The 142,822-nt window shown below is 36.9% G+C and overlaps 8 protein-coding genes across 10 annotated transcripts in view; 3 read left to right on the plus strand and 5 right to left on the minus strand.

The window, feature by feature from the left end:
- fer1l4 (fer-1 like family member 4) overlaps positions 1-18,934 on the plus strand; it is a 27,217-nt gene extending 8,283 nt beyond the window's left edge. The window contains exons 14-49 of the mRNA XM_055050060.1: positions 1-49; positions 888-967; positions 1,361-1,486; positions 1,579-1,645; positions 1,818-1,921; positions 2,415-2,523; positions 2,665-2,872; positions 3,367-3,499; positions 3,587-3,687; positions 3,760-3,847; positions 3,922-4,038; positions 4,128-4,280; positions 4,640-4,841; positions 4,933-5,057; positions 5,142-5,276; positions 5,574-5,747; positions 7,123-7,233; positions 7,326-7,487; positions 7,631-7,805; positions 8,567-8,679; positions 8,809-8,925; positions 9,799-9,838; positions 10,185-10,285; positions 11,048-11,182; positions 11,264-11,383; positions 11,515-11,642; positions 11,735-11,905; positions 12,159-12,313; positions 13,634-13,815; positions 13,915-14,000; positions 14,089-14,187; positions 14,264-14,381; positions 14,678-14,801; positions 15,501-15,802; positions 16,022-16,122; positions 17,572-18,934. The exon at positions 1-49 is cut by the window's left edge and continues 138 nt beyond it. Of these exons, the coding sequence (XP_054906035.1) occupies positions 1-49; positions 888-967; positions 1,361-1,486; positions 1,579-1,645; positions 1,818-1,921; positions 2,415-2,523; positions 2,665-2,872; positions 3,367-3,499; positions 3,587-3,687; positions 3,760-3,847; positions 3,922-4,038; positions 4,128-4,280; positions 4,640-4,841; positions 4,933-5,057; positions 5,142-5,276; positions 5,574-5,747; positions 7,123-7,233; positions 7,326-7,487; positions 7,631-7,805; positions 8,567-8,679; positions 8,809-8,925; positions 9,799-9,838; positions 10,185-10,285; positions 11,048-11,182; positions 11,264-11,383; positions 11,515-11,642; positions 11,735-11,905; positions 12,159-12,313; positions 13,634-13,815; positions 13,915-14,000; positions 14,089-14,187; positions 14,264-14,381; positions 14,678-14,801; positions 15,501-15,802; positions 16,022-16,122; positions 17,572-17,752 (4,692 nt within the window). The 3' untranslated portion in view covers positions 17,753-18,934. The remainder of the gene's footprint in view (positions 50-887; positions 968-1,360; positions 1,487-1,578; positions 1,646-1,817; positions 1,922-2,414; positions 2,524-2,664; positions 2,873-3,366; positions 3,500-3,586; positions 3,688-3,759; positions 3,848-3,921; positions 4,039-4,127; positions 4,281-4,639; positions 4,842-4,932; positions 5,058-5,141; positions 5,277-5,573; positions 5,748-7,122; positions 7,234-7,325; positions 7,488-7,630; positions 7,806-8,566; positions 8,680-8,808; positions 8,926-9,798; positions 9,839-10,184; positions 10,286-11,047; positions 11,183-11,263; positions 11,384-11,514; positions 11,643-11,734; positions 11,906-12,158; positions 12,314-13,633; positions 13,816-13,914; positions 14,001-14,088; positions 14,188-14,263; positions 14,382-14,677; positions 14,802-15,500; positions 15,803-16,021; positions 16,123-17,571) is intronic.
- Positions 18,935-21,040: 2,106 nt separating this feature from the next.
- unm_sa1614 (un-named sa1614) lies at positions 21,041-45,998 on the plus strand. Its single transcript, XM_055050333.1, has 29 exons — positions 21,041-21,437; positions 21,564-21,798; positions 27,296-27,368; positions 27,449-27,594; positions 29,963-30,037; positions 30,138-30,187; positions 30,401-30,530; positions 30,647-30,732; positions 30,814-30,889; positions 31,959-32,039; positions 32,120-32,217; positions 33,017-33,086; positions 33,612-33,699; positions 34,028-34,076; positions 34,514-34,686; positions 34,776-34,909; positions 35,214-35,305; positions 35,375-35,561; positions 39,598-39,683; positions 39,781-39,896; positions 40,167-40,234; positions 40,518-40,625; positions 40,819-41,107; positions 41,697-41,864; positions 41,953-42,016; positions 42,400-42,443; positions 43,291-43,445; positions 43,564-43,689; positions 43,833-45,998. The coding sequence occupies exons 1-29, from the start codon at positions 21,397-21,399 to the stop codon at positions 43,905-43,907; spliced, it is 3,183 nt and encodes a 1,060-aa protein (XP_054906308.1). The 5' UTR covers positions 21,041-21,396; the 3' UTR covers positions 43,908-45,998.
- Positions 45,999-46,390: 392 nt separating this feature from the next.
- Positions 46,391-67,086, minus strand: st3gal8 (ST3 beta-galactoside alpha-2,3-sialyltransferase 8). 2 transcript variants are annotated; one of them, XM_055050338.1, is made up of 10 exons: positions 66,997-67,059; positions 66,575-66,734; positions 55,353-55,688; positions 54,028-54,154; positions 53,399-53,537; positions 52,416-52,609; positions 52,153-52,332; positions 51,181-51,226; positions 50,837-50,956; positions 46,391-49,851 (listed from the first exon to the last, which is right to left on the minus strand). In XM_055050338.1, the coding sequence occupies exons 3-10, from the start codon at positions 55,501-55,503 to the stop codon at positions 49,684-49,686; spliced, it is 1,125 nt and encodes a 374-aa protein (XP_054906313.1). In that variant the 5' UTR covers positions 55,504-55,688; positions 66,575-66,734; positions 66,997-67,059; the 3' UTR covers positions 46,391-49,683. The 2 variants fall into 2 exon arrangements, with proteins under 2 accessions (XP_054906313.1, XP_054906314.1); XM_055050339.1 differs by lacking the exon at positions 66,575-66,734 and having other exon boundaries at positions 66,997-67,086.
- A 2,638-nt stretch (positions 67,087-69,724) lies between these two features.
- Positions 69,725-82,303, minus strand: LOC129372817 (protein SSUH2 homolog). Its single transcript, XM_055050340.1, has 12 exons — positions 82,189-82,303; positions 79,424-79,498; positions 79,276-79,351; positions 79,048-79,177; positions 77,190-77,250; positions 76,926-77,047; positions 75,496-75,558; positions 75,272-75,351; positions 73,077-73,169; positions 72,161-72,266; positions 71,362-71,469; positions 69,725-71,168 (listed from the first exon to the last, which is right to left on the minus strand). Exons 1-12 carry the CDS (start codon positions 82,199-82,201, stop codon positions 71,028-71,030), a joined length of 1,068 nt encoding a protein of 355 aa, XP_054906315.1. The 5' UTR covers positions 82,202-82,303; the 3' UTR covers positions 69,725-71,027.
- A 7,645-nt stretch (positions 82,304-89,948) lies between these two features.
- rem1 (RAS (RAD and GEM)-like GTP-binding 1) lies at positions 89,949-97,069 on the minus strand. The gene is made up of 5 exons (XM_055050342.1): positions 96,859-97,069; positions 93,875-94,263; positions 91,654-91,736; positions 90,765-90,972; positions 89,949-90,678 (listed from the first exon to the last, which is right to left on the minus strand). The coding sequence occupies exons 2-5, from the start codon at positions 94,227-94,229 to the stop codon at positions 90,401-90,403; spliced, it is 924 nt and encodes a 307-aa protein (XP_054906317.1). The 5' UTR covers positions 94,230-94,263; positions 96,859-97,069; the 3' UTR covers positions 89,949-90,400.
- Positions 97,070-104,738: 7,669 nt separating this feature from the next.
- Positions 104,739-109,458, minus strand: pnp4a (purine nucleoside phosphorylase 4a). Its single transcript, XM_055050343.1, has 7 exons — positions 109,272-109,458; positions 108,822-108,985; positions 108,271-108,374; positions 106,775-106,950; positions 106,459-106,649; positions 105,394-105,473; positions 104,739-105,227 (listed from the first exon to the last, which is right to left on the minus strand). Exons 1-7 carry the CDS (start codon positions 109,292-109,294, stop codon positions 105,075-105,077), a joined length of 891 nt encoding a protein of 296 aa, XP_054906318.1. The 5' UTR covers positions 109,295-109,458; the 3' UTR covers positions 104,739-105,074.
- A 17,088-nt stretch (positions 109,459-126,546) lies between these two features.
- Positions 126,547-131,491, plus strand: trib3 (tribbles pseudokinase 3). The gene is made up of 4 exons (XM_055050341.1): positions 126,547-127,065; positions 130,189-130,473; positions 130,588-130,880; positions 130,985-131,491. The coding sequence occupies exons 2-4, from the start codon at positions 130,201-130,203 to the stop codon at positions 131,472-131,474; spliced, it is 1,056 nt and encodes a 351-aa protein (XP_054906316.1). The 5' UTR covers positions 126,547-127,065; positions 130,189-130,200; the 3' UTR covers positions 131,475-131,491.
- A 2,556-nt stretch (positions 131,492-134,047) lies between these two features.
- The window catches only part of atrip (ATR interacting protein), an 8,807-nt gene continuing 32 nt past the window's right edge, over positions 134,048-142,822 (minus strand). The window contains exons 1-18 of one of the 2 annotated variants that reach the window (XM_055050335.1): positions 142,601-142,822; positions 141,091-141,404; positions 140,693-140,775; positions 140,187-140,357; positions 139,991-140,103; positions 139,632-139,777; positions 139,423-139,524; positions 138,423-138,516; positions 137,909-138,073; positions 137,384-137,645; positions 137,245-137,289; positions 136,975-137,153; positions 135,826-135,962; positions 135,572-135,663; positions 135,204-135,287; positions 135,055-135,127; positions 134,780-134,971; positions 134,048-134,454 (exon numbers count right to left, since the gene is read on the minus strand). The exon at positions 142,601-142,822 is cut by the window's right edge and continues 32 nt beyond it. In XM_055050335.1, coding sequence (XP_054906310.1) covers positions 134,381-134,454; positions 134,780-134,971; positions 135,055-135,127; positions 135,204-135,287; positions 135,572-135,663; positions 135,826-135,962; positions 136,975-137,153; positions 137,245-137,289; positions 137,384-137,645; positions 137,909-138,073; positions 138,423-138,516; positions 139,423-139,524; positions 139,632-139,777; positions 139,991-140,103; positions 140,187-140,357; positions 140,693-140,775; positions 141,091-141,403 — 2,325 coding nt within the window. In that variant the 5' untranslated portion in view covers position 141,404; positions 142,601-142,822 and the 3' untranslated portion in view covers positions 134,048-134,380. Of the gene's footprint in view, positions 134,455-134,779; positions 134,972-135,054; positions 135,128-135,203; positions 135,288-135,571; positions 135,664-135,825; positions 135,963-136,974; positions 137,154-137,244; positions 137,290-137,383; positions 137,646-137,908; positions 138,074-138,422; positions 138,517-139,422; positions 139,525-139,631; positions 139,778-139,990; positions 140,104-140,186; positions 140,358-140,692; positions 140,776-141,090; positions 141,405-142,600 lie in introns of those variants that run through there. The other variant, XM_055050337.1, reaches the window with a different exon arrangement.

Here is a 142,822-nt window from a genome sequence, read left to right on the forward strand (position 1 = left end):
GCTACGCACTTTCTGGACCTCCAACAGATATCTGATCCCACCAGGAATGGTATAAAATTGAAATAGAGCATAAAACATTTCTATTCCTTAAATGGGGAAAACCAAAATAAGCTTAAAATTTCCAAAAGAATTGTGTATTGATATCTTATGTCGAAACAATGGGGCATCTTACTGCCGTTAGTGTATTTTATCAGATTTTATTTCAGCCTGATTCAGCACTTTGTTGGAATTCCTTGAAATCATGCCCAAAAAATAATGAACTTGTATTTTTATTTTTTTTCACTGATCACACCCAGGCTCTGACAAATAATTTTTGTACATTGTGATGTAAGTAAATAACTTTACAAAGCCTGAGTCACAGCTCACCATTTCACCCATACTCCTACTCCTTTTCCTCCACAACACATTGCTAACTATGATGGCTGAACATCCATTTGGCAGTGACAAATACAATTTTTTTTATTTTATTTATTTTAACTTTATTTTGAAAACTTAAAACTTCTCTCAGTTTCTCAGCAACCAGCCAATAATGGAAACAGATGAGGTCCTGTTTTAAATTTTGGTAATACTGCTTCACATGTTATGGAGATGCTACCTCTGCTGCTACCAGACTCCATCATCACTTCACCGTGCCTAATAGTGGAATGCCATCATAAAAATTCTAGCTGATTTTTACCATCACGGTTATAAAAGTGACCTTATATGTTCAAACTATATGTGTGTATGTAATAGTTTATCGATATGTTTTCTTGAAAAACATCTCTTAACAGACCAAAAAAAAAAAATTTCATTAGAAAAGAAATAAAATTGTTACTCTGAAAATGTAATTTTAATAATTAATTCAAACTTCATTCATACTCCTGATTTTTTCCCATTTCCCCCTGCAGGATTTAACCCAACCTTCGGTCCAAGTTGGGTTAATCTTTATGGTTCACCACAGAACTCCACCCTGGGAGACGTCTACCAGGTAAAATACATTGGTAATGAACTAAGTATTTACTGCAAGAATGAAGAGTTTGTGATGCATATATAAATTAAAGCTACCAATTCCTGCTATATTTACATGAAGATTATAGAGATAAGCATATTAATTTAACTTGGCCAAAAATAGAATGAAGGGTGAGAATTTGTCAGACTCATCAAACTTAAGTTGATTTTTCATTATAATGGAAAATTTATTTACCTACTTACTTACTAAAAACAAGAGAAGCTGCTACTTGTTAAACATAGTTACTTTTTGACAAGGCCAAGTTATGTTGAGAGAAGGTTTTTCAGTCATCTTTTTCAAGAAAAACAGGAAATATGTAAAATCTAATCAAAGCATAAATAAATAGCATTAAAAAGACAAGTTTTTTTTCAGGCCTTGAATGAGGGTTTGGGCGAAGGGATCTTCTATCGAGGTCGAATCCTCCTGGCTCTCTCCATGGATGTTTATTCCTCTCCATCTGCCATCTCCACAGATACAGGCTCTGTTGCAGCCGTAAAGGTATCACTCATGAACTACTGTGGTTGTAAATAACAGCTTTATCAACTGTTTGATTTGAATATATGACACTTTTATTGTATGGGCTCTTGAAGGTGAAAGGAGCGCTTGGCAAGTTTGGACGAAAGAAGAAAAAGAGCAGCAAGAAAGAGAAAAAGGAAGGTGAGATTTTATAATAAATTTGATTTTACCCATCAAAAGATTTCACATTTTGGTATATAATGGGTCATCAGCCATGTTTGATAGTTGCAACACTGCAATGATCACTTTTGATGGGCTAAAAATAAGCAAATAAAAAATATTTAAAACAATTTTGCACTTTATGCTGCCAAAGCAGCTTCGGCCCCGAGTGGATTAGCTGATGAGGCTGAAGAAGCAGGAGTTGAGGTACCAGAGTCCGTCACTGTGGAAGTTGAAGAGATCCATCCTCTGCCTGAGGTCAGTATGGTCATTCAGTTTGGTTTAGTTTGTTGATGTTGTTCCACTTTACAATCATCTGAAGGAACTTTAAGAATAAAAAGGTAGAAGTACCATCATTATTTCCAGGGGTTAACCCGCTAAATAAAGAAGGGGAAAATAAACAATGTTGAATAATGTTAAATAAATTTGAGTAAACTTCATATATGAATTATTTATTCAACACAATATTACATTTCTTGAATGTTTATTTTGATTGACTCATTTTAATCTCAAATTATTTTGCACTACAATTAAGAGTAAAAAAGACAAAAAAAATCAAAAATTTGCACAAATGAGTTTCAGTATTTTAATTTTCTCAAATTTAAATTCACTTTTGTGTAAGTGACATTTTAATTTATATTTTCAGAATTAAACTGTTGAAACATTGTCATATTTTTGGTTGTATGGCAGAAGTTATGTGACTCCTTAGTAAAATCTGTTACTGTTCACAATATATTTATGTTTACTTCAGGGTTTTCTGGGACAGAAGGAGGAGTTTCTGCTGTTTGCGTCTTTGTTTGAAGTGACAATGATAGACCCGACAGTAGGAACAAAACCACTAACCTTTGAACTCTCCATAGGTAAACATTGTGTATACTAATGCATTATGCACTGGGATTCATCGCAGTCTATGAGGCACAAACTCAATTTCTTATTAATTATATACCGTCCGGTTGAAGTCAGCTAATTCCAGAGGCCTCTCATCTTTTTGTATTTGGCAGGAAATTATGGCAAAGCGGCGGGAGTTGGGAGATCTAAGAAAAGCCAGAGCAGGGAGGAGTTGAGGAGGAGCAGGGAAGATCTGGCTGAGGAAACACACGGTTTGTTGGAGTCAGAGGATGAGCTGGACAGAGAGGAAATCACGAATCCTGAACCTGAGAACAGATCTGTGTCTTCTGTCATGAGACCCCAGCCCACTGACTATGACAGGTACACAGTCAAAAATCAATCCAGCAGGTCATTCCTTTGAACACACTGCATCCCCACAATTCAGGAAATGTTCTAAAAGTTATCCATCTTCATAAATTACTTCCACTCTAACTCAGAAAAACCTTCTTTCCAAAAGGTTGTCATACTTGTAATGCAAATTTGCGATGAGCAATGATCGGCACCAACGTTAAAAATAATGTTTTATTTTTTTTTAGCAAGTCAAATTTTTAGTATTGTCAAATTAGATGAAACATTTCCTTATTCACAAGCTCAGCAAAGATGAAGATGAATTAAACAAACCCTTTGAAGAATGTGTGATGCTCAGATGAGGAAGACCAATTATAATTTAACTCTAGATTAAATTATAATTTAACCTGGGTGGGTGGATCAATGAACTGGTGGTGATTGTTAAAGAGAAACCAGATTACATCCTACAACTAGGATTCTACAACTTGTGTTTATCAGCTTCTGTGTGTTTCTTTCCTTGCTTTCAGGTCATTTAAGTGTATTCAGCTTCAGGCCCCGTCAATGAACCTAAAGCCATGTCTGTATGTCTGGAGTCAGTTTGAAGATCACAGCTTTCGTCTCTATCAGGCCAACTGGCTTAGCAAGATGGCCGACAGGCTGGTGGGAGTCAATTGCTTTGAATTTGTTATCAAAAATGACATTTAATTAATCATTCAGTGTCTTCAACACTCTTCTACCGTATTTTAGGAGATTGGTCTCAATCAGGTGGAAATTTATCTGCGGAGGCCGAAGAGTAAAGCAAAAGAGACTTTGACTGATGTGTTACTAGAGCTGGTGACATGTTGCAAGTGAGTTTCAATCAGAAAGGTATATCAGAAAGGTATTTGGTTTATTATCTGATTGGTGTCTTCCTTTGTCAGACAGTTCAGCGCTTTCTCAGACAGGAGATCACAGTCCCGTCCCAACGGCCTGGATAAATGCAGGAGAGAGTTTATCAAAAAGAATTTGGTGAGTTTATTCTCAGCTTTGTTTCTGCCTCTGACAATGTGATTGTTTCTAACTGACTGTTTAATTGTTTGTAGGTTGTACTAGCCAGACAGGCAGTCAGAGTCAGGCGAAGGATTACCAAAAACAAAACCAAAGAGCATTTGATGGAAAGCTGGAAAATCTTAAGGAAGCTTCGACAACTGGCGGTAGAGGTTAGGCAACACTGAAAGGTCACGCAAACTGTAAATCACCACAAAAACTGGAGATTCTTTGACTCAGCGCTGACTTCTCTTACCTGCAGCCCCAGAGCACCATCCCAGATGCTTTTCTTTGGTTACTTAATGGAAGCAAACGACTGGCTTACGTCAGGATTCCTGCCCACTCCATCCTTTTCTCACTGGTGGAAGAGCAGAAAGGACGGGACTGTGGCCGCATCACCACTCTCTACATGAAGGTTATTCGTCTGCTTTTACAAATACTCTTAAAGTTGCCCTTTTGATAGATGTCATTGTTATACAAGCAAAGCAGTAAGGAGGACTAGGTGTACATTTAAAACCCCTTCATGTGGTCTCAAGACTGCAGCAAGGTTTAAAAAACAGGCACAGTAGAGATGGTCTATGCAGAATCTTTGTGAGGAGTTTTTGGATGCTTTGAGATGCACAATATGTGGTTCTTAGACAGTACAAAACAATTGTATTAAGACGCTTAAGGTTTAAAACAGGGTTTGCATCCCAAATCTTTTTTTCATAATTTGCCTGCCAAAGTAAGCAGATGAAATTGTGAAGTTTAAGTAATTTTCTCATTGTGCTGTAGTCTCCTGGAAGCTCCCCAAGTGAAACATTTGCAAAGCTGGAGGTGTACCTTTGGCTTGGTCCTATCAAGTACAGTAAGGAGGCAATCAACAACCTACCAGAAGAGTTCATGCCAATCTATGAGGAGATGGAGGAGGAGGAAACACAGAGGCAACTTCCTGTGGAGGGAAGGAGAAAGTTTCCTGTCAGTCTGTCCTGCCAGGGTGAGTCAACTGATCATCAAAAAAGCAAGAGATGTATAGTTTAATCAGAAATCTTGTTCTAGAGAACCTTTGAATATCTCTGTCTCTACAGATAGCAGGTACTTCCAGCTGCGGTGTCACCTCTACCAGGGCCGTGGCCTTATGGCTGCAGATGATGACGGCCTGTCAGATCCGTTTGCAAAGGTGGTCTTCTCTACGCAGTGCCAGGTCACCAGGGTATGTCCCACTACTCTACTGGTTTAAAGTCTTGCTTGCTCTGGCACCGAATAACTTGATCTATATCTGTATGACTTTGCACAGGTGTTGTCAGACACCCTCTCTCCTTCCTGGTGTGAGTGTTTGTTGTTTGACAAAGTTCTACTGGAAGGAACGAAGGAGCAATTTCAGCAAGACCCACCTCTGATTATAATCAATATCTATGATCATGACACAATGGTAAATCTACAGCTCTTTTCTTCTGATGCTCTCTAGGTTAAACAGTTGCTTTCGGTTCAACCATGAGTTCAAATGACTTTTTTGCAATACCCTGATTGAAAACAATCCAAATCAGTTGTGTTGGAAATGATTGATGGGTTAGGTGATAAATATAAAGAGAAAAAGTTGTACCTATTAATTTTGTTCTATAGATCAGTGATGAAGCTGCTAGAAAGTCAGTAAAATAAATATGTGGACAAATCAGCAGAATGAAAACTTGGCTTCAAGCAGCGTGTGTGAATGTTTGTGTTTTTGCAGGGCAGCCCAAAGCCTCTGGGCCGAGCTTATGCAGAGCCTGAGTTTAAAACTGTGGAGCAGTTTTATGAAAAGCCCAAACTTCAGTTCTATGATGTCAGCAGGGGCCAGGTTCCCGCCGGAGAGCTGTTGGCTGCCTTTGAGCTCATCGAGCTCGACTACTCTGCTTTTGGAGAGGTAAGACTAGTAAAGCAATCTGTCTAACTCTAAATGCTACATTTGCATCGTATTTTGTTACATTAATCAAAAGCATAATTGTACTCTGTTAGACCTTTATGTGATACACCAACAAGTTGTAGAGCATAATTGTGAAATGGAAGGGAAAAATGCCTGAGATTCATCATTTAGACGAAATTGAGACCAAAATCTAATTGGGTAGACATAGCCAGACTTCATGTTTCCATAGCCAGACTTCATGTTTCCATAGCCAGACTTCATGTTTCCATAGCCAGACTTCATGTTTTCATAGCCAGACTTCATGTTTTCATAGCCAGACTTCATGTTTCCATAGCCAGACTTCATGTTTTCATAGCCAGACTTCATGTTTCCATAGCCAGACTTCATGTTTTCATAGCCAGACTTTATGTTTCCATAGCCAGACTTCATGTTTCCATAGCCAGACTTTATGTTTCCATAGCCAGACTTCATGTTTCCATAGCCAGACTTTATGTTTCCATAGCCACACTTTATGTTTCCATAGCCAGACTTCATGTTTCCATAGCCAGACTTCATGTTTCCATAGCCAGACTTCATGTTTCCATAGCCAGACTTCATGTTTTCATAGCCAGACTTCATGTTTCCATAGCCAGACTTCATGTTTCCATAGCCAGACTTCATGTTTTCATAGCCAGACTTCATGTTTCCATAGCCAGACTTCATGTTTTCATAGCCAGACTTTATGTTTCCATAGCCAGACTTCATGTTTCCATAGCCAGACTTTATGTTTCCATAGCCAGACTTTATGTTTCCATAGCCAGACTTCATGTTTCCATAGCCAGACTTCATGTTTCCATAGCCAGACTTTATGTTTCCATAGCCAGACTTCATGTTTCCATAGCCAGACTTCATGTTTCCATAGCCAGACTTTATCTTTCCATAGCCAGACTTTATGTTTCCATAGCCAGACTTTATCTTTCCATAGCCAGACTTCATGTTGCCATAGCCAGACTTTATGTTTCCATAGCCAGACTTCATGTTCACAAATATAATCATTCAGTCTAACCAAATTTGAACTGTGGGAAAAGCTTGGACTTTATAGATGTACTCCATTTGCAGGACTGATAGAAACATTCCCCAAACAGACTGCTCTTTGTGTTGGCCAAACACACAAAAATAAACTGAGATTAGAGAAAATGTGAAAAGTTCAACGGTTGAGAAAACATCAGAATATGCAATCTCACTCTGGTGAACACAACTTAGGTTTGTCATTAGTCTGTGAATGGTAAATGCTATTAACTTGATTCTTTTATTTTATAATTATAACATTACAAACAATAACACTCTATAAGATTATTGCTATATTTAAAACTTTTTTTTACCCAACCTCCTGAAGCCCCGCCTCCCTGTCAGTGTGGATCCTCAGGAGCTGACCTATGACGATGAACAGAAACATTATGTCATTCCAGAGGGAGTCCGACCTGTTCTGAAAACCTTCAGAATCGAGGTGAAGCTCGCAAAGGCATAGATATTCTGCTAAAATGTTTAAAGATGGTGACTCTCTGCAGATGTTTCTGTTTTGTTTTTGCCTTTTTTCAGGTGCTGTTCTGGGGTCTGCGGGAGCTGAAGAGGGTGCAGCTGTTTGAGGTGGAGCGGCCAAAGGTGAGGGTGGAGTGTGCAGGACAGCAGCTGGAATCTGAAGAGATCCAGAGCTACAAGACCAACCCAAACTTTAAGGAAGTGGTCCGCTACATCGATGTGGTCTGTTTCATTTTTGTTGCCATCAAATGCATTTAGATTTATTTAAGATAAATTGTGATGAATGACAGTAGCTGCAGCACCAGATATGCTGTTTAGAGAACAAAGCTGAACATCCAGCTGTTTTCTGTCTTTGGTTCTATTAGGAGCTTCCAGAGCAGTCCTACCTCCACCCTCCTCTGACGGTGTTTGTGGTGGAGCATCGGGCGTTTGGTCACCTTGCTCTGGTTGGGTCACATGTTGTCCAGAACCTCATGAACTATGCTCCACGGGAATGTGGAGGGGAAGAAGGGGAACAAGAAAAAGAGCCAAAAACGAAAGGTAACATCATTAATGTGGTAAACTCTGCAAAACAAGTTAGAATTTTTTATATTCAGAGATTTTATACATTCTTTTAGAATTTAGGTTTGTGTCCTTCCTGTAAAGTCTCCTGTTTCTTAGTTTTGATATCCTGATTTACCTTGTGTGAATCTGCATACTTCTTCTTGCTTACAACTTTGCTGCTGGTTACATGGATTTCTCTACTGAGGGACAAAAAATAATATTTCTTCTATTTTGTCATTTCAGTATGCACTACTAGTAACTGCTCTGCTTTCAGTTACATCCGATTTATTCTGTTTTACTTTAAACAAACCATACTCAGACTGACATTGGTCTAAGTAAGTGTCCTGTGGTTTATGATAGTCTTTCAGAGTTCTTCCAGTGTTTGACTTTATTCTTTGCAGCTGCTGTGGAATAACACCGGTTGTGAAACTCTTCTGAGACCCACAATTAAAATAACTGCTGTAAAATAACCTCTTTTGCGTCTGGTGGGTTAGTGACAAATCCCAAGTTCTTTTAAATGGAGGATGTCTTACAATGTGTTGAATGAGAAGATAATTGTAGTTGATGAATGTGGTTGTCATGGATTGTCTGAGGTTAAGCTATGTGAGATTCAACTGCAAAATAAATTACTATATTTTCCAAAAAGGCAATATTGGAAGCTGTTCTAATGTGGAATAAGGTTCCTCTGCAGCATGCTGCTCTGCCTAGATTGTTCAGTTTAAAACATTTTTACAAGCTTTGTATGTGCTTATCTCTAGTGAGGCATAATTCAAAGAAGATAAACCCTTTGACTTCAGTGAAGAACATGAGACTCAGCGGATTGCCAGTCAAGCAATCAAAAATTCCCATTAACCCCATGAAGATAGTTAATGTGAGTACATTAATCTCCCTCTGCTCTGCTTATGAGAGACGCAACAACAAAACATGATATTTCAGCTGCCCGTAATAAAATACAAAAGTCTGGCTAGCTGACTCTTCTGGTTAATGTAAACACCTTTAGGCTCCCCTGAAGAAGCTGAAGAGAAAGGCAGAGGAGCTGGAAGAAGAGGCTCCTGAGAAAGAGGAACTGGACTGGTGGACCAAGTACTATGCATCACTGGAGGAACTGGAGAAACTGGTGAGACAGATTGTTCATCCGGCTGGTCTTTCTTCGTATGTTGTGCCCTCTGAAAGTCTTACTGCCACTTGAACATTTGAACATTTTCTTGCATTGCAACTGTAAACTTCAACATATTTTGTGCAGGTTTTATGCAAAATGCCAACAGAAAGTAATGCATAACTGTGAAAAAATTTTAAAAAAGTAAATGGATTTCAATAAGAATCCGAACATTATGGCATGCTGTAATGTTGAGCATTTCCCCCCCAGAGAATATCAGTGAACAAACGGCATCTTGAAGTCCAAAGACCATGCGGTCAAATACTCTCACATACATCCCACATTTCTCTAATTTTTATTTGTATGAAATGCTTATATTTATATATGTTTTGTTTTCTAAAGTCATGCATTTTTTTATTTAAAAATATATATGACTTTATGTGGGTGAATTACATAAAAGTCCAATAAATTTTAGTTTAATTCTACCATTAAAAACTGAACCCATCTGGCAGCTCCCACCATAAAACAAAGATATTATCTCACTTTATTGTATTTTATGTTCATTTTGAACATAAAATACTAAATGAACAGACGATGTGATAGCATTGAAAGGTCTTGCCAATACTTCTTTATACATTCAGAATAAATGTCAACTGTCTATTCAGGGAAACTTTTGTGCCTTTTCAATAATCCATCTACCTAACACTGATTTATGAATTATTTTGGTCTTTAACCAATAAACTCAAAGTTGAACAATAAAGTATTATATTTTCAATAAGGAGATTAAATTGACAGAGATGGTTTAATCTCTGAAGAACCTGTCAGAAAATATCTTTTGTTTTGTGCTTGATACATTAAATAATTTCCTCTGTTATGATGTGTTCTTGTGTTCAGGCTGCAGAGAGAGAACAAATGGAGGAGGAAGCAGAGACAGGTACAGATGTACTTCGAACTGATGAACAACCTGCCATTCTGTTATTTTCCAACTTTAAACAGAAAAAATGGATATGGGCCTATGCAGTTTTGTTATTTTTAAAAACAGTCTTGTTTATGTTTTTTCTGAATAAACCAAGGTTTGAACATTATTCTTCTGAAAGAACAAATTTCAGTGATATTAATTTATTTGGTAAAGCTTTGATTGCTGCCAGTGAGTAGGAGTCAATATGAATATCTAATAGGGATATTATAATATGATTAGATAAAAAGAGGATAATAAAAGGTATATTTTGGAGAAGACATTTTTGAAGTATTTTCAAAGAGAACTTTTCTGCTTTGAACAGATGGAGTAAATCTGACCATGGCAAACATTGAAGAAGAGGAGGAAGAAGCTGATGTGGATGAGATCGAGCCTCCGAAACGCAAAAAGTTTGCTACTCTGAAGGTGTTCAGTAAACCTTAATCTTTCAAGTTTTATTCAATTTTCACTCAAAGACAGGCGCCCATCATTTCTTTGACATGATCAGTGCTATTTTTGTATCAACAGATAAAAAATGTTGAGAAGCTTCATGGATAAAAGTGAGCTTTGAATGATTTTCACCACTACAAAGATTAGGTTTCTATTCAAGTGTTTAATTAATGTTTTATCAAACAACTCCAGACTCATAATAAATAGTCATCTGCATTAATGTTTGCACATCTGGTGCAACGTTAGGAGCCATTTAAAATGGGTCCTACTTCAATTACTGTCCTTGAGATCTCTATCAGAGAAAATGCCATTAATTACATTTTCAGTTTCTATAGGTGTTATAGATTTTGTCATAGTTTTTATTATTTGCAAGTTAAAAATCAAAAAGTAATTTACATAAACTATCAGTCTCACAAGAAAACAGGCTAAACTTGTAAATGTTGGAACTGCTTTAAACTCTTGGCTGTTGAATTGAAAGTTGCTCAATCCATTAATGGGAAGTTGAGTGGAAGAAAAAAGTGTGGTAGAAAAAGATGCACAAGTAACAGGGATAACTGCAGTCTTCGAAAAATGGTGTCACAAAGCTCATCAGAGAATATAGAGGAGATTCTATATTAGTACACTAATTTATTGAACTGTGGCAGTAAAATAAAAAAATAAAAAACATAAATTAGACTGAATACTTCCTGAATAATTCAAAAATAAGTTATTTAGTGTAACAACTTTGTTTGTGTTCAGCTGTATGAGGGCGATCTGGAGTCAGAGTTCAGTGACTTTCAGGACTGGCTTCAGATCTTCCCCCTGTATAAAGGCCAAGCCATCACTGAGGACAATGAGGAGGGTGATGAGGAGAGGCTGATGGGAAAATACAAGGTGATGTTGATGCAGCTCTTGATTTATATGACTGTGTTTCTGTAGAATAGGTTTTTATTGTTTTCTGCTTTTCCTCCTCAGGGTTCCTTCTTGGTTTATCCCATCGATGTGGAAGACAGAGATGACACCACATGTCAGATCACCAAAGGAATTCCTAAAAATTCACCTGCCAAAGTTTTGGTCAGAGTTTACATCGTCAAGGTACTGGTCTGTTTTTGTTTCTCGCTCTCATGTACAGTAGAAACTCTGCAGCATATCTTATGTTTGAATGAGTTACTCATCAGCTAGTACAGTGTTCTCTTCTCAACCTCTAATTCAGGTTTGTCTTACAGGCCACCAGCTTGGCTCCCACTGACCCGAATGGTAAAGCTGACCCTTACATTACTGTGAAGGTGGGAGATCAGTGCTTGGACTCCAAAGATCGATACATCCCCAAACAGCTCAATCCGATATTTGGAGAGTCAGTTTCTCTTTCCATCTCCCTGTCAACTTGCTTCTATCTGATCCCTGTCTGCCTTGGAGCCCGTCTGAATGTCTAACTCTTTATTTCAGGGTGTTTGAACTCACAGTGTCTTTTCCCCTGGAGACGGAGTTGGTTATAACCGTCATGGACCATGATCTGGTTGGGGCAGATGATGTTATTGGAGAGACTCGGATTGATTTGGAGAACCGGTTCTACAGCCGCCATCGGGCCTCATGTGGTCTCGCTCTTTACTATGACACGTTAGTATCACTTTGTAGGCTAGTGTCAAGACTCAACTATGTATTAGTACAAACAAAGACATATGTAGCTAACATTTCGTTCTTTTATTTGCTCTTTGTATGATAGACACAAAACTACCATACATTTTCACCAAAACCACACACTGAAGATAAAAACTTAAGATAAAATCTTACCCTGACAGCTATACATGTACAATAGAGTGTGCAATATCTATAACTCATTCAATGTGTACTTTTTTCTCTGCCTTCAAAGCGATGGTTACAATAAGTGGCGTGATGCAAAAAAACCATCAACAATCTTGGCTGAGGTCTGCAGGAAGAATGGCATCCCGTCTCCAGAGTACAGAACGTCTGAAGTCAAAGTCCTCAACATGATCTTCAAAATACCACCAGATGCTGTACCTGAAGGTGGGACACAGAATGAAGGTGGACAGACAGAAATACATAGACAGAATAGATTTTAACAGGTGCAGTTAGTAAATAAAAGAGTTTACATCCTGAAGCACTATGACATATATAGAAAGTACAATTGTGGGAGCGAGCAGGTTGATATCTTGCTGAAAGCCGACTTATATATTGCTGATATGAATTTATATGAATGCTGAAAACACAATTAAGGATATTACAATAAGCATCAAAGTCGAAGGATATAATAAAATATAGCAAAAACATTTAAAATATGAGAAATGAGAAAAAAAAATTAAACTACTAAAAACAATATATGAATGTGTTATTTTCAACTTGAGGAAACAAGATAAGTAACTAGAAAAAGCTGAATCAGATTGTTATTGTTTCTGAAACATTTTTGACAGACTCAAACCCTGTGGTCTAACCTGGATGTGGTGAAAATATGTTCAGAAACATCATCATGCACACATTTCATTTTTAAAAGTAAACGGTAAAGTTAAATACTATGCTTTGTGTAACAAACAATTTGTGAAGAATGTGAAGAGAGTCATCTACACCAACATATTAATATATTATCATAATCTGGTTGTGAGGTAAAAGAGCGAAATACTTTTACTTTTGCTCTTTATTGTTATTTAGGTCTTTACATTTATAATCTACATCTAAAGTTTCTTACGAAGCCGTGCTTTCCAAAAGTATTCATACCATGTGACAACTAGAACCTTCTATGTATTCTGTTGGAATTTTGTGTAACAGGTTTACAACAATAGTAGTAGTTTGACTTTATTGAACATAGAGTAATTAAAGAATAAACAAAGTTATATACAAACAAAATACATTTTCAATAAAAGCAAACAGAACAAAAGAAGAAAAGTTGTAAAGTATATTTAAGCGCTCAAAGGAGTGGGTAGAAGTATGAACTTATTTTGACACTCATCTCACTTATAACAGTAAGTAGCACATGATTGTAAAGTGAGAGGAAAAAGAGACATGGTAACAACTTTTTATGCAAAAAGGAAGAAAAGAAAAAAAGATCTGAAAAGTGAGATGTGCTTTTGCACAGCCACCTCAGAGTCGATGCATTCTGAGATCTCTCGCTGGAATCAAACCTTTGAGTCGTTTGGTATTGATCTCCAACAGTTTTGCACATCTACTACATATCTACAAAAACTCCAGGTCTATTTTCAGTCATTTAGGAAAGCTTCTTTTCAGCTCACTGACAAATGCCTGACTTTTGAAAAAAATTATATGCTGGATTTCTAATCAGACTGAAGGCAGGAGCAGCAGCAGCTCTGATAGAAGTGTTATTATTTTAATCAGGTCTGCTGAAGAGGAATGAGCGGTCTCCAGAGGAAGAGGCAGAGATAGAGGAGCATGCATCCCTGAATGTGCTGCAGCGCTGGGAGGAGATGAGGGAGTTCCTCCCTGGAGCCGTTCCTTTGGTTCCGGAACATGTGGAGATCCGGTCCCTGCTGAACCAGGACAATCCAGGACTCCCTCAGGTTCAGAAACATCCACAAAGCAAAAATTAAGAACAAGTCACTGCATATGGTGTAAACAGTTGCTCGCAAAAACGTTTTTATGTCTGCTGCATATTGCAGGGGTATCTTCATATGTGGGTGGACATGTTTCCGACCGATATCCCAGCTCCGCCTGCTGTTGACATAAAACCTCGTCTACCTGAACTGTCGGTGGACGAACAACTGAGAGTAAATCAACAGGCTAGAAAGAAAACTACAATAGTTCACATTTGTCTGTTGTTTTGATTGTGACAGGTATGAACTGCGTGTGATCATCTGGAACACCGATGATGTTTTTCTGGATGATGTCAACCCTTTCACCGGCGACCCGTCTTCTGACATCTATGTTAAAGGGTTAGATTTACACTTCAAAACACGTTTGTATGTTTGCTTTACGGAGTCCGTCACATTTGTTATATTATTTTTGTAGCTGGATAAAAGGCCTGGAAGGAGATAAACAGGAAACTGATGTCCACTTTAACTCCCTGACTGGAGAAGGAAATTTCAACTGGAGATTTGTTTTTAGGTTTGATTACCTTCCCACTGAGGTACATGCATGTTGATCCTAAGGTCTGTATTACAAAGCTAGGATACTTAATTTATCTGGCTTCAGTAATCAAGAAAACAGAGTAACGAAGGTACATTTTGCTTACCTGAAAATTCTGGAGATGCTGACAAACCTTTTGTCACACATGAATAAACTCAACTAAACAATTTCAAATTGGTTCATAGTTTCAAATAACTCAAGTGCTTGCAGAAACAACACAAACAAGCATTTGAAAATATATTAAATACAAAGAAACATTATGATGTTCAACTAAAAAAATCCTTTCTGCCCCTGTAGAAAGAAGTGGTGTACAAAAAAAAGGAGTCCATCTTTTCCCTGGAGGAGTCGGAATTTCGCCAGCCGGCTGTTCTGACCCTTCAGGTGTGGGACTACGATCGCATCTCAGCCAATGACTTCCTAGGTGAGACTAAAGTGGTCAAAACTCTTTGTTGTCTAAGAAAATCATATTTAGCCAAGTGAAAGTTCAAAACTATGGAAATACCTCGAAAGTGATAGATAAACAGGAGGCAGCAGACTTTGACATTCATAATAAACAAAGACAGCAGAGCAAAATCTGATGCAAGACAGGTTTTATTCTGCTCCAAGTGAAAAGCAATTATTTTTAGGAGTTCACATTCTGGTTGAATTCAGGCTGTTACCAAAATGTTGTGTGATTTTTATAATTCAGGGATTTCTACTTCAAGTTGTGAATTAGTGACATTATATCAGACTCAATTTTTAATTACACACAGTAGCAATACGTTACAATTTTTATCTTCACTGAAAGATATTACATTGTATCTAGAGCCTTTGTGACTTCTGAGTTACTCTGTTACTTTAGCCATGCAGATTTCATTCACAAATCAACCATGCTCTACATTCTTTGAGTTTAAAACACTTTGGGCAAATATTTCATTGAAACATTGTTTGAAAGTTATGGAAGAATTTAGTAAAAGTAAAGTAAAATATCACTACAATTTGTGTCTACTTATTATATCTGTCAACAGCTTAGAGTTTTGTTCCACATATTCAGGCCTGATTCAGTCCTTAATGTCTGCATACTGATATGTCCAAATATGCAATAAAAAGTATCAACATCCATGTTCTGATTTTCTTTCAGGGTCCATAGAGCTTTCCCTCAGCAGCATGGTGCGACCAGCAAAGACGTCCAGCAAATGTACGATTGAAATGGCCATGGACCAGGCCAGTCCTCGCTTCTCCATCTTTCGAGCTAAAAAGATGAAGGGCTGGTGGCCACTGGTCCGCCTGAAAACGGCTGAGGACTTCGAGAGGGAGGAGAAGGAGAAAATGGACGCCAAAAAGAAGGGACACAAGAAGAAAAAGACCCAGGACAAAAGAAGCCAGATGAGCAAAGAAGACATCCAGTACTCTGACAGTTTGGGCAATACTTACTTGTTAATGGTACAAACAAAAATTGATTGCTGATCATGTTTGTTGAAATTCATTTGAACATGAACATTGAATAGCTCCTAATGTATTTTAAAAGCAAAGGAATGTTGAAACTCTTATTACGTGAGCTTCAGCACACTGACCTTATTATTGCAGTTACTGATGCAATACATCTGCAACTACTTATAGCTAAGGTTGGACATCTGTAATGCCCCAATTGTCTCTGTGAAGGGAAAGGTGGAGGCGGAGCTTCAGCTGGTGGCGTTGGAGCAGGCGGAGGCGAACCCTGTGGGACGTGGACGCAAAGAACCAGAACCTCTGGAAAAGCCAAAGTAACATGCAATCCCACATAAACATATCAATAATATTAATGCTGCAGTAAATATTGACTTTAAATTGGAAGATTAGAATTGCACAAACTGACAAAAATGAGAATGCTGCCTGTCTGTATTCATATTTGAGTATGAGTGGCCATTTTTCAGTCTTCCAGAGGGGCTGCTGCTTTTTGGATCAAGAGCTGTTTTTCCTTCTCTTCCAACAAATAACAGTCTAACAATGCAAAACATATGTAAAATCAAGATACCTCTGACTAAAAAGGTTTTGTGACTAAAGTAGTTATTAAAAAGCAGTTGTATGTGTTGAATTAAGAACTTAATGAGCCACTAATACTGTTAACACATGAATGATATTTTATGGTCTACAGGCAAACTCTTATGAGAAGAAAAAACAACTTTCTATCAGAAATTATTTAATACAATTCAATGGAAGTGCATCCTGTAAAAGATGATCACTAGGTGCTAAAACAACAACAACAACAATAATAATAATAACATGTACTGTATGAAACTGGACAGGATAACAGCTAAAAAGCTATTGTGACTACTCTATTCAGGCTGATATTTTTCCGTCTTTTGTTTTGGTTTCAGAAATATTAAGCTATAAAATCAGGCAACTTATTTCTCTGTTCTTCTTCATAAATGATCTCCAGAATGCTTCAGAAATATTCTGACATAGAATACAAATATCCTGCTGTGCTCACAGGTATCATCTACGATGTGATCAGTTTGCATTACTAACTGAAGTCTGTTTAGCTTAGTTTGGCTGCCTTGTAAAGATCGAGGCTTCAACATGAAAAAAAAATCTGAGTTTCTGGCTTACTAAAATTAGATCAGACCTTGAAACAATGTAGTTTAAGTTTTAACAAATAAAACTTTAACCACGTAAATGTTTAATTGTTTTGAGAAGCCAAGTTAGGGTGCTATTTAAAGTGAAAAAGTGTAATTTGTGTGTCTTCAATTCTGATTAAAAAAAGTACAAAGGCTTGAGGATATGTGAAAGCCTTGTGTGGTGAAGTCTGAGGTTAGAACATTTTGTCTCATGCTGATTCACAGTAAAGTTGTAACAGGGCTGACAGGGCTGCTAGCTGACAGAGCTTCCTTCAGCAGTTTAGTTTAAAGCTTTGTAGTTAGAAATTGGATGTTCAAGATTCCCAGTTTTCATTAAATGTAGAATTATTTCTTGTGACTCGATAAGTCAGGTAAACTTCAATAAGTATATCTGTTAAAGTTTCCTTTGCCTGTCAATAAATGTTTTTTTTTTCATTAGCTGTACCATTTTAGGGATTTGAGCTGAAATCTGGAAGATTTGTTTCCTGTCATGTAAACCAAACAAAAAACCCATGTATAAATGCTGCAACAGAAGCTAATGTTTGCATTAATGTTAGATTTCACTGTTATAGAGTTTGCTGACAAACATATATATATATTTTTTTGTCTTTGCAGCCGTCCTACCACCAGCTTCAACTGGTTCCTCAATCCTATGAAGACCTTTGTCTTCCTAATCTGGAAAAACTACAAGAAATACATAATAGCCCTGGTCATCCTCATCATCCTGACGCTGTTCCTTGTCCTGATTGTTTACACGTTGCCAGGAGAAATCAGCTCTCTCATCGTCAACGGATGAAGAAACCTGTTGGGACTCACTGTTGCATGTAACTAAACTCCAAACAGTTTTAGGTTTCATTCTCACACTGCTATATTTAATCTTGTTGCACTACAGTACTGACAGAAATTGATAGAAATCGCTCTTCAGTATTGGAATAATCTGTCATCAGAGCCAATTACTAGACAGTGATTACTTCAAGTTGTAGGAAAATAAAATTTTTCTAAAGTAAAATGTGATATATTTCCTCACAAATCAGTTATACTGATGTTTTTGTCTATATTTTAAAAAACATGTCAGATATATGCTATATATTTTAAAAAAATATTTAATGCACTGATTTACAATTAAAATATTCAAATTTTCTTTCAAGTAAGGATGTTGAATTTGTTTATTATTTTCTAATAAATTAGTAAATATTTGTTCATCAACCTCTGTCAGTGGCTTCGAAGGTGGAAATCAGACAGTTGCTATTAAAATGATTTATTATTTTAAAGTGACAGGAAGGCATTGATTATTTACTGGAATACAATGATCAAGGAATTGCATATTATTTTGTTATTTGGGAATACTCAAACACTGATGGGAAATGAATTAATGCAGACCAAAACCAACACTTTCAAAAATGATTATAAAACTGCTTTTGAGAAAAACATGGATGTAACATCATCAAAACAGTTAACGTTACTTTTTTCACAATTAACCATCAAAAATGAATTCCTGTTCACTACCACCTGTCATTACAGTGGTTACAGCATAAATCTCATGATCTTCACTGAGTGGGCACTTCACTGTGTTTTTTTTTTTTACTAAAAGGTCATTCATTACAACAGTGTCCCGTTCACGTGGGGCCCAATATGTCATGTTTTTATTTCATCAAAGGGTAACCAATTCACCATAGCATCATCACCTCCAGCTCAATCCATTACAAGGACAACTCAGACTGATGAATCTAGTACTGTCATCTTTTCATTGTGTTTTTAGAAAATTTACAGGAATATTCAAAAGGTTTTTTTTACATTTGATGAAATGGTGAATAGGCTCCCCTTTGAACTTTTCCACCTTTTTTTTTGTTCCTATCTCAAATATCAAAATATTCTATACAAATGTGATGTGATAAACCAATGCAAAGATACTTTTGATGTGCAATAGAAAATCATACATGTTTATGAAAGCTTTTTTTCACCAATAAAAGCTGAAAAGTGCGGTTGGTCTCTTTTATTCAGACCACTTTAGTTGATTTTTTTAAACCATCCTTTTCTACAGTTACATCTGGAAGCTTTTAGGGGTTTGCCTGTAACAACTTTACAGACCAAATGAAATGTCTCAGAATCAGTCAGAATACAGGAATAAAATTTGTAAAAAACTATTTTCCCCCAGTATCCTTCATTTTACCAGCTTAAAAAAACCCAGTCAGATTAAAACGCCCTTTTTCAAGCGATTCCTGGCCAAGATTTTCTTCATTCTCATGTTTTCTGTCCCTTAAAGTTTCTGGTAAACTGCAAACAGAACTTTGTGTGACTTCTTTTCGACAGCTGATTTCTTATTTCCACTCTTCTTTAAAAATCATATTTTCAGAGTTCAAGGCTACCCTCTGCTGCTCCCCCAAAGAAACAATAATTCTCTTTTCAGTTGATGGACTAAGCCTGCTTTGGATTTTTTTATAACTTTATTCCTGACCCATTTGTTGAGTTCATTGGTTTTCTTGCATGTTCAATAATGTTCTCTAATAAACATGAGGCTTTATGAGTTGATACTGAGGTTAAATTGCAAAAAGCTGGATTTTACTTAACATTGTTATTTATTTCTGAAGGTAATTGGCTGCAGTAAATCTTGATTCGAGTCATCAGGTTCAAGTTGTGTTTGTAAAACATAACAATTGTGCCCTAGTTTGAGTCAGTAAATTAAATAATCTCAATACTTAAATTTATTATTATTATTAAAATAATGCAAACAAAACTTGTTTTTTTTTTCAGTTGAAACATAACAAAATGTGAAAATGTTCAAAGGTAACAATACTTTTGCTACTCACTACAACTTTTTGTTGTCTTTATACTCCTGTGACGACCCATTTGTTGTCCTCTGGCCCATTAGATGGTTTTTAAAGGTGAAAAGAATCAAACGTAGAGCAAGACTCTACAGTCAGACTTCGTTCTTGTCCTCTATTGGTGCCACAGGAAGTTACAAATAGTTTGTTTACTGTCCAGATGTTTGCTCTGATTATTTCCTCTGAGACTGGCGAAGCTGGTTCAGTGTGAGTCTCTCTGGTTCAGACGCTACAAGGCAAATGATGTCAGCTGACAAGTATGAAACGTTTTCAAACAACGGTTACATTTTATGCTTAAGATCACAAACTATTTTAGGGGATAACTCTAAGGGTTGGTGAGCCACCAGGCCTTTAGAAGAAGGCGCTCTGATCATGTCAGAACAAACATGGATGTTCAGTGTGAGGAGGAAAACTAACACTGGCACATCTCCCTAAATGTCAAACTGACTTCTCAATAATTAAATTTATTAGTAGGATTAAAAGAATGTTCCCCAGAATCACATAATCTACCATGATGGATATAATGGGAGTACATTGATGATTGTGTGAGCTTTTGCAGGAAATGATCCACTGGTTGAAGTGTCAAATCGATTTGCAACAGCTGGTTTTTGTATTCACCCCTATACTAAAACCCTAGATTTATTTCTTTATTGTTTAACTGTAATTTATTTTGTTTAAGTTTATACAAAGTGTTTACATTTGTCTTGTTCATGCATACACACTGACTTTGTGACTTTACTGAATTCAGCCACTGTATTGATGTTAAATAAGTATTTCTAAAGCATATTCTGTTCTTCCCTGTTTTTGTCTCATCCTCGATGCAAAATGGTGAAAATCCCTAAATTATAGAATCATCTGTAGATTTACACTTTATTTTAGAATTTTAGATTCTGGAAGGGGTTTTTTTAGATCAAAACATAATGTTGCAGGTGGAACCAAACATCTGTGTCAAGTGCTAATGACATATTGAACAAAATAGTTCCTCAAATTGTGAATTTAAAAAATAATATATTTGAACAGAAGGTGTTTTGGTTTTAATCCAGCTCTTGGAAAGGTTTTGACTCATTTTCAGTGGCACATTTCAGAGCTCTCTTTGAAAATAAAGGAGCTCAGCTGTGACTGGGATGGGGCCTGAAATTCCCAGTTCTCCCAGTGCACCCAGTGTAAGGCTCGGTCAGGATTGCGCGCCACCGCGACAGAGGGCTCCACCGCTGTTCACCGTGAACGCGCCTCTCCATGCGGGTTCAATAAAGGGAGCAAAAGCGGTGAAAAGAAAATGAGATGCTGCTGAAGAGAAATGACGGCGGGGCTGGACGGGAAAGCTGAGACTGGTTTGATCTCCCTATCCGAACCCGGTCTCTGGGTCCACTTGGTCCGGTTCTCCGCACATCGCCTCCAGGTCTTTGTCAGCCGGTTCGCACACGGACAGCAGAGCGCTTTTGTGATTTTTTCCTTTTTTTTCTGAATGAAGACGCTCATCAGAAAAAGGCTGTTTTAGCTTTAACCCAGCAGAGAAGCGGCAGTATTAACATTTGATGGATCTTGTGAAGTTTGTGGTGCTGGGATTTATGCTTTGCCTGGACTGAGCCACCTTTTGTTCGGAGAAAAGAGGCGTTTGATGCAGCGGTTCGGTCACACTGAGGCAGCACAACTGAGCAGGTCCTTGATTACAGCACGTCTCCCGTTAATTACCGTCTTGTTGTACAGACCCGACTGAGAAGGGGCGTGTGAACATTCCCCAGCCTAGATATTTCAATTATTACAGCTCATTTATTTATTTATCAGTTCATTGACTCTGCGCCCTGCGCCTGGTGTCCACCTTCTCCTGTCAGTCCCGGACTGCGCTCGACTGTCCCGGTTCTGCCCTTTGTGTTCCGGGGTGGACAGAATCACCATGCCGGAGTGCGTGTCGGTGTCGGAGTTCGTGCAGGAGGTTCAGGAGGACTGGAGCTCTCCCACCACCTCCTCCTTCACCTCCAAGATGATCAACTGCAGGAACACCATCTACCTGCTGGAGGAGGTGAGAGCTGGGCGGGTGGGAGAGGGTGGGATGTGGTCGTAGCGGCAACAGCAGCAGCAGCAGGCAGATGTTCATGTTTCTACTGAAGCCAACATTTAAAGCTTACCCAATATCCACAATGGTCATCCTCCCCAAAGACAAAGAACAATGTCTTTGACCCCCTTCTCTTGGTCATCCTTAGGTTTTTGCATAAGGTTAAGTTGTCATCATTTGCATCTTCTAAATTATTTTGTAATGTTGAAACTACAAATCCCTTTGCATTTATTTTCCCTCCTTGTGTCTATGCTTGACTCAAAGAAAGTAAAAAAAAAAATCTGCATTTGTGTTATTGGTGCATGGACTGTGGTGACATCATGTAATAACTCAGCAAGGCTCTTATCACAGTAATCAGGACTCAATCAGGGTTAACATCTGTATGTAGGTCCTGGGATGCTGATAAATATCTGTAAGCTAAATAATAATCAAGTCCAGTTAATATCAGTTTATCTCCATTGTAGTAATATACAATTTGGTATATTACTCCATTGTAGTAATATACCAAAATGCCATCTCATGGCACTTTGCAACACAAATTAATTAAAATCTCAATCGCTCCATGTTCAATTCAGATCGCTCCATCTTATTTCTATACTATATTTTTAGAAGTGAGAATATTTAATTACATATAGACTATACACTCTAATTAAAATACAGAACAGTCACAGAATCATTCTCTGCGTTAGCAGCCATCTGGTGCAACAGGGAGTTGAGAGGACAGGAAAAATACAGACTCTGGACCAGAAATACTTTAAAGAGTAAACCAAAACAAAATCAAGGTCCACAAAGTCAATGGCAACAACAGTGCTGTACCCAAAGGAGACACAGAAGAACTTCAGTGAACCGTAAATAGGATAGAAAGCAGACATAGTGCTGGGCTATTTTCTGCAAATTCCCTTCAGTTAGGTCTAGGAAAGAAAAAATCTGAAGACAGAGGCACTGGACCAAATACTTTCTATGAAAAACATAAGTATTACACAAAGTTAATGACAGTTATTCCTTCCAGGAAAGAGACACAGCTGGACACAGAAACACTTTTTTCAAGAAAGGAAGCAGCGAGAATACAGAAAACTAATGGAACCTGGACTGCTATTAAACAAATGAACTAAACACAAAGTGACTGGGAAATGTGTATTTTCTACAAGAATGAAAGTCAAGAAGAGTACAATAAATTAATATGGATCTGTCAACAGCTCCATCCAAGAAAGCTAAAGTTTTCATTGGAATGAAAACCAAAGACAATACACAAAGATCATTTCAACAATACATTTATGTTAATGGCTCCTGAAAAGAATCCCTTTCTGTGGGAAATAAAACTAAAAACAGAACATAAAGTCAATATAGACAATAATAAAAACAGAAAGAGAAAATATCAATGTAAAGAAAAGTGGTCGGTATATTCCCCAGCTGCCTCAGCCTATATCAGATCCTCAAACAGAATAATGTTGTGAAATGTTCTCTCTGATATTCCACCAGCTGATTTGTATTCATTCATCATAGAACTCCATAGCGAGAGATGCATTTTACAATAAGCACACAAGTTTATTCTTTTACTTGAAAAATAACTGGGTAAGTTTGTGGCAAAATGGTTCACCGCAAAATGTATGAACTGTTTTTCACCCTATAGTTTATGTTGACTGATAAATGGTCTAACAAGAACAAAAATTTTAACTTTTGGTGTTTTCTTTTTTTGTTTTTTTTTTCATCTCATGAGGTTTTTATTACACTGCAATCTGTAGGAAAGGCTTTATTGAGTTAAAATGTAATTAGCTGATATATATTTTGATGTGTGCCTGTTGGATCTGATGGAGCTGATCAGTGAGGTGAGACTGAGCCTTTCAGGAAGCAAAGGTTTACCAAATTGAGTTGCTCATCACTTTGGTAGAAGAGTCACTTCATCACAGGTGAGCTATGCGTCACATACTCTTTAGAGTGAGGCTGTGAATTGATTAAAGCTCATCGATAACACTAGAGAAGTGTCAAAATGTCATATTTACCCAAACTGTATAATTACTTTTCCAAAAATAATCAACAAACTCAATATTTTTACATTAATCTTGTGATTTCATGTTCTTCGGAGTCTGAAGTAAATTCCAATGTTATCTCTGTCTTAGGTTTCATTCTTGAAGACTTATACTCTATAGAACATAATGTCTGTACTGATAAAGTACATTGTGTAATTGTTATGTCTTTAAATGAAGCCATGTGTGGTCTTTAAGTGAGCACCCTCTTTATGTACCACAAATAACATTTTCAAAATCTCACATGACTTTTGGTCAAAATCATAAATTCAGTTTGTATTGCCAAACATTTGGATGCATGAATCAGATCATTTATTGCTTCCAGTGTTCAATATCTGTCAAACAAAGGGATGATAATGCCATATGAATGGGTGTGTGCTATCCATTTATATTTTAGTTTTATGTGATCTTTTCAACTACTATTTACATATGCAAAAAGTTGATTTTGACAAAAAAAGATTTCTTTTGACACAAAATGACTTTAGGAAGTAAAGTCATGGCTTTACTTTAGACAATAGTCTCCAAAATATCAAAAATTAAATCATATTTTGCAAAAAGAAATGGGAATTTTTTCCCCTGTCTCACAATTTTTAAAAATTGAGTATTTTTTTGTGCTTGTCAGACAGAAAGCAATTTAAAGGGGGAAAAAAACTCACTGAAAATTACTAAGATTTTTCTAAAGTCCTAAAAATGTCTGTTTCAATCAATCAATTAATCAATTTAATTTGTACAGCACATTTCAGCAGCAAGGCAGTTCAAAGTGCTTTACATCATAAAAGCACAAAATTACAAAGTTAACAGTTAATAAAAATTACATTTTGATGAATCCCATCACCAAAATCATACACATGAAATATGTTGGTCAATGTTTTATTTATTATGGTTCAAATCAACTCTTAGCAAGTGGGTTCTTAATTTTTAATTAAAGCAACTCAGTTTTTAATTGATATATACTGCACATGCTGAAATATCTGATAAATAAAAATCATTTTATGGTGAACAACAGTTTTGTCGGTCTAAAAACGATAATGTATTTTCGAAATCTCATACATCTTAGGCATATGGGACATCTGATGGGAAAACACATCTATTTCATCTCCAAATATAGCATAGTATTAAAGAGAGAAATCTGATAGAAGTAATTAATTTAATGCAACTGAAAGTAGCACCAGATTTTTTTTTGTTTGAGAGAATTTTTGGCAGCTGAACAGAATATTTTCTGCCAGTTAACAAATTAACTACTGTGAACAATTTGTGTAACTGGCCCACTGCTGTGTGGGGTCTGTGTATTTGGATGAGGATACGCTTTAAAGCAGCATGCAGCAGAACCCCCGCTTTCCATCCCTCCACAATGGAGTTGTTGACCTGAAGAATGGCCTGAAAAACATGCTCAATCTGAACCCTCCCCTCGGCCCCCATCACATACCCCCAGCAGGGCCGACATATGTTACCAAGGCAACAGATTACCGGCCATCATCATTCTTTGTTATTGTTTTTTTATGGTTATGAAAAGAAGCCAGAGAGATTAATGTTAATGAAGATGTTAACTAATCTGCAAGCTGGTGTGGGATGAGAGCAGACAGCAGAGGTGTAAACTAGAGTTTTTAACAAGATATTTTTACGCATAAAATCTTGTTTTCCTTTTGTCGCAAGGCCTCACATCTGTTGAAGTATTCTATACTTCAACAGATGTATAAATTTTATATGAAATTTTTGCAACAGTAAACACTTTTAAGGGGGATTCTAAGCAACCAGTCCTTAAATCAATATGATCAGATCAAACTTAATTTTCACTTTAACCATGGCGCCTAAATCAAGTGGAGATTTTCAGGATACAAGGACTTTAATGTTTTTCACAAAAAATTATTTGCATAAAGGAAAAACTTAAATTCAAACAGTTAAATGTGGAAACATTAAAAGTTACAAGTTATTCTAATTGTTCTGGTCATCATCTAATTAATTCACATAATAAAGTCTATCTTACACTGTTTGTTTTCAGTCTACTTCTTCAGTCTAGTGCATAACTATTGTCATATTCTTTTGTAACTCATTACAATTATGCCTAAGTAGCCAAAACTTTTAGAAATTTTGAGGGAATAATATGTGGTGGAAAAACACATCAACTTTTTGTATCTGGATATTGAATTTTTGGTCCTCCTTTTTGCAAATTAACTCACGTTCAATCAGAATGAATAAAAAAGCATCTAAACTTTTCCAGCTTTAGTCTGTATTTACATTTAGCTAGTCTAATTAGATTAATTTGATCTTAGCCATTTCATTGTGTGAATTCATTGTCCTCACATAAGGTAAACTCTTCCTTTTGTCATTCTCCAATAAACTTTCACCTTGTATTACACTGTATTGCTGTGTTTACTTAAATCTATTTTCTTAATAATTATTACCAATATTTTGGTCACTCCAGTAGTAGTAACAGCACGATGCTGTTACTACCATGACTGACATGAGAAATGTTGGTGTCTTAAATGTCGTAGACCATAAGAATTCAGTTTTGGTCTCATCAATGACTTATCTTCTGCATTTCTTTTTCTATGTTTTTGTGCAAAAAAAAAAATTCCGGTTTTCTGTAAACAAACTTTCCTTTTGCCACAATTCTATTATGTGGAACTTTGTTGAGTACACTGTTAATTGTCGATCTGTCAACATTTTCTTCCACTAGAACTGTTCATTTCTGCAGCTCCACTAGTTTACAGTGAGCCTTCTGAATCCAGTTTAGGTGGACAACCATGTATGTTTTTGTGCTTGTAGTTGAGACATTTCTTTTTCCATCTTCAAACCAGGCATACTTTACATTGTAACAACTGACAGTTCTTTTGTCACCACTCCTTCTGCCCTCCTCCTGACAATGCAGCTTATTTTTAAAAACACATACTGCACAATGTGAAAGCAAGTACTGAGAAGAAAATGAGAGAAAACACAACCAAAGACTTTCACAGAACCTTCAGAAGTATTTGACAATTGAAAGTAAAAGATAAAGAGATGAGGAATGTTTTAAAGTACAGCAAAATACAAAATAGGCTATATAATTAATCAGAAATAGTTTTGTTTGCTAAATAAATTAACCAGTAATTTATGATTGATCTCAAATGTCACTTGAAATGCTTGTCTTTTCAATAGTTTGTGAAAACCTGAAGCAGAATTATCAAGAGTTTTTGATAACTGCTTGTGAAACAACATAAATTTTGCAGGACATAATTAAATAAAACAACGTAAAACAAACAAAGTCTCAGTTTAAAACAGCCACATCCAAACTGAGCTGCTGCTTCATGCAGGGAATTTTGACCAATCAAATTGTGGTTTACAGTCACAAAAAGCAGCGGCCTATTGTCCAGCAACAAAGCCTGCTGCCCCCTTGCACATGCAGACCCAGTCATGCAGACAGTAACTACATCCACTTATCATTCATGCGTGTGCTTGTCCAGGCTCTGGACAGCGATCGGTTGGTGTTGCAGAAGATGAAGAAAGCTGCAAAGGCCAAGTATGCTTCAGGGCAAGGTACACAAATCCATATGCAGACAAATACAGATTGCATTTAGATTATTCCCCAAACTAACGCATTTTTTATTTTTTGTTAGATCATGTATCTCATCTGGAACAGTACATCAACTCGATGGAGAAGCTCGCAGTAAACTGCCACTCAAATGGAGAGACGGAGGTCGGCTCGGCCTTCTGCCGCCTGGCGGACTTTTCCAAAGAACTTCTGTCTCCAATGAAAAATCTGGTGAGTGAAAACATCAGATAAACAACTAGAAGGTCAGGAGCCACATCAACTATTCGTTGGCTAAAAATGGTTTTATTCCCTTGACTGCAATCTTCAAGTTCTCCATTATGATCAGAATGAGAAAGTATTTTATTGCCAAGCATGTGAAGACATGCTGGAAACTCATTTTGATCACAAAAGTTTCAGGACTTACACAAATCCCATTGAACAAAAATGGACACAAATTACAAACAATTAAAACCACAAAAGAGAATACAGTGCTTTCTGATACTATAAAAGCCTGATCGATAGGACATTTTAAATACGTAATAATTGTCACTTTTGGAAATTGGTTAAAATGTATATAATTTAATTAAATGATCAAGGTTTGGCAATGTTGTTATTTACATACAGAGATATTGAACAACAGAGAATGATACAGTACAACAAGTACCTGAACTGAACAATAAGATTGAGAAACTATATCAAAGTTGAGATTAGGACTTGTTAGGACTTGTATGTTGTTCAAAAGGTTCATGAGGTAGATGGATTGTGTGAAAGAAGCTGTTTTTATTCTGTGCTACTCTGGTTTGCATCACTCTGAGGCACTAGCCTGAAGGCAGCAGCTTACACAGTCCATATACTGACTGTGAGGAGCTGGAGGGAGTTTATTTATTTTTTTGCTTTTGCTTTCTTTTTTGTCTGTGAAAAACACAAATCCTGGATGGGGGTCTGTGAGGCATAAATTAATCTCTTACTGTTGCAGCAGTCTTATGTCAGAGTTTGTGGCTGAAAACAAAAGTTCATTAAACAGACTCTGATTAAAACTGCATCAGGATCTTCCGAGCCAATAAAAATCTCCTCGGCTCCCTTTTAACAAATGGGTTTATTTGTGACATTCATTTCAGGTCTCGAATGATGTGGTTCTCTGAAACTTAAGATATTACAGCTAAAAACATGCAGCTTTGATCCATCTTGGAAAATGTCAAAATAAAATGTTCAGTCCTTTCTCCTCTGGAATTTGACATATAAAACATGAAATCACAATCAGTTACTGTTAATCTACATGATCAATAGCTGTAAATGATAACCTCTAAAAATACATATCAAAATTGAGAAAAAGACTATTTGCTGCCTAATTCAGCATCTGTATGAATAGTTCTAAGTTTTAAGGACAAAAACCCATTACACCTATGATTGGAACAAGAATTTTTGTAAAAGGTAGCATTTATAAAATTCTTGTGAGCTATTATAAAATGTTATTCAGAGTACTAATGTCTTTTCAAGAGTTACAATGGAACCCAAAGAAATGCCAAACGCTCCAGAGAAGACAAATAGCATCATACTCAGCTCCCTGAAGCCACATGCAAGACAAAAGTCTAAATGCAGGGTGGAAAAGTACTTTATTTAATTTATTTACATATATTACACATATTGCATGCCTGCCTGATGACATCCTTTTCATTTATTGCATCAGTAGTAATTAATTGCACGATACCATTGCCAATGCATTAGCCCAGATTTACCTTTTCAATTGTAGATACTGCATATGATTATAGATCCTGAGGTGTAAGCTATAACACTATAGTATTATAGTACTATAAACATATTGTATTAAGTGAGTTATTTAATATCAGAATTAGAAGTGGTTAGTCATTTTTGTTGTTCTGATTAAATAAAAGAAAAAAAAGGTTCAAATATTGATCTCCCCTAAACAACTGAACACATCTCATTATCATTTGACAAATGTCTGAATGCTCAACTCCCAATTAATATCTAGACACACGGTTAGATTGTGTTTTCTACATCTGAGGATGTATTTTTCTGTTAAACTACCTGAACAAACATTAATGCAGAAAAACATCAGCTGAATATTTAACAGACCACCAGCATGTTTCTGTCTCAAAAGTCTACATATCTGCTCAGATATAAGACCTTCATTCCAAATTGAAAAATGTTTCCTTCATTGCTCCTGACTTGCCTGAAATGCCTGGCTGGTTCTTGTTTCTGGGTTTTTCCTCTTTTGATTTCACAATGAAACTCATTTGCATAACATCCAGCAAGTGGCAAGCATGCACACTTCAAACAGAAAAAATACAGCTGCTTCCACCTTTTTCCCCCCACATCAGCTGACCAATCGGGGCAAAGCAAGTTTTTGCACGAGAGGGGAAGTCAAAGAGGGGAAAAAAGTAGGAAGAAACATAAAATTATGAAGAAAATTTCTTTTTCATAACTGCATGTCAATATGATGTAGCTGTTTTAATCAGTTTTTCATTAAATAACTCAGATTTAAAAAACACAAATTTTCAAAACATTGATTATACAATCTGAAAACCCAATATACCTTTTGGCAAGTGTTTATTTTATTTTTCTATGTGTGTGTGTTTAGCTGAAGAGCATGCTCCACAACATCAACTTCTTCCTGGACTCGTTGGTTAAAGGAGACCTGCGGGAGGTGAAGGGGGTGAGGACTTTTGATATTCTCATATCAAGTGTATGGCAAAATGAATAGAAATCATTTGTGTACATCTGAAGTGAACTTTTCCTCCTCTGTCCCGCTGCAGGATCTGAAGAAACCATTTGAGAGAGCATGGCGGGATTATGAAAGCAGATTGTGAGCGACGATCCTTTTAAAGCATCTGAGAGAGTTTACATGCTCTCTTACATCTCCTATTTTTAGGATACCCTTGTTACATGTTTGTGCATGTAAAAAATAAATTACACCTCTGCATAATTCAGAAACACGGAAAGGCTCTTGTAAGCAGAAGTGAGCTGGTAAAACTGTCGGGAGTCGGATTAATAATTCAAAGCGTGCGTGTTTGTTCAGCAAGCAGGTGGAGAAGGAGAAAAGGGAGTTAGCGCGACAGTACGGGATGGTTCGGAGCGAGGTGAGCGGAGGAGAAATTGCTGAGGAGCTTGAGAAGGAGAGGCGCTCCTTCCAGCTGAGCATGTGTGAGGTCAGTGACCCCAGCTTTTTAAAACCAGTCTATTTGTGCTAACTCCCCTTGCTGCTCAGCACTTTACTTTACCCCGCTATATTTATGTCCAGTTAATAGGTCAACTCTCTTCTCAGTATCTTATTAAGGTGAACGAGATAAAAACAAAGAGAGGAGTCGACCTGCTGCAGAATCTTATTAAGCACTACCACAGTCAAAACAAGTAGGTTCTGGCTCACACACACATAAAAAAACCATGTAATACAGTGACAAAGATGGATTTACCATAAATGTCTTTGTGTAGTTTCTTGCAGGAGTGTGCATCCACCACTCAGAGGCTGAAGCAGTACATGGAGGAGCTGAACGTAGTGCTGAACATGGTATGAATACAACAGTGTATTAGGGCTACTAAAGATATACAAATGAGGCATACATTTTGAGATTAATCTAAAACAGTCTTTAGAAAAAAATGAAAAGGTATTTTTTTTAGTTTTTTCCATCAAATTTCTGACTTTTAAGTCTCAGAAATTTTTATGTTTATTTTCTGAAAAAATTTCTACGACTGATCCAAAACTTTCCTCTATGTATGATGGCCATATTATGCCATCGTAATTTGTGTTTTCATGTATGTGTGCTCGTTGTTTATGTTCTCTTTTCTCTTAATGAAAACTTCAAGCAGTAGTTTCATATGTTTTCAACCAATTCTAAAACCGTAACAGTAGTATTATTCTTCTGTTGTAGCAATGTGGCCAATTGATTTAATCTCTTGCCACCTGGATTGGAACATTGAATCACAATACCTTAAATTTATAGTTGTTTTGGGAAAACTGTCAGAAGTAAAAGTTTGTCACAAAGAAAAAGTACATTTTTAGTTCATTTGTATATTTAATGTTAGGGAAGATCTCAGTGGCGTGAAGGATTCCCACAGCCTCAGTCTTCTGCCAGCAGACGATGCTTCCGGTTAAGAGTGGATAAAAAATTTACAGTGGAGTTAAAATAACAATGCCATTTTGCTGCATTGCTAATTAGTTCTGCAAAAGTGATATGAGAAAATTCTGCTGATTCATAACATTGTTTTCTGTTGCAATCAATGTGCAGGACTCCTCTGGAGCAATGCACCCCCCTACAGTCTGGACTTAAAACTTTGCAGCTAAACCCTTTACGTTAAATTGCATGCTTCATTAACTTTTACTATTTAAGACTTGTTACTCTTGACCAAAAATTGTCACTTATTTTTTGTGTGTTGGTTTTTATTATCTACTTATCTGTATCTTTTTTTCTCGTAAACTTGTGTTCAGTTTGATATTTCATTTATTTTCAGTCTGTCTCAGAAGAATATTTATATGAAATAGGTGCTGCAAAAATACAGAGAATATTTATCCTTATTTCTGTTTATTCAGGTGTTGTTAGTGAAAATTATGAACTGTGATGTGGTGTTGGTATGTACAGGTGAAGCAGCGTCAGGAGGAGGAGAAGAAGCAGCTGTGCAACATCAGGGATCAGCTGAGGCCAGTCGTCCACACAGAGCAGGTCTGAGACGCCGACCCTAATAATGACTCAGACTGAGCTACAGATCAACTGATTCAGAAATGGTTTGTTTGTGTTTGCAGGACTCCTTACCGAAGCAGGTGTACAGTATGCATCAACTTTTGGGAGATAAACAATATGGAACAGAGAGAACCGGATTCCTCTACAAGAAGAGCGACGGGTAGAAAAACACAAAGATTACAAGCTTGTTTATGTTTAATTTAGGAGTTATGTAAGAGGACGTGTCTAGTTAAAAACCAAAGGACCATTTATAATTTAGATACTTCTGTGCTTATAACATATGACAAGGTGATGAAAAATGGATTCTCATTAAGCATAATATAAACAGAAATAACTTGTCCTCATTAACAGTAAAATGGTTTTTCATGTTATAGAGAGGTAATTTTCATCACATTCTTATGTGCAGTGAAATGCTACTTTTTGTACAAACTTTTCATGTGAAAAATTCTTGACTTCTTTGAGTCTGAAAAGTTACATGTCTATAACAATGTGCATGGTTTGGATTAGTGATTAAATATTCTGGGCAATATGATATATGTGACACATGCATTATGGCTGTTCCCACTTTACTACTACTCATGAAATTGGCTGTTGATAACCTCATTTCAAGGCTCAGATGGATAACAGTGAAAGGTCATTTTCAAAACCTGAACTAGTCCTTTAATAATAACACACAGACCACATCTGAAAGAGACTTCATTTTAGTGAATTACATACAATTCACTAAATTCGTGTGGATTTAGTGAATTTCAAGATTTCTAGTTAATCTTTCCAGCACAAGATTAGCTGCAAAACTATTTACGTAACCTATAATGTTTTGCAGAAATTGATGTGTATCAAAACTTTTACATAACCTTGTTTTTAAGTGACAGTACATATGTACAAAACCTAGTCTTGATAAATGGGAAGGAGCATGCCAGTGTTATTTGCTTTGCTAAAATGTTGTGTTTGTGTTGCAGGTTGAGAAAAATGTGGCAAAAGAGGAAATGTTCAGTTCACAACTGTTACCTGACTATTGCACATGCTACAGTGAGTGTTTGTTACTGCAAGTTACTGTATCCTGTGACTGTCAATGTCTAAATTGTCATAATGACAACGACTTCTTAATTGATACTATGACTTCACTACTTAAAAAAGATTGTTCTAATCAAGATTACTAAGTATTTCTGGATTTCAAGGTAATTATATTTTCACACTAACAGAAAAGTCCTAAATTCTTTTAAGGAACACATTTGGAAATCAAACAGATTAGAGTACCCACATTGTTCGCAGAAAAGATATTCAACTAAATCTACTCATGTTAGTGTAGAAACTTTAATTATCTCACTGCAGTTAATGGTTAAGTATGTATTAATTATGGTTGATTTTTGAACCACTAATTAATGGAAATATAGAAAATAATTGCCTCTTTCATATCACTTCTAATGTGGTGCCTTATCCCATCACTGAATTAATTTTAATGTTTTTGCTTTAAGTTTTTTTTTAAGTTCGGCTGTAGAAAACATGTGGGGTTTAAGTTTTTGCATCTTGACAATTCTTTTCTCTGTCTTTCAGCCAAATAAACCTCCGACCCGACTAAACCTGCTCACCTGCCAGGTGAAACCCAGCGTGGAGGACAAGAAATGCTTCGACCTTATCTCCCGTAAGACACGTTGAAAAGGGCGCTTAGCATAAAGTGAAAACTGTTCTGCAGTCCAGACTTGAGTCCAAACAGAATAGTTTTGTTAAATCTGTTGATTCATTTCCAGTTTTTTAAATCTTGACTAGATTTAAGTGACTAATTTTTTATTGTTAAATATTAGAAATATAATTTGAAATGTAATAAATAAGCATATATACTCAATATTAAATGAAAGTGAAATTGAGTTAATATTAAAAGTACATTAATATTTACATAAATGACAGTAAAAAAGTATTTGGTATATTTATTGCATACTTGATTAAAAATGTTTTTCAACTCTGTCCTTTAGATAATCGAACCTATCATTTCCTGGCTGAGGATGAAGCTGAGTGTGTTGCGTAAGTCTTTTTTAAAATTTGCAACAAAAAACAAGGACAAAGCTTTATTTAAACATTATTCTATGAATCTGCTCATCTATTATTAATCTGGACACGTTTTTTTGTCTAAAATCAACAATTATTCATTATTTGAAATAGTCAGCATGGTTGAAAGTGAGTCAGTGAAACAGAGCAGAACCTGGTATTTATTTGCATAAAAGATTTAAAATTCTACTGTCTGGGGTTTAATATGAGTGATGTATGCCTTAACTTTCGATTAAAAATCATAATATAAGTGGAAAAAGAGAAATATATTACAGGATGCAATGTTAAATTTGAGTGTTTTCTTTTGTGTATAGTACTCAAACGGCCAAAATCTACATCAGAATTATCTAAATAGTTCTGAAGTTTTGACTGAAGAGGAGAACTGTGGATTTGTTTTTGTTGTGAATGTTTAGATGGATCTCGGTACTCAGTAACAGTAAGCAGGAGGCTCTCAGCATGGCCCTGGACGGGGGCCGGCGGGGGGGCGGAGGGGGTGAAAACAGTGTGGAGGATCTGACCCGGGCCATCACTGATGACATCCGCAGAATGCCGGGAAACAACTACTGCTGTGACTGTGGCGCTCCAGGTAACCTCTGTCTGCCAATAAGTACATCTTATTTGACTCTCGTTATTTTCATTTCAAGTGTAAAAGATCACATTTCTCCTTCTCTGAAGATCCTGGATGGGTCTCAACAAATCTAGGCATCCTGACCTGTATCGAATGTTCAGGGATCCACAGGGAGATGGGTGTCCATGTGTCCAGGATCAAGTCTCTGAGCTTGGACAGCCTGGGAACCTCAGACCTACTAGTAATGCACTGATCCTCTTGTTACATTTGTAGTTACGTTTTTGGCCCAAGTTGACATACATAAATAACTCTGCATTGAAATCGATATTTGCTGATAAAGTCCAAACATATTTAATGTTTAATATTTTAGGTTGGTTAACTGTCCGTCAGTGAAACCACTCAATGACCCTGCCTTCTATTCAATAAGATGTTTTATGGTTGAACCTACATTGTGCTTTTGATGTCTGCAACTGAAATGCATTATTTCCTCTTTGATGAGCATAAAATGATATAATGGTAAACTGATATTCTGTTGTTTATTTCAGCTGGCCCGCAATGTTGGAAACTCTGGCTTTAATGACATATTGGAGGCAAATCTACTTAGTCCGTCACAGAAGCCCTCCCAGCACAGTCATATGTAAGTTACACCCACTATTCTCCATTATTGGTGAAAATACACATTTGAAAAATTGTTTGCCTATAACAGGGGGGAGCGCAAGGATTTCATATTGTCAAAGTATCAGGATGTTCATTTTGTGAGGAGGTTCAGCAGTTCCTCTGCAGCGCTGCGCCTGGGCCTGCAGGAGGCAACCAAGAGTTGTGACATCTACAGCCTGATCCAGCTGTATGCTCAGAGGGCGGAGCTAAGTCAGCCCTTGCACACCCACATACAGGTAACCACATAGTTAATGATCTATGATAAAACTATGCATTCTCTGAAGGTTCTCATTGATTTTGGAAGAAAAATAAGGTCACAGCATCACAGTTGATTTTAGTGATTTTATTAGTTTTACTGATTTGTGATTGTAGATTTTTTTTCAGGTATTCCTCCCAAAAAATATTTGGGCATGTAGATAGCATCTAATTGTTGTTTTAGATAGCAAACAACAGCTATCTGATTTATTAAAAAAAAAAAAAAAAAAAAAAAATATATATATATATATATAAAAATTCCCTTCTCACCCACCGAGGGTGGTTCTTATCCTCTGAGCTCGGGTCCTCTACCAGAGGCCTGGGAGCTTGAGGGTTCTGCGCAGTATCTTGGCTGTGCCAAGGACTGCACATTTCTGGACTGAGATGTCTGATGTTGTTCCTGGGATCTGTTGTAGCCACTGCTCCAGTTTGGGGGTTACTGCCCCGAGGGCCCCGATGACCACAGGCACCACTGTGGTCTTCACCTTCCAGGCCCTCTCCAGTTCTTCCCTGAGGCCCTGGTATTTCTCCAGTTTCTCGTGCTCCTTTTTCCTGATGTTGCAATCACTTGGTATTGCTACATCAACCACAACGGCTTTCCTCTGATGTTTATCCACTACGACAATGTCTGGTTGGTTCGCCATTACCATTTTGTCTGTCTGGATCTGGAAGTCCCACAGGATCTTAGCTCTGGCGTTCTCCACCACCTTTGGGGGTGTTTCCCACTTTGATCTTGGGGTTTCCAGTCCATATTCTGCACAGATGTTTCTGTACACTATGCCTGCCACTTGGTTATGTCGCTCCATGTACGCTTTCCCTGCCAGTATCTTCCCTGCTGTGATGTGCTGGATTGTCTCAGGGGCCTCCTTGCACAACCTACACCTTGGGTCTTGTCTGGTGTGGTAGATCTGGGCCTCTATTGCTCTGGTGTTTAGGGCCTGTTCCTGGGCGGCCAGGATGAGGGCCTCTGTGCTGTCCTTGAGTCCAGCTTTTTCCAGCCATTGGTAGGATTTACTGATATCAGCCACTTGGGTTATTTGCTGGTGGTACATCCCATGTAGGGGCTTGTCCTCCCATGATGGTATCTCTGGCACCTCAACCTCCGTTCCCTGTTGTCTGAGACATTCACTGAGCACATTGTCTGTTGAGGCTTTGTCCCTGATGTATTTATGGATCTTAGTTGTTTCGTCCTGGACAGTGGTTCTCACACTCACTAGTCCTCTGCCTCCGTCCTTGCGGCTCGTGTACAGTCTCAGGGTGCTGGATTTGGGATGGAACCCTCCATGCATTGTTAGTAGCTTTCTGGTCTTAATATCTGTGGCTTTTATCTCCTCCTTTGGCCAGCTAATTATTCCAGCAGGGTATCTGATTACTGGCAAGGCATAGCTGTTTATCGCACGGATTTTGTTCTTGCCATTGAGCTGGCTTCTCAGGACTTGCCTTATTCGTTGGAGGTATTTAGCTGTGGCTCCTTTCCTTGTGACCTCATCGAGGTTGCCATTTGCTTGTGGTATACCTAGGTACTTGTAACTGTCCTCTATGTCTGCTATTGTTCCTTCTGGGAGTGAGACCCCTTCTGTGTGGATGACCTTCCCCTCTTTGTGACCAGCCGACCACATTTCTCTAGTCCGAATGACATCCCAATGTCAGTGCTGTAGATCCTGGTGGTGTGGATCAGTGAGTCGATGTCTCGCTCACACTTGGCGTACAGCTTGATGTCATCCATGTAGAGTAGGTGACTGATATTGGCCCCATTTTTGAGTCTGTATCCGTAGCCAGTCTTGATAATTTGGCTGAGGGGGTTCAGGCCTATGCAGAACAGTAGCGGGGACAGAGCATCTCCTTGGTATATGCCACATTTGATGGACACTTGTGCAAGTGGTTTGCAGTTGGCTTCAAGGGTGGTTTTCCACAGCCTCATTGAGTTTGCAATGAAGGCTCTCAGAGTCCTGTTGATGTTATACATCTCTAAGCATTCAATGATCCAAGTATGCGGCATTGAGTCATAGGCTTTCTTGTAATCAATCCAAGCCATGCACAGGTTGGTGTGTCGGGTTTTGCAGTCTCGGGCAACTGTGCGGTCTACGAGGAGTTGGTGTTTGGCTCCTCTGCTATTTACACCGATACCCTTCTGTGCCGTGCTCATGTGTTTATCCATGTGTTTGCTTATCTTGGCCGCTATGATGCCTGACATGAGCTTCCAGGTTGTGGAGAGGCAGGTTATTGGGTAGTTGGGTGGGACTGGACCCTTTGATGGATCCTTCTGGATTAGGATTGTCCGCCCTTCAGTTAACCATTCAGGGTGAGTCCCACTTTGTAGCAGCTGGTTCATTTGGGCTGCCATTCGCTCATGGAGAGCAGTGAGTTTCTTTAGCCAGTAGGCATGGATCATGTCAGGCCCTGGTGCTGTCCAGTTTTTCATACCTGAGACTCTTTCTTGGACATCTGTCACAGTGATGGTTACCGGGGCTTGCTCAGGGAGGTTGCTGTGGTCCTCTCGTAGAGAGATCAGCCACTGTGCATTGCTGTTGTGGGACGCCTCCCTTTCCCATATGCCTTTCCAGTATTGTTCCGTCTCCAGCCTTGGTGGGTCTGCTCTGTTGTTATTGTTACCCTGCCATTGAGAGTACACCTTAGCTGGTTGAGTGGAGAAGAGCGGTTAATCCTTCTGGATTCATTCTCCCTTGTGTATCTCTTTAGGCGGCTGGACAAGGCTTGGAGCCTCTGTTTGGCAGTCTCGAGTGCTTCAGGTATGGGCATCTGCCTGTACTTTCTGGGTACTGATCTTTTCATTGTACCCTTGTGGAGCTCTGACAGTTGGCTCACTTCCCTCCTTGTTACCTTGATTTTAGCCTCTAACCGTCTTTTCCATGGTGGGTATTGGGTCTCATGGTTGCTCTTATAGCCAAGTATCTCAAGGATCACTGATGCTGAGTTGTAGATCAGCTCATTGGTTTCTGTTATGGTGTTGGTAGGGATCGTTCTCAATGCTGCATTCACATTCTCAATGAGACTTTCTGATGGTACTTCACTCAGCCGTTGTAATTGGCGCCGGGGAGGCCTGGTTGTCATTCGGGTCATGATTCTCTCTCTCAGGTCAGCAGCTGTCTCGTTCAGCTCTGTTTCGCTCATTGGGGCCGTGTATCCCCTCACTGGGTGGGGACTTGTAGTTAAGTCCCCACAGTCCTGACATCCGGGTTCCTCCCTTTTGCCGTAGCATTTGTGTTGTATCTCGTCAATCTCAAGTTGTGATAGCAGTTGCCGTTTGCGGATGTTGGAACACTGAGCTACTAGTTGTTTAGCGCTTAGTGTTGACTGGGGATGTCGAAGTAACCATTCCTTCCCCAGTCTTTGCATGTAACCTCTCTCACTAGGGTTACTTGAGTAGTAGCATTCCAACAGATCCACATTTTCATCTCTCGCCCATTTCCGTCTTGTTCCAGTAGCCCATTTGTCATCAAGGTGCTCTGGTTCCCCAACACCTGACGCAGACCTTGTTTGGCCGGGCGACGTCTGAGCCGGCATGTTATGCAACTTAGTATCTCTCATGGTATGAGGTAGGCAGTAGCTTGAAGGGTCTTGCCTAAGGACCCAGACTGGATTCGAACCCTGCCCTCTCGGGTGATATACTGATGCCTTATGTATTGAGCTATCCAGTCAGCTATATATATATATATATATATATATATATATATATATATATATATATATATATATATATATATATATATATATATGGTTGGATGAAGGGTTGAATTCACACTAATCGTTTAAATGCCTTGTAGTGTTCACACAATTAGTTGAATGACATGATCTTTTGCCTCTTTGTTTTGAAGAACTAGGAGATTACATGCCATACATGTCAAAAAAATGTTTTCTAAAGTTTTGAGGTACTCTCATTAGCTGAAAAGCCTGAAAAAATAGCAATAGCTGGGTATTTTGTAACAAAAAAAACTTCCTAATATTTCTGAAATGTTCCTAAGAATAAAAAGGATTGGTATGTTTTCACACCAACAGGAGAAAGGGGAGACGGCTCTGCATTTAGCCGTCCTGTTTGCTGACAGGACGTCGCTGCACATCCTGGACTTTCTGGCCCAGAACTGGTCAGTCTGCTGTGATGATGTTGCTTAGTTGTTATGTCTCAGAGTGGTAATGTTCACACCTGCATGTTTACTTGCATAGGTTTTCTCTTTTTTCCAGTTCCAATGTGGATATACAAACATCAGCAGGAAACACTGCGTTGCACTACAGCTGCCTGCATAACAAGAGTGACTGTGTGAAGCTGCTGCTGAGAGCCCGAGCAAACATACACATCAGTAATGCAAATACACTCCCATAGTGTTATAATGTGTATTTTATTTTAGACAGAGGATGTTTCATTAAAACAATTATTGGAAAAGTATTTCCTTTGTTAAATATTAATACATTATCAGATACTAGACAGGGATTCAACTGCAATTTACAGATTACTATTAGGAAAAGCTTTAGAATAATTTTGTTTTCTGAAACTTCAGTAAAATAAACACATTCTTTTTCTGACCCAAAGAATCACCATTACGTAACAAGATAATTTTTCTGTGTCGCAGAGAATGAGTTGGGAGAAACTGCTCTGGATGTGAGCCGCCGACTGAAGCACAGTGAATGTGAGGCGCTGGTGAGATCATCAATCTGATTATAGATTACTTTATTTATTTTAATCAAAATATAAATTGTCTTGTATTCTTTGTACATCTGTAAACCCTAGCCAACAAAAAGTAAAACAATTTGAGACCAAAGGGATCACAAATTTCAGTAATTGCAATCATGAATAAATAAAATCAAATAATGAAAAATATGTAATAAATATTTTCATTCCATTTTGAGAGGCCTAGAAGCTTTCTTCATTCTGACAAGATGGCTTCCGTTTCTCCTACTAAATGACTGAGTTTTGATTGCAGCTGCAGCAGGCCCAGTCCAACCAGTTTAACCATCACGTCCATGTGGAGTATGAGTGGAGGCTTCGTCATGATGATCTGTACGACAGTGATGACGACTTTGATGACAGGGTAACAATGACGTTTTTTTGTTTTTTCAGATTTTGCCAGTAAATAGTTGAAAATAGAGATTTAAATTATTTATAAATGACCAGATCATATGCTTAAAAAAGCTATTTCTGAATTTTGCAGCTTGTGGATGATGGTAGAAACTGTTACTTTATTTTGGTTGTGTCCCATGACTTTATTTTCTCTCTTGTTTCAGAATGGCCCAGTAAAGAAGGAGCGCTCCTCATCGTCATCATCCTCAGTCTTCACCCCATCGTACTCCTTCTCCTCCCGTCCTTTCAGCTTCAGTCAGTCCACCACCTCCACCACCTCCTCCTGCTCCGTTGCCACCCCGTCCACCGGAGGACCAGGAACGGGCCTCCTCAGCGTGGGGAGGAGGCTGGCCATGGCCATGGATCTGCACAGCCGACCAACTGGCTCCGCCCCCAGCCCTCCACCTCCGCCTCCGTCCTCTCCTGCTCCTCCACTGCCGCCCCGGGTCAAAGGTCAGCTCATTTGTTTTGAATTGTTTTGGTGATGTCTTTGAAAACACAATAAATTGTTATTGAGCTATGCTTTTATTGCATTCCATGCTGTTTATGTGTGTGTGTTTTTTTTTAATATTAGATATTTGAAGATAAAAATATTTAAATACTTCTAATATCTAATTACACTTGGAAACAGCTGGAGTTATTACACACTGATTTATGTCTACATATTATTTATATAAATACTCATCTGAAAAATATGGCTGCTGTTTTTATTCCCTGATAAAACAGCAGAAATTCATGCTGAGCTTTCAGTGAAGAATGGCTTTGAAAATGACTTTCAGAAAAATGTTGTTTCAGCTGTAACTCAAGGTTGCAGGTCTATTACTTTGAGATGGTAATGCCTGTATAGTTGTCAAAAGTCATTCACTGTGGTTAAGTGTCCTCCAATTAAACAAAAACCAAACACAGTCTTTTTGCTTATCAGATGTCTACACAAAGTGATTGCATCTGAACAGCTCTGGCAACTAATTTCATCTCAGTGAAATTTCAGTATATAAAGCTGAAGCTTTTCTGGTTGAATTGTGAGTATCTTTTAATCTTGCAGCTCCTTGTGTTCCCCCTCCTCCACCTCCAGCTGGGGGTGATGGAGTGAGGGATGAAGAGGAGGAAGAGGCGGAGGTTTTCTTCCCCACGTCAGGAAACAGAAAGACAACACCTCCCCCTCCCATCGCTGCCCGGCACAAGAGGACCTGCTCTGAATCTAATAAGCAGGGTAATATCTGAGAGACACACCGCAGTTAGTCTGTCAGAGTAACACTGTCATTAACTCTGTACGTCTGTGTTTATGTGTGTTTGCACAGATCATGGGTTGCCATCCAGTCCTAGGATTTACAGTGGTCCAGACTCCTCCTTCAAGAAGTGTGTGTGAGTATCTGAGATATAATTACACTGTATTTTAAAACAAACTGGATGAGATTTATGTCTACTCATGAAACGTTAGGAATATTTGGCCTTCAGGTGAAATTTATGGAAATTGTTAAAATCAAAGTATGTTTGGCAGCAAAAGCAAACAACTGAAATTTAACTCCAAAGCCGAATAGCACATAATTAGTGGTCTAGGTGTCAAAAACCATAGTAATTTGATTTTAGTTCTGTTTAAGTCATAATTATACATTAAAAATAATCATTTAAATTAACACTAAGTGAAAACATTAGGGAGCAGCAACAAGCTGTTCTGTATGAAGCATTATACTGCCCTCTATTGGTCACAAGGATAATAACCAGATAAATTCTCTCTCTGACTCCAGTCCATCTTCTCCTCTCAGCTCGCTGACGGAGCGACCAGACAGAGGTACTTGTTCTGCTCAGACACATCCACTGCACTCTTTATTTATGCCTGGTCTACCTGTCTGCTGCATATGTTATAATTTTTAAATTAATTCAATTTTAAACTAAAACTATTCCACATAGAGATAGATGCTACAGTATCTGCTCCAGCTCTCACTGACATTGTTTCGCTGATGCCTACAGCTGTTGTGTGATTCTGACAGATTCAGACAGTTTTACCCCTGAGGAAAAAGCAATGCCAAAAGTGATGTTGCTGTGCTCTTCATGTCTCTTGGACCTAAAATACAATTTCAAAAACAATGCGACACTCTAAAAAGGATGGATTGTGGCTAAATTAGAAAGCCTGTTGTCTCCTTTACTTTTAGTTACGACTTATAAATGCAAAAGTAGTCACATATGCAGAGACAAATCTGCCCTCGTCAACTGTTTATGTTCACAGTTTTTCTGTTTGCCTGAAAGGTTTTTCATATTGTCATATTATCACAAGTGATGTTGTACATCAGTGAATGCATCTAAACTTTAAAATTAGTGGCGTAGAAATAAAAATCTATTTTAAAACTTGAAACAGCAGCTTACAGAATATCCCTCCAACCAAACTTTTCTCCTTGAATCCTTGGCAAGTCTTATTTGAACATGTAAACATATGATCAGTCACTTATAATTCCTCCTCTTTATTTCACAATATGTAATTAACATTTTTCCAATCTTTTTCTAGTGGTTTTTACTTTTAAACTAAACGCCATGTTGTGACTGCCACCTGTAAAAGAACAACAGATGTTTTTCTATTTTGTCAAATAAAAAGGCATCCTCTTTGAAACAACTAGACAGTCTTAAATTAATTTCTCTTTGAGGTTTTCGACGTACAGAGAGTGAAAGTAGCACCTCACATTTCCTGTACCCGGCCAGTAAAGCGCCTCCGAATGGATCTCCAATCAGCCAGCGCTCTCAGAGCTTTGAGAGCGACGGCAGAGGCCCCACCCCTCAGCCACTTCCTCGCAGATCACTGGTGAGATCTGGTTGTGTGATGGAGCTGTTTCAAAGTCATACTAAGTTTGAACTTCTGTTTCAGGTCCTGATTTATTGTGTTGCTGACTGTCTAATAAGAGTAACATTTTGTCAATCAGCCTCGTGGAGCAGCCAGTCGGCGGGCTCAGGCTCTGTATGACTGCCAAGCAGATCACCATGATGAACTGAGTTTCTCCGAGGGTCAGGTGTTGGTGGTTCTTGGGCAGGAGGACAGCGATTGGTGGGTGAGTATCTGCATTCTTTATTTTTTCTGATTGACTGAAAATGATGTGAGAAATTCTCATAAATTCTCGTTACAATTAAATTTTGTTTTGAAAGAGGTATTCTTATTAGCAGTAAATGAATTTATTCTGTGTGTCTTATATAGCATGGTTATATAGAAGATGAACCAGACCAGAGAGGTTTGTTTCCAGCCTCCTTTGTCCAGCTGCTGTCTGATTGATGAAAACCTGCTCCAGACCCTCAGGCCAGCACAGATCCGGATCACATCACTACTTATGGAAGCTGAACTGAGCTCTCATAGGAAGCAGACCAGATGGTAAAACCTGACATTTACTGGATCAGGACAGACTTTTGGATCCGATGTCTGGCATCCTGCAGGTTTTTGAGATCTTTGTCCAGCTAACCATAACAACCTCAGGTTTGGATTTTCTATGAGCACATAATAGACGGCTCTGGACAGAAAACTTTATTTATGTGACTGAAGTCAGGGAGTGTTGCCAAGCTCAACAATCAGTGACAACTCATGACTTCTAGGACATTTCTTTATTATTCTAACAAGCACACATTTGACAGAAAGTTTGACCAAGTACAGCCACCCAGCGGGCTTTTATTTTGAGACTTAGATGAACTGCTTTCTTCATTTTTAAGTGACATTTAAATTACTTACTTTTGTTGGATTTTTATGGCGATACCTGTAGGACACCAGCAAAAGCTGCCACAATTTAAACTCCTCTTCCCGACGACTACTGAATACTGAAGACCAAAGCTCTAAATTCAGTTGACGCCAGTCAACACAGAAATAGAAACTCAGCTTCCTTTATTTACAGGTTTGGGAAAAGACTCAAGAGAAGAAGAAGGTTGAATGAGAAGCACTCTATGCCTTCAGCTGCCTTTGTGTCCCATTATACCCTCACTTCACTGAGCAGAAACTGTGGCGAGCTGCTGCCACTTAACTCAGTGGTAGGTGAAACGAAAATGTAATTATTTTTCTTTAAAGAACAAGCAAACTATTTTTCTCCATGATGAGTTGCGGAATTAAGATGTTGAAAGAAGCACCACTGGATGATGAAAGAATTGATTTTTCAATTAAAGTTATTTTAAAAAATGTAGCTTACAAAGACCAGGCCTCTGTTAAAATGTACTGTAAAGGTTACTGTGTTTTTTATTTTATATATATAAAAAAAGAAAAACTGTTGGTGTTTAACAGCACACACAAGTGAATGTGTCAATGTTTTATTTATTTTTAATGACTCTTCCTGTAGCTTGTTTAGACATGTTTATAATATAAAAAAATGTTGGCATCTTTTCTCCATTTCTCTTAGAAATATTTATTTTGTTAAACAAAAATTACTTATAAAAAGCTAGTGCTAGTTCATTGTCAAGTAAAAATTCAACCATAGAATGACTCAAATGTAAAAAAAAAACTGCTTACCCAAAAAGATTTTTCTGTATAGTTTGGGCTGCATAGATTAATTCAGAACATGCTTATCAACATGGTCTGCTCATACAAATTTAACATGTAAAACATTTAAATATGCTTTAAAAAAGTGAGTTTTACAGTGTAACATTGAAACTAATTTACCAAGGATCCTTGTCAAGATGTTAATGAACTATTTATTTTCTGAACATTCATCCTGCTGTTAAAATTTTGTACAATAGGACAGCACCGACTCTCCTGTAACATTTACAAGGTTGGACCACACAGGCAGAAGGACCTTTGACCCTTTTCAGTAGGATTTAATATCCTGTTCCAGTTTCATGGCAGTCCTCATTTTTGTTGATCATGTTAAAGTTTTAGAGTTAATGATTCCATATACTATAATGTAGCATCCTGTTTCTTGACAGCTCACAGAACCACAGGTCCTCCTCCAGTTTGCTCATTTTATGCTTTTAATGGGCTAATCATCCTAGAGGTCACATTGATATTGAACTCATAACATTTACTTTTCCCCATAAAAGCGAGTGTTGTTGTGCAAGGGCTTAATACCTGGATTTACCCAATCCATCTATGAGGTGCTTTTCCACGTATTATCTGCCTAACAGATAAATCTTAGTCCAGCTGAAGTACATGATTTCAGTAAAACTTAACATTTAGAGTAGACGTTTGCATGTGTTATGGTCAGACAGAAAAGCCTCTTTTCCTGCTATGCTTCCAAAACAACCAGTTGGCATAATGGCAGAATGATACAATTTATTCCTGGGTTCCAACATTAAACACTGGAAATTGTTTTATCTTCTTTTCTCAACTGATGATTTTGTAAAGAACAATATGGTATTTTGCCCACTTAATAAAATGTACTCAAAAATCTTGGATTTTTCTCTTTATTTCCTAGTATAACTACTGCTATAAAATATGGCGTCATTTTCACATTATTACCAGCGGAACCAATAAGTTTGGAGAGCACTGTACGCCGCGATCGGTCCTGAAATGCTTGACAGAATGTTGAGACATCTTGCATAACAATAGTGTGAATTATAAATATACTTTATGATCTCCTTTTGATCATTAGAAAAGAAAAGCTGTTACTTTATTTGTACAAAAATGTTCTTGTAAAATCACCAGGAAGAAACTTTTCAAACTGCTTTGTTCACAGTTCCTTAGTTTACCAGTTTTAAGTTAAAGTCTTATTAAAGTTGAAGCTTAAATGTTCAACCGTGAATATAATTTACCAATAAAAAAGAACAAAAGAATGCAAAAAAAGAACAGGTTTTTACAGGTTATATTAACTCAGCATTATTTTAGGCGGAAAAAAAAATCTGAAAATATTTCGATAAACATTCAAATATAATGGTATAAAGCACACCGTAAAAACAGCAATGAAACTATATAAAATAACAAAACCAGTTTCATTTTGGTTTTATTTGTTTTTATTTAGGTCAAAGTGATGGTGGGTACATGTTTTATGCGGTTTTGGCTGAACACGGTGCTCAGTTTGGCATCTAGATCTTGCTGATCGTAAAACTGGTATGTGACTGAAAACCCAACACTGACCATTTCAGTCTGAACAGAAAGCCTAATTAAAGCTGAACACACATAATCAGATCCTTTGGACTAAATCCATGCATTATGTATGGACTTTTATGAAAGAAAAAAAGATAATTAAAAGATGTCCCATTATTTAAATACAACTCCTCACTCCCAGAATGCAGCGAGGAGCAAAAATTTGGACTCAAAGGCACAAAAACACTATAACAGGGTATATCTGTTTGAAACAACTTGACATATTGGCAGTAAAGACATCATCCAGATGTTAAGTAATACTCAGGCCTGCTGCTCTGTCATTAACTGTCTGAAAACTGCCAGAATAGCTCGTTTCCCACTTTATTGGCTGCAATTTCCTGCAACAAAGCAAAGTGTTAAAGTGAAGGGAAATATTAAAAAAACCAGCAGATGTTTCTGATTAAACTGAGAATTCAGGCAGTTTTGGGAATGAAAAAACCAAACAATGAATGAACTGGTAAAAGTGACAGAGCAACAGCTTACAGATGAATATCCAGCATTATGATGATTTCTGAGTTTTCCATCTGCTTCGAATAAAATAATTAAAATCATGGCAGCATATTTCTGTAGTTTTAAAGAGGATAATGACTAAAGACCGCAAGCTGTCTCTTTGGGTGAACTTTCAATGCTTTCAAGTTTGCTACAAAAGTCATGTTCTCAAGGAGAACAATGTTGTATGAAGCAGATGGAGCATCTCAGCCAGCTTAAGTCTCAGGGCAGTTTCACACATTGGTGTTTGGATTTAAATCTCAACATTCTCAATAAAGCAATAGTAAAAAATAAACATTCAAAGATTCAAAACTCAATTACACTTAAGATGAGCCTGCAAAGGATCTGTTTGCCTGTAATTAAATTGTAGCAAATGATTTTACTTAGTCTTATTAACAAAGAATGAATAAAGTTCCATTTTATTTTCTAAAACATCAAAAATGTATTGCTTAATCACAGAGTTTAAAATGCAATTTTCCATTGCAGCTTTGAATTATAGGTCTTTTTTACAAAACACAATTAGATTTATATTAATGTGCACATGCAACCTAATTTCTAATCCTCCAACACTGTTAGTTGGCCTTTGACCACAAGTCATTTTCAATAGGACTAAAAAACAGCAACAACAAAAAAGCTGTTGAATGCAGATATATTGGCACTGAGGGGAATCTAACCATGATTATAGTGTAAACCAAGACACAAACATTCAGTTGATTATTTAAGACAGTCAGCATCAGATTATTTTTTTGTACATTCACAGTGGAGGCGCAGCAGCTGTCATTGCCGCCTGCTGAACTGGTCGGTGCCTCTTTAGAGAGTCTTTTGGTTGAACCCCAAATTGTTCTCAATTTTAATGTCATCCATCGAGTGCACATGTCATGTTACCGGTTAGGTTTTATTTAGAAAATCTTCATAATTATGTTGGTCTTCATGTTTGTTGCCATGATCAGGGAAGGATCATAAAGTTCAGTTCCAGGATTCCTCCACAAAACCCAACTTATGTGTTGCTATTATTCCATTTGTTCTTATCATGCAGTAGCAGTACAATATCGTTTTATGTCCTATTAAATAAAAGGCATCTGTCACACTGTGGCATTGCTTTTGCTGATTGTGACCAACTAGAAGACAATATCCCGTTAAAAATAAACAGAAACCCTGCAAGGTGTTTAAATTATTTAAACTCAAACTGTTAGCTAAACATAGGCTCATCTGGTTTTCTGTGGCCAAAAACAAGGCTGAGTTTATAGCAAAATAAAAGAAAACCAGATGCCGACTCCATTTTCCTTCCAGTCATAATTCTACAGAAAAGGACGGTTTTAAAGGACCTTAAAAAGGAAGGATTATAAATGATACAATCCTTGAAGTATTCTCACAGAGGCAAACATTCATTGGCACCCATGGTAAAGGTGAGTAAAAATCTTTCAAATAAATTAATGTTTCATTCTGGCAGCAAAATATCATATGGTTATGGGAACTAACAGTGTAATGGGACACTTTTCCCCTCGCAGTCTGACCTGACATTTACCATGCTCCTCCTAAACATGCCAAGACCACGGGAGGTTTAAGAAAAACTAGTTTAAATTGCCACATTAATTCATTAATATGGGCATAACTGACACAAATGTAAACAAGTTACGTTAGCTAAACTGCTTGAATTAATTGGAACTGTCTGCTTTGGACAGATGAGATAAAGAGAAGAGCACTTCAATTAAACTTTTAGATATGGTAAAGGATGTGATTCTACTCTTTAATTAAAAAGGGTTTGTACAAAATAGTCACAGCTGGGTTGATTTTGTTAAAATGAGTTATTTTTTACTTGGATTCTCACCCCCAGGGTGAATACATAAATAAGGTCTCAAATAAAAAAAGTTAGATTTTTCTAAATTTTCCAACTGAGATCACATTGCTGCAGTCAAAGATTAATTTATTTCATGATTTTTACACATTCAAACAAGAGGTGCCAACACATCTATCCATGTTTGTGTGTGGTTAATGAGCAAACCCATCATCTTACCATTACCCAACCATTCCTCCTCATTAAAAAGGTGCTTTTAATTAAAAAAAGAAAGCGGTTACCCCTTTGTAGTGTCTAAAGAATCCGATACAAAAGTTACCTTACAAAAAATTGGTGGTTGATTCCCATTCAGAGCAAAATGCACGGTGGCCAATGGCATCAGTCACCAATGACAGGACAGTCAGTAATGGGATCAAAAAACGGTTGATCGTTCAAAATGAACATCTTTGAAGCAGCAGAAGTCTGTAAGTACATCTTTGCTGCCCAGCAGGTTTGTTGTGTTTAGTCAATTCACTTTTATGCTTAGTGACTGAAAATAGGCAAAACAGCAACCAACAGGAAGCAGCTGAAGGCAAAGTGGTATCAGAAAAGATTAAAAAAAAAGCTATCTAATCACTGTCCAATTATTCCTATGTTGGAAAAAAAAATGCAGCACACATCTGACTCAGATTTGGTTGTTCAGTACGAGATCCTTCAGTCTTTATGTGAGCCTCACAGGTAGAGCTTGATCTTGCCCTCCTGGTCGAGTCTGTGGATGACCTCTGTCTCAAAATCAGCACTGTGAACACCAGTCTTTCTGAAGGCTCCAGCATAGCGGTTCTCCTCCCAGTAGTGATGCCAGTTCCCCTCCTTATCAGCACCATAACCAAACACAGACACCTGAAAACAGACAAAGTGCATCATTATTGTTCAACATCTGGGTGCCTGAGAAACAAGTGCATGCCAAGAAATAAATTAATTACAAAATAAATAAGTTTTCTGAAATAATTTAGATCGACATTTGTGCTATGTTTTGGTGGCACATGGCAATTGTAAATATTACTAAAATGTTATTTTTTTTTTCAGTTAATTAAAACTTGACTATATTGATTCATTACATAGCAAACTGATGAATCTCAGAAAATATAAAGACTGAGAAAATACAGATTCCTAATTCACAAATGTAGGTCTGCTGAAAAGTTTTTTAATAGCGCCTTACGCAAAAACTATTGCTTCAACGCAACATGGCATTGAGAGGATCATTTGTTGCCCCTCAGTTAGTGCGTGTTGTTAGCAGGCTGATTTATGTTCTAAAATACAACATACCTTTACATTTCTGCATTAAAACTTTTACATGTCTTCTGTAAAACCCAGATTAAAAAAAGTGTTATTAGCGTTGAGCAGAAGCTAAAATAATCACAAAACAACAAACAAATCTAATGTATCATTGTGTATTGAGTCACCGTAAAATCTGGGTTTCATTTTTTTTTTTTTTTTTATAAATTACTGCAAAGGAGAAACATGTGAATGTTATTCACATTTACTGAGCTGCACCTGTTCCATACTGAAACCTCAGGAGGAACAAAATCATTTCTAAGCAATCAATTTCAAATGTATTTTATTCTGTGTAATGCAGGAGGTCTAAGCAGAAATTACTTGCCAAGTTTCTTCCCAAAATTTGGTATTTTAACAAATTTCTAAATGGGGTGAAGAAAGGAAAACACAAAAACAACTCGGTTTTAAGCATCTCACACCAACTGAAAAATTTTGTGGTTTATCAGAGAAAAGGTTGGGCTTTGATTTGACTGATATAAAATATAATCTGAACAAAAACCAGCAATTATATTTGAAATTAAGTAAACGCATAGCTATGCTTTCTTCCTACCTGGTCACAAGTGTGCAGAGCAAAGATGATTGCCAGCATCCCGGTGGACGGATAGCGACCGTGGTGCTCTGTCCAGAAATCATGGACATACTTAAAGAAGACTGGATTCACCACCAGAACCTATGTAAACACAGGGTTTCAATGATAAGAACTGACTGGCCAAGAAAAAACAAACAAAAAAACTAGATAAACTAATTATTTCTTCACTGTTGCCCTTTGCAGCAGTGAAGACAAGAGCAGTTTTTGTAAATGTATATTGAACTGAACTGTGGCATCAAGCATGGTATTGATGCAACAGTTAAAAAAAAAAAATCAATAAATAAATCAGAAATGTGTTCAAGTACCTTGTCTTTATCAGCACCCACTCGGTCTTTGACCCTCATGTAAGTCCTGAAACACAATTAGCGGTTGAGTGTAACTTTCATCATTTCGTCAAAATGATGAAAGTTGCTTTCATCATTTTGCATTTATGGATCTAAATGTTTAAAATCAAATGAATAATTCTGGTCAGAAATTTACATGCACTCATCCTGGTCATGAAAAACAATGTGTGGGAGTTTCAAATAATTTTAATATTTATTTATTTTATTCGATAAAAACTCTTCCATACTTCGTGTGCTACAACTTAATTCCTTAAATACGGAAGAGAGCTTTAAACAAAATTTTATCAAGCTTTTAAAGCTCAAATGAAGGCCAGAATTAAGAGCAAAATCTCTTAGTTATTGTGCATACAAGGCATGTGGCAGACCAAGATTTCAGAAATATCCTTTAATCAACACTGAAAAAAATAGCATGGGTTTTACAGACATTTATACCAGACAAGTAGGAGAGCTAAAAGGAAATCAAGGGGCATTACATTACATATAGTGCATAATAATGAATTAACAAAGACAAATACAAAAATAGTTTATAGTAGAAATATTATGGCCATGATACTTTGTGCTATATGTTTTACTGCAGTAGACTATGCTGTTCTACAATTACAATTTATATCACCGTGCCATTAGTCCACAGAATGTTGTTTAAAGTAAAAATAGAATAACTATGAGCAGTTTTGTACTTTGACTGATGACTTGACAGCTGTTCATCGAAATCCTCCACAAGGAAGGCGTCAATCAACCGAGAGGATAAACTGTAAAACCTTTAGTAACCCAATATTTCTGTAATAAGAATAGATTCTCACTTTTTAATGTTCCAATTTTACTAGAAACTTAATTTGAGATTTTGTTTAGCTGCAAGCTATAAATCAAACTGAACAAAAGTAAAAGTTGGAAAATTATAATTCAAACTTAAAAAATGTTATGTAAATGTCTTACATTTTGATATGGCCGGTTGACAATGCACTGGTCAGCCACTCCAGGTCCCTCAGCTTGAATGGCAACAGGACGAGGTTGACTCCATGTTCCACATCCACAGCACTCTCTGGATACAGGAAGTGATGCGTCGTCCTGTTCCCAACGTCCTTCTCAAAACCTCGAGTCACTGCCTTGTTCATTCTAAGCAGGAAACAGAAGGAAGACTAATCAGAACCAAGGCCGTATATTTACATTTATCTGTGGGCAACCTTGGCCATACAAACCGAATTATGAAGTTGTGCGAGTCGATTAATTTGCCGTGCCCGGACCTCCGCAGGTTGCCCGAGTTGCCAACAACTGCACATTTACGGCAACGTGTGGGGACTGGCCTGGTGTCCACAGTGGGCGGGGAAATGACCTGGAACATTTTTGCCATCACTTCCTCTAAAGACTGGTCATTACCAGACTTCTGAAGACCCTGCAGAAAAAAGGACAACTGTAGTAACTAATTTAGGACCAGAAAGTAGAAATATAGACTGCTGCAAGAAAACCTCCAGTTGAATGTAATACAAGGAAAAAAAAATTATACTGTAAAGACTTTTTGTGGAGAACCCCTTCCAGTTATGGTTCTGCTACAGACTGCATTCTGGAAACCTGAGTGATGATGTTAGCAGCTTTGGTACTACCCCTCCTCCTTTTAATCTACTAATGGTATCTGCAGCAAGACTTAATCTATAAATGCAGGAAAAAGACTGAAAACATTTGTCTCCATTAACGCACTGCAGATAACAGCTTCCATAACAGGAACATTTTTAGGACTGCTTTAGATTTTTACAAAATGTTATCCACCGTTATTGCATTTACTTTTCTTTTATAATACCAGCCTGTCATTTTTTTTTTGCACACTGCATTCTAAGATAAATTAGACTGTTGTTGCTCTTCATCCACATTCACATACTGGAAGCAGCTGCATGAAATCTGACTTTCCATATTATTCAAACAGTTCATATTTGAAGAATTTTGTGAGTTGCTTAATCTGTGTATTTGAGAAAATGGTAATTCTACAGCTATGATGAAACAAATAGAGTTATCCAGCCGATACACAACAAGCTTGTTATTTTAATGATGATGCATCCACAGGATAAACTAGAAGGCATACTGAACAAAACAGAAAACTGTTGCGTTTGTTTGGTCAAACCTCAGAAATGCAAATTAATTCATGAAACATTAACTCAGAATAGCAACATCAACTAGAATTTCTCCTCACCAGCCACCATGCAAGTGCATCAGGGTCAAACTTGTTGTTCTTGGCATGTAGGATAGGTTGCTGTTCAGGGTTGTAGCGTCTGCTGAACCAGCTAGACATGTTGGTGTCTGAAATACAACCATCTGAGCAACTGCATGGCCTGAGAGAGGACGACAAAGAGAGTCATGCAGGAACTGACAGAGAATTAAAGGACACACAGCGTCTACAAAAAGACCTGTCATACTTCCTCAGGGAAGTATTTTGGTCATCATAGAAGTTATTACGATAAACAATAATATTGCTCCTTGGAGACATTTTTCAGGTAATGTGGTGGGAATGGCATAATAATGCAAGTACATCCTCCTAATGATCAGTAAACATTCATTTCTAATGAACATTTAAAACAGAAAAACATGCTACATAAAAAAATAAAACAAAACAACTTCAACAAATAAAATTATGAAGTTGGTAAGCAAAACAGGGCTTTCTAGAGACCAAAGAAGACCAAATGTAGCATTTTATCATCCAGTTTTTGGAAGAAAGAGAGACAAAAAAAGAAAAACAAATTAGGCAAATGGAAATCATTGAGCTAGTTTTCATTTATCATGAGATTAATTGATTTAATGCGACATGCTGAGCTACAAAATTACTTCTCTTCAGGGTGCTTCTTGATTTTCTTCTTCTCCTCCTCTTCTTTTCCATCAGTCTGTCGGGAAATGGTACTGGGAGGAAGAGGGGGATGAGACAGGACAGCAGGGGCCACTGTTGGTTCAACCACTGCAAGCAAACAAGTTTGAAAATAAAAAAGATGCATAATGGTAACTCTCTGATTTACATCTCAGTGAAAAAGAGATGTAAATCTCTATTTACAAGCAAGCTGAGAAAAACAGACTATGAACATCTGAGCTTCCTGTCTTATCCCAGTGTATTGTGCTTATGAAATCTGACCTGGACCAGTTATGATAAAGAGCATTTACAGCTTCTCATCCTAAGACATCAATAATTCACACAGCATTCAGTCTTCCATAGCTTTTCCTCCTCACCAGAGTCTGGGCTGTATGACTCTTGAATGTGGACCTTCTTGGTCCTCTTATTTATAAAAGGATGCCAGACCCATTTCAACACTTTACTCGGCACATCTGTCCAGTTACTTGTAACTTACTACATTTAGGCATCCAGACTCTGGGTTTTAACTGAACATCAGAAGGGAGAATATCCACTGGGATTTTCATGAATAACCATCTAGCTGGTTGACACAGAATGGCAAATTCTCCAATTTAATCTAGGTTCATACTGCTCCTGATGTCTTCCTTTTCCATAAAGAATAGGAAAAAATTCCTAAATTTATTAGGAAGAACAATGACTACACACCATCTACAAAAGCCAGAAACAGCAGCAAAGATTTTAAACTACCTGCTAACCTTCTAATCCAATCTAACTTGGTATCTACTGGACAGTGGACACATTTTCAGAAGATACCAAAAAAAAAAAAAAAAAAATCACAACTCTTTAAAACCCAGAAGTATTGACAGAAGCATATTCTTCATTCTGATGACCAGATATGACCTCCAGTTTTAGTGCCCATTCCCTGAACTGCTACCACACGTCTCCCCACATATATTACTACAATTCTGCTCTATAACCACATAACTTTTGAAACTTCCTCAACTGGTCACGTTCTTGCACAAATGACTCTAGTATTGTGGAAACAGGAAATGCTACTGTTGAACCATTGCCTTAAAATATGTAAGAGCAATGGTTCAACATTAAAATATACCGCTACGGTGGGATGAAAAAGACTCACACCCAGATACTAAGTCATGATGGGGACTTCTAAGGTAAGACTTCTAATAACATAACGCTTCAAGTAAAAGTTAACTTATATAACCATGGCAAAATCTTTCATATTACATTTTATACAGAGAGCACAACTGATATTGTTACTGTTCCAGAGACTCATTTGTACAGTTCTTACCAGTGTCCCTGCTGGAGGCTGTGGCTCTGCTGTTGAGTTGGGATATTGACAATGGCAGGATCTGTTTCCTATGGATGCTCTGGCTTGCCAGCATCAGGAGGAGAACAGCAGCAATTGCCACGACGACGTAAAGCTTCCTCCTAACCAACATGACCGGACGGACGATGGGGTTGTGATAGCAGGAGGAAGGAAGTGTTGGTGAGCTGATAATCGTTTAGCTATGTCAGCATAGTCGTTGTCATCTGGACATTTTGCTCTTTACAGTCGTCTCTCCTCTCTCTTTTATTTCCATTAAGCTTGAGTCCAGTGCTGCTTTCTACACAGTGGGTACAGGATCTGTTGCAGACAGAAAGCCAAAAATATTAACATAATCTTCAAATTATATTTGGCCAAAACTTTGGTTAGCTATTGGACTGCCGCAGTTAAACATCAGTAGCTTAGGAACTCTTGTCTTTAGATGAGTCACTAACATTTAACATGTCTCATTTCATGAGACATGTTGGAAACTGTCTGTGGCAGTTTCCAACATGCCAAAGAGACAGGCCACCATCTGTATCACTTCCAAGTAATTTCATCAGTGCGACTATCCAATAGGCTGAATATATTATTGGCAAAGTGTAAATTCCTTGTAAAACATATTGTATTCCCAACAGCTCTTTCTAATATTAATGAGGCAGATTTTTATTCAGACGCCCAGTATATTTGCAGCATATTGCGTGAGCCAAATGTTGTCCAAATCACGTAGCTAATTTTCCACAAGCTATGTTCACAAAACACATCCCTTATATGGACTTCAGGAAGGTATTTATAAATATATTAAAAATAAAGAATGGTCAAACATCAGAAATTACAGGATGAACTCATATTCAAACATTTCTCACTAACATTTCTGCCAACTTGGACCATTTTTAATGACTCAAATTATGAAGAAGAAAAAGAAGACTACCCAATAAAAACACAATTAATAAAATTCTTTTTACTATGATCTCAAGCATTAATTTGTAAAACATTAACTACTTGTCAAATCCACCATGAGCTCAATCAGCTAGCAAAACTTGTACAATATTCAAAATGATTTAATAAAAACCCAAGATAGTAATTCAAAAGACAAGTTTGTAACATTGCATAAAATAACATGTTCCACAATGTTAAACTAGAAAACGCATGGAAAGTTAAAGTTCTTGATCTTTAGAGAACAATGGAGTCACTAACTCCCACGCCTCCTTTTCCTGTACATCACCTCCGCTCTGCTCCAGCAGGAATGTTTCCCTGCAGACAAACGTGGTCTGTGAATACCAATCAGATCTGGATTGGTTTCAGCTACTCCTGTTTCAGCTTCCACTCTGCCGTTAACTTGAGTGTGCCTCTAACTGTTATGTTCACGAGAGTTTACATTTGTGAAATTTAATCCTTCAAAAGTTTTAAAAGCTTCGTCTGCAACTTTAGCTCTCGAAAGGTTAAATTGATTATTTATGATTAAGATACATGCACTAAGTAATAGTGACAAAATTAAAAAGAGAAGAAAAGCCACTTCCCATCCTAAAGTACTGATGGTAGTACTGATTGCCCAGCGTCTCCACCCTAAGCCACAATGGCCATCATTTATTTAAACGAGAACTTCAAGTCAGAACACATAATGGTAAACACACAACCACAGTGATGTTTGTTAAAGCTTCCCATTTCCACTCTAATTGGTAAATTTAGAACTTCTTAATCACCGCCATCAGGCACTAACTGATTCCTGTTTTAGATTAACCTTTAACTGATTCAGCTCTGTCCACTCTGTTGTTTCATGAGACTTATTTTTTTATATATATACCTACATGTTAACCAGCTTTCAGACCTTCAAAACAATATAATGCAAGGTTCTTAGCAGTAATTGATGGATGAAAATTAACAGGAAAAAAGGTCATATCTCTGAGCTTGACATTTTTCATACAGAGTGCCAACAAACTACTGAAATTATTTTTTTTTCTCCAAAGAAAGCTTACTTAAATATTTTTGTAATGACAAAGGGGGTGATAGTAAATACTCAACAGAAAGATTAGTTTTTTCTTCCCTGAAGAAGCAATAATAAGTCACAATTTAGAGTAGAATAAATTCCTTCTGGAAGGGCTACTTACTTTACTGTGCAAAGTGCTGCACAGTTTTGTCCAAGCATAATGTCTAGACTGCTCAGCAAAAAACAAAGGGAACAAATTGAAAAAAAAATAAAAAGTCAACAAAATAATGGAGAGCTATGCAGTTCCACAGCCATCTAAAGGTAATTTCAAACTCTGTATTGGAAATTCAGGAATATGTCTGGCATTTTAAAAGCTAAAGCTAAGGTTAACATTTTAATACCTTATATAAATGGTAATGCTCAAGGACTTATACATTCAGCAGTTTTAATCAGGCCAATCATTGACTTTGGTTGGGATCAAGTTAGACAAAGTTCATATCATGATTCTTTATTTATGGCAGAACTGAAATTTCAAAGGTCTTTGCAATGGTACGTAAGCCCCGTCCTGCTAAAAGCAGAACTTGAATATGCAGCCCAACAGTCCAATCATGTGATCTCATTCCAGTTGTCTTTACCTTAATCTGCTGCCTAAGCAGATCCCTTAAAGACAAGAGGCATGTAACTCCATATCCTGCAGCAACAACTCAACTTTTCCTTGCAGAGAGCTTTCACAGCAATTGGTTAGACAACCAAGTTCCTCTCAAAGTAGAAAACACATGTATTTAGAAGCCTGTAAAAGCCCCACCAATCAGAAAGAAGAGGGGCGTCATAATGACCATCAGCTGAGTCAGAGTCTGTATGTTATTTTAGAATTAGTGGGGCTAACATGGAGGAGAGTGGGAGGTCTCTTGGTTTCCTGTGTTGAGAAACCACAGCTACAGTAATCCTTGTTTCTTCTTTTCTTGTTGCATGGCCTTCAAGTTTGGTTTTCATGTGCGAACAGAAAGCAGCTGCTCCTATGGCCTCAAGTTATCAACTGGAAAACAGCAGCAGCACATTAGGAAGAGTGGTGTCACTTATCAGATGAAGATTCAAAAGTCCTTTACTTAATTTGGTCTGTGGTAAACAAACAAACACGTACCATTTATGTGAAGAAACAAGAGGGAGTTACACATTTTTCACTGGATTTATTTAATTATTGTTTTATTTATCATTTAAAAACATTTATGCCGCCAGTGGAACATGTATGAAAAGTACCCTTTTTAAAGGGTTGCATCCTTCACTACTAGAAACTCTAAAACCCTAAAAACTCTGGGATTCCAAAAGAAAACCTCAGCAGCACAGCACACCAACATACCGAAAGCACTGCAGGGGAAAAACTAGCAGTTAAAAAAAAAGGTATGCAAAGAGACTTTAAGATATTCTAATGGATTTTTACTCATCTGCCAATTAAGAAAGGTTCTCAGTTGCTAAACTTAGTTACAAATTAAAATAAAAAATATTCTTATTTTGAGTAGTCTGACGTGCTATAACAACAGTATCTCATTAAGACAATGTTTTCCTTAAGCAGGGAAAAAGCTAAGCTCCACTTTTTCCACCAACGGAAATGTGATTTTTTTTCCTGTGCTTAAGGCAATTACTAAAGTTAGCTGATAGCACTGACCTTTAATGAAAGAGAGAGCACAGAGGCCAAAAAATAAATGCAGAACGAGATTTTTTTCCATTCCTGTGTGACACTAACCAGGTTAAATTGTCCTACAGTCAGAATGTAAGCAAGTTCCTTTGGAAGTGAGTGAACACTTGATGAATGAAGAATAAAATAAAAATAAAATCAAATTTTTGGTTCAACAAAAAAAAAAAAAAAAGAAGAAAAGACTGATTACTGTTAGTGACTTTAAACTGCTTAGAAAAATGGCACTGAGCGTGAATGACGCAATGGAAACAAGCAAGACCATGTGTTGTGATAAACTTTAAACATGTTATCTCACACACCAGAAACATGACACTTTTAACAGTTGGTGTTAAAGCTTGTGTGAGAATCACAAGCGATTTTATGAAAAAGCGGTGCTCTCACAGGTAAAACCCGAGGGGGTGGCGTTTGCATCTACACGAAGAACAGCTGGTGTAACAACGCTTCCAGGGTCTCCAGTCACTGCTCTATAGACATTGAACTCCTGACTGTGAGATGTCGACACTTTTATCTGCCACGTGAATTCACCAGTGTCACCATTGTTGCTGTTTACATCCCACCCAGCGCCAACACAAAGCAAGCCCTCAGTGTTCTCTACAACAACATCACGGACATGCAAGCCACACAACCGGAAGGTGTTTTTATTGTTGCTGGCGACTTCAACCAGGCCAACATGAAGACCGTGCTTCCAAACTTTCACCAACATGTGGACTTTGCTACTAGAGGGGAGAACACTCTGGACCTTGTCTACACCAACATAAAGAAGGCCTACAGAGCAGCCCTCCGCCCCCACCTGGGCTCCTCAGACCATCTCTCTGTCATGCTAATTCCTGCATACCAGCCCCGGCTCATCAGAGAGAGACCTGCAGTGAAGAAGGTGAGAGTATGGCCTGAGGGCGCCATGTCTGCACTGCAGGACTGTTTTGAGTGCACTGAATGGGGCATCTTCAAGGAAGCAGCAACAGACAACCAGCGCACCAACTTGGAGGAGTACACTGCATCTGTAATCGACTATATCAGTTGGTGCATGGAAAAAGAGACAGCAACAAAAACAATAGTCACTCGGGCAAACCAGAAACCTTGGATGACCAAGGAGGTGGGAACGAAGCTGAGAGAACGCAATGCTGCTTTCAGATCTGGTGATGCTGCGGCTCTCAGGTCTGCGAGGGTCAACCTGAACCGGGCCATCAGAGACGCTAAGCGAGCCCACAGCCGGAAAATCCAGGGTCTCTTCCAGGACTCCAACAACACCAGGAAACTGTGGCAGGGCATCCAGTCTATCACAGACTACAAACCCACACCCCCATCCTGCCAGACCGACACTGGCTTCCTCAACGAGCTCAACAACTTCTTCGGAAGATTTGAGGAGCTGAACAACAACCCTGCGAGGAAAGCGACGCCACACCCCGATGAACAGGCGCTCAGACTAGAAATCAGCAGTGCGGAAGGTTCTGAGGAAGGTCAACGCGCGGAAAGCTGCAGGTCCGGACAACATTCCAGGTCTGCTAATCAAGGAATGCTCGGACCAGCTGGCCCACGTGCTCACGGACATCTTCAACACGTCTCTGGACCAGGCTGTCGTCCCACGGTGCTTCAAGTCTGCCACTGTCGTTCCGGTTCCGAAGTCAACCACCATCACATGCCTTAACGACTTCCGCCCCGTCGCACTGACATCCACCATCATTAAGTGCTTCGAAAGACTTGTTAAGGACCACATCATCTCCACGCTCCCCCCATCACATGACCCTTTCCAGTTTGCATACCAGTCCAAGCGCAGTGCTGAGGATGCAGTCTCCACTGCTCTCCACCTGAGCCTGGAGCATCTGGAGGAGAAGAACACCCACGTGCGGATGCTGTTCCTGGACTTCAGCTCAGCGTTCAACACCATCATCCCCCAAGACCTGGTGGGCAAACTGGGCCCCTTAGGAATTAACACCCCCCTCTGCAACTGGCTACTGGACTTCCTCACTGACAGAACCCAGGCTGTCAGAATGGAGAACAACACCTCCGATGTCATCACCCTGAACACCAGCACCCCTCGGGGCTGTGTCCTGAGCCCCCTGCTGTTCACCCTGATGACCCACGACTGCCGTCCACACTTCAGATCCAACCACATCCTGAAGTACGCGGACGACACCACAGTGGTGGGCCTCATCCGGGACAACAACGAGACGGCCTATAGGGAGGAGGTGCGGCATCTGGTGGACTGGTGCAGAGGAAACAACCTGATCCTGAATGTCAACAAGACCAAGGAGATCATCATAGACTTCAGGAAATCCAGACCCACCCACACACCACTCCTCATCAAGGACTCAGCAGTGGAGGTCGTCAGCAGCACCAAGTTCCTGGGGGTGCACATCAACGACAACCTCAGCTGGTCTCCCCACATCTCCTCACTGGTGAAGAAGATCACCAGATCCTCTCCGACCCCACCCACCCCAACCATGGACTGTTTTCCCCCCTGGCGTCTGGAAGAAGGTTCCGCAGCATCTTGTGCAGAACAACCAGACTACTGAACAGTTTCTTCCCCCGGGCCATCAGACTGCTTAACGCCACATAACACCCCTCCACACACTCACAAACCAAATGACCCCCCCATGGACATGGTCAATACATGCACTTTAGTTTAGTTTTTTTCACAACACTGAACCTGTGTATTCTATGGCACTTGTATTGTATTTATTTATTATTGGGTAGTATAAGGTTTTAGCTCTGCTACACTGGTAGCCAAGTAACGACATTTCGTTGTCAAGATTCACCTTGTGTTTTTTTTGTACAATGACAATAAAGGAAGTCTAAGTCTAAGTCTAAGTCTAAAAAGCAGCAATATCTGTTTAATTACCTTTTCAGAAAAACAAAACATGCTTACTTGGTCATATTAAGCTCTGTACAGCCTCTCCCGACATAAACAAATTCCTAACCTTTCCAATGGTGCTTTAGAAGCCAGGCATCAGACAGATAAAAGCCTAAGAAAGCAGAAACCTCCAGCTAAAAATAATACCTCCTAAAGAGGAAGAACGTTATTTGCCTATTTCTGGTTACATTTGGGACACATAGATCCCTATTGGTATCTGGAGTGTGCTCAAAAGTTTATATATGCACTTATTGAGATCATTAGCCATTTATTTAAAGCATTGTCTAAGCTACAATTGGATTTTCATTTGCATTGCAGGTTTCTTGGGAACAGTCTGGACAATGCAAAAGTATAATAATCTCAAAAGCAAATGAAATCTAGTTTTGAAATAAAAAATAAAAATAAAAAAGGCTAACCAACTTCCAAAATGCCTCCCAACCTCCATCACAAAGATGATAGTTGGACTACATAAAAATAAAGTAAAATTTAAAAAAAAAGCTAACCAAATCAATATCTAAAATTTATCTCGAATGATGCAATAAGCTTGCTAATGTGCATAAAAAGCATGTGGTACTGTTGCAATTTGTTCAGAAACCTTAACCTCAGATACTAATGGTGACATTGAGGTTCACCACAGGTTAGAGCTATATTTTGAATTTTGTCGAGGTGTGAATGAGAGAAAATCTACACCAAATCAAACATTCTGGATTTTGCTTTTAAGTTGTATTGGAATATTATTACTCCTAACCAAATGCATGTTCAAGTAAGATCGATAAAGGTCCAAAATTAATAGGATATTCAAGATGGTAATGAGTGTCTCTAAAAGTAAAACTAGAACGATAACATTTACAGTTGAAATTCATACCAAAAATGCTCCTTTAAATAACAGTATAAGGTGTTGCCTTTTTTTCTGTAAATAAAATCTTATTTCTATCTGACTGACCTTTTGTTGCCTTTCCGTCAGTTCAGACTTCTGAGGCTAATCTGTGGTTGTGGGCCAAAGAAATGACCCTGGTCGAAGTAGACAGTGAGTCTGAACAATCCGTTTCTGTAGTGAAGATTGAGAGTAAGGCCTCTATAATTACATCTCCCTACATACTGACTCAGATCACACAACCTGCCTCTCCAACTGTAATTACATTAAGTGTTTTCAGTGTCTTGTTTCAACCCCATGCATCAAACACAGGACCTTTAACTACATACTCAGAGAACTCACAGAACAATACTGCAGACTAAATTGTCTTTCCATGATACCAAGTACAATTGTTACCAAATCAAATATAGCAAGACTATGACACAGGGGGAAAAAAATTGGAAGGATTTATAGATGAGACCAAAAATGTCAAGTAAGTTGAAATAATCATTCTAGAATTTTTTAACAGTCAAGTTAAAAACTATTCAAGTGAAAGCGGAACAAATCTACAACTGTTCTAACCAAAGTTTCAAAGAAAAAGAAGAAGCATGACTGACAAAATACCCTCAATATTTTACATTTCAAAATAATGAGACTTCAATTGCCACAATTTATTTTATCCTTATTAACCACACTACAAAACAGAGTGTAAGCATCTGCAATCACAATCTCATCCTTCTCACAAAGTCTACAAAACAACACAGTTCATGCCTAACAGCAGGTTTCTGTCTCTGCTTTGTCAAACAGATTAATGATAAATTATGAAGACATGCACATCTTTTGTCACAGCTGTGAAATTTACACAAAATACATAAAAGGGGAAACACAAAAAAGGTTCCTTGGGATTCAATGTGATTACTTATTTAGATTTTTGTAAAACTGATGTGGAGGAAATCATCTTTCAGCACAATTGGTCTGACACAGATCTTTGGTTTTAGTTTTCAGTGCTGATGCAAATGATATCATTTTATAAGGCCTCTCTCACATGTTCTGCTTATTTGTTGTGCTTCTTCTAGCCAGAAGTCCCTGAAGTAGTAATCTTCTGCAATAGCTTCTTTAGGTTCTAGCTCACACAAAACTACTGTATGCACACCCAAGTTGTTCTGTAACATTTTTTTCTTGACAAAAAAAAAAAAAAAAAGCCAAACACTGTTCTTCTGACAAACATGCAGGACAAGTCATTGTTTTTTCTGTCTCTTCCTTTTTGTCATGTGCCTCAACTTTTAACATACCAGCAGAGAGTCTGAGATGTAGCTCTTGGATATTTTCCAGTTGCTCGGGGTGAACTCTCTGGGACATTCACTCCACTGCTGGCAGCTGGCTTGAATATTTTTAAACTTTTAGAATGACAGACTCCAAACATGATGTTCAGTTTTCACTCATTTTTTAGGCAGTGTGGGGTAGTTTTTGTTCAGTAACTACATGTGGGCTGTTAATTTAAATGTGCCTAATTTTATGACCAAAACATTTTTTAGATTAAGTCCTGATAAATGTCACACTTGAAATATGAACTTAATAATTATGTTTTAAATGATCAATACATAATTTGCTCACACTTTACACCACACTAATGATATTTTTATGTTTTATCATAAAGCAAATTGGGAAGTCATCACTTTATGATACAACCATCTACATAGACTTTCCTTTATTATTTTGCCTTTTATTTTTCATACAACTCAGTAAATGACTTGCAGATATTTAACTTTTATTTGGGTTTACATAGATATCATTCAATCCAAATCACTTCAGTTGGTTGCAAAATTTTCCACAAGCAGAAAATAGCAAAGGTTAGGATTTAGTCTGTCACCAAATATTTTGCCAGATGTCAACACAGAAAATTATGCCTAGAGAGGTTAAGATTTGGATAAGTGTCACCTTTATTTATAACTGATTCTCTGATTCTGTTTGGTAAATTTCTGTTTTCCATGTTCTTAGCCCATGAGGTATACTGGCAACTTCATGCAAATAATTAGGTCATTTCCAAACTCACACCAAATTCACATTCTGAGATTTTTAAGACCATGAACAAAACCTCTCTCCCTTTTTCTGTAGTTTCAACACTATTTGGAGTTGTTTCCATCAGCGCAAAACACTTGGAAAGCAATAAAAAGCTGAAAAGGGTGCAAAGAAAAGACTCCTGCTTTTTCCACCGAGACATCATCCCCTTTTAAAACCATGTCTAAAACTTTCCAGTGCTTCTTTTTGCCCTCCATTCAAGCACCTTTTGAAGTTACAGCCACAGGAAATGCAGCATCTCAATATTTTCTACTGGTATTCACTTGAAAGATTGCATTTGTGTTGCAGTTTTGGGTCCATCTGACCAATTGCATCTGATGGAAGCTACTCCACCGAACTATGTCCAGGAGTTGAGGGATTGTCACAGTGAAAACTTGATTCCATGTGTCAGATGCCATTTCTTGATCAAATATTTTGCATGTTGAATTTATTCTACATCGGGATTGACCATCTGTGCAAGAGTTTTTAAGTCACTGTATTTGAAGTTGATATGTCACAGCCACGTGACAAAAAGGCTTCTGAAGATTTGTGCCCGCTCAAGGAAGCAAAACTGAGTAGAGTCCAAGAAAAAGAAAGGGCCTTTTTTTTATAGAAGACCTTTCTCAAAATTGTATAAGAAAGATGGGGAGGAAATTCAAAGGCTAAGGGAGACTCTGGATGACATAAATCGGGGGATCCAACATAGCTTTGGTACATTGAACCAGAACTATGAGCCTCTTCAACAAAATTTTTAAAAAACTCCAGATATTGTAGAAAATGTAGATGCTTGTACTGCATTGATGACTGAGACATTTAACATTGTGTGCAAGCATTTAGAAAGTGGTATCATTTAAGAAAAAAAGAGGAAGCTGAAAAGGGATGGGCAAGAATCAGCATAATTATAAATTATTATAAAACCATTTCAGGGGACTCCTGAAATGTAGGAAAGGTGCCACTTCCTGATGTACAGGCTGCTTATCAGTTACTAGCTCTCATGTTTTCCAAGGGCGAGTAGTGGCAGCAATCAAATTAGTTAAAAGTTAAATCCATTATGGAAATAGTAGCTCGACATGACAAACTAAGATAGCCAAAATAGCTTTTAACGTCCAAGTAAAATATTTCTGACACCATCTACTTTAAAACTCTAAACACAGGGAAAGTGAATTTCTCAATAAAACCATCTGTCCTCCATTTCCACACACTTTATTGGGAGAATGGAATTCTGCAAAATGAATACTTTGATGCAACTGGCTGCATTTACTTGATAAATAACATGTCATTAATTGTCAATATAGAGTGACTGGATTTGAATCTCTCCCTGTATTTGAATTAAACTGAATTTCTTTCTTTTGGATATGAACTGGATCAGTTTATCTTTTATTTTCATCAAAATCCACTTTCAAGTGGAGAGGCGCTAAATAAACTGAATTCAATACTTGTTGCTGTCTTTTCTGTCACTTTTTGCTCCCACTTACCTCTCTGTTAAAAGGCTTAGATAAATCCTCCAACTCGTCAGAGGGTTAAAATGACAATCTTCTGCATAATTCTGTAGGTCACAACATTTCTGAGTCTAAACTTTTGTTAGTCGTTCTCACACCACACTTTCCTAAGGAGCTGAACTTTTGAATGTGGGCAAACTTTATAAAAAAAAAAAAAGAAATAAATTCTTGATGTACATCACCAAGTATTACATTTAAACATTTAAACTGAAATACGAACAGAAACAAAATTCGACAATTTTGTAATTTATTGGAATGCACCTGTATGTTAAATAGATCCCCTGGTTTTGAAAGACTGTCAGCAGTGAAATGCACCAAAAACGTACTTGAACAAGCAGCTGTTTTCCCAGGGGTAACTGTGAACTTGCTGCCACGACCCCGGATTTGACAGACAGTTGGTGAAGAAAGTGCAGACTAAGTCTCCAAAGTATTGTGTCCTCCTCCGCCCACTACTTTTCTTTCTTGTCGGTTTCACGCACTCCTTTCCTTTTGGTAACACAAATACACAAAACAACAACCAAATCCCACAAAGAGCAAGAAAACCATCAGGCACGAACCAAAACTTTGGATTAAAACAAATAATAAAGAAAAACTTGCTCGAAAGTTGCTCGCCTGACTCTCCACCACACTGCGACATATTCAACAAATAACAAACAAGCAGCTGAGTGCTTGTTTTTTTTTTAAGTCCAGCCAAACAGCCGGTAAGATTCTTGAAAACCTGTTTGGACACCTAGAATGAGAAACTTACATGTAGCGGCAACAGAAGTAGCGGTGCAGGCCACAGGGTTTTCACTTCGTCTCTTTGTGAAACCGTTGTGCGGATGGCATTATGATGCAGAGCAGAGGCTCCGCCCAAAGGGGAGGGGAGCTTATTTATGATCAGTGCGGTTATCAGTGCGCCTTGGGGTCCTTCCCCCAGTCCAAAAACAGTTTAGTGCGTTTCACTAAACCCTTTACTTTCCTCACTCTTGTGTTTTTATTTTGCTTACTGCTTATGCTGAGTGAGCAGTAGTTAGAGCTCCCATAAAAAGATTGTGCAGTTTGTGTGAACATTAGTCACAGTGCTAAACATATAGCAGTGTGTAAACACACTGAAAACTGACAAATTGTGGAGCAAAACCACAATTGGCAACAGCAAATCAAATTTCACAACCTATTCTGATGTTTGTTGTTCTTGATACTCTGTAACCTCTTGATAAGGTTGAAGGTCTGTTTTATAATTTAGGTTTTTCCTCAGAATGTCGATTCTGGTGCATAACACGCAGTGACAGTTTCTGTTAAGAGTGATAGCATGCCAAAGCAATTCCCAAGAAAAAAATGCATCATGTGCAAGTGAAACCTGTCCACAACTACACAGAAAGGACCTCCCAGAAGGTGGTTCGCCCAGGGCATCAAACAGCTAGGAGTGCCTCTCAGAACATGTATACACCAGAATCAGAGAACTTTTGTGAAACTCAAGCTCTTTGTGTATATTTTGGTTTATTGTCTGCTTCTGGATACTGCAAAGCACTGTAAAATCTTGGAAAAAAACATTAGTAGATACATGGTGACAGCTCTGGACACCAGAATATATCCTATAGTTTCTTGGGAAAGATCAAATTAGATTCTTCTTAAAATGTCCTAATCTTTTCTTGCTTCTAGAACATGCATATAAAACAGAGAAAGCTCTCAAAACATTTTCTTCCCCGATGTTGTCCATAGCAACTGGCAATTTGTATTGTACAGCATTAAATCATAAACAAATGCTGGCTATCCCCCCTCACCATTACTCCTCCCCCTGCCCTGAATGTTATATTAAGTTCAAATGAAGTTCATATCAAAATAAAACAAAAGTAGGGGAAATGTTTGACATGTTGAAGACTTTTTCTCAGCTCTGTTGTTGAATTAAAAGTCATTTTATATTCTGTTTTCATATTCCACCAGGTTAACACACAATTGTTTTTCCACTTGAATCAGAGTCAAACCAAGTAGGTTCTTATCTCGTCCACAAAGTGTCTAATTTTACAGATGAGACCTTCAAGTAATGTTAAAATGCTGCTTATGTAGGTGGGGAATCATCTTCTGTCAGGCCTGTAATAAAGGATTTTAAAGTTGCATCTCACACAAGAGGAAGAGTAAAGGATCTTCTCTATAATCTTAAAGAAAGTATTTTGAAGATAACTGGGCCACAAGGATGAGTCTGGGAGCAATGCACATTAAATAATATCTCATAATCCCACGTGATGTTATGGGAAAGCAGTTGTATATGTTGTAGACTGTTGCATAAGAGACTGCTAGCATAATAGTCTATACAAAAGTAAGCTTTAAATCAGAGCCATTCTGAGGAGAATAAGTTAAATCAGAGCCATTCTGAGGAGAATAAGTTATAAAAAAAATAATAATTTCAGCTCACTGACCATTTTATTATGAACATCTATTCAAGTTACTTCTCAAAACTCAGTGAATAAGCCAAAAACATCCCAGCAATTTAATAAATTCAGACATCTGGAGGTTGTAAATATGGCTTGGTAAAGTTCCAGGGGAGGCTCAGAAATTTTTCATATTTTGGAGACTGGTAGATCAAGTCAAGTGAAAGTTTAAATTAGAGAAATTTACAAACATTAAGGCAAATTAGGCTATTTAACTATGGATGACTGTGTTCATAGGTTTTTATGCTAATCTTTACTGAGAAACAACAACGGATGTGCAAACTGTGATATGTGTTATGTTTCACAGCACTTTATTTTTAGCCTCATATCAGGAAGATAATTAAAGCTATCTTTGACAATATTGACATAAGTGCAAATTTTTCACTGTCACATTTCTAATATGCAGCCAAACTGTAACACCTTTTGCTCTTATCCTTAAATGTGAAATCATCACAAAGTCTGAAAAACTTCAAAATATTAAACACATATGTGAAGAAATAATAATATTAGGGGATTTTTTTTTCATTGCACTACAAAATAAATAGCTTGTTCAGATTTAGCCTGGAGGAGTGCATTTACCATTTATCTATACTGATAAGAGTTTTGAAGTCAGTCAGACTGCAGTCAATGTCTCACAGCTGCAGTTAGCGTCAGCAGATTGGTAGCTTGTTCCTTATCTTGGCCCGTTTTTCAGAGCATCAAATGCTGAGCTCCAGTTACAAAGAGCATCTCAGAGTTGATCTGATTAAAACCTCTGGATAACATCATGCTCCACAGAGTTGAGAAGGATAGATTCAACCTTAATGGATTTTCTTGAGACAAAGATGAACCAAGGCACTCGCCCTTTGCTTGTTGTTTATCTGAATAAAATGCATACAAATACGTTATATTTTAACATATTTGCAACTTTCTGAAGTGATGGACTTTTAATCTGTCTAGGCACTGATGTACATCAGGTATTTAGTCCTCTCACCCCGATGTGGAAAAATAAGAACATAATAAAATTTATGATGATGGTTAAGTATTTTTTGTGAAATAACTTTTTGCCTTGAATGACAGTAAAACAGATAACTGATAAAAGAAGAGTTTATTTTTTTTAATTATTGGAATAAGAGAAAAACATGCTCAATGTTACTGTCAAAAATGATTGTTAGTCACAGTGCTGCATTTAAAGCATTTATGAATTTGATCAGATTAGCCTAGTGATTATTTTTTACAATGTTGTTACATGTACATATAATACTGATATGTTTGCAAAATAACACCATACAGTTTTATAAAACTGTATGGTGACAGCAATAAGTCAGTGTCTTAAAATGCAAACAGATTCCATCCCATTCAGCGAAAGCTTTAGTGATACAAAAATATAAAAGTACAATTAATTCATGTAAGGCTGGGTAAATATTACTGGTAAAACAATCAAACAAACCAAAAGAAGTGACTTTGTTTCACAGTCTCATTGACTGTAAAACAATGTCAGGCATCCTACAAGACTTACTGATTGCATGACATTATACATAAAAGTATTGGTTACTACATCACTTTTTTTTCAGAAAAAAACAAGATACAATCCTGTGATAAAAGCAGTCGAGGGAAATATGCAGTAGAGTACAGAATAAGTAGAGTACAGGCATGGAGCTGATTAATTAAGAAACTAATGATCTTGCTGTTAGTATTCAATGAACAGTCCACCTATCATAGTGTGAAGAGATCTTAGGGTGACTTGACATTTCACACAACTGTCACTTGAACTAACCATATAAGATGGCTCCGTTTTTAGTAAATTCATGCTAAATCGGACTGATTCCTGTTTATCCATTAAATCTCCACATATCACTGAGGTTTATGACCTCCTGAAGAACAGAAACAAGCCAGCAAGCAAAACTGGATGTCTGTAGTTACAGAAACATGACACCTTTTCTCATGATCATATATAAATGCACTTATCACTCCATTGATTACAAAAATATTTACCTCATAATGAGAGTAAAATTACATGGTAATTGCAGTGGTTATAATAAAAACAAACGTTCATGTTACATATGAGGTATAAGTGTAATAGTCATTTGATAGAATTAATTGACACGCAGGTCAAGTAAAACTCATAAAAAACAAAATGCTGGATGACCCAAGCACAAGAAAAAATTTGAAAGACAGAGACTTACCTTTGGGTGTTAATATTTTTTCACAGAAATACATGTTATAACATAAATGATAAAGCATCAGAGCTTCTGCCCAATATCTTGCAATGTCATGAATATTACTGTAAAACACTGGTTGTCTTCAAACACAACCAGTTGAAAAAAATATTGTAGATTTAAAATGTATTAAGAAAAGAAAATGAAGTATATATTTGAATGAAACTTTTTGTCTACAGGATGACGCAGCAGCAGGTTTCTGGGTAGTCATCAGCGCTAACCTTGTTTTCCTTTCCATAAACATAAAAGACGTGAATGCTATTTTTCCACTTGTAGTTCACCTTAGTAACGGGAATCAACTCAACAGTCTGCCTCTGAAAGAAACAGATATGAAGTTATTTTATTGTAAAAGACAAAAACACCTTACAAAATGTCCAATAAATTAAAAAAGATTGAAGATTTAACATTTCAGGTGGTTTTATTCAAATTAGAACCCAAGATAAAAAAAAATTTCTGCAGTGGCAGCAGTGCAAGTTAGGGGTTTACTCATGTTTATTATAAACAAACCTGCTGCATAATCCTGGATGTCTGAGCATACTTGGATTGATGCTCTTTGATCAGACGGTCAGAAGCCTCAGTAATGGCTGGATTTGGGAACCCATACAACGGGTAGACCTGTGAGGAAACGCATGGAGCTGAAAACCTGAACATCACCTTCAAACACCCAATACTTTCCCTTATGGCTCTTCTCAAAAACAACAATTAGATTGTACCTCAACTATATTTGTCTGAGGTAGGCTTCTCTACTCCTAAAATCATATTTATTTCTTTTACTTTTGCAACTGTGTTTAATTTAGTAATTTTACAATACATAGTATTTTCAACTATTCTAAACATAATTTTTAATAATTTATACTTTTAAAGCTTTTCGAGGCTCTTGGAAGGATGACAAAAAATTGTGTCTGAAGATTTCATATACACAATATGTTTTTAAAAAAAGTTAATTTCTTTATTACATGAATTTAGATACTAAACATCCAAAATTATGCTTTAATTAACAAATATTTTCAAGAATCCTGTATAATATGCAACAGTTATAAATGCAGTATGTCAGAATTTCATATTTGTTTTACAAATCAGCGAAACATCTAGAGATAATGTTCATCACAGTTTCTCATTCACTAGAGTTGCCCATTTTCTGCCATTTTCATTTTCTTTATTAGGTAGCAACGATTCCTTGTTTTATTCATTTACTTGATTAGATCATTTCTACTGAATCAAAACAAATTGATATCTTTATGTTTTTATACCTAAATTACTTTCATCCACTTGCAAAAACAAGTACGTATCAAGAGTGTGTGTATACCATGATCTGGGTCATCTTGTACAGCTCTTTGCCATTCACGGAGTTCAACTCTTCAGCCTTCAGGCCAGAGTTTTGCTCCACCAGATGGTTGTCCACATTGTTAGCCCTAAACAGAAATCAGCAAATTCAATTCATGAAGATGGCAGTTCAAATGTTACACATACCCTATCTTCTTCTTAAGCCCCAGGAAAATATGTACAGTATTTCCTGCAGTGTATATGCAAAATGCGTGAATCTGATCATTTTTTTGCAGGAGCGTCAATCTCCTAAATAACAGTGTCCTGGAAGATTTAGATACGTCTTAGGTCTGATTCTGACTTCACAGTCAGACAAATCAACTGAAAAGTTGGATTTGCCCCTGGAATATTGGGAACAATTTCCACAAACCCCAGTTACCACTTATAAGGCCAACTTTGCATTAAAATATGGTCACTGCTCACAATAATAAGATGTGGTGGAAACATGCTTATTTTCCCAGGTGCAAGCAAGCACCTTCACATATTCAAAGATGTAAAATTAAAAGCACTGCATGGTTTGTTTTATGTGTGATCCAACATTCTCAATAGTACTCAGACTAAAAACGATATTAAAAAAAAAATCTTTTTAAAAACTTACACTTCCTTGGGAACCAAAACAACATTGTTACATAATCACTTTTTTCCATATAATTATTGAAAAACTGATATTGAAAAAACAAAAAGTTCAGGCTTTGCCACAGTTTCTTCAAGAACATTGTTAATTATTAGGTAGTTTATTTAGAAAACAAAATAAGGAATTGATTATTTTATGTTAGATAGTGGTTAAAACAGCTGAAGCTTTAAAATTAAATTAAATGGAAGTGGATTTAATGTCTAAATCCACTTTGCAACCTTGTAAATCTTTTCCTGTTACAGCTGTAGCAGTCTGGGAAACTTACCACTCCACTTTGAGTTTGATGAAGGTAAGCAATTGCTTTTTTCCTTTACAGGTTTCGCACGTCTTTTTTCCCGCACCACTGCACTTTGAACACCTTCACAAAAAAAATACAAACCCAATCAGAAGCATATCACACTAATATTAATCAGTGATTATATTGGCAAATTTTAGTCCCATAATTGTTTTGATACTTGATCAAAAAATAATAATAAAAATAAAATAATGACTGAATATAATAACTCAGTCATTAACCACAACAGATTCTCTCTTGTTTTGGGCCCAAACTGTACCCTGTGATCATTAAAAATGCATATTTCTTATATTTCATATATATATTTTACAATAAACTTTTGCATTTATTTCATACTCCAAAATAAATTGGAAACAAAGATTTACACTTTAAACTATGATGTATTGATGTGAAGTGTGCAATGGACAATTATATAATGTGTTCCTCATCCCTCTTCAGCTTCAGATTATCTGCATTGTATTATCATGATATTCATTCACATGACCTCTACGGTGTCATACAACAGCAGGAGAGAGGTCCTGATGCTGGCGACTAAGTGTTATTGCCCCAATCCAGAACTTATCTGCCCTCTTTAGAATCAAACAACCCCCTTTCCTTAACAATACACTAATGGCAAGACCATCTATGTTAGGCTCCACAGAATCCTTGGTACATAACAATCAAGAATTCATACCTATAGTCTAATCAAGTCTCTTCTCTGACCAGAACCTATAAAAGGAAGCAAAAATCTACTGAGAGCTTGACAGACTCCTTTGACTCTACATTTTTGTTCTCACCTTGGAAAATGTTAATACATTTATTATTCTTTCTCATCCAGACTCTTGTTAAAGTAATTATTTTATGACAAGTGCCACATTCAGCATGGCAAAACAAATAAAATGGAGTCCTTATTATTTATGATCAGTGATGGCATAGTTACTTTGAAAAAGTAACAAATTGGATTACTGATTACTCCTTGAAAAAAACAACTTTTTTAGTTATGTTCAGCAGCTGCTAACAACAACGCTCCACCACCTGTGAAAATTATACTAATTTTTGACAATACTTAATTGTAAATTATTGTGTAATGGTAACATCAACAATGTGTCTCCACTTATAAGGTCGAGCTGAAGAGGAGATTGTTTAATGGTTACAACAATACAAAAAAACGTCAGTAATTTGTGCGTGTTTTTGTGTGTTCCAGTATTGTCTGGAAAACTACAAATAAGATTTTAGCTCCATCCATTGACCAGGTTCTGTGTTACGGCCCTGTATTTACGGCCCACATTCATTCGTGGTTGTTTTCACATTTATTGCATTTATTAGTGCAATAATATGAACTAATTTTGCACTCCAGAAAACTGTTTGCAATTTTCTGGAGTGCATGAGTGCAAAGTGAAGCTCGACGTCCTTCAGAGGTAATATATTAACTTGACATGAACAAAGGTACAGCAGGACGGATCCATCCGGGAAATGATAGACAGGGACAGCCTGACATAAACAATGTTATGTCTGATTATTTCCAAGCCCAAAAAGCGCAACCCACAACTCATTAAATCTGCAAACGACTTTAGGAAAAAACCCAAAGAAAAACAAGCCCAAAGCCGCTCAATATAATAATAATCGGACTTGGCGAGCGAAATTCAAAATATGTCCCGTTTTTCCAGCAACAAAATGCGCATCTCCCTCTTCCTTCCACTGTTTATGTTTCTGTCGCTCCTGATACTGTCGCAGAAATGGTGGTCTCTCCCCAAGATGCACAGAGGAAATAGAATTAAATTACAAAAGAAAATAGTAACGCACAGTAACACAAAGTGATTTTGATAAATAACTGTAGTCTGACTACTGGATTTTAAATAATGTGTTAAATTACTTGTTACTGAAAAAAGTGATCTGATCAATAATGTTACTAAATAATGCGTTACTGATGTCACTGTTTATAGTTTTACAATTCAAAAAGGCTGATTATCACAAACATAAAATATGATCAGAATTAATTTTAATTAAACATACAAGCCATGTTTAAGTCCTTTGCTAGTCTAATGTTTCAACTAAAATGTAATAATAAAGTTGTTTATTATTTACAGTCTTTATTAGTCAAATGACACATTAATTGACTCAATTCCATATTTGTTACCTATTCATTTGCCACTTTTATATCAACAAACTACATGGAGGGTGATTACCTGTCCTTTCCTGTTCCATTGCAGTGAGTGCAGTTTTCCTCTTCATTCTTACCAGAGCCATTGCATTGAGTGCATTGTTTCTAAAGGGAACATATGAACAAATATTCACTGGTAATACAATAGAGCCTGACCAATTTATTTGTTTATTTAGCCAGCAAATCAATTGATTTTACAAACTCAAAATGTTATTACTGATTTATATGGATATTTGAAAGATTTCTTACATATCCTTTTGCCTCGCAGTCTTTGCAGGACACTGTTCCCTCTGCATGGCAGGCGTTACATTCCTACACACAAACAGGAGTTCAAGGATTACCTCACTACCTTGTAGAAGCACACAGAAACACAGAACACTAATCATAATTTCAAGCTCTGGCAAAAAACCAGTGGCCTTTTTGGTCATCTTGTCAGTTTTTGAAAAGCACATTTATTGAAATGAAATATAATGGATGAATTATATAAATATATACCTTTAATAAAATGCAAACAAAACAGTTTTTCTTCTTGGGGGAGGTGAAATCTATACACTTTTTACATTATTTTATTGTTTCCTGAGAGTCGCCTGCTTTTCGTTTATGTAATAAACTTCTTGGTTGACTAAATATTTATTTTTTATCTAGATCTGCCAAAAATATGAATCATAAGAGCTTAACTGTACTTTTTAAAATATGCATAACCCCTCTGACTAGACATTAAATTGCCTTTTAATTCAATCAGTCAAAAAAAAAACAAAAAAAACCTATATTTATTGTTTGGCCCCATGGGACTTTTAAGACTACACAAAGAAATTCAGACTGTTCAGTCCAAATGTACCTCAGCCTAGTGATTCCTCAACACTTTGGCTTCTGAAACATTTCAAATAACCCCTCAAAAACTTCCTGAGTAACTTCCTTACATGATATATTTGGCCTGAATAATAAAAAAAGAAAAGCAAACCATATTGCTAAATTATATTTCAGAGTCAGAGGGAATCAATAGTGGTGATTGATGAAGAAGACTTTTATACGGTTTTATAAGGGTTAAGATTTTTTTCATGGCTATGCTTTGGCTCTGAATTGTCAATTGAAAGATTTTAAGTTCAATTTGAGGACAACTTCAGTAGTTTTGAAGTATTTATCGCATGTGAAACTTTTTGGAAGTTTTTACAGCTGGACCTTAATTCACTGAAAAATGTAACATTTCAAGTCTCTCTAAATGAAATGATGATGCTGCTCAAAAAACAGGACTGCCAACCTTAAGATTGGGGGCAAAAACTTGAACATGGATTATCAAGCGTTCCCTGAAGTTGTGTAGCTTATTTTACAGAAATCTTAGATGTGTCAACATTTTTTCAGAAAGCTGGAGTCTTTAAAGCCTTGTCAGTCACTCTCCTCCAGCTACATCCTGTGACCCATTTTGACATCGGCCAATTTGCTTCCAGGAAAGCTTGATTTCACATGCAGGATGTCTAACAATTTTGCAAAGAGTTTGAGTTATTCTTACAATTTCTAATTTCAAAACCATAATGCTGCACAGTAAATTGGCAAGAGAAGCAGAACAATGAATTAAATGGTCCTAAAAGCTGAATCTGGGATAAAGTAAAAAAAAAAAAAATAAAATAAAAATCAACAAAGCAGCAGGATAAACTGGACTTGTGTCATTTAAAAACAATCACCTTGACATTGGAGGTGTATGGCACTCGGATCTCCTCAGTGTGTTTGGTGAAGAGCTCAGGGGTCTTGGTCTGGACTTCCCATGGTGTGGGGGCAGGCTGAGCGTAGAAGTCAGGAGTTTCCCCTGTTAAGGAAACAAAACAATTAATCTGTCCGAGAAGCTTCATTGAGATAACATTTTGTTCAACTATCAGAAACTAAATGAAGCAGTTTTAAGTATCCAACATGAAGACTGGGTTTAGGGGACATGAATACTGAGCTCCTACCTTCATAAGGTTTCTCGGCCATCTCAGTTGATCTGGACTCTGTGAATGTCTCCAGACGCAACTACAAGACAGACAAAATGCTTTAAAACTTTATTCTATGTTATTAAAAAATCCATGTATAGATATGATTGGGGTGTACATCTACAGTTGGAAATTTGTTAAAACACAAAACAACTGACATTTGTTGCTTGTTGTGATAACCAGCTTGTGTTTTGCACCTCCAGTCCTCGAGATCTGGTGTCCTACAACCTTTAGATATGTCCCTACTCCAACATGCCAGGTTCAAATAATTATGTGATTAGAAGATCTTTGGAGAAGCCTGACTGCATACAAATATTAATCAGCAATTTTAGTGAGGTGTGTTTGACAGAGGACTCATCTAAAAGTTCCCTCAAGGATTGAAGTTGTCAATCTCCGAGTTAAATGGGCCATGAAATTTTGTCTTGTGCTCTAAACTACTGGCTCTAATATGAATAAAACATGATTGCACCAGTTTAGGTAATAAGGTGGTTTTACCTGGAGGAGCCCAAAATTAACAAAATCAAAACAACTGACCAAAATTACCTTGAATATATACAGGAAAGATATTACAACTGTGACATTGCAAAAAAAAGAGCTGTTTGCAAACGTCCAACTTAAACACAGCAGCAGCAAATGGCAGCAGAAGTTTTGATAGTTTCATAAGCTATTATTACACATAAGGTGTGTGGTGGACATTTTGTATGTTTCTCTCAAACTAAGCATCAACAGTCAATTAACCTCTTAACGAGTTAATTGTAATTTAATCAATGAGACAATGTATGGGCAAAAAATGCAAAGAGGAAGTTGCTTCTACAACTAAAAGTAAAACTGTTTAGTTTTACTTATGAGTCTGAACAGATGGATTCTTAATCACATGGGTTGTGAGTTTCCAGAGTGTTTTACACTGAGGTGTGTTGGGGATTGTGAGAATATGTCACTGTGTTTAGAGCTTGAATTCTTCAGAGCAGTGTTTAAAGGAATACTTAGGAATCCTTTATACAGAAAGCAACTAAGTTAACTTAAGTCTTTCCATGTCAAGATGAATCTTTGGCCCAACATAAAACAAATCCAAACTGTGACACACAAATAAAAGAGTACACACCATGGAACAGAAACCCAAATAATATAAAATTACAGAGGCAAAACAACAATAGCTACATGTTGTCTTTTGTGCACAGTGTTGGGAACATGAAAGCAGACATGGAAAGAGTGCTGGTGAGTTTTGTGGCTGTGTTTTTCTGCACTAATTAACATATTTATTCACTGAGATAAGGTTGTTAGCGTTAAGAAATTGTTGATGCGTTTTTATGGAACTTCTAAGTGTATAAAATAGCAATTTGGTTATGGTAAGTACAACCAAAAAAAAAAAAAAAAAAAGTTTCCAACACTGGTGCTGCTTGCCATCAACACCTGCTTTCAGGTGAATTCTGAGTAAGAATAAGAAATCTTAGTGGGTGATGTTAAAAAATCTTTGATCATCTCAGAATAAACAGGTGAGTTCAGGTTATGCCCAAATATCAGATCTCCAGACAAACAGATGAAAGATAAATAAGTTTATTTTAGGAAAATAATGGTATGGGCCAATTTATTGCAAAGTAATAAGTATTTCAGTTAAGTTTTCTTTTTTGCATTCACTCATGCATATTATGTTAAGGATGGACCCAAATGTGTACATGTGTTCAAGTGAGCATGGTACTAAAATGCAGGTGATTCTGATGTTAAAAACTTTATGTCTTTTTTAATTAGAACAGCTAATTGAAGCAAGAATGTTTAGTAACAGATTTACCGGTAAATGCCAAAGTCTAAAGGTTTTATTAGCAATATAAAATGCAATCACCCTGTATGTGTTAAATGACTCCATATTGGTGATAACACCCTCATTGGCTGGGCCTGATTGGTAGCAGCACTGAGATTGCACATAGCCTTTGAATGCCTCACGAGCAACATCTTCTGACAGAGCGGGGATGCTGAAAAAAACAACATACAGACAAACACAAATAAAATATAAGATGGATACAAACACAGATCAACATGTGACTGTTCAGTGATGCGAACGAGATCTTACTTCCATTCTTCAGGAGTGGGGCCAGGTTGGGCTGGAGCTACTGGCTGTAAAGGTACAGGAGGAGGCAAAAAACCACCTGCAACAACAACGGAAAGTCAGATGCCAAAGTGCTGCAAATGTACAACTGAATTAGTTGGACTCTCCTTACCTGCACCAATTCCCTCATAGCCAGGCATGTTTGCGAATGGGTTGGCTGCAGGGGCATGTTGAGGCGGATAAATAGCTAAAAGAAATAATGAAAACAGATTATTCCATTCTTGATTCCTTAAAACTTCTTTAAACTGGTTTTAGAATTTCTGTAGCATATCTTAAGACATGTTTAGACTTGGCAAAGTGTTTGAATGTCACTTTGCTGCGTATTTTCACCACAGAAAAAAAAAAAAATATGGTGAAACTCAAACAAAGCACCAGGGCTTTATATGCCTGGTGCATATAAAGTCCCAGTCAAGTTTCGGCATCAGCGTTGGGGTAGATCACAAAAGAGCAATCTATTCAGCCTAATACAACATCTAGATGCTTCAACTAGATTTTCCTTGGCAACTAAATACAAACAAAAAAGAAAATGGAAAGTAGATGAACATTACCACCCAAATAACTGGAACATATTGGCTGGCGTGCCTTAATTATTCAGTTTTAATCCATTTTCTGGGATTTATCATTTTTTCATTTTTGCCAGATAATCAGTGAGGCTCTGCTGATGAGTCACAGTAGATTTTTAGATTGCTTTATATTGTAGCTCATAATTCATTAATAATTTTCAAGAAATTAATGTGTCCATCCATATGCATTCATTATAAAAAATAACACATTCAGACTTTGTTGAAATTATTTCTTATTTTTAAATCATACAATGAATGTCTTATTAATCAAATTATTTTATTCATTAGTATTATTGCTTATTGGTCCTTGGATTTGCACCACCATAATCCTCTTTTTTAATGGACCATCGAGAGTGAAAATCACAATTCCAGTTATATCTAATTAAATTGTAAGCTACATTTAAGGGGAGGAAATTCTCATTCCCTGGAAATAAAACAATCACCAGTGGAAGTGTTGGATTTTATTGACGGATAGTTTTTATCTCTTTTTTTCACCTGTTTGTCTATATTGAAGACTTACTTTACAAAGGCTGTTCATAAGCTGTTGTTCAGAAGTGTTTATATTTAAGTATTTACCAAATTTGTCATGTCAACCAGATTGCATTTAGTTTTTCCCAATAAAATCTCCAATCGTGGGGTTTAGACTCCATGCAGCAATGGCATGTTATCTGACAACTATTCAAATGTTGATTGAGGAAAAAAAGGTGGAAGAACACAGTTGTTATGACTTGTCTCACACTGCCCCCGCAGCTGTAATGGTAAGCTTAGGAAAAGCTTAGGAACATGATTCCAAGGAATCCTTAAAAAAAAAGGCCCCATAGTAGTAAAATCTTGGAAAGGGGCCAACAGTTTTTCCGGTACATTTTGTTCCTCAAAGGTTTAGGAAGATTCACAGAGGTCCACAGTACAATCACATAGTTTAGAATCTGTAAGTCCTTCAGTCCTGGCGGTCCATGAATGCTCTTTTAGTTGCATATTCTAATCAGAAACCAGTTTTGAAAAACAGTATCAGAAAATAAGTGCTTGAAAATACTTCATAATGGACTGAAACACATTTTTGTGGTGTAGCTATAAACACTTTCATAAAAATTAAAATTGGACATGATTCTCGTTTCATACATAAAATTAAAAAACAAGAACACAAAAAAGTGATAATGTTATCATATTTTTAGACAGAAATTATGCTGAAATCATAACTGTGACTGCAGGAGACGCTAGTACTTTTGCACAAAACTTGCAACGTAAATTTTACTACACAAAAGCAGATGAACCTGAACACATAAAGTAAATGCAAATATTTGAGCCGAAAGCCTTGCATTTTTAATTGTAGTACGAAACGCCCTCAAATGGACAAGTGACGTCACTGGACGAAAAGCTCTGTGTTGCTTTCAACAGACTCAGACTATACCAGTTACACTCTGAGCAGGACAGCTTCATTTACTTGGCAGTGATTTAGTTTTATTTCTAAAAATTAAATAAATAATGACTATAAGATCAAAATATTATTGTTAAAATTTTATAGCATGCTTACTTAAAGAGATCTCTTCTTTCAATCCTAATGGACGGTATTCTGTTTTCACTTCTGAGTTTTGCACTTCCTGAGTTTCACAATCACTTCCAATTTCTTTAGTGCTATAGGTTTCAAATAAAATAAATAAATACATAAAAGGGTAAAATAGGCCTTTAAGAACGTCTAAACATGCCAAGTTCATTTCTCTACCATTTATTGTCCGAATGGTCCTCTTGGGCACATTGTAATCAGATGAGTTTAGCCAGCACATGACCATTTAGGATGGTATTTCACCATATTGTTTAGACTGGTCATTTACACAGAATGAAAAAAAAGGATAAAGAAAAAACTTAACCACAAATAAAGTGTTTTAGCAGCAGGGGGAAGCATCTGCAGCCTTCAGTCAGGCTCGTCATTCAAGGATGGACAGATAAAATTCCCAATGATTGGAAGTCTAAAATCTGTACTCTAAAATCAATCCTTTAAGATACAAAAAAAAAAAAGTTTTTTAACGCCTCAAAGAGCCTAGTTTTTAAAAGTTAAAGCATTTAGAAGTACAGAATAAAAATAGTCACAGACTGCCTGCCTTCTGAAATAGCCCACAGTCTCTAATTAGATAGAGACTGTGACCGATGTTAACCTTGGTCGAAAAGATTATGGCGGTTTCCTATTCAGCCATTCTCAGTGACTCGACAAGAAAATTGATCTCTTGAGAAAAACTGAAAAGATGGGCGTTTAGATGAGCTCATCTTCACTCACTGCTGCAAACAGTCGCATCAAACTGTAAAAAGCTAATGAACCAACCTGCGCTGTTCATCTTGTTGCTGCTCGATGCTTTGCTCCGTCTCTCTCTTTCGGTATTGTGTAATTTGTAAAGATTTTCTCTGAACGTTTCCCAAACTGTTATGTGTACATTTACTTACACTAATTTAGATACCTTTTCCCGGAAATAACAACTTCAAAGTAAAAGACTTGCCGCGGTGCCACACAGTCGATTTTAACAAAGAATATTTTCAAAAGCTTCAAGAGAACTTTTAAATATGTATTAGTATTGTGTCTTTTATTCGTTGCTTTCCTGTACTAGGAACATAAACCCCTTTTTTACATTATTATTCAGGACTTTGCTGCAGCAACTCATGTTTAATTTATCATTATAATTTATGACATAAGTAGAAGCGAAGTTAAAAAAAAACCAAATATGAATATTTTAAATACATACATCGTTTTCGAAGTCTTTTAAAATATAACCGGAGGTCTTTAGGGAAGATAGTTTTTTTCTTGTCATTGTCAAATGATTTTATCCCACATTAGATAATTTAAACATAGCTGCTCAGTTTAACTTGTTTGTCTACCAGAGTCTATACTGCAATTTGAATGTGAGAATGCGTTTTAAAAAATTATTATTGTATTCATATTTGCTGTTCATGACCAACGTGTCCTGGGGCTTTTATTTTGAACGAATGTGTGGAAGCTGAGGCTTCTGAACTCAGGCTATTTATTTTGTAATTCGATGAGCACAAATGCCTCGGAATGTTGACCACGCCTTATCCATGATAAATCTGGGGGTCTTGAAAAGCAAAAATCATGTAGTGGCAGTGGCCACACAATAGGGGGTGAATACTACAAAACAAACGAGGTGAAAAAATGTTGTACATATTGGAAATGTGCTGTAAAACATTTTATTTAATTTTTTGTTATATCTTTATTTTATCTGAGCAGACAAGATAAAGCAAAACATGCATTGTTGATTACATTGACATTACATAAATTGTTCAAAGGGAGTAGGAGGAAACCGTAAGAGGAACATACTTTTTTATGTTCCTGGCTCCTTTTCCCAGTACACCTTTTGGAAAATACAGTCAATAAGAATAAACATAGATGTCACTTAACCCTTAGTGGAGGATGAGCCTCAGTTTTTATTACTGTTAGAAATAGTTCCATGATAAACTTCACAAGTTTTACCTGTGACTCTTCTCATTGGAGGGTGAGGGAATTTACCTCTGACTGGTGGAACACCTGGGACATGTAAAACCCAGCCAGATCGTCTCTGGAGACATGTAAAACCGGGCATGTCTTCATGTTCTGGTTGTTTCTGGAGGCATCTGGAACCCAACCAGATCATCTCTACTTTCCTTCGAAGGTACATCACCACTCTTTATTTCTCAGGTTTTTTTCTTTTCACATTTCAAAAGGTGTACCAACATTCTCCTCTCTGTATTTTTTTTACACCAAACACCACTGATTTCCAAGACTTTCTCACCTTCTTATAGAGGCTTTAATTATAACCTTATTTTAAATGTTAAAATAATGTTAAACAAAGCGTGTCTCTTTTTATTATGTTACCACTGAGTCATTGTAAGATGTGCTTTAATTATTTACACGCAGGATCTGAAGAAGAAAAATATTATTGAAATGAGAGCTTGCAGTTGCAAATGCTGAATTTCTTATTATTCTGAAACATAAAAAATAATATTTGTGTAAGGTAAAAATTATAATTTCAGTTCTTCATCACATTAAATCGGATGTTAATTTTCTTTAAAGATAAATGCTTTTTAATATGATGAGAATGGTAGAAAAATGAAAGACAAATACAAATACAATTAATAACCATAAAATAACCCAAAGCAATGCAATTTATTTATCTCTTAATACTTGGCAAAAGTTAAACATAAATAAATGTAAAATTGATTTAGTGCGCAAAATTTGACGAATGTTATGTTTGCAGGGCGCCAAACACAATACACACCACAAATGCACGCAATGCTTCGCATTTACACTAATTTGCATTTTTACAGTAATGCTCTTTCTGTGTTGAAGTCTGTTTGGTAAAGACAACAAGCACAATGTCTCCATCCATAAAAACAAACAACTAAACAAATATATTCATAGAAAAATCAGCTCATCATCATCCTTGTTTCTCCTTCTATTGTGTTTACATGTAGGTCCAGTTTAATCTGTATGTAATCCAGTTTAGTAGAGGAGACAAGAGGTGAAGAAGCAAAGTGCTGTGAAAAAAGAACAGGTAGTGGGATGAAAAAGTTTATTCAAAGGCCATAAACATCCAGCAGGGGGAGCCAGAGTATGAAAGACTTAAACTGAAGACTTTATACACTGCTTGTCTGACTGAGGCAAGGTTACTGATGTCTGAACGATAAACTGAGTCACAGACTGACAGAGCAGAGACTGTGCCGTTTAAATAAATACAGCCAACTGTTTGACTTTCTGTGTTTGCTGCTCCGTCTGTAAATCAAGATCACCTCAAAGAGGCTGAAATGTTTGAAAGGCTTTTGAGAATGATGTTCAGGTCAGTTATGGTGAGTACATGCACAGAAAGAAATAAGAAAGACACTTTTTTACAGCTCACAATGAAGCAGTACTTGTTTATGCAGTTAAGCATTATTCATTTGGACAATTACAATAACTACAGATAGGACAGAAGTGACCAGTCCATTAATGGACCAAGATACCAAAAAAATAAATGAAATAAAGTTTAACCAGCTGAGTGTTCAGTGCAGAAAGCCCCACAAAGAAATTCAAATCTTCATTTGAAAGGCACAACTGCTAAACACCCCTTCATTGTAACATTACTATTCATAGGGCTTTACTGTTTATTTTACAGAACAGGTTGTCAGATTAGACTATTACTTTATCTTTTGGTGTTGAGACACCAGCCCAAGAGGTTACTGGAATAAATACAGTATAAACCTGCAAGAAATTTCCACCTGGAAGGGAAAAAGTGGTACAAATCTTCACACTTTTGTTTGACACCCCTGTGACATTGTTTTCATAATGCACTGCAGCCCGGAGATTTTCTGGACACTTTACTATGAGGGTACGTCCCAGAATACAAATGTGAGTGTTTCTACATGCGGGAATGAACTTCTGTGGACTTCCTGTGGAAACTAATGACTCATGAAACTGCCTTTGGTCAGCATCAACAAGAAAATATGGAAAACATCAGTTTTACAGAGATAGTTTTTTTTGATGTGCCAACATAGCGTGACAGTCATGCAGAAAGGGTTAAGACTTGTGGCTTCACAAGTCAGCTCATCTGGTTCATGAAAAGCAAAAAGGAAAAACAAATAAACAGAGGCATTCAGCTATCTGTCTGCTTCGACTCTAAATGGATTTTCGTGTACAAGCCAAGAGAAATAAACATATAATCAAACAGACAGAAGAATATGTGGTGTGTTTCTTCGGTCGTCTAGAACTTTCTTTCACTGGCTATCATTGCAATGAACTTGATTTTATCTGTTTGGTCTATACATACAAAAATAAAGAAAACGATAGAGGAGTTTGACTGTTAGCAGCACTAAATGTCTAAATTTTGCTGAGAACATCGGCAATGAAAACATTGTGAAGCCACACATATACTGGTGACTCATCTACAGATTGCTTAATTATATTTTCTGTTTTTTATAATTATTATTTATTCATACTTATGTTGTGATTTTAGACTATAAAATGTTTTCCCAGGAAAATTTGCTATGACGGTTTGCTTTCTTTCATTTGTTTAACTAAGATTTAAGATCTTTGACTGTGACCTCATTTTGACTCCTGTTTCTAATCCTGCGATATTTTAACTAAAGGTTTATGTGACGTTTTCTTTTAAACTCAAGGATAAGTTTGCGCTGTGCTGGTGAGTTTGAACAGACTTAACATGATGATTTTATCACCATTCTCTTTCTAAGAAGATGAAGAAAGACTTCTCATAAAGAGTGAAAAGTTGTTGCGAAGTCTTTTTTGCGATGATCAAACAAGAAAACAATGCATGAGTGTGAAGTGTACATTTGTATTCCTCTCTGTTGATGCTTACATGCCTAATTAAAATACATTCAACTGCCTTCAGATGTAACTTCATTAGTATCGTCCACTTGTGTGTAATTTAATCTCAGTATTTATGCATGTTTTCTCTGACGGCCAAACAGCATCACCAAGACCAAGGAACACAGCAGTCAAGTTAGTGACAAAGTTATGGTTGAGTTTAAAGACAGGTTAGCTGATCCGAATATTTTTAAAATCCTAAGTATCTCTGTTAAATTCATCTGGAAATGGAAAGAGGATGACGTGACTGGAAACCTATCAAGGCAAGGCCGTTCACCTGAACAAACAGACCGCATTATCAATCAATCATCCATTATTTATAGAGCACATTTCATGCAGAGAGGTGTAACACAAGAAGGGTTTCCAGGTTTTATTACTCTTATTTATCCTTGATTATTTTTGACAATATCGGATCAGCATTTTATATGAAAAGTATAAAATGCTTTAGCTAGAAAGAGCTTTAAATTGTCAGTTCTTGTAAAAATTAATTTTATCACCCTCTGCACCTCGAACTAAGAAGAAACCCTTAGGAGGGACTTTATGTCAGGCGTTGCTATTCTTAACAGATTCAGGAGGGAGCTGAACTCACAGCTTTGAGTCTCTGGTCCTCCTCCACTGAGAGGATGTTTACACATCACTCTGTGTGTGTGTCACAGGGGTTAAGCAGAGTCAGGCATTCTTTCCATTACCCTCATCAAATCAATGTTTAACACTCCTCCATTTACTGTCCCTGCAGAACACAGTCTGTTTGTGTGAGTGTGCGCTGTACATGTGTGTTACCAAAACACCTGATCAATAAACAGATAGGAAATTTGATCAGTAAAAAGTGGGACAGTGAGGCTGTCTGATGTGGGCTGAAGATAAAACTGGCACTCACCCAAAGCAGCTTGATGTCATTTCACAGCAGTTCAAATTCATTTCTCTTCTTTTGAAGAACCAGACAGCTCTTCCCCCTCCTGCATCCTCAGCATCATCTGAAGGCTGGCATCTGCAGCACTGAGGGAAATGTGGAAAATACAGCAGTGCATTTACATTTATTGACTGAAATGTTTATAAAGCAAGTAGAACAAAGCAAAAAGTTTGGGATCACAAAATAATGAACCTGACTGGCTTAAACTTTTGTATTAAAACAGGGATCACAAGCACTATAATGGCCGTTTGGAATGCAAAACAGATTTTCTGTTTTCCCAGAAAGAAAGACAATGAGAAAACCTGCTGAAGTTGGAATGTCTACTGAGAACGTTTAGTATCCAATACCTAAATCTGCACAAAGAATTTAGTAAAGCTGACGAATAAAAATGATTTATTTATACAATATCCACCCATCCATTTTCTATGATCAATTATCCATGTAAGGTCACAGGGAGGCTCGGGCCTATCTTCAGTTGTCACTGGGTGAGAGGTGGCTGGACAGATTGCCAGAATGTAAACAATATGGTATCAAAGTCGGTCATGACATTGCCACGCATGCCTGCTCCCGTCAAATGTTTTAAAAGTTTTTGAAATTTATCTAGGGTTTACGGTTTTCTGTCAAGGTGCTTCAGAGCGATATGACGTAGCAGGGTAAACTCACACTCTCAGCCACTCATTTTCATACAGTTCTCAAAAGTAATAGCTCCCTTCTCGGCATCGAACTACACGTTTTCATACCACTTTTGTGGGGGTGCACGCAGCGCTACAAGGCGCATTAACAGTGATGGAAGAAAAATAAATAGACATTGTATCAGGTGTAGAACAATAGGTGCCTGCTATGCATTGCATGGGAAGCAGTGACTGACTTCCCTCCCTTTGCATTGCTATGGGCAGGCCCCAATTAGCGTTGCTTAATAAAATTGTATTTACAGAAGTAACTGTTAACATTACTCGTCCCAATACTTAAATATGCACGAAAGGCATGGATCAAATGTATTTTTTGTAGACTAAACTCCAAGCAGGGAAATCCCAAAGGCAATCTCTCCAACATGTGGTCTGTTTTATTTCAGTCATGAAGAGGTGTCTGCATTAGACTGTTATCATAACGACCATTCGGTAAACAGCTTCTTCTAGCAGACACTGGCTAACAGACAGCAAATTACCAAGGCAACAGTAAACATTCAAGAGTTTTGACAGTGTGTTTATGCAATGTGGATTACTAATGTTTGATCCATGTAAGTTCAGCTGACAGAACTGAATAAAACAACCGAGGCTCACCACGAGATTTCCCTGAAAGAAATTGATCTGAAAAATGTTAAATAAATAAGTTACTGTCGAAAATTTTAAAAACATTCTTCTTTTCAAAAATTTTTAAATTTATAGCTACCAATGTGAACCTGACAAGGATACATGCTGATGAGAAGGTTTTAAAGAGTCAATTTTAAAAAAATGCCTTGCTGAAACACAGTGGTGGTTTGCAAAACAAAAGTAAATTTCTGTTCTATCTTTTCTTTCCGTTTTTTTTTTTTTTTTTTTCTCTGTTCAAAATTTGCCTGGATAATCTCACTTGACACAAGTTGTGTTTTGTAGTAAAAAATTGCTTGCCTAAGAAACCAGTTTTTCTGTGAATAAACCAGTTCTTTGCTTGTAGATGAAAAACTAATGAGCTAAATTATAATTGCACCTTTCTTTCCCAAATATCTTTGAAAATATATATTAAGCATGCCAAAAATAACCAGGCTATAGGGTTACTTTTTGTTTTTTACACTGGGCTTTTGCTGGTAGGAAGAGAATTTTCAGGAAGATCTAATGTCCTTGTCACTTGGTCTTTCCTCCCAATAACTCACACAAATTTTCTGTTGCTCCAATATAGAGGAAGTCCAAGGTAAAAAGTTTATTTTCTTAGTTATGTTTGTTGGCTTGAGAATTACTGTGGAAGAGTTACTGTTGTACAGAGTGTAAGCATTTCCCTCTGCAACTGGTTCTTTGACATTTTGACAGAAAGGTGCTGAATACTGGGGTCCCTCAGAGTTGTGTACTCAGTCCTGATCTGTGTGCTGCTGCACAGTGCAGCAGACATAAACTGCATTATGTCATCTGCAAAGTTTACCATGGTGGGTTTCATCAATAAAAATGTCAAGTCAGCATACAGAGAGGAGATGTGATGGCTTACAGACTGAAGCAAAGTCAACAACTTGTTACTGGGAGTTGCTAAATCAAAAGACATGATCACTGGCTTTCATAAAAGTGACCACGCAGCACTTAACTTAAGCAGACCCCCTGCAGAGAATCCCCAACGCCCCACCTTGGTCTTCCCTTGATGACGTGAATGATGAATTCATATTTGAACATTTTTCAAGCACTCCACTGAAAAGTCATCATTGTCTTTCTTTCATTTACCACACACCCTGGATTGGTAAAGCCAGCAGCATTGTGGGAAATCCCATGAACTTCCAATATGAACGCTTAACATAACATTAGGTAGTCATGTGGGTCCTCACTTTCAGATTATGTGCTTCACATTTTAATCAGGTTGGTACATGTATATGTAGTGTTAGGTTCCTGGAAGATTAAATTGTATGTAACTTTGCTGTGTTTCACCCTTATATGTTTGTAATGACAGTAAACGCAACATGTCTTGCTTTGGTATTAAATTTTAACATCACCAGAATATTATCTTGAGGAAATTGGGTGCATAGTAGAATGAAGGGGTAAAATATGACAGAACTTTCACTTTTCAATAGACACTGCCAAGTATGCAATGCTAATTTAAAAAATATTTAAAAATAAGTCTTTTTTTAGTACAATTCTAGTAGACATGATTTTATGACTTGAAATTTTATTTAGCACATTAATTTGAACACAAAAAATCTCGGGATAACAACAGGGTGGACACAGTGATCAGGTTCCCCATTTTGAACAACATCCCATTACCTCTACTGTTACACACTCACACACACGCACAAGCGCACACACAAACACACACACACCTAAAAGCACTGATGCCACTGTTAAATCATAGAGTTGTGATCTGTTACATTCATCTGAAATCCTCATGTTGACATCCTTTGGAGGTAAAGTCACAACGGATTTGACACTAAATAGTAAAACAAGGAAGTCATAGTCACAGTAAGTGTCTTTTGTTCATTCATTTTGTCAGTGACAGCTTTGTCTGAGCCTGACCCACTGGTAGGGATAGACACAGCTGATGCAGTTTTCCACTGTATCAGAAGCAGGCAATTCAAGAAGTCACAATAAAAGTCTTGATAAAAGCAAGTCTTCAGAGGACAGCTAGATCATGGCAGCTCTTGGAGCGCACTTTAACCGCCATTCGCTGGTTGTTTCGTGCCACCAGTCGATCCAGGAAACGGCGGGCCTTCTTTGTGAGGCTCTCTTTACGTTTGTAGACTGAGTTTCTGTGCTTTGTGACCTCATTGCTGTCCCGACGGAGACGAATCTGTCGCACCACGCCCTCAAACAGTTCGGACACGTTATGTTGCAGGGATGCAGACGTCTCAATGAATTTACAGTCAAACACTACCGCACAAGCACTGCCCTCTAGAAAAGAAAGGAAAGAGCCTAAATTATTAAAGTAGGAACAAATGACGTTTAACCATTTTTCAATTACGGATCAATGACCCCACCTTCCACAGCGACCTCTCTGGCCCGGACCAAGTCACTCTTGTTTCCTACGAGAATGATGGGAAGATTTTCGGCTTGTCGTGCACGCCTCAGTGTTATGCGGAGTTCAGCAGCTGAATCAAAACTTGAGCGGTCGGTGACAGAGTAAACAATAACATAAGCACTCCCCACCTTCAGGCAGTCATCGTGACAGGATGGGTCTCCTTTTTCCTAACAGAGGACACAAGGACAGAGACTTCTTAATTTTTCCTAAACAGAATAAAGGGATAGTAAAAAGAAAGTGAATCACCTTTAACTTTTAGGGACATACGTACTTTGCATAGGGTTGTGGCATAGCTATACTTATTTTTCTGCAAACATTTCTATTGTGGTTTCATTTTGTTTAAAAAATACTGACATTATCAAGTCAGTTATGTTTAGTTTGAGGTTATTTTCATAATTTTAGAAACTGTAAAGACCAGATTGTACATTTTCATTCATATTATTGAATTTTGACAAACTCTTTAATATATTAAGTTGGTAAATAACCTGCAGAAATAAATTGTTATTCACCTTTAAATGAATGGGGTCAATTGGACCATGACTGTCGACTACATTTTTCTCTTTTAATGGTTGCAGAGATTTTAAAGAAAGCAGCTGTTAGTAAGATATTTTGCCAACACAAATGAATGCTTAAAGCCCAGGCAATTGATTGGTTGTGCTGGATTGGTAGTGCTATCTTTTTTAATTGATTTATTTAGAAAAACATGGTCTGAATTAACACTTTTAGAACGTTTTCTTTTGTTAACAATCATGACATATGCATACACAGATTCATGACATGCTTCTTGTTTATCTGGACAAAACTGAAATATTTCCATACTAATACACACTCACTCAAAAACAGCATACCGATTTATCACTCTCCCATGTGTCCATGACAATCAGTGTTGTTTCCTCTCCATCCACCATCAGTGTCCGCTCATATGTGTCCTCTGTAAGGAACAATAAATACAGGCACATAAACAGCTGATAAAATTTAATGTTTAATATCTCTTATCTCTTATGTTGTTATGTTGGATTTTAGTTTTGGATTCATTCATATAAAAAGGTTTTGACTTTGAGATGTCTTGTTGCTGACATGAGATATAACAATAAACTTGACTTGACCCTTGTGTAAAAGATTATTTGATTCTTTTCTCTTTTTCCAATGTGAATGCTTTTCAAATTACTCTGGCAGTTATGAGAATTAAAATATTTGATCTTATTTATAACAAACCCTTTTGTAAAAGGTTGATGCTAATAAATAAACTGAACAATATGTTTTTTATACTTATCTTGCCATTTAATGCTGCTCCTTTTGGATGACTTGTTGCCATATTAGAAAACATTATTTTGTCAGTTCAGGATAGTTTTGTGAGACTGATGTAATGATAATAACATAACATGCTCATACAACAAAAAATCTTAATTTTTCCCTGACTTTTTGCTACACAGTGAAATAAATTTACTGTGGAATTACTTTCACTATAGCTGATGATATTTAGTTTCTGTTTGGTTATTAAAGTTACAACATTTTGCAGGCTTTTCTTGTTTTCTTGTTACCATTCATAAAAAAAGATTAACTCCAAGTATTATCTTTATCATTTGACTTTAAGATAACTGAATTCTATGGTCTTAAAATGTATTCAAGTAAACCTAAATTGAAAAACATAGTCTGAGATAAAAATGAAAAATATAAATCTTTAGAAATCACAAATTCTAGACTGCTAGACCTAAGCAGATATGTATTTTCCGAGGGTGAAATCAGATTATGGTGTCTACTGGACTGGTTAAACACAAACTTGTTCATGTTATTTATGTTTTTTTTTTTTTCTATTTTATTTACAATCTCTTGGGAAAAAAAATGTTGAGTTCAGTTGATTAGATTACATTTAAATTGAACTATTAACTTAATGGAAATATCAGCTTAAACTAAATTGATGAATCTTCAAAGTGAAACTGATTTCTGAAAAGCCTCAATTATGGCCAAAAACTGGACACAAGTTCTAAAAACTTAAACACATCTACCACCTCAATGACTGTTGAGACAAATGAGAAAACAGTAACAGGACAAATAATCTCAGAGTCAACAATATGTACAAAATGCTAAATAAAACCCAGAGTTAATTCACTACAACTAACAGCACACCAGCCCTGTCCTCACAGTATGTCAGACTGTGAATGGATCAATATGGGTTGCCAATCATTGCCAGAGGCCCAAAGTCACATGACACAAGAGCTCATCAATAATGTCGGGCCAGTCAAGGTTGCCATACCTCAACAAAGTCAAAGATACTGTGGACAAATCAGCGTTTACTGCATCCATGTGATGTTTTGTACACCAAAGACTGCATATTGTGTGTAAAAAAAACTTTGTACAAGTAAAATCTAAAATGCTGCTTAAGATGGATGTCTTTACACTGTCTGGTAACTATGGTGCCAACAACAGCATTTTTTGGGAAGAATATCAGGGGCATAGTGACTACTCCATACTAATGTCCTGTATATGTATTTTATTTTAACATATGAATTTACCTTCATACCTATTGTTGCTTTTCATAGTGAGTCAACTTTATATGTCCACCTACTGTTTCATAAAAAATCAGAATTTATTTACTTATATCTAGCATTATTTGTAGCTTTTACCTGTATGTGTCACTTCAAGATTTTAAGTAATCGTAAATTCTTAACATATATTTTCAGATGCAAAGCAGCTGTGATTGTAGCTGTTGTCAGTCAGAAGAATAAGGGCCACTGAGCAGGCTGTGGGGGCCATATGGTGCCAGGAGTCAATCGGTCATTGTAAGGACTGATGGCAGATGCTGAAACAGCTATGCATCTAGAGAAAGAGTGGCAAGGTAAACACAATGATCATTGTTTCCACTTTCCTCATGCTTCATTTCCTGTGAATGATGCTGAGAACTTTGGACCCTGTCATTACTGATGGAAACCAGAGTTTACAAAGATATTTACACATTGCAATGAATTGAACATCTTGTTTAATGAAAAAGCAATAAATTAAGGCACTGCTGAAAACATGAAAGCCCACTGACTACTAATTTATTAAAGAGTTCCACAAACAGCATCCCACCTCCAGGTTGATCATCTTTCTCAGTGATTCCAGCAAAGATGCCTGCAAGGCTGGTCTTTCCGACACCATGGTCGCCAAGCAACACCACTCTGTAAACACACTCTGATTCACTCTGTGAGTCGTCATCCGAGTCAGAACTCCAGTGAGCGCGGTAGTGCAGGGACTTGTCCCCGGGATGGTAAGATGCTGACTGCCCTAAAGGAGGGTGGCTGCGAGTTGGACCAGGACACTCCGGCTGTGTGCTCAGGGATCTTCGAAGGTCCCAAGTCCCACTTAGCTGCTGATAGAGGGGAGAAATTGGTGTGCTCCCACGACGCCGCAGAGGCTCCTTATCTCTCTCAGTGTTAAGGGTCATAATGTTATGGTAACAGCATCAGGACGGGATTAGCCTATAAGAAAAAATGTAACAGATTCAGTTTTATGATCATTTAACATGAGACGTATGTTAAAAGCATATCCAGGGCAGTTCTTGCGAAACACTGATCTTAGTTAAACTCTCAGATTCTGTAAAATGAGATTTCATCCTTCTTAAACCCAAAAATATGCAAACTCTCAATGTGGCAGCCTGTACACTGAAAACTTGACCCTTCCTCTTCACTTTGAGTGCAGCTTCTTTAGGACTCACAGAGAAAGCAGTGCAACTTTGGTTTCATTAAACACAGTAGTAAACATGACAATAGTCTGATAAATTTATGATTCAGTCACAACGTTTATCTTCTAAAGCAAGTGAGTCACATTGCTGCATAACATCACGCAGTCCATTCTCTCTGCTGACAGACACCAACAGATATATATTTGGGAAAGATAGGTGAGATAGAGGTGGACAAAAAGGTAAGGAGGAACAATTATACTGATGTATTTCAAAGTACCTTACTTTGCCTCAAACAATACTTAGACTATATGAGATTTTATTGTGACTCACAAATAAGTCAAATTTCTAGTATTTTCTGGCAACAACTCTTTGCCCTCAATTTCAGAAAAGTCCAATTCTTCAACAGCTTTATGCCAATCAATGAATCAATGAATAAATGAATGAATAAATGAATGAATGAATGAATCAATCAATCAATCAATCAATCAATTAATCAATCAAATTTTATTTGTATAACACATTTCTGCTGCAAGGCTTTTCAAAGTGCTATGTGGTAAGAATATTGATGGTATTATTACCAAACAATCTGAAATTTCATGAAGCTATTTGTCTCTTAAGTGTTTTCTTCATCTTTCAGATGCCTTTGTGAGATATTGTAGATCTAGTTTGCAACAAAATACTTAATTGACAAAAGTATCAAACTATGCAAAATAATATATTTTTTAACCTTGTTATATTTTTTATAATATTTTTGATACTTCTGGGGTTTTTCTTCTACGTTTCCCTGGGTTTGCATGTGTTGTATTCTAGTACGTTTTATAAAGGAACATCAAAGTTTTTCAAATGGGCTTTGTGGAGTATTTTCAGTAGTCAGTTGTTTAACTGCAGTGAATGCCTCTCATGATAATCATACTTTTTTGGAAATTGAAAAACTTCTCATGGGTGCAGGAATCTAACAGATACTCAGAGCAGGAAAAGTATCTTAAAGACTGAATTTATCATAAATGGAATGACTCAAATCTCATTATGAGACAAATATGAGATTTGAGTCATTGCATCAGACTGTTGTTTATTTTGTGTGTTTTTTTTCAAGGGATCCACATCTTTGTCTTGATGCTGATACTGAGTTGGAATTTTTTTGTTTGTCAGTTCTTTCTCTATAGAAAATATAACTATGCTGATTACACCCATTACTGCTCATTTTTAGTATATATATTTATTTATTTTTGGAATAAGTCTGACTCACATTTTATCCTTTGCAAAAATACTCAAAGTCTTCTCTGCATAAACTTATGCATAGCAAACAAAAAGACTGTTATATTTGAAAAGTTTTAACATGAACAACATTTTGAAGAATGTGCCTATCTGTATTGGGAATATTTTTTCCAATTACACCGATTTATTTTAAAAGGTAGAATTTTGATCTAGATTCTACTGAGTTAGATAGTGACTACTAATAACTATTCTTGACAACTACACTTACGACATACTTGGCCAAAAGAAAGGGATTCTGGTTTGTTGATTTATAAGTCAGCTGCCTCATTTCTTTACAGAGCCTTTTCTTTTGTCTGATTTAAAGTTAAATGGGTGTAGTTTTTATTCACTAAACAGCTGGTTCTACTATTATATTCTCTGCTTATTTGAATTGAAACTGTCCTCACAAACTAATCAAACTCCACACAAAAGTTGATTGACATGGAAAACAACAATGACTCAAATAATTAACACTAAACAGTATTGGCAAAAGGTTATTTGTAAGATAGAAAAATTTACAATACATGAGCTATGCAGGACACAGCAGCAACACTTAAACAAACCTCCTGCAATAAATAATTCAAGCATTTAAAGATGCCAAGAATGGCAGTCAGGATGGTGACTGCCAAGAGCTATACAGTTGTAGTCCAAGCATAAACCATGAACAAGCCAGCTCTCTACTTTAAAATTATTCAGCTTATTAAAGAAATTAGACTTATCGGTTGACAGCGAAGTTGTCAATATTCATAACAATCCCGAAAGTAATAAAACATGTACACAACTTAACAAGTTAAGATATTTTTTTATTAACTTTCTTTATGCCAGACTTATGCATTAGGTAACAAGAAATCTCAAGAAGAAACAGAACGTACACAAATTTATATAGAAGTCCACACAGGAAATGGACTCTGTGTGAGACTAAAAGTTCTACCATGTATGTTAGATATCATTAGCTCATATTCACTAAAATTAAGTACAGATATATAGTCATCACTTCACAGCTAATATAACAATTGAAAAGATGTACAGTATTACAAGTTTTATGATTTCTGTCTAGGTACAGGAACTGCTTAACATACGCAGCGCTTATAAGGATACAGAGCAATGTCAATCAGTTGATTTAAATATCTGGACCTACCATACATTCCATGCACGGTCCGGGTCAGTGCAGCCTCAGTAAACAACAGAAAAGAGTTGAGCCCGGTCTCCCTGTCTTTGTCAGTGTAATAGTACCCCGGTGCCACAGTAACCCTGGCTGGAAAAAAAAAAGTTCCACAACAGCGTTAAAAATTCAGCAGCGGAATCACAGTTATCAGCCTCCCTCTGTGTGAGTGTGTGTGCAAGAGAGACAGCAGAGCAGAAACAGATATCTGAGGAGGGAGAGTGTGCAGGACTTTTATCAGAGTGGAGGGTGAGCTGCTTTAACAAACATTTTTGGTCACTTCCTGCTTGATCTAAAAGACGCAGTTTAACTACATGAAACAACTTGGGTTGACTTACATCTTTTCTTCTGTTCTAAATTGTTTAAAAAAAACATTAAAAAAAACCCCAATATATTTTCTTTTGAAGGAACATTACTTCTGTTTTATTGTTTGCTGAAAGTGTTAGATTTCCCAGACTAACACAGATAACAGCAGTAGATCAAATTGTTAGCTGAAGATTAAATATTTTCTGACACAATGAAGAATCCTTTTTTTATCCCTTACCCTCATGGAAGTCATATTAGCTGGCTGGACTATAGAGCTAACAAGATATGGATATTAGTTCAAATTTGAAGTTGATAAACAAATGTATGCATTTGCCACAGAGTGATTCCATATAAAACAGATGCTAGTATTATTATTAATTTGACAAAAACTAGTCAAGTGTGTTGCAGTGGTATCCAAAGTGCAGCTTGGCGGTCGTTTGAGGCCCCTGAAATAAGTTTGTGCGGCCCCTGACTGGAATTCAGGAGTGATCAAAATCTGGCCCTGAAGGCTTTTCACTTTTGAATAAAATTAAATAGTCTATACCTGTTTAGCTTTTTATCAAGTTCAGAGGTCCCCAAAGCACTTCACACTACATTCAGTCATTAACCCATTCACACACACAGTCTTGGCTAAATAAATGAGTGATTTCAAAAAAATAGTGATCTAAATCCTATTAATTTTTGTATTTTTTCCAACTAAGCTCAAATGAATTAACAAATGGAATCCTCTTTTTTAAGGCAAATGTGAAATCCTTTATGTATGGAAGCTACTATACAGACTTAGTTTATTGTTGTGTGGAACTGTGATTTTTTAAACATTTGTTTCGCCCATAGGTGCTTTTTACCTCATGATTTTGGGCCTTTGGATTTCTGAGACCTCTGGTATAATGGGTCCAGGACATATTGAATGCTGAGACCAATTGTGTGTAATTAAATCTCAGTATAAGGCCCTTTTTTTCTGTGAAGGCGTCAGAAGAGTGTTTAGCAATCCTCTGATTCTAAACAGTCCTCTGATGGGACAAACCAAGTTTAACTGTCCGAGGAATTTTGCAAGGAAAAAATTATTTCTCTCTAAGAAAACCATGAAGTTCAGACTAAAATGTGCCACACAGAACACTGGCAGAGATTAAGACATTAGAAAATCTTTATTCTACATGTTAAGTTAGATTATTTGGACCTCACAACAGCCACTGAACTGTCTGACAAATTATAAATTTGTGCAACTGTCAATGCCCTAAGATGCCGTAGAGTGACTTGAAATAATGGATAATACATTCAAGAAATCTGCCCACCCGAGACTCTGTGTGGTGTTTCCAAGTTCACCTTGTGCAAGCACAGTTACTTCACAGTCCAAAATCACTACTAGGTTAATTGATCTCGGAGATGGGTTGTTTGTCCTGTGTGCTTCTATAATGTGCTAATAAATTGACTCATGACCTATTCAGGGAATGCAACAAATCTGGACTGATAGCGCCTGGAGGTGGGCACTACATAGACAATATATGTGTGGATGTATTAGATAAATACATTTCTTCTAAAATTTCACAATTTCATAGGGAAGTTTTAGTTGGTATTTTGACTTTTATAAGATTTAATTAATTAAAGTTGTGAGAAATGGTGGTAAACCAAAAAAAAGGAGGTGAATTCAATAAGAAACTGTCGCAGGAAGCTAGAAAATTTAAAGGCCATAGACTGATCTTTAAGAAGTAGGACCAGACTGTTCTGCATAAATCAGTTTACAGATGAATCAGATTCATTTTCTCACAACCTTATTAAAGAAATGATTACAAATTCAGTACAAATTAAAAACACTGGTTATTTCAAAATTATAAGAGTCTACTCTGACATGTTTGCAGGAAAAGTGTCAAACATCAGTGCTAAACTTTGCATAGTTTTTCTGGCATAAATGGCTTTCCATTTCTTACATTTGTAACATGATGGAAAATTAGATTATAGAGGGCACACAGTACTTCCTCTGTGTCAACATGAGTGAATGAATCTCAACACATCACAGATGTTGAGATATTGTCCACCCCCACGCAGTTCAAAGGTTTAAGTGTGAGAGGAAGTATTTCCATAGTCTCTACACCATAAATACTCTGCTTTAAAAGCTGCAGAAGCTAGTTGTTTTTTTTTTATTTTTTATATATCTATAAAAGATGAACTCAATCAGATTTTTCCAATAAGTACATAGGGAAGCTGTTTGCTGTTTCTTTTAAGCAAACCAACATAATAACTTATTATTTCTTAATAAGTGTGCAGCTTAGCAGCTGCTCTAACTAATATTTGTCTTCCAAGTTGGTTTAAAACTTGAGCTTCCATTCCTTCCAGATGACTCATTTTGGAAAGCAGATCTCATCCTTATCAGCTGAAGAGACATACACAGCGCTGCAGCTTTTGAAATAGATGAGCAGAATGATTCATTTATTGTCATTACCCCTATTGCTCTGGTATTAAAAGTTTTGAATTAGTGTAACTCATTTTTATCCCTTCATTAACTAAAATAGTTTTGTATGTTGTAATGTTAGTTTTTATGATTCCCTGCTACACATGGAACATTTTATTTTATTGAAACGATGCCTTTTTAGGAAGAGAGAGTCAATTGAGGTCTTTATAGTGTTAATAGTATCTCTACAGCATTAATCACCGCTGCCTGGGTGAAATCACTAAGGTTTATTTTCACTGTAAATGAGCAAGGTGACCATTTTTCTGCAGATGTTTTGCGCTTGCTCCATTTTTTAAGTGAATGTTTATATATGCAAAGCAATTCAGCTACATTTTTGTAGAGGACCATTTTTGTAGAGGACCACCTGTAATGATATGCAATGCTGAATTAAGCCAGAAGTCTGTTAACCTCATCCAGATTGTGTGATTAAACAACAATAAGTTCCAGAAATGTGTTTCTTTGTTGCTTTAACTCACATGGGAACTAAAGTTAAGATCTACATAGCAACAAGAATAATCATCAATCCTCTTTTTGAGGTTCAAAGAATAATTTTAAGAATATGTGTGAATTTGAGAATATTGCTTCTCCTACATGAGTACATTTTTGATACAATGTTTATTAAAATAGATTAATTCTAATAAAACTTCATGTAGTGTTCAATAAAGTTAGAGTAACATAATGTATATTAACTTCTACTGCCCCCATGTGGTGTTATCAATACATTTATTTATTTGCTGCTATTGATCACAAATGAATGAGAACAGTCATTCCCTAAATATGGGGTTTTCAGCTCCTACTTACAAATTAAACTAAATGACAGAAATAACAATTGTAAAGCATCTTTATGCCATAATCTACAAAAAAGAAATAAAAACTAAAACATCTTTGCCTCTATTTTTTTAGCTTTTTTTTTTTTTTTTTTTTTTTTAGCTTTTACATAACTTAAAAATTATATCAAATATCAATATGTCAACAGGTTGTTGTAAAGATTCTCACATGATACATACAATATCCCAAGCAGAGGATTTTAAGTATCTTGTGCTGTTCATGAAAAGGACAGGCAGATAGGGGCCTCATCTGCAGTAATTAATGTCGCTGCTGCTCCAATCTGTTGGGTGAAGAAACAAAGAGCTGAACCAAAAAGTGAAGGCAAGACAAGAAAAGTTTATTTGTGTAGCACATTTTAGCAACAAGAAAATTCAAAGTGCTTTACATGATAAAGCTCTCGGTTTACAGGTCCATCTATGCCCTGATCTGCAGCTACTGTCATGACAGCTGAATAATTGAAAAGAGCAACAGCCCAGATTTTTTTCATTCTGTAGCATCAGCCATCTTCTGCACCATTGGCTGTTGCAGCATCAGTGTATCTACATCTGAGAGGCAGCGGTTAGATAAACTCATCAGGAAGTCCAGTTCTTCCGTAGATGCTCCCTCGATCCAGTGCAGGCTGTGGGAGACAGAAGACTCTAAAATAACTTCACTAACTTCTCCCACCTAATGCATGAAGCTGTTGCTGAACTTAAGGGCTCCTTCAGACTGCAGCATCCTAGGTGCACAAGGAAGCATTATAGGAGGTCCTTCCTCCAAGAAGCTGTTAGTCTCTTTAACCATGACTGCCCTGACTTCAAATAATTTGAAAGGAATGAATAGATGTGGTTTTGGTATCTGATCGGGATGCCTCCATGTGCCTCCCTTTGGAGTCGGGGAAGACCCAGAATTTGCTGGAGCAACTACCTTGTCAAGCCTAGGAACGCATTTGGATACCCCCAGTATTGTGTCTGCATGTGTGTGTATTGTTGTGTATTGTCCATGCGACCAAATTTTGAATGAGTGGAAGGAAAAGACTAATGGATGGATGGACGGATAGATGGATGTTTAATATCCAAGTGCAATACCGCATCAAACTTTAGCAAAGGAGTAAGGAAGTGTATTCTTACTAGGATATTACACATGCTAGTAAGCAACTTTCTTCTTATTGTTTTCAGGGTTTTTATTACATAACACTAAAATAATTTCAGGCAGAAACTCAATTTGCTTCCCCACATTTTCTGTAGCTAAATTATGAAAATGTATTATTATATTTCTACAATATTTTCCATGCTGAATTGTTGTCATTATGATCAAGAAAGATTTCTTCTTTACTTGTTTCCTCCAAACCAAACACCAAGAAATCATCACATTCCTCCAAGAAAATTTTAATTCAGCCAAAAACAGTTTTAAGATATTTTCTTCCTGTCATACTTGTATTTAGACTTCATTTAAAGGGGAGTTTTGTGCAAGGCATATTGTTTCATCTCAATTTCAGTGTTCACCAATGGACACTGTGTATAAAATCTGTTTTATAATAGATTGCTGATAATGAGGCTAGTCAGTCTAACCTCATCAACAGGTTAGACAGATTCATTTTTAAACAAGAAGTCGTGATTGTCACAAGAGTTATGGATGTAATTCACTCTTTGTCTAAAGGTTGCTTTCTTCTTCTTCTTTCTTCTCGTTATGTTTTTCATTGTTGGTTGCTGCTTGATTGGAGGATGAAGCAGGCTGGTTTTCATCTTCAATTTCATTACAAGCGGAGTGAAAACTTGGAGCTGGAAAGAAGAATATTCATGGAAAATAAAAGGATTTTTCAGACATAAAATACAGAAAATAAAATAAATTAAAGCTGGTTTTGGTATTAGCATACATTTTGGGTGTTTGCTTGCTGCCCATAAAGGTAATGCCACACTGAACAACTGGGACATTTTCCTAGAGAAAATGTTTGGAACTGTGAAGGAGACACAAATGAAACAACAATGTAAAATAAATCTTCATAAAAACATGTAGTGCAACCATTTTTCAGAAGTTGAAGGTGTATTATCACAAAAAGTAAACAAAAATAACAAATGTATTATAACAAATACTGAAAACATTTCACCTGAATTTAGATCACCTTACATCTTGATGAATTATAGGTCAACACTGTTTAAAAAAAAGACAAATGGAACCTACCCTTGGAAACCTCGGAGTTGACTGGAGAGGCTGCTACATTTTCCTGCTCAGTTTCTTGGACTGTTTCCTCGTTATCTGCTACAGTTTCCACCTGCAATGCGAATCTTTCCAACAGGTGATCCATAAGATGCTGGGCATGCTCTGGCTTAGTTCTGATGGCCAATTGCAGTGAAGGTTGTCCAATAGAGATCTTCAGTAATGTAAGGTTTCTGAGGAACCAGAAGCCCATAGAAGTACATTACCTATCAGATACTTGCACTTAAGTGATGTTTCGCCAAACAATCAAACTTAACTTAAATAATGACACTGTGTTCCAATTTGTTCCAGTAAATCCAACCAAAAGAATTGTTTAGAACAAAAATGTACAATTTTTAGACTTTACCTGTTTTTGAAATGTCTATATACCCAAAAGAGCACAACGAGAACAACCAAAATCACAAATAAAACCAGGAGTGATATGAAAAGGATGTCAACTGATGTCTCTTTGACCATGGCAATGCTGATCTCTGAAATGTAGAGGACATTGATGTATGTTTTTTACTGAACATCTGTTTTAAGCATAAAGAGGAAAAACAGTTGGTTTTTGAAACAGTGGAGACAAAACAATGTTAATTTTCTGTTATCCTACAATTACTGGTTTTACTTTACTTATTGAAAAGCTAAGAAACTTATAAAGCTATTGATTTGTGTTCTCTGTGCTTGCAGAGAACACAAATCCATTTTTTCTGAGCTTAAGAAAAGGATGAGTTCAATAAAATCTTAGCAACTATCAGAATGTCCCACTGTTTAAGTTAATCCTTATTGAAAATTAAAAAAAAAACACAAATAAAAAGTACCTGCTTTTTCCTGCTTCTCTCTTCCCGTGTTTGCCAATTACCACTAAACAAAAGCCCTGATCCTTTCATTTGAATTTAAAAATAAACATTCTGTTAGAATTTCTTTAACTAAATACAGAATTTGATTGTCATCAGTTTTTAAGATTTACTACAGTTACTATAACAAAATCAAGCGCTATTGATGCAATTTTTATAATTTCAAGACAGATAATCAACACTAATTAATATTTATAGTGTATATGTAGCTTTTTATACCTTTGTGGCCAAATAAATAGTTAAGCTATTGTTAGTGCTCATACAAGTTCTATCAGATAGTGTAAATGGCTCATATTTACACTATCATATTACTTCTTCTGTCAGCTCTTTGTCATAATTACTGCAAATTTTCCTGCAGACTGGCCCTCGGTTCTTTGGGATGACTCCTCTCCTGAAAACTTTGGCTGTCAAAATGTTGAGCTTTATTTGAAGAAACACAGGCAGAGCTGAACACTCTGAAACTGTTTTTCATCAGAGAATCTGGATTCAGCCTGTTCAAGATGTCTGATCAATCTTTACAGACAGTGGTTTCAATAAATGCTTCTGTTTGCAATGTAAAACATTTCACTGTTGTTAATATAAAAGTGAAACTCTTTAAGATTCAGATTAAAATGTTCATATCTCTGCTGTGTGTTTAAACATTTAATACTTTCTTATAAACTAATTTTTCATGCTGTTCTGCAACTTTTTTTTCAGGAAAGCTCAGTGTTTTCTATACCCTCACAATTAATTATTATGTTGATTACTATGGCCTGGTGATTATGCTCCTTGTAGATAATTGCCTATAGTTGAAGTTAATTGTATACCAGTGCAGCTGATTTGACTTTTCAATTAAATTATTTTATAATCTAATAAGATTCTTACTTTTTTAAGAGAATGAGTTTATTCTTGTTTTGATTTTTTTCTCTGAAGAGTTTTTGTGGCGTTAGTGGCTTGTATTTTTGACAGTAGGCAGACAGGAAGGAGAGCGAGGAGAGGGGGGAAGACATGCGGCAAAGGTCGCCGGGACCGGGAATCGAACCTGCGACGTCCGCATCGAGGAATAAGGCCTCTAAACGGGGGGTATGCTAACCCCTGTGGCCCGAGTTTATTTTTTATAGAATCTTTACATATTATCTATGAGATGATACAATATGCAGTTGCATCATAACTTTAGTTGTTAAAAAATAAAAAGGACAAGAGGATGTGGATATTATTAAGTCCAAAATTGGGCAGCAATGAGTAAACGTAGGCAAGAACAGAAATCAGTAGGATTGGTAGAATATTTTATTCATGACAGAAATACTTTACAACATAAAAATTAATAATTCAAGGCCAGTATACAAAAACATTCATCAGTGTTGTTCCAATAAAGCACCATTAAACAATTATTGTTGTAAAAGTTGTGTGGTTTACATAAAATATCAGCGATTAATAAATATATTCTAATTTAAATGTATGAACAACGTGTTGGCACCATAGTGATATAAATAAGATTTTGAATTTAGCAAATAGTTTTTTAAAATGCACACACAGAGGTAATAAAATAAAAAGTAGTAAAAAATTTAATCAGTGCAATAACCAGATGCATCTGTATTAGTTCAGGAAACATTATTTGTGTTTTCATTGTTATTGATCTCCATCCTACTGATCAGTTCAGTCACCAGCTGCTGCACGGTTTGAGAGCGCAATCGGCCAACTTCCAGGACGCCTTCGTGGTTCACGCTTTCAGAGTCGTCATAGCTCTTTACCACCTGCCACGGAGACCAATTAATCGATTAATCGGTCATCCAAGCAAAGATCCATACCACTAACATTCCTGAAATTACTACATTTTGTATTAGTTACAGACTTATGAAATAAAGCTAAAAATTAAGAGTTGCAGTTGTTTACTATCAGTATTTTTGATTGCTGCCATACCTTATTTGTGATCAAAGAAAGTCCAAAGACTCTTAGACCACAGTGAGTTGCCACGACGGCTTCGGGTGCTGTACTCATACCTGAAATCAACAGTACATTATGATCAGTTTGTTAATAAATAGCACAATCTAAAATGACCCACTTCTTATTCACCCTTCAATTAGCCTCATGGATTAACTTATTTCGTTCTTTCATGCCTATTTATAGTTTCTCTCAGTCACACCAAATACTGTCGCCCAACCTGATCAATCCAACCACCTCTGGACTTTCCTAAACACAGATTAAAGTGCATTCAAAATGTTTCTCACAGACGACCTCCTAAGATACCCTAGAACAACTTTCCTTTCATCAGTTTAGCAGTCTGAGAACAATCTAACCCAGGAAACATTAAAAGTTCCTGATCAGAAATGAAGTGACAAGTTTCGAGCAGCAGAAAGTCCCAAACATCTTCGATTTGTTTACATTAGAATTAACCAGAACATATGCTAACACAAGGTCTAAATAAGGCTTAAGGAAAGGGAAAAGGAGTAGAGAAAAAAATATATAAATCGATTCAGATATGTAGATCTGTCAATTCAGATCACATACCAACTTTAGCTTTTGTACATAGGTGTGGTGAATTTCTATTGACTGAATATGAAAAAAAGAATAGAACAAAACAATTTTTCATATGGGCCAAACTAAGTGCATTGATGCGCCCATCAAAAACTGCACAACACATTAAATCAGACTGGCATTAAAGAGACTCTGCACATTTCTGCAATGTTTTAGTCATCATACGACTGACTCCCAGTCGGGTCCAGGGTGTACCCCGCCTCTCGCCCAGAACGCAGCTGGAGATAGGCACCAGAAACTCCCAACCCTGTTAGGGAGAAGGGTGATTGGAAAATGGATGGATGGATGGATGGATGGATCTTTCTCAACCATGCAAATGAAATAGAACCCTTTGCTCTTATCCTGCACAAACTCTAGCATCAGCACAAAAAATGTAGGACTGGAGCTAAGAATGAGAAGGAATGGTCATTATGAGACTCTGCACATTTCTAGTGTCTTAGTGCATCATACCGACTGCGTCCACTCCCAGTCGATGCAGCAGTTTGGCCTCAGCGATGGTTTCAAAGTTGGGTCCACCCACCATGGCATATACACCTTCCTGCACAAGGCTAGAGACACCCATTTGCTTGGCAAGCTCCATCACAAGGCTACGCAGCCCTTTGTCATAGCAACCTGACATAGCTGGAAATCGTGGCCCAAACCTGCAACAACAATTTACTGGCATCATTGACAGGTAAAGCAAAACCAGGAAAAACTAGTTTTCACCACAGTGAGGACAGTAAAATATCATCTCAAGAATCATGCATGTCAAGAGAAATGAAATTACTTTTCATCATTGGGCCCACACAGTGGGTTCAGACCAACCAGCCCAGGGAAGTTGATGTGATCCTTGATGATCATGATGTCACCAGGACGTAGGCCATCAGCCAATGAGCCTGCAGCATTTGTCACTATAAGTGTCTCCACTCCCATCAGCTTGAAGACTCGAATGGGAAAGGTCGTCTGATGGAAAGACAGTTATGTATTTCTATTTTAACTATGCTTACTTGGGTAGTATGTTACCAAGTGCAAAAATTGGCAGCCATTTGAACATGTATTTTGTATTTTGGGAAGCTTTGGGCATGTAAAAAATTGGGTGAAACTTGTCTGCTGCCTCTTTTTTTGTGTGTTCCAAAGTGAGTTGCTTTTTCTTTAAACAACTACAACTGTTTTTTACCAACTAAGTTTTTCTTCTCTTTAAAAAGTATTTTGCATGTAGAGCATAAAGTTTGTCTCCTGTGACCAGAAGATTTTCTTTCATATGTTTGTTATGTCCCCCACACAGCTTGAACAAACAGCTAGTGAACTGAATGCTAACTATTAAAAAGACGAGTTACAGTGGTTTCCACACAGTAATGTTACAGTAAGTGTAGCTAAATATATGCAAGTTACCTATTAATTCGTTAGATATTTGCCAAAAAATATATAAATTCATTGTTATAAACTATTTATTTTGATCATGCCTGTTTTTTGCACAAATTAACTTTCCACAGTTTTATTATGGTTTGTCAGGTGATGCAGAATTTTCACTTAGGAAGATAAAACTCTAAGGCTAGGTCTCCTGACAGTCACACAACCCTGTTTCATAGCTAACATTTAAGTATACAAAGAGTATTTTCACCCCTTAGTGAAAGATTTATTTTGAATTTGGTTTTTTTGGGGGGGGGGGACGGGGGCTGTTTCTTTGCGAAGGGCATTTCACAGGACGCCACCTAAAGGAGAGTCAGGCAGTCTCAGCGTAGCACACAGAAGAGAGCACGTTTGTATGAATGGGTGTTCTACAGAAGGAAACAAAGGCAGCATTGAACAGTTTACTAAAAGGCTGCATGTGACCAAACCCAAGCATGACTATGTCTCACACACACACACATCCAAGAGACTACAGGTTAGCTCGCATCATGCTGGTTATTATGTAAACTTATGTAAACTTTGCCCCAAACTTATGTAAACTTCACCCTAGGGTTGCTGGACTGAGATATTTTATCTGTTGTTTCCAGTCCATGAGTATAAATGCATGGACTGTAATGCAGATCACCGGGACAAGTATTATACTTACAGTTTGATTTTCTACCAACTTCCTCAGACATTTATTCAAATTCCATATGGAAAAACACCCAGATGAGTTTGGTATTCCAAAGCCAAAATCACAAGACACATCCACTGGTTGTTTAGATATTAAAGTCTCTGATTTATTCTGTCATTGCATTTTTGTTTTGCTTTAACATACATCTAACTTTAGTTGTGGAATAAAAATTAGTACACTTGAAATATCTGAGTGAATACCTTAAGGAGTGAATGTCCCTCGTACATGTGGAAGCGGCCTTGCATGCAAACACATGACTTCCCCTTCAACTCTCCAAAAACCAGCCGACCTGCATGACCTTGTACTGTAACAAAAAAAAGATAATTAAAACATTAATTTTCTTACATTTTCTTGCTTTGATTGTGCATATTCATAGAGACATCAGCTTGTAACATCAGAGACATTTCTAACTGACTGACTGTGATTTTGCAGGGCTGATGGATAACCCAAGTTAGAGTAAGGTAAAACAATATTCCTAAAAACTACAATAAGGCATAAATTGAACAATTAGTTATAATTTTCATATCTCAATTTGAGCTTAAGTTACTTAAAAATATGAATAAAAAGAAGATGAGAATATGTTTTGCAATATCTGTCTGAAGGTCTTATGATCTTATGAGCAAATGAAAATATAAAGTAGTGTTGTGCTGTTATTTTAATATAAAATATCAGTGATATCAATCTATTTGTAAAAATATGAATCAGTATTTTTAAAGATATAAATTTATAAAAGCATGTATTCATACATTACCTGTGCTCTGAGGAAACCCTGGTATGTCAGAGTAATCAAAGGAGTCTTGACATTTAAGGGTATCAGCAAGCATGCCCAGTCCAGAGCCGCAAATAATTGCCACGATGGGACGATGCTTTGTATGAGACATCAGCCAATCAGAAGTCTTCTGATATTCATCGTGACTGCCAAGAAATAAACAGCACAATATCACTCACAAAAATATAATATTCTTATTTGTGATGTTATGACCTTAGATGCATCTTCATGATTGCACATGAAGAAGCCACAAAACTAAAAAGACCTCTAATGTTAGTATATTAGCACTTTTCCTGGTTAAAACAAAATAGATTTATTTAAATATCTGAAAATGGCACACAATATTATTAACATTTTCAAGATATTTAACAACAATATCACATTATAAACTTTACCGGACATCAGAAATGGTGTTAAAATCTTTTCCCTTACCTGATCTGTTCTTTGCTGTGCATGATGAATGAAGGATGATGTCTGGTACTACTTCCAGATGTGTGTGTGTGTGTCTGTGTGGTTGTGTGACAGATGAAGAAAGTGTGGTCAAGGGATGCTGATCAGCTTACATATTTACTGGTCACATGCTTCTGATTGGTTCAGAATTTGCTCATTCATCAGAAGCAGCCAATAGCGTTGCAGTGGGAGTAAAAAAGCAATTGTGTGGATTCCTCACATTTTTCTTTTTTTGGTTGTGCAATGAGCTTTTGGTTCACATAACTCCTAGGATAATTGAGAGATTTTTTTTCCTGTTTCTCAACTGCTAGAGTACAAACTCACATGAGTGAGAATAAGTGAAAAGTAAAATAAAGCTTTCTGTATATATTTGTGAAAGTGCAAGAGCAAGTATTTGACTAACCCTACAATAATAAATAAGAAATTATACAGATGATTCAGTCTTTTAATCAATCCACTATATTGCTTGCGCTTATGATGCTCTTGCTATAGTGTAGATTTTTTATATAGGTAATATGGTTTTCTGTTGGTCCAGTGAAGGATTTCCTTTGGAATGATGCAGTTAGTGAAATAGTTTAAAGATTTATCAATTTTCCATTTGCTGCATGAACAAGTTTTCTTTTACTTTTCCAGTCAGTAAAAATGTTCACCCTTAATAATGTACTCAATAGAGCTTATTAAGCTCTTGAATGTTATGATTTTGGATCATTTTTTACAGTCTGCAAAAACTTCTGGAAAAGACCAAAATAAAAAAATCTGTGCAGCAATATTTTGCTTGCTCGCCATATGTTTCCATATTCTCTACACATACATTTTTTAAATTCCAAATCCTAATGTCCAAAATGTAGAACAAATGTAATTTAGCTTAATTTTCCTGAATGCTGAATTTATGTACTTTTTTATTGTTTAAATAAAACATAGATGCTTTTAATCCAAACTCAAGAGCTCCAAGGCTGTGACAGGTTAATGAGGAGCGGCTAGCAACTCATGATCGCTAATACACTTCACATGTTCCTCTGCTGGCGCTCTGATCAGATGCTGCTAATAAGGCTCATGTGAGTTTGATGGATGCTGAATAGAAATGGACTCGAATCAGCGGACAGCATACAGAACCAGAAGGTTTATGCAGCTTACTTGTAGAAATGTCAATTTTATCAAACAAACCACATTCAGGAGCTAAGTATCAAACTTATCAAACTGGTCTCTGGAATCATCTTTGTTTTAACTTCAAGGGATTATCAGAGGACTACATGTAAATGATACTGCATGTAAAGTTGCATAACAGAAGCCATATGGACTCTAGTTAGCAGGTTAATGAAAAGAGGAATGTAGATGGTTAGACACTCAGACATGTTTTACCATATTAGTATTACAATTATTTTCAAAGACATTTTAATCTTTGTAGCTACATACATTGCAATAGCCATTTCATTTAATTTACTTTATTCAATTAGGACAACGCATATGAATCAATATGTCAGCAGTAAGCATCGATGTAATTATGTTAGCGTTAAAACAACAGCTAATTTTCATTCCTTGTCCTAAAGCAGTTAAGAACAAGGAGTATTCCACAAAACAAAAAGCAGAGAATAATGCAAAAATCACCACCTATGTAACACATAACACAGACAACATGAAGAATAAAAATAAGACTGGTAAAAAGTGACATGGGATCTTCTAATAGAGATTAGCTGACAGAATAAAAGGTGAGAGTCTACCCTTGCATGGCTCTACGATTGCATGATGATAAATGCAGCTGCATTTTGATTAATTTAATACCATTCAAAATGTATTTATATCAGTGATTCATTTCAGATATAGTGTCATTGTTAACATTGAGCGATGCATTCAAACGTCATTAATGGTTTACACACCATTAATGGTTTGCTTGATTTTACACAAAATCAAGCAAATTGGATTTTGTGCCTATCCACTCTTCCAAGAGATTCTGGCATTTGGGCCACTGAGCAATATTATTATAATTTTTTTCTTATCCCAGATGAAGTCCTTTTTACATTGTCAAAGGGGGCTAAGCACAGGGAATGAGACAGTACCAAGGACATGTTTCTGTACTTAGTCATGAAGCACTTCTTTCAGTCAGAGTCAATGTCTTTTTCAATACTCCAAAATTGTTGAGTGAAGTTAATCTAGAGATACTCTGGAGATCACGTTTTACAGGACTCTGCAAGCAGGAATACTTCCCCATGTAGTAAAGAGCAGACTGAAAGTATACACTGCATCCAACTGGGTTAACCTGTTGTGACTACTGATTTGTGCTTCTCAGTGTTTAATGCTCTGCTGAAGGCTCACCATTACTGCATACCTTCACTTGGGCAGAATGTCAGAAATGTGCTCTCGTTCATTGAAACGTCTTTTAGATATCTGGCATTCTTGGCCATATATGACATACAAATGTTACTTCTGTGTTTTTCATTATAGCTATTTAAGCTGTGAGGCACAACAATGTTTTATAAAGCTTCTTGTTAGATATGTTGTACTTTACACAAAACAGTTCTTCTGAATATAAAGGAGTAACTTTCCTGACACTATTTATATAACATCAACTAACAAGGGGAGTAATGTGCTGTAATAGATATTGATCAATGCAGAGGCTGTATCCATATCAGTAAACCAGTTCCTCTGACTGAAATGTCTCAAAAACTGCTGGATGATGTTTTATCGTTGGGTAAAACATTTTTTTTGCAACAGATTTGATGTATGAGAGGTATTGATGGTTTTAAAGTGAAATGTCTCGACAAATCCACAACTGATAACCACAAAAATTGCATAAAGTCACACATTTTTTATCCAATGCTACCATCAGGTCAAATCATGCATCTTCTTAAAGATTTGATGCAACCAAATAAAAAAACTCTCCCAAACCCAACCACCAATAACTCATCTGCAATCTTGAAGTGAAACCAGGGCTGACACAAACATCTCTTTGTGTAGACAGCTGATTCATACATTTTACAGACTATTAAGTGAAACCTCAAAAAGCTTTTTAAATTTGTCTCTTTTACAGTCATGCATCACATTGTAAGACAATGAAATAAAACTTCAAAAAGGTAAAAAAAAAATCATAAAAAAATCCATGTTGACCTCCTTTACTGCTTTCTGAGGTATAAGTAAATTTGATATATACAAATCAATGCATCCCTAAGCTTTACATTATAACTGCATTATATTCTGCCATCTGGATACTCTCCTTGTTTTTCAAAGAAATTAACTGACAGATATGGAGCTCATGGTGGTATTTTTTCTATTTCAATAAACTGTACTCTTGTTGCAGTACAATAAGATCAAGTTTTTCCTATCAAGAGTTTAAAGTTCCTAGCATCGAGAACATAATCAGGAAGAGAAATTGTACAATTTGATGTTCACATGTCTCCTCGTGTTTGGATTTCTGACAAGATTTGTTTAGCTCCGTACCACATTGTCAGTGATTTGATTTTGAAAATCCCTAAAATTACAAATAAATCCTTTGGAACAATATCAAATAATACAAAAAAGACACCTTGAAAAACTAATCATGAACAAATAATATGTCATCTTGTGAGGGACATAAAGCAAGGTCATGCACAAAGCTCAGGTCTGGACACAATCATGTGAAGCAAAATCTAGAGTTCATCCAAATTAGCTCTCTGGTGAGTGTGTGCACAAATCTAGTGATTAACACTAATGAGACACTAATCAGAGAGGTGCTGTAGACCTTGAGGTGATGGTTTGGTCACGGGACGTTTAGAGAGATTTAGGAGCATAGAGTTCCTTCCTCCTAAACTGAATGGTTGTCCGATTTAGAGTTGGTATCTTTAATCAACCAACTTGATTATAATCTGTGGGAAAATATGAACCTCCTTTTGCAGGAGGTTTTCTCCAATATCATATCCATTATGGTTTGGTGGTGAATAGCCAGTTTGTTTATCTGGCTTTTGTCTCCCTTATCTTGTACAATGGGTGACTGTTTTACAGTTTCTAGAGTCTCAGATATGGCATCTGTTCATATTTCTTGGATACCTCATTTTAAAGGTCCTTTACCTCTTGAAATACATAACAAACATATCTGTACAAATGCTAATGATTATTTGCTAATTTTTCAAGCTGCAGACATTAAAACACAACACAGTACTGTGAAGCATTGTGAGCTGTCTAATAATTCCCACCACTCGTCTTGCCTAAAATACCACTCCTAAGACCCTGCAGCTTCTTACACATATTACATAGAAGCCTTTTCGGCCAATGACTTGTGACTATCCTCCCACAGTCACAAGTCTGAATGCCTGCTGGCTGCTTTCTATTCCACTATAAATACACAGTTTCAGACCACAGCAGTCTCTTACCGACATCCTCTGGAGTTAAAGTGCATTTCATCTTCAGTTGTTACTGTGATATTTAAAACCAAATTAGGCATTGTATGTGATGTCAGTAGATGTAATCCTGCTTTGTATTATGCATTTGCAGTTAGGAGGGGAAGTTTTTTTTCAGGAGTAAACAAATATAGATGAAAAGATTTGTCTTCACAGAAACATATGTAAAGTATGATTATGTAAAGTGAAGAAAATGTAAGCTGTAACAATTTAATAAAAAAACAGATTACTTTCAGCATAACAATTTCCAATACGTTCCCAGTCTGTGCAAGGTGTGAGGTGGATGGTACCTATCTTGGTGCCTAAACTGTCAATGAGCGAAGTGCAAAGTACGACGAGCCTCCGGTCCATCACAGGACAGTAAATAAAACATGCATGCACAAACTGATACTCAGCCACAACTTAGAGAGGTCTGTTCCCCTAATATGCTTATTTGTGAAACTGTTGGAGGAAGTTGAAGCAGCCAGGGAAATTATACACACACACACATACAGGAAGAACATGTGTTATTAATACTCTGAATATTTCAGGAACTGGTGATCTTATGTGGTTTACACATACAACCCCCTCAGATTTTATTTGTTTTATGAAGTATGCTAGTATGAAATAAGAAGATGCACAACTGTCGTGTGGATAAAACATCCCTCCTAGATGTCAGGTGTCAGAGGATAATAGGTCAACTTGAAATCTCAGAAAGACATACATTGTTCCAACTAGTTACAAACAAGGTATGCAGCATACAGCGCAAACTTTAAATGGGTCACAATCCTCTGAAATTGGTTTCTTGAACATGACAGAGAGCACACAGTACTCCATTGGTTGCCACAGAAGAGACCTGCTCAGGACAATATTTTTTCCATGTTTTGCCATGTGTTTTTGAAAAGTGGTTGCACTCCTGAGAAGCACTTGCAGAACAACAAGAAGTGACTCTAAGTAGGGGAGTTTCTCAGTGAGTTCGGATGTTTCAGAACATGCATGTGAGGATAACTCTTAATTGCACTTAATAATGTGTCTTTTTAAATATTATACAGAAGATTTCACAAAGTTCTAGCTAAGTGTTGCTCAGAAGTTTCCTGCAGACAAGTTTGCTGGGTTTGTCTCCCTCTGGTGGTTGAAGGTGAATAATGTGTGTGAATAATCATGACATAGATGCCTTTTTATCAGCACCACATCAAACATGATGAACAATAAACCAGCCAGGTGCTGACATCACAGCTGAGTCTGAGGTTGTGATGTCAAGGTGTTGCGACTCAGTTAACACTCTGTCTTATCTCTCTGCACTTCTTCAATGTCTGATTGTCAGAATCAGGAATTCTCCACTGATCCGTCACCACTTTGGCGATTGTGTGTGTCTTACATCATGCTGACATTCTTCACAGATCTCAATAGCACACACACACTCACACAAAAACACTTAGGAGCCAGCAGGTGTGAGATAACTGGGCTGGTTTAGAACAGAAACACTTTGCTGAAGCATTCAGTGTGTTCAAAAGCGTCTCCTTGTTATAGACAGGTTTAAAGCTGTCTGAACATACTGCAACAGCTATTCTAAGCACTGCTTAATCAGGGCCTCAGTTAGCAATTTTGTGTCTTGGAATATAACTGACATCAGATTTAGCATGATCTCGTGACTTTAGCAGGATAAATTCAAATCTTAGCTTCAATAAACTTCAAATTTTTGTGCTTTTAATTAGGCTGCCTTTAGGTGGGGTGAATTTATCATGAAATGAAAAATAATTTTACTCCTGATTAGATGTGGATAGAAATGTTCAGAACATCAAGGCTTCAGTGTTCTTCTGATATACTTTTTTTCATTTCTCATTGAAGTACCTTTTGCAACAGGTTGTAATGCATCTTTTGAAACACATTGTCAAATAAAGAGAAGGAAAACTGATATATTTAGAAAAGTATATCATTACTTTTAAGGACATGTTCTGTATACATTTTTGAAAGTTCAAAGTGCATTAAAGTAAAAACTTCTGCAGCTGTTAATGCAACCATTTTAGATGTGACATCATGTCAGTATGAGGTCAACGCACACACAAGTCAACACTTCTGTAACTCTTCTGCAATCAGAGGCTGACTTCATCCTTCAAGCCTCAGTTTGTGTGTATGTGTGTGTGCATGTGTGTGTTGGTCAGCGTTGCGTGTTGATTGCACCTCGTTACGGCAGAAAGCAGACGGATGGTGATGGAGGGAGTGTGTGTTTGTTTGTTTTGTTTGTTTCAGTCGGAGGCGGATGGGCAAATGTGTGTGCGTTTGTGTATGTGTATGTGTGTCTGCATGTGCGTAGGATATTGCCTCAAGTTGCATTTGATGGTTGCACAGGAGAGCAGAAAAACCATGGACAGACTCACAGACACATTTTAACACAGCTAAGACATAAAAAAGATGAACATTTACTGTTTTCATGATATTGACATTGTTTTGGTTTGTAACACATCAAACTTTTTTTTTCTCTGTCATGATTATACATTTTACTGTTTGAAATTTAGACAGGTAAAGCACTTTATTTACAACTTTAATGTTAAATTCATTTTATGAAAAAATTTTACTTAAAATCATTTAAAAGGTCGACAGGCAGATAGGAGCAGCGTCTGCCGTGAAGCGGGCGCTGTACTGGTCCGCCGTGGTGAAGAGAGCTGAGCCAGAAAGCGAAGCTCTCAATTTACTGGTCGATCTACGTTCCCACCCTCATCGATGGTCATGAGCTTTGGGTCATGACCGAAAGAACAAGATCGCGGATACAAGTGGCCGAAATGGGTCTTCTCTGTAGGATGGGTGGGCTCTCCCTTAGACATAGGGTGAGAAGCTCAGTCATCTGGGAGGGACTCAGAGTTAAGCCGCTGCTCCTGTGCATCGAGAGGAGCAAGTTGAGGTGGCTTGGGCATCTGGTCAGGATGCCTCCTGGTCGCCTCCCTGGTGATGTGTTCCGGGCACGTTCCACCTGGAGGAGACCCTGGGGAAGACCCAGGACACGCTGGAGGGACAACGTCTTGCGGCTGGCCTGGGATCGCCTTGGGATTCCCCGGAGGAGCTGGAACAAGTGGCTGGGGAGAGGGAAGTCTGGGCCCTTCTTAAGCTGCTACCCCCGCAACCAGGCCCCGGATAAGCGGAAGACAATGAATGGATGGATGGATAATTTAAAAGTCGAAATGAAAAATGAGAAGTCCAGCTGTGTGTCAGTTTCAAAATATTAATCTTTTGTTTGTCAGAGGGAGGGTCAAAATGAGTTCAAGCATTCTTGCATGAATGGCACCTTGTGATGCCACTCCTTCTGCCAGCCCCACACACAATCAAGTATTACCGCCCACTCCCAAAGAAGAATTAAAGCATCAGTAAACATCACCATCTTGGTCTCGCACAACTCTAATACTTTTTTTTTTTTGCCTTGTGGGTATGCAACTATATTGCCCATATCATAGTTAAATGTCAGTCAGTCTACTTTGGCTGCTTTTGTTATGTCAGGACACCATTACTGAAACCAGATATTGACTTTTACAAAATAAATCTAAATTCACTGATGTATAAATTATGGTAAGATTTGTTCTAAGCTCAGTGTTTTCATGCTGAATCAATTTGGCTTTAGACTTCCATAACTCTGACTGGTTACTAAGTAATGAGTCCCTCATTTTCTAAAAGCGACATTAAGATAAAATTTTTACTTTTGTGTCTGTGTGTCTATTTTATTGATAAAATATTTTAATGTCTCAGGTGTTCTTTTCTTTTTCTTCAAATAACTTTTTTTCTGAATGTAAATAATTTTTCAACAATATTTGCAGATCTTATGAAATACTGGGCATTTTTTTTCAGTTGTATGTTAATGTAAAAGCCCCATTTGTGACAAACTGTGATGTATTGCATACTCTTAACATTGTCCATTTGACTTTTTGTCCAACAGAAGCAATATTTCATAATTCTCTGCAATCTGTGATATGAAATGAGCAAGAAAGAGACGCTGGTTCATCCCTTCCTTGAAATACTTTTGATAGATGCTCATCATCACTGATTAAGAACAACATACAAGCACTAGAGTGTTGGTACATGTTCTGATCCTGTTGTCAACCATCACAATTTAACTACTGATAAAATGATTCAAACTCTTATGCATTCCTATTTTTATTATATTAAGGCCACAAAGTTCAGTTGCTGCCTAATCGAGCTCTTTATATTGAACCTTGACAGGACAAGTGACACATTGATTGCTTCACTTTTAGCATTCAGGTAGTGTTTATTTTTTGTGCGGACGAGTTCAAACCTCCTAAAATGATTGATCCTGTCACTTACTTGCAACATTTCAGAGTTCAGATGTTTGAAGTAATTTGGTCAAGTCTGGAAGCCTGATTGCACTTACTGTTTGAAACTTTTATTAAGATGTTTTCCACTAAACTCGGTTTTCTTCCTTCTGTCAGACTTGCACACAAATAACTCATAAAAGTCCCCTGCTAAATGTTATTTCAATCAAATAAATTTTTAATAACCATGCGTTGATAAATAAAACATGGGGAAACTTTGTATATGAAGACCAACTTCCACGGCATTAAATCACGCTAAACAGAAATGAAATTATAGTGAAACACACACAAAGTGAGTCTGCTTTAAAAATACATCCTCACCAGAGATTCACCAAAGCAGCTCTCTCGTGGAAACACCAGTGCCTTAATCTTGATCATTAAAATAAACATCAAGCCCCCGTCTTCATCCAGCAATCATGTTTTACTTTGGTAAATGAGCGAGAGACCTGATGGTCCCCTGGGAGGAAGACTCAGACTCCTAATTAGCTTCTGATGCAACACACCTGAGAAGCGAGTGAGACGCTTCACAGAGCTTCATTTGGTTGATTTAATGTCTCAGACAAACTTGACTGGAGCGCAGGCATTTTCTTTGTATTTTGTTTTATAACATGAAACTTAAAGACGTCATGTTTTAGGTTATGACGCTGTGTGTTTCGTGTTTGTCTTTACTTCTTAAAAACTTCACCTTATATATCACTTAAAAAATTTTGGTAGATCTTCAACATTTATTTAGTTTTTATCAAATGCTCTTTTTTTATTATTTTGTTTTGTTCAGAAAGCAGAACGCTGTAAAACTGTATATAATGTTGTGTCCATGTTAGATGTAGTTAAGGGTGTATTAGACATATATATGATGCAGTCTGATCGTATTTATCCTTACAGATTCTTTTATTTTAGGTTTTCTTTCTCTCTGAAATGTTTCAGATCCTGAAAATAATTGCTTTCATAAAAAACAATCTGAAAGAATAAAAACGTTATTAACTCAGGTATTTAAATAAGGAAAAACGCTACCCAGACCAACCCTGATGGATGTGAAAAAAAAGCAGTCGCTCCCTAAACTTAATAGCTGGCTCAACTGTTGGTTGCGATAACTGTAATAAATGTTTTACATCACTGTGGAGGAATTTTGGTGAAATAGCTTTTGCAGAATTGTCCTAACTCAGTCACATTGGACAGTCTTCCAGTATAAACATCAGATTTAAGTTCTTCGTTTAATTTCTTTTAGCCACTCAGAGATGGACTTGTTAGAGTCCTTAAAATTATCCTCCTGCAAAAACCCACAAATTTTAAGAGCTAGAACTGATGGTCAGACCTTTTCCTTCAAGATTTTCTTCTTCAATATATTTCTAAACCTCTGCTTTAAGTTTCTCTTCAATTAAGAGGTTCAATTAAGCTTCAGAGCTAGACTTGAATATTAATAATCATGTTTTTCAAAGTATTATGTATTCTACAATGTGCACCACAAGCTGTCATTTTACTAAACAAAACAATATTATATCCATGTGTTAAAAAGTTGAGTTTATTTAACTTAAATTTTCCATCATAATTTAACTATTGATAAACTGATTCAAACTCTTGTGCAATTCTATTTTTTGGAATGCATAAGCTTGAATCAAACACACTTGATTGGTGTCTCCAGTCCAAACTTTCACGTCGAGCTGAAAACAGAGTTTATCTTAAACCTCAGATTTCTGTGAAGCAACTCCGGTCACAATGTCCAGGTCAAAGGTTGAATCCATCCTCTAACTACAAATATACACGCGCACAGCAGTCATGTCACAAAGGATGGTGTATCGAGTCGTCATGCCGACAACAGACATTACTGCTGGTTTCATCACGAAGACAATCCCAGGCTGGCCTCAGTGTGTGTGTTTATAGCTAACCCTCTTTTTTCCTTTTCTTTCTTTCTCTTTTTCTCTGTCCCTCTCTTTTTCTCTCTCTCTTCCTCTCTCTCCCTCTCTCTCTCTCTCATACACACACGCACAGTATTTTGTTGTCTTCTTATCTCAGTTTTACATCATCCCTGGTGACCTCTGAGTGTATATGTGTGCGCGCATGTTCCAGGGACAGGCTGGGACAAGTTCAGGTTTATTGCAACAGGAAAAAAAATATAATAAGTTTTGTGCTGTGATGTTCTGTAACAACAAACAATGACAGATAGCAATGGTACGGTGTCTGTATGCACTGACTGCCTCCTTTCATTATAATCTGTGCTTTTCTGATTTGTTTTGTCAAGCAGCCAAGCGCTGTGTTGTCAGAACATTTTACTCGAACAAATAAAAGCCTTTTACAAACAGAAGGCTGCAATAGGAGTCAATATCATGAGATGCTAAAATCTGAAGCAGGTCCCTTAATATTTTTCTAATGTGTCATAAAGTTTAGATTTGAAAATATTTTTAAAGCTAGAATAAATGTTACTGTTTTTAATGTATGCAATCACCACACAACAATAGAAATATTGTTGTTTGAACAGAAGGGATTCAAACTCTTCTCTGGTTCAATAGATATAATTAGAGACTTAGAAATTAGTCCTTTCATTTTTAGAGCTGCATCTTATCTCTGATGCTGTCACAATCCACAAATTGAGAAAACATGAAACAGTTTTAGGCAGCCAACTAAGATTACTGCAAGAAAGCATCATCAACAGGTAAAGTCAGACTTCATGATTCAGCTGTAGCGAAGAGCCTTGGCACAAATAGCATCCAGGGGAGAGTTTCATGTAAAACAAAACAAAACAAAAAAAAGAAAATATTGGCAAACAGTTATTAAAGTAGTATAGATTCCAATTGATCACTGAGTCAGTCATTGATGCTCTTCAACAGACAGTTAAAAATTACTTAGACCAGATAGTTTGAGCTCCCAGATGAACTCTCATAATTTCTCATTGACAAACTGAGATGAGAGTTTGATAACAAGTTGGGCAAAATATATTCAATAAAAAAGTGTTAAAGTGAGTGATTTAATGAACATTTCAAGAACAGTGGTTGTAAAAATATTTTTCTGAGCATAATTACAGTACTCCAACAAGTTGTTTTAGATCAAGTACATGGGTAGGTTTTGATTATTAATATTGAAAACAATGCATGGAAAGAAAAACAAGTAACATTTTCCTATCAAGTGACATAATAAAAGCAGATAAACTCTGGGAAAGTTCACCTGTATGGATGCTTCACCTCTGGAATATGAGCAAACTTGTCAAACATAATCAGCCCTTAGCTCAGACCACCGAGTGAGCGAGCCCAGGCGCAGAACATACTCAAGGGCGTTTCATCGTTTACCCACCTCGGGGCTTTAACAGTTTCTTAAACTCCCACTGTTAGCCAAACTTTAAACTGAGCATTTCCCCGAGGCTCAACGGATCAGGATGCCCTGAGGCGAAACACAGAGAGGAGCAGAAAGAGACCACCAGAACAGACTCGGAACCAGACAGCAGGTGGATGCACAGGAAGTTCAACACTGTACAAAGCGCATACACACGTACACAGTGACAGACTGCAGACTCAGGTAGAGATCAAAACGTCCCCATGTCAGCAGCACAGGTGCTAAGCCGGTGATAACCCTGACAAGCGGGGCAGCACGTGTAGGAAGATTGTGAACAAATATGTCTGTTCTGAGTGTGTGTGCACACGAAGCAAGTGTTGCTCCCAGTAAGTGTGTGTTCCCATGGCAGGCCATAGTTGAGTCAGACACTTGGCCTCTGATTTCATCACATCGGTTATGAAAGAGACAGTAAAGTTTAACAAGCACACATGCATACACGCACTGTGTTCCTCCTACTCTATTTCTTCAATATTTCATCATGTGGCGTAAAAACACGCTAACCATGTGGAGATAACCTGCTGCAGTAGTGTGTGTGTGTAGTGTGAGTGTGTAACCAGGTCAGTAAAGCTCCTCGCTTGTCGCATCAAATCAGCAGAGCTGGTCTCACACACACACTCACTGATGTAGAGGCCAGAGGTCAGTGCGCACACACAGGAAATCTGCATAATGAAGTTGTGACCGTGTTACCTGTGAAGGAGCAGATGTCTGTCTCTAACTCCTGCTGGGATTAAAGAACAAGTTCACCTACATGGGCATCTGTGCACGTGTGATCAGCTCATGCTGGTTGCAAAATGAGCACAAGTTGCATTAAAAAAGTATATTTCAATACTTTTACATTAGCAGTAAAAATAGATCAAACAAAGAAGGCTCTCTTCTTGATGCTCCATGGAGGCAGTGTGTCATGAAATTTTCCTCGGTTGCTTCAGTGTGATTTGGTGAAACAAACAAGAACAATAACACGCTTACACCTCAGGTTTGACTCAGTCAAGGAACAAATTGTCAGATATTATGAGGTTTACTCTGTATAGAGCAACACCATAAATCTGAAATGAGAACACCCCTGTGCAATACCTCTTTAATGTCACACAATTCAACGTTGCATCACCTTCAAATATATGTAATTCTTTTAAGCTCTCATAAAAAAATAAAACAGCTTTAATTTACCATATTGCCCTCTGTAGGAACTCCTAGAGGAAAGTTCAGAACTTCTTTCTGTACTGATGTTTGAATCATACTTTTCGCAAAAGGAGGGATTGCATAGATCTCTAGATGTTTTGCCTATCGTGAGATGCTCTTTTTGTTGATATTTTGGGGTTGTGTGCTTGTTTCTTTTCTTTTTTTTTTTACTTTGATTTTGCTTTCAGGGCTGGGATCTTTTTTGAAGTTGCCTAAAAAAGAAAAAAAAATGTTGATGCTTCAAGAATTTACAAAAAACATTTAAAAAATTACAAAAAATATGAACACCTAAATTTTGCAATATGGAAAATTGCAGCCTGGTAACTGAAAAAAAAACAACAAAAAACTAAACACCAACAATCACTTGTCTAATCTGTGCAAAAGATTATACATACTTTAAAGTAGCCACACTCTTGACGGTGAAATGCTATTCATGGGTATTATTGATCATGTGTAATCTCTTGATGCATGGTCAATTGTTTTCTGCATCCTTGTATTTTTTATTTTTATTTTTTTTTACAGAACAAATCCTTAAAACTAAAAAGATGAGAGTATACTTTATTGGACTGCTGTATTTATCAAAATATAACTGAATTGTTCATTTATCTTAGTGATTCAATTCAAAAAGAGAAGTTCACGTGTTTCAAAGCTTTATTACATGAAGTAAAACATTTTAAAATGCTGCACTGATTTGGATTATTATGACTTAGCGTCTCAAAAAATTTGAATATTGCATTTTCTAATTGGTATGCAAAGGTATTTTTATTGTAGTAATGTTATATTTTGAACAACACAATCTAATGAAAGTCTGCTGAATTGTCAGTTGTCCTAGAAATAGTCATTGACAATCCACTCTGTCCAACTTGTCTTATCAAGTCAAAAGCTGCAGAGATATGCCAGAATATTTCAAAGTACACCATGCTTACATCTGCTGGCAAGATTTATGGAAATGCTGATTTCCTTTTTCACAAGGACATCTTCCTGCTCTACCATGTGCCAGACATATCAATCAGTATTATTGTGCTTGAAAGGCCTGACCTAAACTGCACACCGAAAATACTGGGGAATTTGAAAAACAAAGATGAGAAAGATCTTGCTTCTTGTTTTTATCAAATGCTCATCTCTATTGTCTGCTAGATTAATCTACCTGTGGGTATTGATGAAGTCACTTTGTAGTATTTAAGATATATTTTAGCAATGCTTCAAAGTGTCACCTCGAAGAAAAATGACAATATGCCTGAAAACGTATTCTGACTCTTAAAGATTGCACAATTTCTTTCCTGTAAAACGAGAAAGTCGACATGCATGCAGAAAAATGGGAGTGCAGCTACCAATAGAACAGCTGTGCTTTTCTGTGAAACTGATTGGTTCAAGTGTCCTGAGAAAATAATGTTTAACCAGAGAAATGAGACAGACTTGCCTGTATGTGTGATACATGTTGTTCCCTGAAGGAACCGTGTCAGGACCTGATGGATTTAAAAATTCCCATGGAAGGCGTAAATGAGAACCAAGCTTTGATATACATATATTTCACCAAAGAATCCTTGAGTGTCCTACTTTGCTCAGATCTTACATCTTCTGAACATTCTGACAATAAAACCAGGATTTTCCACACCAAGAAATATAAAAAAATACTTTGGTTGGAGCCTGTCTGGGTCATAGCAGCAGAGTCTTCTAAAGTCTGGCAAATCAAATATGACCTCAATACAAACTAGTTGCTTACTTGCCACACCTAATATCAGATAGAAGCATGGCTTTTTCAGGGCTGAAGTTAACCCTCAGTTTAAGATAACCTTCAGTACCAGGAAAGATTAATAATTCTTAAAATTGAACATATTTTAATGTTTTATGTGATTTTTATTTGATGGGACACAAAGAATATAAGGTTATAAAGTAAAGGTGATAATAAATAATTGATAATTAATGGATTTATTACCTTAAATTATTAGTAGTACTATCATGTAGCAGATAGTCATAATAAAAGGGGAAAAAGTCCAAGGATCTTAAAGTATAAATGATGTGAACTTTCCCAGGTTCTAAATTTATTTTTATCTAAAATCTACAAATGAACACACTACTGATTCTACAATGGCATTATTTGTTGAACACAAAGAAAACAAAAAGGTCTTTGAAATACATCGTCTAGAACAGTTTCCCAAGTCTGGTCTTTAAGGCACATTGCTCTGTATGTTTTAGAGTCTTTAATACGCCTGATTCAGCTGACTGTTGTTCAGCAAACACCTGTCAATTGAAATCACCTGTGCTGAAGCAAGAAAACACCTTCAGCATGCTGGGTAGTCAGCCTCGAGGACTTGGGTTGGGAAACTGTTCTCGAATGTAAAAGGAGGAGTGTTGGTGGGGGAAGTTACCTTTACTCTACCTGCAATATGCAGGAAGGACTCTGTGTACAACATCCAGAATATCTAAACTTACTTATCAGTTTACCTATTAACGTAGTATTTGCAGTAGTAACACCGGAATGATTCATGCTTTCAAGGCCTGTGTCATTTACACATAATGAATTTCCCCTCTGAGGAACAAAAAAATAGCATTTCTATTCTGTTCTACTCTCACTTGGACACAAAAAAATATTTTTAACACATCAACGTTGGAAAATACAAAGGTGTACAGAGGAACACTCTTTTGGGTCAAATAGTTATGTAAGTTAAGTATTTTAAATTCTATTTCAGAGAGTAAAATGATTACAGTGACTAAAACTACCATTTTTGCAAGATTAAGTGCCTAATGTGAGCTACAAAGATGTAGCTCCTGAAGCTCCAACTACAGACGGAAGGCAGATTAAGGTCTGTTCTTAATAGATGGATTGAGGTCAACAAACAGTGGCACTACCAAACGTGCCAGTGTGTAGCCCATATAATGCCAGTTAGCACACTTGATATAAATGTCATGAATAGCAGAGGCCATCAGTAGATCATGCAGCTGTGGCATGCCATTTTTTACTTGATAAAGTTGTAAAGTGAAAGGGAGGATTCATCAGTGTGTCAAAATGTCTCTTTCTTGCCTAAACCTCCAACCTAAGTGGGACAGGTGTAGCTGCAATCAAACAAGGTAAAAAATAAAAAATAAAAGTATGCCAACTCTAAGTGTGGTTTAATGCATATTGTACATATGTAATATATTTGGAATGAAACTGTATATACAAGTAATTTTTTGGCTAACTTTTCCATAAAAGTCATGTGGTTTTTAATCAAAAGTAGTTAACTTCTCACAATCAACTGAAGGTCGGAGGCTATAATACTAATATTCACATAAATCAGTGGACTGTGGTAAAGCCGATGATTGAAAATGCAATTTCATATCTATCTGTCTATGGTTTTATGTTTATAGCTACAAATACATAGTACGTTTTTCTTTCCTGCTAAAAATGATTCATGAAAGAAGCCGCTGTTTTGTGGGTTGTCGACTGAAACAGCGCCCCTAGTGGAATAAATGTCACGCGACGCTCAGACTTTATATGAGTTTAATGGAAACTTATTGTATAAGACTGAGGTAAATTTAGTTCTTGAAAGATGCGTTTTAAAATAGTTATACCTAACTACTATAGCAGAAGATAAAAATATCTCCATCTGGTGTTTAGACCATTAAACTCTTTCAGATACTCTAACTTGTGTATCAGAATAATCCAGGATAGTTTTCCTTTTAAAAGACTAACATTTTATTTACTTTGAATAAATGGTGTTTAGATCATTCTGTAGGATTGATTTCATTCGATATACTTGAAATCCTCATTTTGATTTGGAAATATTATGTATTAGTGTAATACATAATACATAGGCAGCCTTAATGCGCAGAGTTCACTTTCAAAAACGTGGTTGGCCAAAACGAAAACTAGAAAAACTAGAGCAGTCACACAAATGGTGATTTGTAGTCTCCAGATTACATGTCACCACTTGGTTTTACTCGGGAACTTCAGATAATTTTAGTCTGTGACTAATAAGACATGATGATAAGCGGAAATGCGTGAGGTATGCCCCGCTCCCTTTCAGGTCGGCTCTGTCTGACGACCGACCTGCCGTGGATTGCAACATCGAAGCTCCGCCCCTCCGGGCTGACGTCACCGCGGGAGGAAACAACGAAACCAAACAAACCCGGAGTCAGTCGGAGCCCCAGAGTCCAGCTGAAAGTTCTGAAGAACCAAGACCAGGGTCAGCTGAAAGCCACGGGGAAATAAACTAGACCGACTCTACTCTGCTTTCTGCTGATCAAGGGGGAGGACTGCCTCTGAACGCCCTTTTTCGGAAATAACAACAAAGACTCAACAAGTTTCAGTTTTAATTTCAGTGACATTTTTTATTGGAATTCTTCGTCGATAAATTATCTTCATTTATTTAACTTAATCCGTAATATAAAACTCAGCGACCACCAGCTGACGGACCAACAGATAGGTTGCGCAACTGAAACAGCAGGAAGCGCAAAGACGTCACCTCCAGTTCTCCCAGTGTCATAGCGACTGGTCCCAGTCGGAATTCAGTAGGAAGAGAGTGGGACCGCTTTTCAGAACTTTAGCAACTCTGCTGCACGGACAAGTGACCAAAACAATCTTCATAGTGATTTTCCTGAATTGACCGGTAGTTCACACCTGAAGTCATCCCAAAGGTAAGAAACTGACCTGAGACCAGCAGAACTGCTGCTGATGGCATGAAAATCTATCTAAATATTTATCCTGAAGTGAACAATAGTGCTGAACAATAGTTTTCTGAGTTGTTTTTATGTGAGTAATAAAAGCACCTTTTCAGAAATAGTTTTCTTCATGTTATTTAGATTGAAATATTATTCAATTGTACTGAATGAGTCAGAAACAAAACAAAACCAATTCTCTTCAACTTTTAAATTCAACTCAGCATGCACTTTTCTGCTGTTATTGTTTTCCAGCTATATTAAGAAAGTCATATTGGTTGTTATTTAATAAATCAACCCATAAGTGTAGGTTAATTTAAAGGCCTACAAAACACAAGAGTTTAAAGACCCATATAGTCACACACCATTTGCAGTGATATTAAAGATGATTCTATGTACTGTACATAGACACATGTGGAAATGATGCTCAGATGATTCCTAAACCAGCATTGAATGCATCCATTGATGCATTCAAATCCATCAATGGATTGTTGTTGATTTTCAAAAACTAAATAAAAACAGTTAGCCTTAATCTCGCTTTTTTATATTTTTTGTGCTATAGAAAAATAAATTATCAGTTTGCCTCCTTGTCAAACCTCAAACCAGCACATAGTTTCTTGACTGTTTTGCTTTGCTTTTTATTTTAGTGTGATAAACTGTGAGAAAACACTGAGTCTATATTTGAAATATTTGTTTATGTTTTGATTTGAATTTTTGAAAGTCTGTTAATTATTAGAAAATATTCAATTATAACACTGTTGCTAAAAGTTGTATTGTCGAGATTGACTCGGATGAAGCCACATGCTTTTGACTCATTTCTTTCCTTATTATGACACACTGTCTCCACCACTGTGTTACTTTTAGCATCTTAGCCACAAAAGATATACATCAGATGAGGGAAGTAAGGGCAGTTAATACCAGTTTTACTCACCAGAAAAATATTAATATGCAGAACTGTAAAAACTAACAAAATATCCCAAAAGATGTTTGTGATTGCAATATTGCACAGACTAACAATGCCTATTTTCAATATTGTGCACCTCTGCTTTCTTTCCTTGGATAAAGTGAAGCAGCACATTTCTAATTTAAAATAGTTTGTTTTTACAGTAAGGGAATGTAATTGGTCTGTGGAATATATCTTCTGAAATAAGATCTTCCAGAACATTATAACAGGCCATTTCCTTGGATTATTAATTCTTTCAACAAATGTATGAGTAGGGTGCTTTGAATGAATCTCCCCTAAATATTTTTAGTTGCAGTCTTCTTTTATTTTCTTTGCCATTTCATGATTTTGATTGAGTAGTGGTGTTTTTTTATTTTATTTTATTTAATTAGGCAGTGAAGACTGTAAAAGAGCACAGATTGAGATAAACAAGAGAAAAGTTGTGTTTATAAATCTCATAGTTCTTGGTGTGCTTTTTGTGCATTTCACAAAAATGCTTGTCCAAGTCATACTTTAATTACACTAGAAACCTATTTATGAGGGAGCAACTTTTACAATGAATTAAATGCCCAATGAGAGGTTACATGGTGCAAAGTTTCTGCATGTGGGTTTTGCTTTCTGAATAATTCAGCAGTCAGATCTCTGGAGATTTCTCCATCGCTTTATTTTGAGCTACAGTTTCACAATCAAATGTGTCAAACAAGGCCAGATTTGCTGTGTGTATATGTGTGTGTGGGGGTGGATGACGTTGCCACAGAGTGACATTGTGACTCAGGGTGTTTCAGCAGGAGTGAAAGCAGTGTTGCCCCACAGCCAGTTTCCACAAAGTATCACCAAGGTGACCACAAGTTATGAGAAACTCACTCACACACACCCACCCAAACACACACACCCTAGCGGTGCAGGCATGTAGGTGTTGACTGTATTTAAAGCCTTTTTAAACTATAAACTGTTTTGCTCTGATGCAACGATCTGAAAGCTGTGGTGCCTGTCAGCTTACAGGAAGTTGCATCAGGAGAGCCTATAGACCCGACCGTGTAACATGTAAGCAGCAGGGATGCAGAACACAGTTAGATGTGATACTAATACATCATTTTTACTTAATGTGAAAATGTCACTGTAGAGGTTTTAGTGAAAGAATCAGTGAGTCAGAGTTTCCCCTGAAGAGGGTGCTGTTGTGCAACAGGCAGCAGGTTTACTGTAAATTTAAATAAAAAACATGTTAGAATAAGTTAACCAAGTGCTTTATTCAACACAGATAAATTAAATATAATATGTGACTAAATAATATTTCCACCCAGGTGTATCCATTATTTGTCAAAAATCAGACAAGATGTATAAATGGGTTGCAGGTGAGGATAAGAATCAGCCTAATAATAACCAAAAATATTCACTCAAATGTGTTTAATTATATTTGATTACAGGAAGCTGAAAAAATAGTTTGTGTCCTTTTAAGACAAGACTGCAACAAGCATTTGAAATTTAAAATTTAAAATTTAAATTTAACACATGAACTACTGTTGATTTTAGCGCCCTGTCAGAAGCATGCCGTTTCACCTCGTTTCTGCAAGAAAAAAATGGATACATTATCAATAATAATAATAAGAGTCGTGAGATCATTTAAATTTTGCAATATGGAACTATTTATTGGATGGTTTCTGACACTGGTTGATTTTGTCAGTTCCTTGTGTTCCAACAGAAACTTTAAGCTTATTTTAGCATTTTAAAATTATATTGTGATCTTTTTTAATCCATTCTACATTTTTATAGAAAATGTGTAAAATATAGTAGGCAACATGATTATAGTAAACTAAAAAAAATAAAAAATAAAATCCATGAAAATTCTGAAATTTTTCACAGTGCGCACATTGGATTTTTGATCATAACTGATGGTTGCTGCCTGAAAATCTTTTGATTTGAATTAGTCAATATTTGGGCCACAACATTCCAAAATAAAAATTCCAAAAAGCCAGTTTGCACCCATATTACACATTTTTCTATGTGTTCTGCATTTCTATTGAGAATATATTAATTATATTTTGCACGTTGCACATTAGGTTTTTGTTGAAGAGGACGATGTCTCAAAAATGCCAGAATGAAAAACAATATGTTTGGTATTATAGGTTAATAGTAAATCTCATGTCTCTTGTCTTCACCAGTAAAAACTGAGGATGGGCGTAGCAACAACCAGAAGTCAGCTGTGTCTGAAGAGGCTGCTGTCTGAGCCACAAGAAAACTTACCAAAATGCAAGCTCGCCCGTCTGGAGACATCCCATTCTGCCAGTGGCCTAGCTTCATATCTCACACCAACAAACCCCACACCCAAGTCGCTCTCAAGCCAGCACCCGTCCAGAGTCGGACTATATCTCCTGTTTGCAAGCTGTGAAAGGGAGGAAACCTATAGGGCTGTACACACAAGGACACAAAAGCAGTACACCTGTCAGGTAAGATGGAGTAACACTAACAGTGCTGCTAAAGGTGGCAATATGACAAAATTCCCCAAAACACCTCTGGTGGTAATTTTTAGTACTTGAAGTAATAGTGTGTCCTGGTTGCAGGTTCTCCCTCTGCAGGGTTTCCAGGAACGGTTGGCAGCCTATGAGCGCATTGGTAAACACGACAACATCTGTTGTCTACAAGATGTGGTGGTCGGTCAAGACAACGTGTACGTCTTCCTGCCCGATCACCATGGAGACATGCATGCATACGTGCGCAGCAGGAAGCGCCTGGACGAGGAAGAGGCGAGGCATCTGTTTGCTCAGATGCTGAATGCAGTGGTGCACTGCCACCATAAAGGAGTCATGCTAAGGGACCTGAAGCTGCGACGATTCGTCTTTATGGACCAATACAGGTAGGATACAGTCCCAGGTGGCATAGCTGATACCATGATTGTTCTGCATCCTACATAAAAAAGAGAGAACTTTAGTTAATGTTTTTTTTGTTTGTTTTTTGCAGGACTCGTCTCGCCCTGCTCGGCCTTAACGATAGTGTAGTCCTCCACGGTAACCCTGATAACGACTTCCTCAAAGACAGACATGGCTGTCCCGCCTATGTTGGCCCTGAGCTGCTCAACAACGGAAACGGCTCCTACTCAGGTCGCGCTGCAGACGTATGGAGCCTGGGCGTGTCTCTGTACACCATGCTGATTGGACGATACCCTTTTCAGGACACACAGCCAGCTGCGCTTTTCGCTAAGATCCGGCGTGGGGTGTTCAGCCTGCCCAGTGGCTTGTCACCACAGGCAAAGTGTCTGATTAGCTGCATGCTGAGGAAGTTGCCTGCTGAGAGACTGAAGGCATCCGAACTGCAGATGCATCCGTGGCTGACCACCAATCCCTGTGCGCAACAACACAATGTGCACAAGACGCATCACACCCAAAATACAACACAGAACAAACAGATGGAGGATGATCAAGTGGTGCCAACATGGCCTGAGAAGCAATAAAATGATCATACACTATACCTTCATGTGTGAATTTGTAATAACACACTGCCTGGCCACAAGTCAAACAGTAATTTACCACTTAGATGTGGTTCCATTGTGAAAAGTTGAGCACTAAATTTTGTTACATTGCATAGAGTTGCATTTTTTATAATTTGATTGTTTTTTAAACCAACATAATGAAAGAGGCTGAATCCTAGGATTTTTTTTTTCTTGGCGAATCCCACAATCTCTTCCACAATTTGGGCCTGATGAATCTTGGCATTGTGGTTGTGAAATATGTTTGTGCTTTTTGAAAGAAACTGATTGATGGAAAAAGGTTATTTTAGTTTAATCAATAATTCAGCTGATTTTTTTTTTTTTTTAAAGAACTCCAACATGAGAAATCCCATTGCTCTGCAGTTCAGTTTTTAGCAAAGAAAAACTATATCATTTATTTTCATAATCTAGATTTCCCAAACTTATAAATTTTCTCAGGTTAAAATCACTCAACATATCCTTCAGCTCATTGAAAGATTTTTTTTTTTGGGGGGGGCGGGGATTTCACAGTTCCTAATCTGTTTCTACCAGTGTTCTTCCTTGATGTTTACATTCTCTTGATCAATAATTTGATCCTTCTGAAATAACTAGGATATTCTTCAGTATGTCAGTCCAAGTCTGCCTGCTGGCGAGTTCCAAAACTTGCTTATTTTTCGCAATAACATTTTTTCTAACATTTTCTTTTTTGAACTGAACTGTTCATTGTCATTTGCGGCCAGGCAGTCTACAATCAATTTGCAACTAAAACCAGATTCCAGTTTCAAAGTTGAAACATTTCCCTAAAAATATTCTTGCAACTCACAGCGAAGTCATTTTTTTGTTTGTTTTTTTTTTACATATGTTTGCATACATAAAGTGATAAACACTACCAATGGTATGATCCTGGATTACTTGAAGCTAAGGTGCCTTCGTCTGTTTGTAGTTGTGTCTCAGCTTTCGCCCCGCATCTGAGATACTGGTCTCCTGTCAACATTCATCTAAAGAATTAGAATATTTTGTTTTCTAACCATCTGTACTGCAGCTACTCTCCCATAGTTTTAACAATGCAGTGTGGAAACTGCATTGGGGTTTTGAAGTGGCAGATCTTTCTGGAAAGTGAGAAATTTGGCTCAACACACAAAAGAAAAACATCATTTGTTTTGCAAATACTTAAAATGAGCTTCGTCATTTACTGATGTAGTGATGCTAGTTGAATGTGTTGAAGAAACACCTGAAAATACCACAAAATTTTGATCTGAGTCTGAAAGAGACGGCAATTCAAGAGGTGGAACTTCTTTCAAGTGTTTACATTTATAAATCCTTTTAAGGATCATTACAAAAAATGGTTCACTGTTTTAAAGAATGCATTGCTGAACAAATTTTTTTTTTCAATTTAAATGTGTCTTTAGATTTTAGATAATCTGTTTTTTTTTTTTGTTTTTGTTTTTTGTTTTGTTTTGTTTTGTTTTATCCAGTTAAAACTGAATAAACTGAATTTGGTAATTAGCAAAAATTCTGCTTTAGTTGCACAAAAAATACTTTGGGTATTGAGAGAATTTTTTTGTTTTGATCAGAATTAATCTGAACAAAATACAAATGGACATTATTTTCTTAAAGCTGCAGCAGTAACAAACATCTATTTTTGGGCATTTTTATAGTGAAGATTGCATTAAAAACCTGGAGAAAATTAGCCACTTAAGATTTCAGGACAATGAGGATACAGTATATTTTGAACACTTGACTTACAATAAGAAAAAATCCTACATAAATACTATGCTATACAAATGCAATTATTTCAAAATTTGCCATCCTCCTGTGAGTGATTAAGAAAATCACTACTCAACAAGCTTTACGCCTGCTGACAGGATGCCTTTCGTTTTAGTGTACAGTGCAATTTCTGTTTTCAGTTGTGACAGAATAAATAAAAGCTGTTTAAAGTTGTTCTGGCCTCAAAATTGTTGTTTTTTTTCTGAATATATGGGCTACAATTTCCATTCAACATTGGTCTTCAGGGTGGACACTCAACTACACAGCGCAACTAACATAAGCTTGCTATTTGCTCTAAAAAAAACAGCATGACAGCTTAGATCTATCTCCATTAATAAAAGATTTGGCAGCCAGTGGGGAGACTCCAGAAAATGTAGGAATATTTACAATTTGAAAAAAAAATAAAACCAGTAAAGCAGTGCTAGTTACTAAGACATTTAACTAAAAATAGTCCAATGTCCTCATAACAAGTTTGTCAATTTTCTTAAATTTCTTGAATAATATATTGTTCGTTCAGGGAAAAAGGTTACCAAGCAACCCTATTGCTGGATGTGCAAAATTTCAAAAACATTTCACCCCCCCTGCATCCCTTCTAAAACATCCCCCCAAAAACAAAAGAGAAATAAAACAGAAAACTGAGTTTGAAAAAATGTTTGAGTTTGCCGACATCATCCCATTTCCTGTTATCTGGGAGGTAATGAATAAATAAAAACAGTTCGACAGCAATTCAGAGGAAAATATACAGAGTTGATTAATGTATTTGTGTCAGTAAAATTTTTAGGACATCCTAAGAACACCCAAATAAAGATTTTTATTTTCTGTTTGTGACAGTTTTAAAAATTATACAATATTAATTTGTTACAGGAATTAGTGGGGACTGGTTATTAAAGTAAAATATGCTCACTGAAAGCTTTGAGTCATTCATTTCATTTTTTTTATTAAATCCATCAAGAAGCAAAATGATCCCTTCGTCACTGTTTGATTCTTCTGTCAAAGCTCAGCTCTGATCCATCATTTTTGTTTTGTTTACATCGGATAAGTACTTAACAGAAACGTTCTGTTCTGACCTGATCTTATTCTGAATTGATCAGCCTGTAAGCGGTCCTTCATATTTCAGCAGCAGGCTATGAAGCGGTGTCAGTATCCATGTCATCGGTGTCATCTCCGTCGGATCGGCAGATTTCCTCCAAGGCCAGCTCTGACAAACAGAAACAATCCAGGTAAAACACAAACCATTACTTTGTTGTGTGAATCAAAGACTGACTCAATGAAAAACTGATCATATGAGGATTTTCAAATATAACTGGATGTGCTTTTAATAATTATCACCAAAAGAAAAACATTAATTATTACTTAGTTCACCAAAAATTAATTGGTACATTAATAAGATTCTTTCTGATTATTTAATGAACAGGGAAACCAGTTATCTACCAAATATTCAACTTCTGCTAGAGTGTTCCAACGATCTAAAGACACACTCCTCTTTAAAGATGAAAGATTATTTATGATGTTTGTACTGGTACCTTCGCTGTCACTAAGATCAGATATCTTGCTCAGTGTTTCACGCACAGCAGGGATCATCTGGTCATACATGTGCAACACCGGCCGGCAGCTTTCAGAGAAGCTCATGTGATGCAGCAGCAGCCAATGTAGAAGCAGCAGAGACTCCCTGAGAAGTGATGCAGTTGGGCCACTCCAACAAGACGAGCCAGATGCTGAAAAAAAAAAAAAAAAAAAGACAATCAGGATTTATTGCATGTTTAAGAGAGTCCCTTTCTTATTTTTTCCCCCAATTTACCAGAGGTTTGCTCTTGAGAGCTGCGAATATTCAACCACAGGCGATGGAAAATTATTACAACCGCCTGAACCAACTGTAAAGAAACAGAGAAAATTGCATGGAAAGAAAATTTTCAACAAGAAACAGGAGTCAGGGTGAGAGTGATTTACCTCACTGTAACACTGGCAGGAGCTTGGCTTGCTGCTTGTCCAGCCCTCTGTTCTCTGAGTCACTCGGCTCAACAAACGCACAACCTGGGATGCAACAGCGAAAAAACTGTGACTCCCAAATTTATTTACTTTTCCAGCGTTCTCTGATCTTATATAGTTAATTGTTTGTGTCAATATCAAAGATGACCATGCAATTCACAGATGAAAACATGGCAGATCCTTTTATAAGAGTCAGAAAATCACTGAAGGAAAGAGCCATATTTTCTTATTTTCTAAAATTACATGATATGTATACTTTACAAGTAACGTAGTATTTACTGCTAAATACTTTCCACATTCATAAGAAAAAATAAATCAGTTGATGTTACCTGCAGGTCCAGTAAAATCCAATCAGCATGTGTAGTTAGTGTATCTGGTCTGGTCCGAATTAAATGGAACAACTTAAGAAAAATACAAGTATCTGCAGCAAAAGAGATAAAAAAACAAGAGAAAAATAATCTTTTTAACAAGTATATATATATGTATATATATATATGTTTTAAACAAAATAAAAAGTAGTGGTTTCAGAGTGAGTAAGTGCTATCAAATTATATCATCATTGAGGTTATAGGACTTTTCTCACCTTGTTGGGAACAGAGCTGCTTGGCCAGAGATGGATGGTCAGACATGGCTGTGAGAACAGACACACACTCTGAAACTGTCTGCACCCTGGTGTCTTGTGCTAAACATACACATACCACCGGCAACACACACTGGAGCCTAAAATATAAAGAAAAAAGAAGTCAGATACATCATTGATTCCTCTCTGTCTCTTGGTGAAGGTGGACGCTTTTTCCTGTGCTCCCTCCCTGCCCATGCCTGCTCTGTTTTTGTCCTGTCTTTTTCTATATTTTTGGAGCTTTTCTTTGCACATCCCCCGAATCTACAAATTATGAATCAAGAGAACCGGTCTCTCAATAAAACTGATCAGATTTTCTTGACGAGAAGACTTTATTTATCTTAGGTAAAGGTAAATAAAATTACCTTTACCATTGAAGCATTGTAAATACGTATGAAGTTGAAAGTGACTGACATTACCTGGTGTTTAATATGTAAACACCATCTACTAAATTAAAAACTGATTATGCCTCTGAATATATTTGCAATGAACACAGTGTAGTTTGAGATGACGCACTGAGAAATCAGCTGGTGGTCAGAATCAGATGATTTTCAGCCTGATCTGTCCTAAATGGTCAGTCAGTCAAAAATAAAAAAATAAAAATCTGTTTTTATTCCAATCAGTGAACACGATACAACTTTTTAAAAAAAGATTTTAAAAAAATTCGATACTCTCTTTCCTCAAACTTTCTGGACAGTGTAGGAATCTTGTTAACGCCAGTAGTTTCCTCTCTAACTACTTTCTATGTTTCATCATTATTTACATCGACTCAACCAGTTTCAAGAATCAGAAAAAGCCAAGCAAACAGTTTTTGCATTTCTACATTTTATGTTTAAAGTCAGTTTATTTTATACTTGTTTTTATATTATTCTTGAACTTTCATGAAGAATACAAGGTCTAATCTGATTTAATGTCAGATAACTGATTTCAACTGTGTCCTGCAATCACAGAAAGAACAACCAATCAGTCATACTTCACTTGTTTCTAATCTATACTGCTGTCATTTCCAATGAGCTAAAGTGAAATTAAGATCTTACTATGACTATGTTTAATACTTATTGTTAAATCTCTGCACTGTGGCTAAATATATACCAGAAGCTGATGTAAGTGTACCTGTCAGAGTGCGTGGGAGGTGTCCGTTTTATGAGGATACACATCGTCTTCAAAGCGTTAAGGAAGAGCTTCTCTTTCTGAGCGCTGTTACCACTGAGACGCGGGTCACACAACCGGAGCAATGACTGCAGCAAGGCATTCTGGGAGCAAAGGCCCATGTGTGCATCAGAGCGATCAGTCTACAAACAGATGAGAAACAAGTCTATATCAAAGAAAAGCAGCTGATGTATAAATATGTTAAAATTTAGCATAATTTAGATTTTTCTGTACCATGATTGCAGTCTGGTTCTTCCTCAACAACACCGCTTCCACCACCTGAAGTGGAACATAAACATAAGCATAAAAAAACTCCAAAAGTCTTGAAGAATAAATAAGTCAAATCTACCCTGAAATACATTTATCTCCTCACCTCATCACTCTGGGCCAAAAGTAGGTAAAGAAGCTTGAGTGCTGTCAAGCCAGTGTCCTCCACTCTGAAACGTGTGATGCCAGCCTCATCCAGGCTCCCCAGTACAGGAGATTCTGTTTGGCCTGCTGGGATTGAGCTAGCAGTGGTGGATTCTGACCCATAAATCCCAGTGGAAGAGGAGCCAAGAGACTCCAAAGTGCAACAGAGCTGAGAAAGATGAAGATCTAACAGAGGAAGCAGGAAGACGGCTCCAGGACATGACCTACACAAAATAGATTTTTATTTTATGTTAATCTTAATATCAAATTATAACTATAGATAAAGTCTGGTGCTAAAAGGAATGACTACATAGAAAGTTGGGGTTGCACCAGTTGTGATCTCAATGCTGCTGTTACAACATTTGACCACAAGAGGACTCTGTTGTCCAGAAAATACATTAGGTATGTTATCATTTATGGTTCTGGATGCTTCACGATATGGACAGTTTAGTAAAGCTTTTAGAAAAGTCTCAGTCTGTAAGACTACCTGTTGTTGCTGTTTCTAACGGCGATGGTTGTTTGACTCTGACTCAGCAGGTTGAGTCCTGTCGCAGCCAGGCTTTGGACCAAACTCAGAGGAGCTCTGTTGGCTCCAACAGTGCTGGCACCCTCTAATGGTTCAGAGTGGAGCTGAGGGCTGATGAACAGCTGACTGAACCCACAACGAAATGAAAACAAAAAAATCAACAGTGAAGATTAGATGTTCAGAAGCTATAACAGGTTCTGTTTACGAAACAATTGCCTAAAGATGAAGTCGCATGCAATATTTCTTCAAATCTTTATTTATTTTAAAAACACAAATTTCAGAGGAGAGTCTTGGATGCTTTTTCATAGAATTAGTCTTTAACTGAATGATGCAAACATCTATTCCTAATTCTGATGTATTCTGAAACATCAAACATTTAACCCTGCCATTTTCCCTCTGAAACTCTTGAAATCTCAGCCTTCTACAAAAATGGATTGTGGAAGTTCTAGTATTTGTTCTTGGTCAAAGAGTTTACCTATATTCAGCCACACTCATCGACAGCAGGTGGGAGAGACCGAGGCTGCTAGGAACCAATGGCTGCTGCAGCAGCACCCCAAGCAGGACGCCTCCTAGTGGACAAAACAGAACCACAAACTGGATCAAAAGTGATACAGATAGATCTCAGTTAATTTGACAATGATCAAAAAGTTTATTTCAGCAATTCAACTTAAAATGTGAAGATTCACACAGTGATATATTTCAAAAATTTTGATGATATTGGCATACAGCTAATAAAAATCCAAAATATTTTTTTTTCAGAAAATGTGAGTATTAAATTAGATCATCACGAGGAAATATCTGAATACAGTAGAAATCACTCTGTGTGCAATTGTATAGGGAACATATGTTTTTTAATAGAATCACTGAAATTGTTACGTGTATTTCAGTTTTTTAAGATGCACCTGTAAATGTAATACAGTCATCTTTTGGCTGTTTGTTCTGTTCCATTAAGTAGGATAATGTGTTATTTTATACAGATCTCCCTGCTTTAGTTAAAATTTTAGGATAATATTATAGCTAACCTGACCTAACATAACATTGAGTTGGAGCAGCATATAATATTTTCTCCTGAGAAACTCTGACAAAATCTCATCTGTCCTCATTAAAAAAAACAGATAGTTAGATTGCAGCGTCCTAAAAGACACCGATGAAGGAGTAAAGTGAGACACAAGAGGAATACTGATCATATGTACTTATGCCTATTGTTACATTAGTACATATACTTCATATACTTATGTGGAGTATTTGTTGTCCCAGTATCATGGACAGAAAAACAGATGAGGACATCCTAAATTATAAGTTTCATCAGGCACAACAAATTATCTTGGCATATTTTCAGAACTAAAATATACTTACAATATCAAAGGTGAAACATACTTATCATTTCTCATCACTTGCTAAATAAGTGACACAGCTGTGTGTGATGCAATATCAACAATTTATAAATTTAGAAGCAGCTGGTCAATGTAACAAACCTCTGTGCTGCACCTTTGCACGTCTGACAGACAGGAATGGGTCTGGATGAGAAAGATCCTGTCCATCACCAGATCTGCTCTTGGATATTCCTCTGTCTGCTGCTGCATTACAAACACACACACACACGCACACAGCTTAATTGTAAGTACGGATAAGACAAAAGTTTGGCTATTTCAGGATTTTTATGACAACAGATCTTGTGACTCACCATCTCTTGGAGTTTTCACCGGCGTTACTCGTGGTGAAATCTGTGCTCCAAATGTCTCCTTGGTGATGAATCCATTTCCTATTGGAGAGGAGGAGGAGCTGCCACTCATCTGATGCATCTGGGTGAGAGCGCTGAGCACTTTAGGACTAAAAAAATGTAATTTATGGGTGGGCAGAAAACTCATTTGTTAATATGTCATGACAGTCAATAAGAACTGATTATAACTTTGGAGCTGGAGTTAAAAAAAAACTGCCATTATATTCCATTATAAAAATTAACCAGAAAAAAATAACTACATGCAGCTACAGAACATGAAGCATTTCATTATAAAATATGGTGTTAAAATAGGAGATGCCTACCTAGTCCTAGCCACAGGAGAGGCTGTCTTGTTTTTGTCTGAACTGAGAAGTTTGGTCTTCATCTCATTGATTTCTGCTTCTTTAAACTGCAGCTCAGACTGCAGAGACAGAACCTGTGTATACAAATCATGTCAGAGTTGCTTTAAATGATTATCAGCTCTGTAAATGTGTGTGTCTATATCCTCTACATCCTCACCTTCTTGTTGAGCTCCTTCTCCCTGTCACTCTGCTCTCTGTGCCTCTGAGTCTCCAGGAGAACCTGGTTCTGTCTCTGAGTTTCCTTTTCTTGCTGAGCTGCTTTCAGAGAGTCTCTCAGGACACGGATCTCACCGCTCTTCAACAGAATCTCCTCTTCCACTTCATTTAACTAACAACATACACCCAACTCACATTTAAAAATACGGAGTGTAAAATGCAAAACATTGTTAAGATTTGATCCAAATTAACTTTACGAGGTTACACAGTTTTGTTACTCTATGTAAATGAAATATTTACTCAGATTTTTTATAATTTTAAGAATACATTGTCACAGATTAAACAAATAGGAAACAAAATATTTTCATAGATATTATAGCAACACACAGGGAAACCGAAAGGGAAGGCTGCTGAAGATGGGACAAACATAGCTTGGGTTTCAACAATGTAGCGCAATGACATAAATGCTTGTGAATGAAGACATTTTGTAGAATCACTTCATCTGACCTTCCTCTTCAGCTCTGCATGCTGGGCCTCCAGAAGTCTGTAGGAGTCTTCCCTGTTTGACCCACACTGCTGCTGCATGTTACCTGAACACACACACACGCAAAACACTGCTTTACACACTCCTGCAATACAGAAACTATGCAGACTAAACTTTCAGCAGAGAGGTCTTAGCATCCGTTAGTATAATTTAAACTATAATTTTTACAATAATAACAAAATTAAATGGTTTATTTGTCCTCCATAAACCTTACCATTAGATGTATTTGTATTTTTACAAATAAAGTCTCATCAGAAAAATTAAGCTGCTAAAAAGCCAGGTGAAGTTACATATTTAAATGATCAGGTTGAGTCATGTAATATAAACTTAAGTATACAAATAATTTCTTCCATCAACTCACCAAGATTTTCCCTGCTGTGTTTCCCAGCATTTATTTGGTAGATCCTAGATGTGTTCTCTTTGCTGTGGTCTTTTGCAGATTTATTTTGGTCTTCAGAAAATGTCCATGTAGACCCAAGCGCTGGCTCGTTCGGTTTGGATGCTGGTTCGGGCGCTGCTACTGCCGAAGTGAAGGCCTGTGAGGCGATGATGTCTATTTCATCCAAGTCATCCTGCGTGAATTCCTCATCATCTCCAAAAGGATCATCAGATGCAACTGCTGTCACAACATCCTGGTTAAGGCCTCTGAGGCGTTTTGTGGGTGGGCAATTCATGCTGCGAGGGGCAAAGGAGCAAAGATGGGGTGACCAACTGTATTTTTGGGGACTCCAAAAGTTCAGCATCTGTTAGTCTGCTTTGCTACTGCTGTAGTAACTAACTTCCGTTAGAGGTAAAAGTGTTTAAAGCACCATTTCGAAGGAAACGTAACATTCAATTGAACCCTAAAAAGAAAAACGCATTCGGAAATTTGTCGTAGAAGGTAAAAAGGAAAACTCTTCTGGGCTTTCCTGTCATTGTTCTTGTGCATGATTATACTACTATTGTGTTCGAAATAAATAAATTACAGCATTCATCCAACTCTATCAGAGAGAAAATATTAAACTTTTATGTTGCTCAATCTCGCTAAACTTTTTTTCTTTTGGAAACACACCATCTCATCATAGTCTCATGTCATGTTCATCATTTTAGCATGGCATGTACTTCATATTTTTTCTGACAGAATTAACAGTTTTAGAATTTCCATCAATAAAATACAGAACCACAACATTTAATTTGAAAAACAATGCAAAGTTAGTGTATTTTGGTGTCTAGGTATCATTTATCAAGTGGTTTTCTTAATGGCAAAAATCTAATATTCTACATTAATAACTTTTGGCAGGACAGATATGACAATGACAGGTCAAATTTATGACTTTTAGTCAAACCATTAAAAATCAATATCAACAAAAACAATTCCCTTGTTCACATTAGATGTTGAACGATTTTTTTTTATAGAGCATTGGAACAATATAAAGGGTATCATCATTTTATTATTAAACACTGTTTTATTGCTCTAATAGATAATATTTTCTGTTTTGATATAAATATCGTTTGAAATATTCCCATCACAGTTACTGAAAAGCATAACATTTCACTAAGAAAATGTAATAATCCCAGTTGTGGAATGTCTCCTGTTATAAATAAAGTGGTAAGGTTACATTTGACACATTAAATGTATCCTACGAACATATTTAAAGCATTTCAGTTCAACTTTAAGGTAAACATTTAATATCTTATTGTCGGCTGCTTAACATTGGTTGTCAGTCAGCTAGAGAAAAATCTTGACGCGTCATTAAGCTAAAAACGACATGACATCAGAATCAAGCAGCTCTCTATTGTGTGATTTAATTACATTTGCTTTAAGTTTTAAAGAAAGTCAAAGAAATTAACAAATCGTGAGAAGTTCCACGAGTTTGTTATGGAGTTGTTACCTCGTCTCTCGGTGAGGCTACTACTGTTGTTGTTGTTGTAGCTCCTTGGAAGCTAATGCTAACTGTCGTGGTTCCAATGGGAAGTTAGCGGCTAAGCTAACTCTGTCACAATAATATACAGCTATCTTGTAACACCCTATTCAAAAAAGATACAGACACAAATTTTACAACTGTTCCTGAATACAGCTATATTAAAATAAGTTATTAAAACAGTAAAACTTA

The sequence above is a fragment of the Poeciliopsis prolifica genome, unplaced genomic scaffold, assembly GCF_027474105.1.
Source record: "Poeciliopsis prolifica strain line A6 unplaced genomic scaffold, Auburn_PproV2 SCAFFOLD030, whole genome shotgun sequence".
In the NCBI taxonomy this organism is placed as follows: domain Eukaryota; kingdom Metazoa; phylum Chordata; class Actinopteri; order Cyprinodontiformes; family Poeciliidae; genus Poeciliopsis; species Poeciliopsis prolifica.

Bases quoted from the DNA above. Each gene is read 5' to 3' on its own strand.
- trib3 (XM_055050341.1), top strand. From the start codon at position 130,201: ATGGGCGTAGCAACAACCAGAAGTCAGCTGTGTCTGAAGAGGCTGCTG. The intron at 130,474-130,587 runs GTAAGATGGAGT...TCCTGGTTGCAG, and splicing joins AAAAGCAGTACACCTGTCAG to GTTCTCCCTCTGCAGGGTTT. The intron at 130,881-130,984 runs GTAGGATACAGT...TGTTTTTTGCAG, and splicing joins GTCTTTATGGACCAATACAG to GACTCGTCTCGCCCTGCTCG.
- LOC129372817 (XM_055050340.1), bottom strand. The intron at 73,170-75,271 runs GTAATCACCCTC...TTTTTTGTGAAG, and splicing joins AATGGAACAGGAAAGGACAG to GTGTTCAAAGTGCAGTGGTG. The intron at 71,169-71,361 runs GTTTGTTTATAA...TGTTTCTTTCAG, and splicing joins CATCCAGGATTATGCAGCAG to AGGCAGACTGTTGAGTTGAT.
- pnp4a (XM_055050343.1), bottom strand. From the start codon at position 109,294: ATGCACAGCAAAGAACAGATCAG. The intron at 108,375-108,821 runs GTAATGTATGAA...TTTTTGTTACAG, and splicing joins AGGGTTTCCTCAGAGCACAG to TACAAGGTCATGCAGGTCGG. The intron at 106,650-106,774 runs GTAATTTCATTT...TTGTTGTTGCAG, and splicing joins TGTGGGCCCAATGATGAAAA to GTTTGGGCCACGATTTCCAG.
- rem1 (XM_055050342.1), bottom strand. From the start codon at position 94,229: ATGACCCTTAACACTGAGAGAGATAAGGAGCCTCTGCGGCGTCGTGGG. The intron at 90,973-91,653 runs GTATGCTGTTTT...GTCCTCTGTTAG, and splicing joins CATGGGAGAGTGATAAATCG to GAAAAAGGAGACCCATCCTG. The intron at 90,679-90,764 runs GTGGGGTCATTG...TTTCTTTTCTAG, and splicing joins CAGAGAGGTCGCTGTGGAAG to AGGGCAGTGCTTGTGCGGTA.
- st3gal8 (XM_055050339.1), bottom strand. From the start codon at position 55,503: ATGTTGGTTAGGAGGAAGCTTTACGTCGTCGTGGCAATTGCTGCTGTT. The intron at 54,155-55,352 runs GTAAGAACTGTA...GTTTGCTTGCAG, and splicing joins AGCCTCCAGCAGGGACACTG to TGGTTGAACCAACAGTGGCC. The intron at 49,852-50,836 runs GTAGGAAGAAAG...GTCTGTTTTCAG, and splicing joins CTCTGCACACTTGTGACCAG to GTGTCTGTGTTTGGTTATGG.
- unm_sa1614 (XM_055050333.1), top strand. From the start codon at position 21,397: ATGCAGCGGTTCGGTCACACTGAGGCAGCACAACTGAGCAG. The intron at 30,890-31,958 runs GTATGAATACAA...TGGTATGTACAG, and splicing joins TGAACGTAGTGCTGAACATG to GTGAAGCAGCGTCAGGAGGA. The intron at 40,626-40,818 runs GTAACAATGACG...CTCTTGTTTCAG, and splicing joins ATGACGACTTTGATGACAGG to AATGGCCCAGTAAAGAAGGA.